This window comes from Conger conger, chromosome 1 (assembly GCF_963514075.1).
Source record: "Conger conger chromosome 1, fConCon1.1, whole genome shotgun sequence".
Taxonomy (NCBI): Eukaryota; Metazoa; Chordata; class Actinopteri; order Anguilliformes; family Congridae; genus Conger; species Conger conger.
Window position 1 is genome coordinate 40,848,986 of NC_083760.1, and position 142,967 is coordinate 40,991,952.

Below are 142,967 nucleotides of genomic sequence, written 5' to 3' on the forward strand. Positions count from 1 at the left end.
AACATGCATTAGTGGTCATGAAAATGTTTTAAGATTGATGATGCCTTCACCTCAGAAATCATGACATATTGCTCTCCCCTACATGAAAGTACATGAGCTGCTGTTAAAATAAAAAAGTATCGGTATCGATATCGGGATACTGGACCTAGTATTACTTGGTATCGGATCGAAACCAAATTTTGCAGTATCGCACAGCTCTAGTACGAATTTGCATTCCCTCAAAATTCGTAACATCACTACGAATCACAGACAAACATCACGTGACTTCACAAGACTCCATGTGTTAAAATAATATGAGAGGGCTGCCATTTTTCTATCACTCGTGAATCAGTACAGGTAAGCCAAGGTCGGTATTAAATTTCAAACATACATTTGTATATAAGCTTTCTCATTTTGGAATTACATTTTAATACAATACGATTAATCATTCTCTAGCTTTTTCACTGCATTTATTATGGCATATGTCCCAATTAGTTTGTATTAGTGTGGGTGAGGGTTAGTAGATGGGTTAGACTCTATGGATGGGTAGGACTGTATAGGGCTGTTCGTATTTTAACACCGCACACAATCTGGAGTGTCGGCCAGAACACTACTTCAAGGCCAGAATGTTCAGGGCAGGAGGGGCGCATGTGAGAGAGGACACAGAATGAGGAGACGGGATTGGATGCAATCACTTGTATTATCCACAAGATATCACAGTGCAACAAGGTGTGTGTATATTCCGGTGTGTGTGTGTTCCAGTTCTTTCTCTACATTGAGTAGATGGCTAGTGTGGTTCTGAAAATAAAGACAAAGAGAAATAATAATAAGTATAGGGCTACAACGTAGCACGCATGCATGTGTCATAGTTAACAAGCTAGTCAGCTTGCAGCATCACCGAGCAACAAGCAGGCAAATGACCAGCTAGATAATACCAGTAAACTATGTCCTTACACAGTACTAAGCAAACTAAGTATACAGATAAACCAAATAACACATTTGGCATATATGCGCCGGATAAAGGTCTGTGTGCTGGCACAATACGCGTAATTTAGCAGCTAATAATAACGTCAGCCAACACGGTAGTAAATGCTATAAGTGCGAACATTTTTCTCCCTCGCTTAAACTAGCAACAGGCAATTCACTTCTCCCAACACATTTCATAGCTTAACATACAGCCTTAACTTCATTTTAGAAAACTTACTTCGTTCATAGACGCACACTTTAAACTACCGGGTATACTTTTCTCAGACAACACGGAGAGCAATGAAGTTGCTACTTCAACAGCGCGCCAGCCTAAAAGTAAACGCGTCTTAACGTAGGTGCTGGGAATATCAAATTAAAAGTTCATAAGCATGAAAAGGAGAAATAAACAGAATAGAGGTCCTGAGCCTTTTGTACAATTAGATTAAACCAGCGGTTTAAAGCTAGCTATGAAGCTAGCTGGCTGGCCAGCTAGGTGCACTTAGATCCATCTCAGTGCACCTAGCTGGCCAGCCGGCTAGCTGCATGGTTATGCAGTATTCTGATTAATAATGCCTTAATCTTGTGTGCTAGCCATCAGCGCGTGTTGTTTTTGGTTCTTTTGAAAAGTATAACACGAGAAAACCGCGCTGATCTGTCTATTTTAAGGAGAAAAGCGGTGTCCGGACATCTTTAAGGGACTTCATTTCCCAGAATGCAGTGTCTGCAGTCTCTTTAGGGCCATAGATAGTAAACATGTTTATTTCATTGAACAACATCCATTACCTCCGCAAAGTGCAATGGTTACCAGATGTATTGCAGTTAAGTCGCTGGTGCCAAAAGCACAACATGAATACATTCATTCATCCATTCATTATCCTAACCCGGTTATCAGTGGAGGCTCCTCCATAGAGGTGGAGGAGGCCTGGCCTCCCCAATAATTTGAGAGAAGAGAGAGATTTAAAAAAAAAACAATAAATATATTTATTTTATTTATTTATTTTAACAAAAAACATTTTTTATTTTTTATATTCATATTATTTTAGTTTTGTTCATAAATCTAAATTTTCCCATGGCTAAAACCCAATATTGCAATTGTAAAGCAACAGGCCAGATTTCCCTATCAGTTTGTATTAAGGGAGGCCAGGCCTCCCCTAGGAAATGAGATTCTCATAGAAGTCAATGTAATGCATTTTTTTTCATGCCAATGTGATTGGCCAGATCACTGAAAATGGGTGGGCAACGGAGGCCTGGCCTCACCATGCATTGTGTCCAGGGCTGAAAGATTGACATTTTGTTTGTCCAATCACATGCTACTGGTTCATTTGGAATCAACTATCCTTTCCTTTCCTATTCAACACAGAAGCCATTTTGAGAATTCGCTAGTCACTTCAGTCAAACAAACACTCGCCATAGTGGCTACGAGTGTCCTATCAACTTGTGCTTTTCAGGAAATTTAGAGAACACCCCTGGCTATCATCCCTGGAGTTTATAGCTCATTTGGCCAAACACTTTTGCTTAAAACTACCTCGGATATCGGCGAGATTCTAGCGCAATTTGAGATCTTGGGCTGGAGATATGCAGATTCCAGATACTAGGGAGTGAGAATGACATTCAATAGGTCATGTTAGACACCATTTGGGATTTATTGAACAGTTTTATTTTTAATGTAGTCCATTTCGTTTTATTACAAGTCAATTTAATAATCTTCCATATCAAATTACCGAATTGTTGCTCTGTGAGGAAATTCACTCTAAATACGAATAGAGTGCTGCCCTCTAGTGGATAACGTTAACGTTAGATAAAGCCAACTGGAACCATATTTTTACATATTTTATATTAAATACATTGAATAAAACTACATATGATAAAGAAAGTGTTATCTTATCTTTTTTATATGCTAAACTTGATTAAATTGGTGATTACATGTTGAAGCTGTAGAAGAATGAAAAATGTAAGCTAAACAAAATTGTTTTTAACTACATAATTAAAATTCCTGCCTTTTACACATGTTCACTTGGCATTTATATTACATCCAAATGTCATTTCTCAGCTTAATTATCAGGCAGGCTCATAGACTTACAGCAATGTCATTTCTTCAGGAAGGCACAAGGCTAAGCTCTGCACAATGAATTTCATCAGCCAGAACTTTCTGACTGTAGCTTACACTCCAAATAGTATGCCTTTGGCCAGCACAAAGACAGATAAGAGACATTCCATCGCGAGTGAAGTGAGCAAGCGGAAAAAAATGGCCTCCTCAATTCTGGAAGTCACCAGCCTCCACTGCCGGTTATCCTGAACAGGGTCGCAGGGGACTGGAGCCTATCCCAGCATACATTGGGCGAAAGGCAGGAATACACCCTGGACAGGTCGCCAGTCCATCGCAGGGCACACACACCATTCACTCACACACTCATACCCATGGGCAATTTAGACTCTCCAATCGGCCTAACCTGCATGTCTTTGGACTGTGGGAGGTAACCGGAGTACCCGGAGGAAACCCACGCGAACACGGGGAGAACATGCAAACTCCACACAGAGAGGCCCCGGCCGACGGGGATTAAAACATGAATAGCACAAATTATTTTCATTCCAATTCATACCTTCAGGTTTATGTACTCAGTGTGCATGCTCTGATGCCAAAAAAGCCATATCGTCGAAAATGGAAGCCTCCATTGATGATGGACCCAATTGATGACACTCAACAGTTTCTACCCTCTACCCTGGAGAGGCTGCTATAGTGACTGCCATAAACCTCTGTGATGCACGACAGCAACCTGACAGCATTGGGTGAGTGAGTGCATAATTCTTTCTATTTCATATTGCATTTTAGGGGTATACAGTACTGTGCTAAAGTTTTAGGCAGGTGTGAAGAATGCTTTCAAAAATAGAAATGTTAATAGTTTATTTTTATTAATTAACAAACGCATGAACAGAAGTGAATGAACAAAAGAAAAATCTAAATCAAATCAATATTCGGTGTGACCACCCTTCGCCTTCAAAACAGCATCAATTCTTCTAGGTATGCTTGCACACAGTTCCAAACATCTTAGAGGACTAGCCACAGTTCTTCTGTGGATTTAGGCAGCCTCAAATGCTTCTGTCTCTTCATGTAATCCCAGACAGAATCAATGATGTTGAGATCAGTATCTGCCTGTACTTCTCAGCATTGAGGAGACCATTCATTCTGACCAAATCCCCAACTCCAAACTTGCAGGGAACCTCCACCATGCTTCACCAGCCCTTCAGTGAACAAACTGCCTTCTGCTACAGCCAAATATTTAAATTTTTGACTCATCAGTCCAGAGAACCTATTGCCATTTTTCTGCATCCCAGTTCCTGTGTTTTCGTGCATAGTTGAGTCGCTTGGCCTTGTTTCCACGTCGGAGGTATGGCTTTTTGGCCGCAATTCTTCCATGAAGACCAGACTTCTCTGCACAGTAGATGGGTATACCTGGGTCCCACTGATTTCTGCCAATTCTGAGCTGATGGCACTGCTGGATATCTTCCGATTGCGAAGGGAAGTAAGCATGATGTGTCTTTCCTAGGCCGACCACTGCGTCTACGGTCCTCAACGTTGCCCGTTTCTTTGTGCTTCTTCAACAGAGCTTGGACAGCACATCTGGAAACCCCTGTCTGCCTTGAAATTTCTGCCTGGGAGAAACCTTGCTGATGCAGCATAACTACCTTGTGTCTTGTTGCTGTGCTCAGTCCTGCCATAGTGTATGACTTCTGACATTAAACTGTTTTCACCACCTCACCTTGGAAGCAGAGCTTTGCTGTTCATCACCCAGTTTTAACCCTCCTACACAGCTGTTTCTGTTTCAGTTCATGATTGTTTCAACCTACATATTAAATTGATGATCATTAGCTCCTGTTTGGTATAATTGGTTAATCACACACCTGAATATATGCCTACAAAATCCCTGACTTTGTGCAAGTGTACCTAGAATTGATGCTGGTTTGAAGGCAAAGGATGGTCACACCAAATATTGATTTGATTTCTGTTCACTCATTTTGCATTTTGTTAATTGATGAAAATAAATTATTAACATTTCATTTTTGAAAGCATTCTTACTTTACAGCATTTTTTCACACCTGCCTAAACTGTACTGTATATTATACACTATAACAGTGACTTATACATTGAGACTAGCTATGTCACTAGAATTTTGGCTATTGTATTACTTACTGCTTTTTTCCAGTATACCATTGACTATATATTGGCACTTGATAAGTGGGTTCAGTTGTCTCACTCTCATAACTGCTTGGGGTTTCAATCACTGTCCTTGTTGCTATGCACCAAAGAGCTTAGTTGAGAGAAAGAGGGCAATGTTCCAGCAAAATTAATGGGAGGGGGTGTCCTCAATCGCACTGTGATGATGTCACTAAATGTCAGAGCTAAATGCAGCACTCAACTTCATTATTCAACCGTTTCACTGTTTAAGCTTCTTTTTGTAGCCTAACCCCGTGTTCACACAAGGAGCAATTAGGTTGATGGGTCACTCAAGGTTGAGGGAGGGGCAAAAGCTTCTCGCTTTTTCCTTGTTGTGATCTCGTGCAGCAACACATTTTCTGTTGAATGAAGAACGGCAATAGACAATATAACATTTAAGATATTTATTATTTATTATTAAGTTCCTGTGGTTGTGCAATGACACAGATGATTATTACTTGCTTTTGCGAGTATCTTTCTATACATATTCAATATATCTTTCTCGGTTGCTATCTTACCAGCTCCCGATCATCTTTAAATAAATAGATCACTAGCAATAGCCATCCAGTGCTATATAAAACTCAGTAGCCTATGAGTATTTTGGTCGATGCGACTGATTTTGGCAGTGCAAAATACATGTATTTGCTACATGCGACCCTTGTGTTATGATACTGATCAGTATTGAATGAAATTTGTAATTGAGCCGAAATGCGGATATACCACAAGAATCACAACAAAACATTTGTGCACATGACAGACGTGCAATTTAAAAATAAAATAACTTTAATCGTGATACTGAGTTTATAGCGATTGTTGCGAAACTGTTGTTGTGGCAACTGCAGTCAAAAACAAACCATTGTTTAGTGACCATCAAACCTCTCGTGCATTTGGCCATACACTCTCATCCACATTTTCATATATTTTTTCATAGATATTTTCATTTGCCAAACATCTGGGAAAAAGCCTTCTTGCATGGCGAATCCATGGTCTGCTGTTATGTCACTCTATGTATCATCCATGGCCTGGAGAAGAGTCGCACGTTCGTGAGGGCGACGATCATACACCTTCCACCTCCATGCTGAGAAGAATTCCTCAATTGAGGAAAGGAGAGTATGGGGTATAAACTGTGGATAAGCCTGAAACTATGTCTGCACCATTTCAGAATGGTGGAACCTAATATTGTCCCACACCTGTACAAAAGACATGAGCTTGGCAGACCTGCTGTAGCTCATAAAGGACATTTACAAGGAGAGCTGCATTATATGATCCAATAAGAGGTCTGTGTCCCACCACACCATTCTCTGATATTGCAGCACACATGCTGATGTTGGCCCCATGTTGTCCAGGTACCTGGATGGTTGTGAATTTCTGACCTCTGCGCTTTGTTTTGGTTAGGTTGAAGCCAGCCTCATCCACAAAGATACATTTCTGATGGTTATCTGCAGCATCCAGCTCCATCACCGTCTAAAAAGAAATGGAAAGAATTATCCTACAGAATAATATAGACCAAACATACATCTTGAAACTAAACATACCTGAACATACTCCATACTCAATCCGCAGTTGCTTTACCTTTATGCATTTCTTTCAAAAGGCACCAAGTATATGTTTTTTAGGGACACCTGGTGCCTTTTCAGAATGCGTGCAATAGTCGGCAGACTTATGGCCTCCAGAATGTTGAACACATCATCATCGTCAATGATGTACTGCTGAATTCTGATCAGGCATATCGAATTTCTGGCCCGAACCAAATTGACCACAGCCAGTTCTTGTCGGCAAGTCAAAATTCTGCCCCATGTCCCCCATTTGACTTAGTCTCAATTCTGCAGGGAAAACAAACACATTCAGTCATAACACCTACAGAGTTGTATGCAGTGCCATGCAAAAAAACAAAAAATTTCATAAATACATAATGCATGTTGAATTACCAATAATGTAATGGTTCAGAGAACAAAATATTTTTGGTTGAACTCAAGCATTTGTGAAATAAATAAATAAATTTACATAATAAGTGAAATATGTTTTTTCAATGTAACATGAACTACTGCGGGGATCCAGGAGTTGTGGCCATATGTTCATGTCCTCTTGGTCCTCAACACATCATTAACACTCTGAGTGCTGTGGTTAGAAAGCTATAACATTTTTATTTGACAACCATTTTTCAGACAATACCGCACTTTTCAGACGGTCCCTAAATATGAGCAGTCTAAGCCACAAAAAAAAAATTGTTGCGAACATATACATATTATTAGAAAGTAAATAATGGCCTTAATAGATTAATTACATGTTGTGCCTTGGTGTTGGAAGGTCCCACGTCATAACACACTTCTCATAGGATGTGTTATAATTGTACTTTCGAAGTTTTTGACGAAAATGTTTTGCAATATTAAAAGTGCGATCAAACAAAGCGTTGTGCCGCGTTCTCTGAGCTCCTCTGATTACGAAACAGCTATTTTGAGAAAGAGGTATTATAATTAAATATCTTCCCAAAGCTTCTGGACCAAAACAATATTAGTTTCCTAAACTATTCGACATAATGAAATGTATCGCTGAAAAAATGACCGATTAGATTTTCTTTGGTTGTTAGCTTGGGGTTTTATATTAAAATCAATGAGCAGAAAAGTACCACATTCCATTGGGTGCTTTCACTGCCTGGACCCTCCCACCGTCTCCAGTTTCTTTGTACGCTCGATGCTCAGTAGGTTTCACTGTGTCGCAGTGATGACCTCTGAACTGTGCGTTAGCACCAGTTGGGCCAATGGAATTGTCGTTTTCCAGTCAATCCGTAGTCGACCGCTTACGTAGAAACCGCGGGAAACGGAGTCAGTGGCCAACTGTAACAGTCACGTTAGCGGACAGTAATTGAAAGTATATACAATTTTTATAACACTAAAGTGTAAAAGAGGGGCAGATGACTACGTCGTCCATATCAAAGGTGATGTTCGCTTCTTAGTTTGCTAGCTAGATAGCTACAATCGGCTGTACTCAACCCAAAAACGCAAGCCACTTGACATCTGGTGGCTAATACGTTTTTGTGTGTTTACTTCCAATGTAGACTATGTAACAACCATGTAGGGAATTATACAATTAACGATACGCTTTTCTTTTTGCTGTTCAGTGATTTCAATATATTATTTACAGGGTTGCTTTGTGTTCAAACCAAGTGTTCCAACCAGAAAAAAGAAGAAGACTTTAGATGCAGGTGAGTTGGAGTTAACATCATGGCGTTTCAGCCCCATCTTTTGGTTCCGTTCAAAAGATTAGTTCGTTTGACTCGTAACTTTCTTCCGGAAAGTATACGTATAGTCTTATGTTCATCTGTTCATCATTCGTTCGCAGCATACTCTCCAAGTAAGGTGCCCACTCGTGGCTCCCACAGAATATCACCCAGTCCAGTTTTGCAATTGATTTATCGTTTTCAGCAACACTAAAACCGCAACCAAATGGGTTTAATAGGCTAAAGCTATAACCATAATCATCCTTCTGTCCTGTTGCGGTAAGGCTTTAGCTGTGTCTCAAACCGCGAACTTCCGTGCTCCCGAGTCCACACTCCAATCAGCGTTCGGGAGTTCGGAACGTTTTGTTCATTAGTGGGACGCACTTCGTGGCGACGTCTGACCCGTTACCTTCAACCTCTGACGTAACTCTAACAAATGCCGACGGCATTTAGGTTGCACTTAGTAAATAAACATCGGATGAATGTGCTGCAGAAGTAGATATACAACTGAAATAGTCAGCTATATGTACGCTCACAAATAAATGTACAGTGAAATGTGTCCGTTGAATTCATTTTGCTTTCAAGAAGCAGTGTTGAAGAAGCCAGGTCAGTGGAGAACCTCCGTGAAGTTGGCACCCCATGTGATCAGAACATTAATACAAATATTGTCATTCGTTTGTGCCGTAAAAATAATTATTTGTGCCGATATGGTTATTGATATATTTCACATTATATTTTATGAGCTGTGACGTCATTTCCCACCCCAAGTAACACCCCAACAAACTCGGTCGTTTGTTCGTTGAAAGAAACAAATGTTCTATTTTTATTCTTTATATATTAAACATATTTTTTACAAGTGACGTAATTTTCCACCCCATCATTGTCCAGTAGTCTGAGTCGTCTCGGTTAGTTTGTGCTGTATATAAGGGGTGTTTTTGTTATATTTATTGCTGCTACTTTGCTTATCCTTGCTTTTAAATTTTGACAGAAAAAATGGATATTGAAATCCACTGGAATCTTTTGTATCAGCAGGAAATTTCATTTGAACAAGTATCATCTTTATTGTCTTTAAAACAACCTCAAGCTAAATGTAAAAGCTGATGGCTAAATAAGTGCCATTGAGTCATTGTTCGGTTCGTAATCCGATTAGTCGATTAATCGTTTCAATAATCAATCGATTGTTCGACTATCAAAATAGTCTTTAGTTGCAGCCCTATTGGCTATGCCGTATAAGCCTGCCTGGTTTGTAGTCTCTCGTTAGCAACAGCTTACCTAACACACCATCATAGGGGAGCACCATTACCATGTCACTGTTTGCTGCAACGGATCACGTATGTGACTAGTACCAAGGTTTTATGAAAACGAGTTTACTTTACACACACACAAAAACCAAAGCTGATCTGGAAGTAATTTCTTATTTATTTGTCATGAAAGTTGCACTGTTTGAACATTGTGAGCTAATTAGTTGTTTTCTCTATAAGTATTGGTTCAATTCACATCAGTGTTTTAGTGTCTGGGATAGTCAATCAGCAACCATAATCATAAAACACAAGACCGTTTTCTATAACTCTGCATGCTCTTTTATGTACTTAGAAAACGGTAACCTGGCCATTCTGTTTTTGCAGCTAACTAGTGGCTGACATCTTGCAGTGTAGGCTCTGTAGAGGTCTTCCATCACTCGTTCCTTTGCAATTACTTCTTAATGTCCCAAACAGTTGATTACGTGACCATTTTGAAATCTGATAAAATCTAGGCAGCAAATAAAATAAACAAATGTCCATAATCATGGATTACGGTCTAATTTTCATAATGACCTACATTTTGTAAGATACGTTGTGTATATTTAGTAAAAAAAATAAACTAAAGAAACAACAAAAACAATATTTCACCTCAATATTTTGCTATTATTTGGCAATTAAAGAGGAACATTTTGGGCAGTTGAGGCGCTTGTTTACTCGGTCTTTGTGTCTTCAATGCTCTCCAAAATAGAATATAGATGACAAAATTTACTTTACTACCAGGCCCACAAAATACAAGCATGCACATAGTAAACAAATAGAGGCCACTAGGTGAGGAAATGAGCTCGTCTGATGTGAATCCAGTAGCTCCTTGCTGTACCAAATGGCAATTTAGTTTGGCATCAGCTCAGTGTCTGAACTTAGGGTAAGTGTCGTTTATTCGGACTAGCTTCGGACAGGCTGTGTGTTGGGGAGTGTGCTACGGTGTGCTTGTTTGAGCGGTGCTGTGCACTTTTCTTGCGTGTTTTGCATAGTTGGGCTGTGTGATGTGTGTAAAAAATTTTATCGAATTAGAAAGCCATCTCTAATGTTCTTTATAATAAATGAGCATACTGGTGGCAGAAATAAATGTGTAATGGGTACTTTTAAAATGAAGCCACATACATGGATTCATAGCCACGGTCATGATGACATCACCTAACAATACTCTGACCCCACTACTGCGAACTGAATTTCTGATTGTCCGATTGCCTGACAAAACATCTGGTTGCTTATGCTAGGTTCGCTGTAACTCACATTCAGTTTGATTATAGGTCAGATGGTCTCTGCATGTGTTATCATGGATAGTCAAGGGCGGTTCTAAAGGGGTGGCCAGTGCCACCCTTAAATTCTGATTGGTCACCCCAGTGCCACTCCGCACATAGTCTGCTTTTACCAAGATACCTTCTTTACCAAGAAACCGTTTTTCTGCCTTCCAAATGTGCATCAAAAGCGTACCTGTGCATCAAAAGCACCAATCTGATTTGCACGTTATTGGCTGTTTTGTCAGTTGGTCTGTTTTTACGAAGACACCATCTTTTCCACCTTTACGAAGACTGCCAAATGTGTGGAAAAGCAGCCAGAATCACCAGGTTACAGGACAGCTTGCAAGCTTGTATGGTGCAGTTTGTAAGCCTCTAAACTGCTCTTGTCAGTGTGACCGGTTGAAATATTGAATATGTTGAATGGTAACTTTTATGGTTGAACTATCTTTTAAATGTCATCATTAAATAACATCAAACTATTTAGCTAGCTCATGTTAGCTGACATTAGCGTTAGCACACTAAATTGACGACTAGTCAATTGACTAGCTAGCTAACAAACGTTAGTCTCAACAATAAATAAATTACTTCAATGCTGTGTTTCTTTAATATAACATGACCCCCTTGTGTACTACTAGTTAAATCAGCTAAATCTATATAGCTAAATCGCTAAATTATTAGTTGGTGAACGTAACGTGCATCAGAGCTGGTGAGAATGTGATTTTGGACAAAGCAACAATGTGTATTATCATTTTAATATGATTAAAATGATTAATTAAATTAAGTTAATTTCTTAGAGATCCATGACCACAAATTCTTGAACAGGCTTAGTTACAGGTCAGAGCATTATTGTAATAAATCTCAGGTACATCATGATGATAATACACATTCTTGCTTTGTCCAAAATCATATTCTCACCAGATCTGATGCATATGTTACTTATCCTGTCACTTCATGTTATTCCTCTTCTCAGATTGAAACAAACCTGTAAATATCGGTATTATGTTGGTGTACGATTGCAGGGATTGCTCTTTACCTTGTAGCTTCTTCTGCAGAACACAGTTCCTGACTTTAATGGCCTTGGTCAAAAATGTGTTTTCATTCTTGGTCCATATCTAATTGTCATATGATAACAACATATGATGTAATGTATGATATACTATGTAATTCAGATTTGGTGCAATTTTGAGGCTCTTCAGTGCGCTGTGTGCTAAAACAGGCAATATGGCTTTGAAAATGGAATGGAATGCTCTGAATCTACTGTATGTGTAGACTCAGAACATTCCATTATCCATATGCTTAGCCCTTATTCCATGCCATATTTTTGACCTACTGCCTGTTTTAGCACACAGTGCACTAAAGTAAGATTGTGCCCTTATTTTTAGCATAATGGCAATGTTTGCATGTTTCACTTCTCAGAGGACTATTTCGTTAATGGCAGCGATGATTGTAAGGACAGCAAATTACGTTTCCGGATCTGTCTGGATCTATGGGAAGACATGAAGTCAGAGACTGAGGTAAGCACTCGTGGAAGCACTTTAATCTGTTCCCACAGGCCCCCTCGTGGTGGAGAAGCAAACAATCAAATTGCAGTGTTTATAACACGAGAATAGCAATGGTATCATCAAAAACTGGCCTTTCATTTCCATTCCCATTGAGAAAAGGATGCCCTTTTATTTTTTTATTTTTTTACCGGCCTAACAGAATCTAAATAATACATGGACCATGGTGCCTAGACATGTAGCGATGAGGTTTAAGGACATTATTCTTCTCAGGGAAAATCATTCAATCAAGGGAAAAATTTAAACTGATGTGTTTTGGGGAAAATATCTTTTTTCACCCCTTTGTGCATATTCCCACGCTGGCAAACCAAGGCAATTTTTGCAGTTATACTGTGGCTTTATTCCTCAAGGGGTGAGCCTCACAGAGATTTGGGAAATGGCTTAAATACACTAGTACAATACTAACATACTTTAATTTAGTTATACATAATTTAACTAATTAATTCCTGTTCTTTAATTTGCAATGAAATACTGAGTCCCAAATGTAAAATGGGTAAACAATACATTTTCTGAATCATAAATGTGCAAAATCTGATGGTGATATATATAACTACTAGTGATCTATGGAGCCAAATGTAAGCAGTGTACCTAGCCTTGATACATATGCACAAAAATGCTGTAAAAACCAACAAAAAAAAAAGAATTGTTACACAATGCCGCCCGCCATTTAATATTTTGTGCAAACACTCCTGGCAGAGATGACAGCCAAGTTATAACAGACTTTTATTATAATTTTTAATGATTATTTATAGGTTTTTAGGTTTATATTTAGACTTGGTGGCCCCAAGACACAACCAATCTCTGCTATTCTTAAACTGTAAGCCTTGGGTTACTTACAGCCTCCCTCACCATCTTTCTTACTGTCCATAGGGTTAACCCTCTGGGGTTTGAGGACAAAATGAGGAAAACTGGTGGCTCTGCCATGCTCTGACATTTGAGTCATTTTAATCAACTCTGTGTACAGTGATTCCAAAGTGTTTCATATCTTTGTTTTCAGCACAAACTCAGCTACAATAATCTGGCAACAGTAAGTAGGTCAGAATTATATGTTGGTTGTGAATTGCTCTGGTATCACACAAATTGTGTGAAACGTGTTCAAAATAGTAGTTTTGTACAAGAATGCTGTAAAAACAAAAAAAATTATTTTGAAATGAACAAATTGAAATTTGTTCATCTAGGTCTTGGGTATCAAAAGATGACAAAATATTGTAGAAAATCCAATTAGAAATATAATGGGTGATCTCACAAAGTGAATCATCCAAATAGAAAGGAAAGTTGATCTGATCTTGCCGACCCCAGAGGGTTAATATGCTAACATACTGTTAGGCTTCAACTAGTGAATATTTATTCCTGCATAACTTATGGTTGCTCATGCAAAACACTGTTAAGGGCCTTGCTAAGTAGAATTTTTGTTTGTATGTTTGTTTGTTTGTTTAAAAAAAACAAAAAACTTCAAGTTAGCCCTGGTCCTTATCTTTGTTGTACTGGTAGCAGTTGAAATTGTACTTCCCTCTTGGGTCTTTCAGCGCACTTATCCCTGGTTATGGGTATGCACTTTGTTGTAAGTCGCTCTGGATAAGAGCATCTGCCAAATGCCATTAATGTAATGTAATGTAGAATATGCGGATCTGTAGGCTGGGCTGACCGATCCACTGAATTGCTCCCTGCCCGTATTGCGTTGGAAAGTATTAAAACACAAAAACTTAAATCTCAGTTTAAGTATTCAGTATTCAGACCCTTTGTTGTGGCACTCATGTTCATCCTAGTTGCTTGATTTATCCTGATGTGTATAGAACTTGATTGGAATCCACCTGTTGCAAATTCAATTGATAGTTTAAAAGGGGACACACCTGTAAGGTCCCACAATTCACACAAAAACTCATGAAGCCATGAACCAAAGGACTCTCTGTAGCGCTTCACAAAAAAATTGTGGCAAGGCATAGATCAGGACAACAATCTCAGCAGCACTCCATCAATCAGGCCTTTATGGTAGAGTGGCGAAACAGAAGCCACTCATAATAAAAAGGCATATGACGTCCCAAATGGCATTTAAAGGAGCATGAGGAAAAAGATTCTCTGGTCAGATGAGACAAAAATGTAACTCTTTGGGCAGAACTCCAAGCACTATGTCTGCCGAACACCAGGCACTGCTCATCACCTGGCTAATACCATCCCTATGGTGAAGCATAGTGGTGGCAGCATTATCCTATGGGGTGCTTCTCTGCGGCAGGGACAGGGAGAAAGATGAATGCAACCAAATACAGAGAGGTCCTTGAACACTACCTGCTCCAGAGTGCACGCAACCTCAGACTGGGCCAACGGTTCACCTTTCAGCACGATAGTGACCCAAAGCATACAGCCAAGACAACACCGGAGTGGCTTTGGGACAAGACTCTGAATGTCCTTGAGTGGCCCAGCCAAAGCCCAGACTTAAACCCCATTCTGTGGAGTGACCTGTAGATGGCAGTTCAGATGCTTCCCATCCAATCTGACAAAGCGGATCTGCTGGGAAGAATTGGATAAATTGCCAAATCCTGGTCTGCAAAGCTTGTAGAGACTCCGCAAAGAAGGCTCAAATTGGGGCTCTACAAAGTACTGAATTAAGGTTCTGAATAAGTATAGTGGTTTTGTGTTTCATTTGGAGCTTTTTACATTACATTACATTATTGGCATTTGGCAGACGCTCTTATCCAGAGCGACGTACAACAAAGTGCATACCCATAACCAGGGATAAGTTCGCTGAAAGACCCTAGAGGTAAGTACAATTTCAACTGCTACCTGTACAACAAAGGTAAGGACAAGGGCCATTTTTTTTTTTTTTTTTTTTTTTTTGAACAAACAAACAAACAAACAAACAGAGCAAAAGTCACCAAAGTTAACTATCCAAACACTGCTTACCTAGCCAACTAAAAATACCGATACACAAAGCAAGTCACAGAGACAACAATTAAGGTTCACAGGGAGGTAGGGAGGGATGGGGAGAGGTGCTGCTTGAAGAGGTGCGTCTTCAGCTTGCGCTTGAAGGTGGGGAGAGATTCTATAGTTCTGACCTCAACGGGGAGTTTGTTCCACCACCGTGGAGCCAGAACAGACAGTAGTCGTGAGCGTGAGGTGGAGGTTCTGAGAGGGGGAGGTGCCAAGCGGCCTGTGGAGGCTGAACGAAGAGGTCTGGCAGGGGTGTAGGGTCTGATGATTTTTTGCAGATAAGCTGGGGAAGACCCTTTAACTGCTTGGAAGGCTAGCACCAATGTTTTGAATTTGATGCGAGCCATGACAGGCAGCCAGTGGAGGGAAGTAAGCAGGGGGGTGACGTGTGAGTATTTTGCCTCTGGAGATCTGCCTCAGCACGGCAACTGTTTTTTTACATTACGTTACATTACATTACGTGGTATTTAGCAGACGCTCTTATCCAGAGCGACGTACAACAAAGTGCAAATCAATCACAAGAACAAGTGCAACAAGTTTTTTCCCCAGCAATTACTTGTTCTCCTCATAACCACCACCAGGTGGAATATTTAAGCACTCTAATCCACAGCCATCTGAAATGCATGCAGGTTCTGACAGTAGAGGGCAGGAGTGCCCTTTTTCATTATGATGAGCTCGCATTATCAGTTGGAACTGAAAAGTCAGTTTCCGGAAATAAACAGAGTACCGAAATACTCGCCAGGCGGAAACCAGACTTCATGAAGAATCATGGTTATGTATTTTTCCAATTCATACACAACTTGGATAAGGTATGTTGCTGGATGGGTGTACTACGAAGCTGAGTTACTTTAAATAGGGGTATATTGCTGGGGCAATCTATGCTACACTGCTTGGGGAAGCTCATGTTCAGGCCATAGAAAGAGATAGTTGCATCTATGGAGGGTCAAAAAACTTGGTGGTCACATGGTTCATGCAGGCTTCAAACAGTTCCAAATGATGCCTGGTGGGCCATTCCATGCATGCATTTCTATTTTCAACATAAAGACAATGGGGGGCGACATTTGCTAGGCGGTAAGACCAGTGGTCTGGCAGTCAGAGGGTTGCCGGGTCGATCCCGTCCCGGGTGTGTCAAAGTGTCCCTGAAGACGTCTAACTCCCAATTGCTCCTGACAAGCTGGTCAGTTCCTTGCATTGCAGCCAATCGCTTAGATGTGTGAGTGTGTGTATGAATTGGTGAATGAGAAGCATCAATTGTACAGCGTTTTGGAGGGCATAATTGTACAATATATGCATTGATTTGTTGTATATACATTGCACACCAACCTATATTGGATTTGTGTCCGTAGTTGCATGTTTCTTGTAAAAAAAAATATGTATATATATATATTGATGTAAACTACTAGCTCGCTGGCTTTTTGACACATTGGCTTGGCTAACCAGTATGTTGCGTGCTAACTGTATTGCATTGCTTTTTAGCCCATTAAGTATCGCCTGTTTTCTTGACCCAAACCCCAGGTTTCTTCTGAAAGGGAAACTTTTGGGGTTTGTTTTCCAGAATGACTCCAAATATTAATGAAGCAAAGTTGCACAAGTTCACAGTGAAAATACTCACTGATAATACTTTCTGTTTTTGACTGGATACAGATTATTGTAGCTGTGGCTTGTGCACTGAGAAATCCCCTTTCAATATTGCCAAAAATGAGCATTATCAATTCGGAGACTCCAAAATGGCACATGGAAACTAAATTATATGATGGGTGTTCGAAGGTGTAAAATTAATTTCACACCTCCTAAACAACACTTTTTATCCTGAAAAAAACTGTTTGCACTCCACACCCCAAGCTAAAACCAAAATGTAGTATGTTATTAATGTAATGTAATGATGTGTCAAATGGAGACAGGATACTCTGCTTTAGAACAAACAAAAAAGAAAACTAATTTATTTATTTTTTTAATTTATGTTTTTAAAAGGTGTCGGAACCCTGATTTCTGCTGGTCTACCTGTGCACACAGTGAATTAAAGTCAAATGCAATGCTTAATTTTGGTCAAATGTAATATTTTCAATGCTGGCTTTCCTTTTATGAATTGCAGTTTTTGCTTCAGGACCATAAGAACATTTATAAGTTGAATTATTTGCTGTATATTTTCCAAGGTATTGACATTTTTTCACCTGCAAAAAACATTTATTTAGATGTGAAGCGCCTCATTGGCCTGGCTTGTAACTTGCTCACTCATGTTTAGCAAGCTGAAGATTCTCTACAAGTGGGAACTAATAGCGGGAACTAAGAGTGGTGCTTTGCATCAATGACACTGTCCTTGTTTTCTCAACTAGGGAACAAGAATACCTGAGGCTGTATTAGATGTGCTCCTTTGGAATATACAATTGTTTTCTGAATGTATTATTTATGTATGTCCCAAACAGTCAGTGCAGGATGACCTGAATAAAAAGATCCTGGACAGCCTGCTTGAGTTTGCCAAGAAATCAGCCTCCAGCTTCATGTCCAGAGAGGAAGATTGGGCGTCTCGTATGCGAGCCAGTGAGATCCCTGTTGCTGCCTTGGTGCTGGGTGAGGCATTCCTGCTTTCTGTTGATGTGCTTTTTAAAAAAAAGCAGGCAGAGGAAAGGTTACCATGTAGGCTGAGTAGCTAACATGACTAACTAGCTAGCTATAGTTAACAAAAAAAATGTTTGCTTTTTACAGTGCCTCTAATTCTGTTTATACAGTAAAGGTGTAAGATTTTCATCGGCCGATTTTGACTGGTAATCTACACTCAGTGAGCACTTTATTAGGTATTTATTAGACTTCTACTGCTATAGCCTATCCACTTAGAATTATGATGTGTTGTGTGGTTATTTACGTTACTGTCACCTTCCTGTAAGCTTTGACCAGTCTGGCCATTCTCCTCTGACGTCTCATTAACAAGGTGTTCCTGTCTGCAGAACTGCTGCTCACTGGATTTTTTTTGTGTTTTTTGCACCATTGTTTGTAAACTCTAGAGACTAGAGAAATCCCTGGAGATCAGCAGTTCTTGAGATACTCAAACCACCCTGTCTGCCACCAACAATCATTCCGTGGTCAAAGTCACTTAGATCAATCCCCCCCCCCCATTCTGATGATTGACTCTTGGCTCTCTTAGCAGCTATAGTTTCACTTTTAAATCTATCAACATAAATGACCAGTTAGACCACGTTCCGCCCTGTCGATCGAGTCTCCCTTGCTGTTAATGGGTCAAGCCATTCTGCTGCAGTCCTTGTGCGTACTTGAGTAGTACTTTGTATTTTTACTATTCTACAATATCGGAATGCACTTTTTAACTCTCTATTGTGTAATATCATTTACAACAAATGTCAATCTGTTATATATATTGTATATGTTCGCGCACACACTCATTTCCCAGCAAATGTCTTCAGGCCCAGAGTCACCACTTTCTTCTGGTTCACTTCTGTTTTGGAATTACTTACTATCTTGAAACTTGTGCTAGCCCCGATCTGGTTGTGGATGAACTGTATACATTTGTCCCGAGTGGATTTAGATTTGGTGCAATAAATATTAGAACATGTTAAATGTATGATTTTTTTGTTTTTATGAAAGTTATGTGTGTACCATGCATGCTGTTTCTTAGGTTTTGATACTTTAGTCATGATGGTACATGTGTGCCCTTCAAATTCAGCCATCATCCATGTCTCTGCTAGGTGTTGCCACACAGTGAAACAGCTTTATTGACAGTATTGAAAACAGGCCTGGGGTAAAGGCAGACTTTTAGGGGACAAATGAACACAAACTGAAATAGTCATCACGTTCAATATTTTGTTGCACATCCTTTTTAATCAAATGACTACAACCCAATATCACGAGATGCTGGGTATCTTCCCTGGTGATGCTCTGCCAGCCCTGTACTGCAGCCCTCTTCAGCTCTGGCTTGTTTCGGTTGTGGTCTTCAGCAAGTGAAATGCCTGCTCAATTGGATTAAGATCAGGTGATAGACTCGACCAGCAAAGAACATTCCACTTTTTGGCCCAAAAAAACTCCTTGGTTGCTTTGGCTTTGTTTTGGATCAGTCCCGCTGCAATTTGTCCAAGCAGTTTTGATGCATTTATTTTGATCTGAGCGGATGAGATATTTCTGTATACTTTTACATCCATCCTGCTGCTGCTGTGTCATCATCAATTAACACGAGTGAGCCAGTTCACCACCTCCACCATGTTTGACGGATGAGATGTAAGCCTTGGATCATTAGCTGTTCCTTTTTTTCCCTCACACATTTCGTTTTTTAATGTATGTTTTTGCAAACTAACCAGGCCTGTCTATTCTTGAGGTTTGCCAGGGGTTGCATCTTGTGGGGAACCCTCTGGTTATGCTGACGTGGTATTCTCTTGATGGTCATCTTAAAAAATCACCAGGATGTAGATGTGTCAATGTTCTCTTGGAACAGATACAAAAGGATTTTCTTCACCATTCAAAGGATTCTTCTGTCATCCACTACCCTGGGGTTCCATGGTCTACCAGGTCATTTTACATTGCTGAGCTCACCAGTGTGTTCTTTCCTCTTAATTTACCAAATGTAATTTTGACATCATTTTTTTGGCTGTAATCTGATTGATTTGTCCCCATTAAAGACAACAACAGACTCCAACACAAAACTTACCACACCTGTCCAAGAAACATTTCAGCAGCCCATTGTCCTATTACCTTTGGAGGATGACAATGGTAAATGTTTTGGTGTTTTGGCTCTGTACTCCATCACATTGAAATATAAATAAAACTATAAATAATAATAATGTCAAAATAATGTCTCGTTCTTCAGTTCCAGTTCCACTTTTGCACTGATAAGCATGGGTCAACCCAGTTTCTGCCACAAATATTCCCCTGAGCTACATCAGGGTCCGGCTAAACCTGGCTTGCCTGGTTTTGTTTTCATTAAAATTCCTCAGTCAACTGTCTTTAAAAAAGTAAAATAAAATGTACTTAAACTCCACTGCTCTTAGATAGGAATCCATGTGACTGTCTGATGGTAACCTCCGTTTGTTTCTCTTTTTCAGGGGTGAACTTGACTGACCACAACATGACATTTCAAAGTCTGTCAGACAGGCTGCAGCACTCTGTGACTCCGTTTGTGGTCTCTGTTCAAGCCAAGGAGTGTGCAGGTGTGTTTAAAAACAGTGTCCAGAGTGTGTGTTTGTTGTTTTGTTGCATATACTTAATTCTTTATGATGAAACTGATGTACAGCAGCTAGGGGTTTTGCGGTAATTTCTCCTGCGTTGAGAGTGTGGTTCAACCTTGCGGTTTGCGGTATTACCGCGGGGGGGTGGTGGGGGGGCAGTAACATCCTCTCAAATTAAGAAACCCAATCTGTAGCCTCTCTGAAGGCTGCTGTATATGTGGCATTATCTGATAAGAGTTAAACAATAAGTCTCTTTGCCACTCCAAGTTAAGACCAATAGGGCATTCCTTATCGGTGTAATATTATGTGAGCAGATCACTTCTGAAAGATCATAGTCTATCTTTATTGGGTGAAACTCGCACACTCAAAAAATATTATGAAACCGGTCGGAAGAATATCATCATTATAATACCATCATTACAATCATAATGATTTGTAGATCGCAATGGTAAGGCTGAAAAGCGGAAGATACAAGGTAGCAAGCACATTTTATTTAATGTTGATTCTCGTGTCACTTGTCTCCAAAAGCCTGGTCACTGATGTTTTGTTTTGCCAAAATATGTTTAGTCTTTGGCCAAAATGGCAAAGCTGTCCTTAATGGCTGTCTGCTATATGGATTATGTGGGTTTTAGACAATGCACAAGTACTAATGTCTCATAGGGTATTGCCTCGAGGCTGATTAATTTTTAAATGATGAACAGTTTGTTTAATTCCATACATTTTCATTGAACTAAAGTGAAAGCAGATGTTATTCTTTTATACATTCATGCTATGACATCAATTCAGGGTTAGTGGATTTGTTAATTTCCCTTGAAGTTACATTTATATTCTTAATCAATTGACGACACGTCATAGAGAGATGGTGGCCAAATAAAACAAATCGAAATGGACTCAGGTCATCCTGTCCTTGTTTTGAGCAAGGAAAACAAAAAAAAAGGAGTAACAATGTTTCCAACTGTACAAAAGACTCTCTCAGACTGTGTACTCGTGGTACAAATACACAAGATTGTGAACTATATACCAGACAGTTTATTTTAATGTTGCCATTGCTTTGTCTTTCCATTAGAGGTTGGAGGTGAGTATTGGTGTGTGTCTCCATGTATGTGTGAGGATTGTGCCCCACCCACGTAAATGGCCACCAGCCACCACTGATATATAATATACATATATGATAAATAAATACAATATACCTGAACTAGAACGTGTAATTGCAGTCGTGCATAGAATAAAAATGGTGCGGGTTTAAATTGTTGGGATTCGACTTGATTTTACAAGTGTTGTCTGGTAAAACCGTGAAGTTGACTGGTGAATCTTTGGATGCACCAGCCACTGTGGCCATTGAACAAAATGTTTTCTGTCCTGCCTGCGTTCATATCGAAAGGAACTCCCAACAAAGTTAATTGAACAAGGCCCTCATTGAAAACCGGACAGACTTTTCACTTACAGGACAAAACCATCATCGACATTAGATTGGTCTCTTTGTGAACATTAGCTCACTTGCTAGCGAGGTCCTACACAAACACTTAACTTGTTTATATAGGCTACCTACTCTACGTTAGTGCTTAGACAAAACATGAAGAATGGCATCGAAAACAAACTATTTCAACTCGTATATTGTTTACCGGAAACGAGTAGAAATTCTGAGAAATGAATATACGGTATAATTGTGTGTGTTACTTTGAACAGCTTGTTGGCTCACCCAGCCAGCACCACATGAAATAAACCTCCAACCGTACTGGGTTGTGCAAAGAGCACTGGGTATTGATGCACAAAGGAAAATGTGTTCTTGCCATTATTAGACAGTTATAGGCCAGTAGCTTATCGGTTCTGTTAACTGATGTTAAATTTAGCAACTGTATATCTAGATGCATCAGCATGTTTTTAGTGGCTTAAAGTTTTTTATCATTGGCTTAAAGTTACAATTGGTAAGATTTTTGTGCTAAAACATTGTTACAAGACCATTGTAATCCCTTCCTATCATTGAAAAAGGCTCACTGACATATTGACTCACCCTCTGCCTGTGTTTATAGTCCTTAAATTTGGGTTTCAAAGTGTACATTTGTCGGGCCATCAAATGTATCAAAACATTGTACAGCTGTACAGCAATTAAGTGATTGCTTGTCTGGAGTGCAATTTGGGCAGCTACGCGTTCCTTTTGTCTCTACGTGTTCAATCATCCGTAAACCTGTAAGTTGCAGTTGCATCGTTTGTGGTAGACTATCATATCTTAGTTCTATAGCCAGCTAGTTATTCAGCCAAATAACTTGCTTGCTCACAATATAGTTAGTGTTGTGTAGCTCACGAAAGTCAAGATCTCAGTCACCTGTTCGGCGAACATTTTCTTACTAGAACACAACGAAAAGACGGCAGGTTCTGTTGCGTTTGTCACTGTCAGCTTTCCAAAACACTGCAGGAGAACACTGAACTGTATAATAACGATTTATATTCCACGTTATATTCATAGGCTGTGGGAAGCATAAACAGTGTTGTGATTTGAGGTTGTCTGTTGTTGCAATTCCTCTCTTGACCGCTAGGAGTCCGAAATTACCAATTTTACCTTTAATATGTTTTGAGATTAATATGTTTAAAAAAAGATTTTTTTATGAAGATTCTTGCTGCAAATCTTTTTCAGAGTCATCAAACTGTGTTGTCTGAATATTGCAACATGTGGATGAATACAAAATAAATGTTCATTTATGTGGTAATGTTGCCTGGGTGGACTGAAATTACAGCCAAAAAGTAGCTTTGCATTAATCAATCGAAAAGCTTCAGCCTCTCCAGTCTAGCTGGCACCGACCTGTGCTGTCTTCGAGGCCGCTCCATATGCAGCTGGAGGGGGCAGTAGAGCTTCAATAGCGGGGTAATCCTTCACTAGGTGGCTTCTAATTTTAGACCGCCGTTTGACTGGAACCTTTCTGGCACCTATTTTGTTGCATACAGCTTCATTTAGGTTCGCTGGTTCTTCCTTTTCATTTGGTGTGAAGCCAAAATATGCCCACACTGCAGATGAGGTATTGGCTTTCGCTGCCAAAGCTGCCATAGTGTATTTTAGCATAAGTTACAAGTCGGCTAGATGAAACTGAACAGAAAGTTGGCGGGAGAAAAAGAATAATCCAAACTATTGATTCATTATCATAAATGAATAATAACTAATTAACAGAGGCACGGTGGTAACCACACTTGCATACAAAACACGGAAATTCCCAGCCTCCTCGTTTCTCAGTTCTGGGACCAATGTACATGAAAAATCTTTTGGTAAGGTAAATGCGCTGTTCTAATTAATCCTGAAAATTTCATAAAAATCTGTTTGGTAGTTTTTAAAAAGATGAGTGAAAATATTATTATATAATATTCATATTATTCAGGTGCTACGGTTGTTATTAAAATTGATACACGACCCCATTGAAAATGAAGGCTGAGAAGTTAGCTTGTCTGTTAGCCAGTGACTCTATAATGTAAGACATGGTGCAACTGCACCATGCACAAGTACTAATAGTGCAACTGCAAGCCACGTGACTCGAAACATATGATTATACGTTGCCAGAGGCATATGGAGGCAAAATAGTAGTAGGTAGTGACGTCACTCCCGTAAAGAACTTAACTGCTCTGTTGCCTCCTGACGTCCAAGAATGTGAATGTTAATTAGGCTAATCAATTCAAGTACATATACGGCTAACAGAATACATTCAAATGATAAGACAAAGCAAATATAGAAACACAGATTCACAATATCAGTTATGATTAAACTAAACACTGGCTATGCCTGAATGTTTGTTGTCTTACTGAGTCCAAACGCATTGCTGGATCAAAAAGACGTGCTGTCCTTGTAGGAGCGGCGATGGTAATGTGAATGATGTCCTGGAGAGGCGCGCAAAGCTGGGGTGTTCCCGTTTCAGCCGCGCGTTGTCGTCTGGTCCGTTCGGTTGCTGAAAAGATGTTCGCTGGTCCTTTTTCCGGGTCGAAAAGTTTGTTGCTGTGCTTTGCAGGGGTAAACTGATGTAGCGTTCCGCGTACACCAGTTTCCACTCTCTATAGGTCACTAAGTTACCACGAGGTAACTAGGTGTGTCCGTTGGCCTGGTAGTGTGCTGTGTAGAATTCAGCCTCTGTCTGAGTATCGGAGCAGATGAGGTGAAGAAACGAGCATCGAAAAAGCAAGTGAATAGAGGGGGTTTTCCCGAGAGCTGCCATGCTTTTATACTGGGAAAGTTTATTGCTCCCGCCATTATGGGATTGGCTGAACCAAGCTAGACGTCATGCAGGGTGGATGGATGTCGAGGAATTGTCCTGTGGGATTGTGGGAAATGTGGCTCCTACACCACCATGTTGAATGCACTTTAAATAAATCATTTTAATGTTCATACACTGTTTTTTCATCCACCTGAGATTGTCAGTTGAATTCCTCTGAATAATTTAATTGTTCCTACATTTGAAGTCTAACTTAAAACACTATAATAAAAACATTTGAAACCATCAAATAGGCAAATGGGTAAGTATTTCAGAGTTTTTATGACAACAATAGGCATAGTTTTTCAAGAGACATGAGTGAGGAGCACATAAGACATACAGTCGAACCCCAGAGTTCCAGAAAGTCCGGTCAACCGAACTGGGTATGAAACCCGGAAGTACGTTAAATAAATGCAGAAAATTGTTACTAAATAACCATGAAACGCAAACAAGTGACATTAAGCGCTATTGCTAAGCATTATGCTACAATATTGGAAAGTTTATCGTTTTGACATAAAGCAGCCAGACAAAGTCAAGCTTGAGTGGGAGCACACGTGTAATGTTATCGTTTGTGAGCTCTGATGACTAGAATTCTGATAAGGCCATGCATTTGTGGTTCTCCCAGGAACGTGGGAAAGGTCTCTTGTTTGGATGTTATTCTACACTTTTTCAATCAACCGGAGAAACGTTTATGGATCCAAATTAATACAACAACCTCTAATTCATTATTATTGGAAAATGCGTAGGCTATAAAATGCACGGTTATACTAGGTTATCCTTGTTCCAACAGATTTAATTACTTATTACTGTTTGGGGAAATGCTATACAGTATTTTTATTGATTGAATATGTCTGGAAATTAAACAAATATTTAACTTTAGAAATTTGGTGCATTTGGTGCATCACTTTCAAAGTTAGGGACATTTCGGACATCCGAACGACCCTCATTCCCTACGTGTTCAGATCTCATATTTGGAACACAGAGTTAGTCTGCCTGACTGGAACTCGTCTACTATCCTTGGCAGCATGTGTGTGGAATAGAATGCCTTCAGTTTAGGGATAACATCAGCACAGAATTTCCCATCAAAAGGTACATCATTAAGAACCTGCTCAGATGGAGACATTACATTACATTACGTGGTATTTAGCAGACGCTCTTATCCAGAGCGACGTACAACAAAGTGCAAATAAATCACAAGAACAAGTGCAAAAGTAGACCTGAGACGACAGTACAGTTCCGAGTCCTAGTGTAAACATACAGAAATTTAGAACCCTTGAAGAGTACAATCAACATTCAAACTAGCATACCACTGTTGGCAGCTAGAATACAACAACAGCCAATAAAAACAACAATACCTATACAAGTAACAATATGTATACATAAGTGCCATTATGGTCTAAGGCTAATCACAATGATTGTGAGTTGGGGAGGGAAAGGTGTAGCCTGAAGAGATGGGTCTTCAGTCTGCGCTTGAACGAGGTCAGAGACTCTGCCGTTCTGACATTCACCGGGAGGTCATTCCACCACCGTGGGACCAGGACAGACAGCAGTCGTGAGCGTGAAGTGCAGGTGTGGTGAGGGGGAGGCGCCAGACGGCACGAAGTGGCAGAACGGAGGGGTCTTGTTGGTGTATAGGTCTTGATAAGGGATTGAATATACACAGGGTTGATCCTTTAACTGCCTGGTATGCGAGCACCAAAATTTTACAAATTTGATGCGAGCCATAACAGGCAGCCAGTGGAGGTTGCTGAGCAGGGGGGTGACATGTGAATGTCTGGGAACATTGAATACCAGACGGGCTGCAGCATTCTGGATGAGTTGTAGGGGTCTGATGGCAGATGCTGGAAGGCCAGCCAGCAGAGAATTGCAATAGTCCAGGCGGGACAGGACCATTGCTTGAACAAGGAGCTGAGTGGAGTAGGTGGTGAGAAAGGGTCGGATTCTCCGGATGTTGTACAGGAAGGACCTGCACGCCCGGGTCACCGTAGCGATGTTCTTGGAGAAGGATAGCCTGTTGTCCATCACCACTCCAAGGTTTATTGCACTAGGGCATGAGGTCACTGTGGTATCCCCTGGTGAGATGGAGAAATCAGAGAAGGGAGAGGTTAAAGCAGGGATGAAGATCACCACCTTATCTGGGTTGAGCTTTAGATGGTGGTTGCCCATCCAGCTCTGGATGTCTCTCAGGCAGGCGGAGATACGGGTAGAGACCTGTGTGTCTGATGGGGGGAAGGAGAGAAAGAGTTGGGTGTCATCGGCATAACAATGATAGGAGATGCCATGAGCAGAGATAACGGGGCCAAGGGATCTCGTGTAGATGGAGAAGAGGAGGGGTCCGAGGACTGAGCCCTGGGGGACTCCTGTAACAAGGGGGCGAGGGGTTGACACTCCTCCAGCCCAGGACACCTGGGAGGACCGGCCAGAGAGATAAGATTGGATCCACTCTAAGGCTGTGCCACAGATCCCTGTAGATGCCAGGGAGGCTAAGAGGATGGAGTGGTTGACCGTGTCGAACGCCGCAGAGAGGTCAAGAAGGATCAAGACAGAGGAGAGAGAGGTTGCTCGTGCAGCCTGAAGGGACTCGTTGACAGAGAGGAGTGCAGTCTCCGTCGAGTGGCCAGGTCTGAAGCCGGACTGGTGGGGGTCCAGCAGGTTATTCTGAGAGGAAGGAAGAGAGTTGGTTGGAAGCGGCTCGTTCAATGGATTTGGATAGAAAAGGAAGGAGAGATTCTGGACAGTAGTTTTGAATGCAGGGGGGGTCAAGAGTGGACCGGACAGGCAGTTAACGACTCTTGGGTCCTGTGCAGAACATTCCGATTTGCACCTGCATGTAGTACCCACAGGCTCCATTAGGTTGAAGCAGAGTAACCCCATCCACCAGCTTCACGTTTGTGAGTTTACCAGAGAACAGTTCAGTCAGAGACTCACTCTTCAGAATAGAACATTTGATTTCTAACAGTTCATGAGAGTTGACCAACACTCCATCTGGGCTTGCATGAAGTCATGGCTCCTTGGCACTCACTACTGTGCCTCTACTCTCCAGGCTAAACCCACAGCTCTCCATCCATTTGTAGGCCCCCTGCTTGTTCTTGCTGCCGTACTTGGTTGCTGAGTTGCCATGGAACCTGGGGAAGAGATGCTCCCGCACAAAGTTGTCAGGATTTGTTGAGGTTTGCAGTGATGCGAAGTTTACGTGCGTCATACCATGCATGTGAGGCACTCTGTGTTTAATGACCTTTTCCAAGCTGGCATATTTACACTTGTCTAGTTTAACATAAACATCATAAAATGACAAGCATTTCTGACACTGCATGTTGATGCTGTATTCACCATGAGGCTGCTGGAGCTGTGTGGCTGCTGCAAGAACTGGATTGGCAGGTTTGACGTTGACACATTGTGACACACTGGAACATTGGCCCCGTCCAAACTCTTCTTCTGCGCATCATGGGAGTAGTACACAGGGGTTGGTGATAGGGATGGAGAAGTGGCTCGGGTGCAGTTAGAGAACTCGTCACTTGGCTTGTGAACCCTGAAGCTGATCTCACTTAACCTTTTTGGGGCTAGATTTTGCTGCGTCCTTGAGTTCCACTGGCATTGCTCATCAGCACAGGACACCCCCATCAATCCTTGAGACACAGCACTCTTCACCTTCAACAAAAAGAAACTACAGTGAGAATAGTCAATGGAAATAAGTACAGGGTAACTCTTTATATTAAGGTACACATTCACCATTAACTAGTTGCTTATTGATAGTAAGGAAGTTGTTGTACATGAATTACGAACTCTACCTTTTAAGCAATGATTGATCTTAGTACAGTACTTACAGTACTTACCAACTAGGGGAGCCTATTATACGAGATATGACATTATACTTATCTGGACTGCAGGCCCATTTTCTGGACTGGAGGCACTTTCAGTTGAATCACAAATGTATGTTAGCCATTCACATTAACAGTATTTCACATTAAATGCTCTTAGCAAATGCATAACATCACACAATGAGCTTGCCTAGCTAACGTTGGCTATTTCAATGGCATGGCACCATGTAACGTTTTGGTTAGCTGTCAGTATCCAAAAACTGCAGCTAGATAATTTTTTCCTTGCTAGACATAGTTCATGTTAATTCGTTCCAGTGGTATGGTATCATCACAGCTAGCTGGGTAGCTAGTTTAGGGTGACTGACTATATTCTGGTTTTCCAAAACAAAGAGCCCGAAACGGGCAAGGTTATGATAAACAAGAAGGCATCTAGTTGGCTAGCTAGCTAATCACACCTAGTTGGCTGGTTAGCTACCTACCTTCTACTCCATGCCCCGGAAACCAAACTTTGTGGACTCCCTCCCTCCACTGTCCCCCATTTTTTCCATACCTACCATAGTATCGCAGCTGCATGACTGCATGACTTCCCCCACCCTGCAACACAGGTACACCCTGCAGTCTCCATAGTGCCAACAGATGACACCAGAACCCAGGCAGATAGGTGGTGTTTTTTACTCTGACTGGGCATGATCTGCTTTGAGGAAGTTGTCATCTTCAAGACAGTGAATCAGCACCTGCCGCTGTGGAAGTACTGGTATGCCTCTAGATTTGTACTTCCTAATTTCTGAGACATCCACACCGAGAGAAAAGACAATATAATTGACGATGTCTTAGTACAATTTTTCTGGCTATTTCGTCTTACCTCCCACTCATGAATGGGACAAATTTACCATCCGCGTTTGACAGATGATTGTCACTATGTTCCCCTGACATCTTGCACTAGCAACTAACGTTAGCTAGCAACAAGCTAGCGAACAGTAGATCGACCGGAAGTTCCCCACGAAAAATTTAAAGAGAGTGCATGTGAAAAGACCTCTGCTGAAGCATACATCGTTGTACACTACACTGGGGGAGTGGGGGAGGGCGGAGTTGTCGCCGTTTGTTCCTACACTTGAAAAATGGGACAGTGGAGGAGGGAGTCCGCAAAGATTGCTTTCCGGGGCATGGAGTGGAAGAGGGTGGTAGTGGAGTTAAAGAGTATGTACTTTCCGGCTAATGGGCCGCACCCGTTGTCATAACAGGCTATTTCCGACTGCTTTCAAGATGGCAGTTAGCTGAGCTATTGATAGCTAGCTAGCTTGTTAGTTACTAGAAGCTAGCGATACAACTTTTTTTAAATTGCTCATTTGAACAGCAAGGGTTAGGGCTTGAGCCAGGTTGTTTGTCTATTACCTGTTAATCACTTCTACTGGTTGCATACCTGTATAGTGATTGAACATTTGTCTTAAGTAACTTAAATAGCTGTGGAATTTATCAGTAGATTAGCTTTGATTTGGTATTGCTTGTGAGCAATTGTAGGCCATTTAAATAGGCGTGTCAGAGCGACGCTCCGTCCCCGTTTGTGATGTTATGTTTCTCCCCATCCCAGTCTGCTCTCTCCCTCGAAGACCCCCCCTGCGACGTGGGCCTCCACGGCGTCGGAACCCCTCAAACCTCAGCTATCCCCCGCTGACCCCCTGTGAGGACTTTGCTGTCACAGGGGGACTATGGAACTGCCAGTCTGCCACTCGGAAGGCTGACTTCATCCCTGCGTATGCCTCCCTCCAGTCCCTACAATTCCTTGCCCTAACTGAGACCTGGATCACACCTGACAACACCGCCACTCCCGCTGCCCTCTCATCCTCCTTCTCCTTCTCGCACACTCCCCGGCCTTCCGGCCGTGGCGGTGGTACTGGTCTTTTAATTTCCCCCTCGTGGAAATTTTCTGTTCTCCCCCTCTCTGACCTGTCCATATCCACTTTTGAATTCCATTCTGTTGCAGTATCCTACCCTACTAACCTTTTCATTGCAGTTATCTACCGTCCTCCAGGGCCCCTGGGAAACTTCCTTGATGAGCTAGACACCCTTCTCAGCTCCTTCCCAGAGGATGGCACCCCGCTGATTCTCCTTGGAGACTTCAACATCCACCTAGAAGCTTCCCAGTCTGCTGCCTTCCTACCGCTAATCCACTCCTTCGGCCTCCGCCTGCAACACTCTCCTCCAACCCACAAGGCGGGCAATGTCCTAGACCTTGTCTTTGTGAGGAACTGCTCATGCTCCGATTTCACGGTTACCCCTCTGCATACATCTGATCACCACTTCATCTCATTCTCCCTCCCTCTTCCTCCCCATCCTCCTCCCCCTCCTCCCACCCACACTTCCTCAGCCCGCCGTAACCTCCGCTCCCTCTCACCCTCTTCCTTTGCCAGCACTGTCACCGCCTCACTCCCCCCTCTCGAATCCTTCTCCAAACTCCCCGCTGACTCTGCATCTGCCACCCTCCTTTCATCTCTCTCCTCCGCCTTTGACTCTCTCTGTCCCCCTGTCTCAAAGCCACCTCGCACAGCCCCTCCCAGTCCTTGGATATCTGACACCCTCCGTACCTCCAGGGCCAGCCTCCGCGCAGCGGAGAGGAAGTGGGGGAAATCCAGAGACGCTTCCGACCTCATGACTTACCAGTCTCTCCTGGCGGCATTCTCTTCCGATGTCACTGCCGCCAAAGCAAAATACTATCAAACACAAATTCAGAACTCTGCTTCTAACCCCCGGAAACTTCTCCATTTTCTCCTCTCTCCTCAACGCACCGCCTCCTCCTCCTCAGTCCTCCTTCGCTGCTGATGACTGCTGATTTCTTCGATGAGAAGGTCACAGTCATCCGCAGATCCTTTACAACCACCGCCCCCCTCACTGTGCCCTTCCCCCCCTCTAGGCCCATCCCTTCCTTTTCCACTTTCTCCCCCCTTACGGACTCTGATGTTTCCCAACTCCTGCTCTGCCACCGCCCTACAACCTGTGCCCTTGACCCTATCCCCTCTTCTCTTCTCCAAACTATCACACCTGACATTCTCCCATTTGTCACCTCCCTTGTCAACTCATCCCTGTCTTCCGGCTGTTTTCCGGCATCCTCCAAGAGGGCCCACATCACTCCGCTGCTAAAAAAGCCTACCCTGGATCCCTCCATCATCCAGAACTACCGCCCGGTATCTCTTCTTCCTTTCCTTTCTAAAACTATAGAATGAGCCGCTTCTACTCAACTTTCTTCCTTCTTTTCTAACAACAACCTGCTAGACCCCCATCAGTCTGGCTTCAGATCGGGCCACTCGACAGAGACTGCGCTCCTCTCCGTCAGTGAGTCACTTCATGCCGCACGAGCAGCCTCCCTCTCCTCTGTCCTCATTCTTCTAGATCTCTCTGCTGCCTTCGACACTGTGGATCACTCCATCCTCCTGTCTGCCCTGTCAGCAACGGGCATCTGTGGCACAGCCCTGGACTGGATTGAGTCCTACCTCTCTGGTCGCTCCTTCCAGGTTGCCTGGGCTGGTTCGGTATCGACACCTCGGCCCCTCGCCACAGGGGTTCCCCAGGGCTCTGTCCTTGGCCCACTTCTTTTTTCTCTCTACACTCGCTCCCTTGGCCCTGTGATCACTGCACATGGGCTATCCTACCACTGCTATGCGGACGATACCCAACTCTTCGTCTCGTTCCCGCCGTCTGATACGCAGGTTTCAGCCCGTATCTCTGCTTGCCTGAGGGACATCCAGAGCTGGATGGACAACCACCATCTAAAGCTCAACCCAGGCAAGACTGAAATGATATTCATCCCTGCTAATACCTCTCCCCATCTGGATCTCTCCATTTCTCTCGGGGATACCACACTCACGCCGTCACCCAGTGCAAGGAACCTCGGCGTGGTGATGGACAGCAGACTGTCCCTTTCCGAGAACATTGCAGCGGTGACCCGGTCTTGCAGGTTCTTCCTATACAACATACGGAGAATCCGCCCCTTTCTCACCCCCTACTCGACCCAGCTCCTGGTCCAAGCGATGGTTCTGTCCCGCCTGGACTACTGCAATTCCCTCTTGGCTGGCCTCCCAGCGTCCGCCATCAGACCCCTCCAACTCATCCAGAATGCAGCAGCTCGTCTGGTCTTCAACCTTCCCAAATACTCACACGTCACCCCCCTGCTTACTTCCCTCCACTGGCTGCCTGTCATGGCTCGCATCAAATTCAAAACATTGGTGCTAGCCTTCCAAGCAGTTAAAGGGTCTTCCCCAGCTTATCTGCAAAAAATCATCAGACCCTACACCCCTGCCAGACCTCTTCGTTCAGCCTCCACAGGCCGCTTGGCACCTCCCCCTCTCAGAACCTCCACCTCACGCTCACGACTGCTGTCTGTTCTGGCTCCACGGTGGTGGAACGAACTCCCCGTTGAGGTCAGAACTATAGAATCTCTCCCCACCTTCAAGCGCAAGCTGAAGACGCACCTCTCCCCATCCCTCCCTACCTCCCTGTGAACCTTAATTGTTGTCTCTGTGACTTGCTTTGTGTATCGGTATTTTTAGTTGGCTAGGTAAGCAGTGTTTGGATAGTTAACTTTGGTGAATTTTGCTGTTTGTTTGTTTGTTTGTTAAAAAAAAAAAAAAAAAAAAAAAAAGGCCCTTGTCCTTTTCTTTGTTGTACAGGTAGCAGTTGAAATTGTACTTACCTCTAGGGTCTTTCAGCGAACTTATCCCTGGTTATGGGTATGCACTTTGTTGTACGTCGCTCTGGATAAGAGCGTCTGCCAAATGCCAATAATGTAATGTAATGTAAACAACTGTACAAAGCTATAATTAAGCTAGTCAACATATATATATATATGTGTGTGTGTGTGTGTGTGTGTGTGTTACCTCGACTAATTTGTTATTTTCCTAGCTATCTATACTTCAGGCTTAACATGTCTGACCCTGGATCAATGGGTAACATACTTTACACCACAAAAACAGCATCTCTGGCTAGTCTGTAGCTTTTCTAGCCATCAAATGTCTATTGGTGTATCTTGTTGGGATAGATAGCTAGCTCTATGCTTCTATGCGTAGTAAGCTAGTCTATATTGGCTTGGTAACGTTAACATTATGAACTAATTGCATTAGCTAGCTGTGTAACGTTAAATAGGACAATTTAGCTACGATGGCAACTTCTAGCTGGCTATGTTAAGTCCTCTGAAAGAGGTACATTAAACCAACAACAGCAGTAGACTAGTTGTCACTGCCAAGCTTACAAAACAACATTGTAACATGTAACGTTACATACAGATTTGCAGTTATCATGAAGAAATGCTTGTGTTTTCTTAATTATAACTCTGTTTGCTGCTGGCACTTCAAATTGCGTTCAGGAAAGAAAGAGTCGTTACTCGAAATTCGAGGGTGTTCAGCTCTTTATTTGTGGTTCCAGGTAATCTGTACATCCTCCTGAGCTTTCTCCAAACTAACACAATCCTTACTGGAATGACAGTTTTATGCAGAATCTGAACAAATGGAAACTAGCTGAAAGGAAGCACTTCATCCTCTGTGACAAAACACTCCTTTAGATATGATCATTTCTATTGACGGGTTTCCTATTTAGATTAAAGACAAATAGTTATCGGCACCAAGACCTCAAATCAAGGCATTTCAAATATAATTTAAATAGAGTGGGGAAACAGGGTAACTGTGGGGACATGCATTTGAAGGTGTCGGAATAGGGGCAGAACTTGCGTGTAAAACATTTTAAATCAGTTATATCTTGAAGCTTGATAAAACACCGAAATCTAACAAGCTAGTACAACCTGGCAAGAGGCATGACATCTTCTCTGTTCATTCTCTTTCACTGCCTGCCGCTACATTATTTACATGGATAGCTATCATAGCTAGCAAGATAGGCAGAGCTAGCTAGTAACTGGCTTTGATCATGCTGTAATGTTAGCTAGTTTGAACAGTAAAGTTAGCCAAACTTCGTCCCCTATGGTTGGTTGCTCACGTAGATAGGTAGTAAACATATTTAGCTAACCTGTTTAGTCAGCAGCTATTGAAATGATCTTGTGATGGAGCTCCCCAAATCCTATCCTTAATCTTTAGCTAGTAAATGCAAATAACAACAGACCCTCAAACACATTGAAAAGAAGCCTTTCTTGTTCTTAATGTGTTTTTACTTTCTGCTATGTTGCTACGGCGAGCTGGAAAGAAAAAAACGTAATATGCTCACGCAACCCTGCAGAAGTTTCACCACATACAGTGCCACGTAATTCCAATGGAGGGAAGAAACTGATGTAGGATTAGATGGATGCATTTTTAAATATGGCAGGTGGTCGACAAGTTTATACAGTTTAAAGCATTTTTAATCATGAAAGGTTTAAGCAGGTGTGTTTAATGTTGCGGCTGATTGGTGTATGTAGTACACTATATTTACTTTATATCACTGGTCACTTCATCTTGCATTCCAAACAAGCAGATATTTTGAGGATAACTTTGTTGTATTAAAAGGTGCTAATTTGAGAAACTACACCAACTGTGACTGACCCTGTGGAAATAATTGCTGCCACACACAGGCAAATAACTGAATGTGTTTCTAAGCCGATCAGCTTTCTGCATCTAGCATGTGTTGTAGTTAGTATCATATTTACATGGTCTTGGGTAGCAAGTTATAGAGAGTAAAGCGCATGCATCTCTTTGATCTCTTCTCTTTTTGCGCTTGCTTAGTGACCTTAGTGACCGAGTTAGTTTCAAACAAACGTTAAAAAAATCCACTTGCAATGGCACAAGCCAAACGGTAGCTGAGATTTTTGCAAAATCAGCCATCGCAATGCCTCCGGACAATTACCACAACTTCACCTAGGCTATTTCATTTTTGACTCGGTCTGCAAAGGCGGAAAATAATGTGGTTCAAGGGGTTCAAGGCTTGTTGGCTACTTCATTGAAGCTCTTGCTGCTGTGACGTTCACGTGTAAGGGCCATTATGTATTTGATAGATAACAGTCTTAAAAGTACATTAGGTAAGACTTTTGTGTTAAAAACCATTGTAGATCCCTTCCTATCATTGAAAAAGGCTCACTGACATGTTGACTCACCCTCTGCCTGTGTTTATAGTCCTTAAATTTGGGTTTCAAAATATACACTTGATGGCCAGAGACTACCAAGACATTGTCTAACTGTACAATAATAATAGTAATAATAATTCAAGGTCATTTGTTCAAAATTGGTTGTAATTGCCACAGCCAATGGCGTTTTAACATCAGCATGTTTACAGAGAAGGGGGAGGGATAAACAGTGTTGTGGTTTAAAGGTATTTGTTCCTGCTATTCCCCTCTTGACCAGTCCAAAATTACCTATTGTAATTTAAGAGCAAGCTGTTATAGTTGTCGAGTTATGAAGTTTTAACTGACATAGTTCACAAACTTTTGCACAGGGCCCTTTTCCTTAATTTTTTTTACAGTTAAAAAAAAAATTCAAAATAAGATTTGAAGAAATGCCATGTTTAACTTTGTACGATTTAGAGGTCAGTTTCTCTTTTGTTAACTTAGATATTAATTGGAAAAGGCTTTTTGAGGTTTGCCCAAATTCTGGTAAGAAACTTCTGGCAAGTATTTGGTCAGTGGTACAATTTCTGTTCTTCTGGCTCTGTACTCAGCACTTTGGATATGAAATTAAACAATGAATATGATGTTAGTGCCGACTGTCATCTTTAATTTGAATTCACATCCATATCAGGTGATTTGTATAGGAATTACAGCCCTTTTTGCACACTAATTTGACAGTTGACTGACTATTCAGTGGTTTCTGATTAGTCTGGTGTATTCGATCAATTTTATAGTGGAGCTAAAAGAAAGCTTTCGGTATCTTGATTCTACGGTACTGTTGTCATTTTTTTGTTATTTTGCCATGGTTAGAACCATGGGATGAACATTGAAAAAAAAATATATATATATAAACATAGGCATATATTTGTTGGGGCGGCACGGATGGTGCAGTGGGTAGCACTACTGCCTCACAGCAAGGAGGTCCTGGGTTCGGGGGGCCCCTCTGTGCGGAGTTTGCATGTTCTCCCCATGTCTGCGTGGGTTTCCTCCCACAGTCCAAAGACATGCATGTTAGGCTGATTGGAGAGTCTAAATTGCCCGTAGGTATGAGTGTGTGAGTGAATGGCGACCTGTCCAGGGTGTATTCCTGCCTTTCGCCCAATGCATGCTGGGATAGGCCAGTGACTTACTTTAAAAGGCTAACTTTTTAAGTAACCCGGAACAATGGTGCACTCCTTCTTGCAGCAGTCGCCAGCAGTGCGATGAAGATTGCAACATTAGGTGCCAACGTACATATCAAACCACAGCACTGGAAACTGTTTGTAGTTCTAAAACATGCACTCCGTTTTGATTTTCCCCTTCTCTGTCATTCAGTTTGCTTCTGAATAGCGGGCCAGACGCATTCCTACTTTGGCTATCAACACCTCTTGACTATTGTCCGGTGGTGAGGGTGTTAGAGTTGCTTTTCTCATCCTACGTAAACACTAGACTGGTTAATCAGCATTAATCAGCAAACGTTGTTGTTACAGTTGTAAAGTATGTGCAAGTCAAGTCATTTATTTATAAAGCACATTTTAATTGACTACCTTCAACCAAGGTGCTGAATTTTGTAATGACTTTATATGTAAAAATGTAAAACTGGGGAAAAAAATAGTACTGCCATAATACATAAAGATACAACACAAACAATAACAACATCATGTGGAATTAAAAACAAGGGAAAAGAAGTAAGATATGAGCTGGGATTAGGTGTAAATGGATGGTGCAGACCTTATAGAGAGAGACCGTTTGTTCTAGAGTCTTGGTGTGTTTGAACACATGCGGGACATTTGTAACAGAGTTTTGGTACAATTGTAACAACAAAAAATAAATGCATTTATTGTTGTTATCTGTATTATTTTCCAAGACAAAAAAACATTAGGTTCAAATGAGCATATTATGCATGGATGTTTAAATTGACAACCAATGAGGAATGCAGTTTATTATGAGATTAGATTAGAGTTATGGTTTCATATTTTTGTCTCTTGTTCTGAGAAAAAGAGACCCAAATTGCGCCCCTTAAAAATAAATCCGTATGAACATTTTTGTGTTGCGTATTAATAAGAACAAAACGTGATTCAAGTGTCTTTTTCCTTCTGGCAAGTAAACAGTTTATTTACTTTATTTACTTCCAGAAACAGACTTTTCAACAATGTAATGATTATGCAAGCTCCTCATAATGAAAAATGGCAGTGATGCCCCCCTCATGTTGGATCCAGCAAATATTTAAGACTGGATTACATGGAGTGCTCACATATGCCACCGGGAAACAAGAAATCACTTTGTTATAATAACAGAAACTGCAACTATCAATGGGCTATGTTTGATGCAACCACCCTATCGTTCTTACAAGTTTGTATCTACATGCAGTGGCCTACAGGCTAAGGAATACAAAAAAAGAGCTGCTTGGCCAACTATGCAATCTAGCCATATAAATACACACAGCAATTCATTTCAAAATAGGATTTAGAGGGGAGCAGTGTTAAAACACAGTGTCAAGTTTTGCACACAGTTGCATTTTATCAGGTTTTAAAATAAAATTGTTTGACCTGCTGATTAAGATGATTCCCCTCTTGGGTTTCTTGTCAGAAAAACATTGTAATAAAACGAAAAAATTCTCATGAGTTGTGAAAAATAAAAGTTTTGTATCGTATTGGCTACATGTAGCTACAACAACAAACATGCGCTATAAGCTAGCGATGAAGGCAGGGGCAATGTCCAGCCATTTCCAATGGCTAAACTAAATAAATACTTAAACGTGGAATAGAAATGACTTTTTTTTCTTCTAACATCTGTGAAGGAGATAAACCGCTCCAGGCTGCTGCTATCGTTAGAATCACACTCGAACACCCAGTGTAAACAAACGACTGGCAGTCTCCCCACCAGTGCACCCACCAGTGTCTGGCTGCAGCCAATCAGCGTGGACACAGAAAGTCACCCAAGAAAAAAAACACCCCTCCAATTGAACCCCCATGTGTGCGCATGTATTAGCCTAAAACATTTTCAGGGTGATTTGCATGGATTTGTTTAGTTTTATATTTGTTTCAGCTATTAATGTTGAGAACCTTGCTTCAGGATAAAATGGTTACCAACTTGAAAAGTGAACCTCCCAACATCCTGCATACATGCCATTCTTTCATCATTGCTCCACATTGCGACAGTCATCCTTTCCATCCCTTCTGCCCAGCTGTGAAGTACCTGCTGCAGAAAGTCCTGCAAAGGCTAACTGGAGTATCAATGGATAAGGATGAAGAGGAGACCAGTACTGACCTTCCCCAGAAGAGTGCACATTGCTTCCTGAGGTCACTCTGTGATTGGTACAAGACCGCCTGTAAGGTAGGATGCCCCCAAGCGGACATGTTTTTGTCAGTGAGAACTCATATCTTAGCTTTGAATTTTTCACTTTACTCTGGACCAAAAGGCAATTTTTCACTTGTATATTTTTAATATTTCAGTTCATTTCTGATGCAGACATAATCAATGGCTCCAACCTCAACTTCAGTCTTCTGGTTTAAACATAGACTGTAGCACAATGCAGTCCTGGTGAATGCCATTTGCCCTGCATGCCAAGCACAATTACTGTATGTCCTGCGTTTGGGCTCCAGACTTCTCCTTGCCTTCTTCAGATAGGCAGACACATGCTTACCTGAAACACCCTGAGTGTATCGCAAAGGATGTGCATTATTTTGACCTTGAATCTCTAGATAATAATATAAAAAAGCCTACAGCATCTTACATACTTTCCCAGGGTGAGAGAGGCTCAATCTTATTTGGAAGTTAATTTGAGCACAACCTCCTTCCACCTGTGACGTCTAAAGAAAATATTTATCTGGGTTTGTTGAGGCAACAGCCAAGATTCAAGCCATAGGTAGTCGCACCGAGAGCCCCGGGAATACTTAAGCTTTTGAAGCATATCATTCCAGGGTAGAAATGGACCAGGTTTTTGAGGAAGAAGCAGTAGAAGTATAATATAATTCCTAATCATTATCTTCTGGTCAATTGCTTGTATGAAAGTTGTTCCCAAAAGTGGGGGGGTGGTAAAAAAAAGTCAAAAGGAAAATCATTAGACCAGTCGACTGTCGTATTTGTAAAAAAAAAATTATATTTTCACCTTTTCCGTCGGATTTCCTGCTTAAAATAGACCAGATTTATTGTGTCACCATGACATGGTCTTATGTTACTGTATACCACACAAATACTGGACATTAAAGTGACCACGGAATTTTGAGTGCACAACTCTGTCTCAATTACCTCAAATTGGGCACATTTCATGCCACTCAAGTCTCTCAGGGAGTGATTACATTCGACTTGTACCTGCGCCACCATTACTCAATAGATGCTCCCGGGATTAGCATTACTGCTGAAATCTCAGTTCGGTGGAGAACTCAGAGGCTGCGGGTCCAGTCAACACAATACATGCAAACCTGCCATGATATTTGCGAGCCCAGGTCGGCGTAGCATTGTCTGGGCTCCTTAGAGCTAATTTGGCAGGAACCAACGCTATAACGCCCATGGGTTCCCTTCGCACCAGATTACAAGAGCCGTGTGTCGCCCGACCCTTTAAGGGACAGAAATTGCTGGCCTCACAACTTAGAACTATCACAGGTGTACCGCCCCGCCGATCGGTCGGTCTTTGGCCACCATTTCCCCCTGAGTATTTCAGTTGTAATTTAGGCTGAAAAGGTACAAGATGAATTAGAGTCATGGAGATCACGCAAGTTACAAGCAAAATAGTTTATTAGCAGACAGGTAGGTTATTAGCTTTAGAATATCACAATCAAGTATAAAATACACAAATTAAGAATAGAAATAGAGTAAATAATCATACCTAGCCTGCTTGGACTACACACAAACACAGAGTATAGAATATGCCGTATGGAAAGTCGAATACGATGTTCCTAATACTTACATACACGTACAATATGCTGTGTGGGAAGTCGAATACGATCTTCCACTGCTACACATACATACATACATACATACATACACAAGACATGTTGTGTGGGAAGTCGAATACGATCTTCCCAGATTGGTCTGTCTCCCTTGCTTTTATGCCAAATCATCCGTTTGGAACCAGGCGGCAGTGCCATAAATCAACCCGGAGGGGTGGTCAAATCTGGAATTTAGACCCCCACCGTTGGGGGGTTGTTGAGTAGGGAAAATGAGATGATTACCAAGAGAGGACGTGTAGGTTTTCCCTTGGGATACTGAAACTATAGTTTATTAAATTCCATTTGGTATGAAATGTATCTCATCCGATTCCTTGATTTTATCAGATCACATCCATACCAAACAGATTACCCTTATGTTTTATTATGTTGCAGTTATCATGAAACTTCCCTCCTGATTATCCATTTTACATGCAATTCCTGTTACCATTACATAAGACTTAATGCAATAATACAAGGATCACATGGGCAATGTTTTCAAGGTGTTACCGGGTCTATTTACTATCTTAATAGCAGTTTTGAATATTTAATCTAAGAGAGCAGTCACCGGTGTAATGACAGCAGTGCCCAAATGAGGGCAATGTGGCATTGTCCGGAGTCTTCCCCCTTGGAAGTGACCAGGTATGGGGTCACAGGGAGGTCACCAATGTTCGGGAGGATTCTTTTCCCATGACCCAACTGGCCTTGGACCACTCATACATCTTAACTCCCCAACAGGTAATCTAAACAACATTGAAACCCCAGCTCTCAGGCCCCTCACACATGGCAGCCCTTCCTGACCTTAACCACTAGGCTACAGGCCGCCCCATCCTATCTATCAATGCTGTAGTTGGGAGTCTTCATGATAACTGCATTATGCTGTAAATATGTCTTTGTGCCTCTCATGATAATATACCTTTTGGATAAACCTGATTTGGGTGAATGAAAGGAAAGGAGACATCCCAGACTGTTTGGTTTCTTCTCCTTATCTCCGAAATCCAGGCCTTAGTTCTTGACGCTAAAAGTGAGTCACCCATCTATGATTTACAGCCAGGCCCACCAGGCAGGGGGCTAAAACACATGGCTTCTACAGAGACAGCTTTTGCCCAGTTTCCCCTCGGCTCCTGAATGGTTATGATATCAATGGTAGACTGTTACAAAAACTAGACCATTACACCAGTCGCACTGAACCAATCAGAATAACACCAAACATCAACATATTCTGACCTGGGATTATCATGAAACATCTTTATACCATCTCCAGTACTCCTGTACTCAAATCCTGTAGGAATGTGAGAAAAGGGGGGCCTCCAGGGCCCAAGAAGAGCTCTAAGAATCCTTCTCTAGCTCTCCCCCACAGGCATGCGTGCCAACGGTGGGGGCTAACAATGTATACTCCAGGAGGGGGAAGTCAGCAAGCTGACCAGCGCATGAGACCAAATGTTACTTATGACTGGCTTACACCACAGTAATGTCAACTTGGCATGAAAAGAAAAAAATCATACTTTCACATTTTATATGGGTGTATATTTTGGAGTATCGAGTTAATTTGGCCATTGCAGTAATGAAACTGCATGTTATCATTACAGTGCAGGATGCTTTGTCACAAAGCGGGCCTTTTCAATCAACTTAATGGCTTTTTCGAAGAGCTCACTGAACTTGTTTTTTTCACTCATGTCTGCCCCTCTGTGTTTTTTTATATGAAATTGAGAGGTAAGTGAGGCTTCACAAGATTTGAGAATTATGAATTTAAAAAACTTAACCCTCTTAAATTTGATTAATTTAAGAGGGTTAAGTTTTTTAAATTCATAATTCTCAAATCTTGTGAAGTCAAGAGGCTTTCCCAAAAATTATGGAGCTCACTGCATATGTGAAACGTGCTGTCATTTCTCTAAGGTGAAACCAAAATGGTCAAATCCCTAAATGGTTTGCCCCATCCTCCTGTTTAAGTTGCTTAGTCATTATACGTTTTTCAGGTCTTACGTTGGAAGATAACATTTTTACGTTGGTACATAAAATAAAGGTTTTTGCCACATTTATGACATGACATTACATGTATAATAGAATCACATGACGTATACACAGGCAGACAAACATACAGGGCAAATCAACAAGTAGTGCATGGATATGTTGTAGCGATGGGGATACAGTCCAGTTGAGTTCTGTAGTGCAACTGTCTGTTGCACTGTACATGTATGTATAGTTCTGTGTTGAATTATGATGTATTAGAGTCCAGAGTTCAGGGTGAGTATGGCTTGGGGGAAGAAGCTGCAGTTTCATTCATTCCATAGTAATGTCAACATACAAAACTAAAGTTACTTATTTCTTAATTAAACTACATTAACACTTTATTTTGGTAAGCATATTGAGCTACCTTGTCCTCCACTGTCTGTCTCTCTCGCAAATTCTTCCTCTGTAAATTCCAGTTCAAAACTGTAAGGTTGTATTTCTTTGTCAAAACTAAATTAACCGGCTGCCGTTTCTTTTTTTACAACATCAACCTGGTTGCTATTCAAACAATGTCTTAAAAAGACAGGGTAGGGGAGACTTTATCATGGACCTGCCTTGTCAGTAGTGTGAAATTTGCATTACGTGTTCAGCCCTGCTTCATGCAAACCATGAAAGCTGTGTGTTTTCTGTGGAGAATAGAACAGTTTTAAAGTACACTCCAAATAGCAGAGTTTTGTATGATTTTTCTCAACGTGCCTATTAGGGCAGGGTATCGGCAAGGATCTCACGATACGATTCGATATCGATACAATGGGTCACGATACGATTCGATTCGATACCGATACGATTCGATACTTGTATGGGGCGATTCAATATCGATATATTGCTATATTATATGATGAAAATGTATACAAACAGTGTATCATCTGATTATTCTGATATGACAATGTGCATTACTGATGTACTTTAGGGTACAAATTGAGTAAAATAAAAATAAATACAGAATGCACTTTAATATTACAATTTCTCTTTATTAGAAATGAAATGAAATGTCAACTCTCATAAAAATGATAATAACAACATTAAGTAATGAATATAGAGAGCTACAACATACATTCAAAATGGCAACTTTGCTTAACAGAGCTCCTCCACGCTTACTTCTTCTGGATTTTTAGGTTTTTGTTTAAGAAGAGGAGCTGGTCAACATGCTCTGGTTTAAGAGCACTTCTCTGCGCAGTGACAATGTCACCGGCAGTTGAGAACTCTCTCAGCAGAAACACTTGTACCTGGGATACAGAGGTGTCGCTTTGCTTGGTATGACAAAAGAGGATATTCTCTCTCATCCTCCCTCCACCATTTCAGTGGGTTTGCCGAGAGGGGCACTGGTGCTTCCTCCTTGTACCTTGCCATCTCCTCTTCTGCCAAATCAAGTGCTGTTTTGGGTTCTGTTCCAGGTACTGGTGGGCCATATGCCCCTCCAAGGAGATCTGCCAGTGCACAGGAGTGCCTTGATCTTTTTGATGGGGAGGCAGGAATGTCGTCCTCAGCGCCACTGTCCTCCTGCTGCGCTTGTGCCACCACAACTGCCTCTTTGCCCATTTCTTTTTCGTCATTTCTGCTCTCTCTCTGTGCCTGCTAAAAAAAGACAATACATCACATATCATAATGCTAAATTCTTATCATTAATATCTTATCAATGTAAAAGTAATCTAATCAATGTTACACATAAAAGCAATCAGACTCAGAATAGGCTACATGAAATGATTAATTGCACAATGCACATTCATTCACACACCTTATTTATATTCTAATAATAACTTACATCAGATTCCCCCATTTGATCTTCATACAGCTTCGGGACCGCGATTTCGGTGATGTGTTTGCGGGTTGGGAGCTCGGCTCCAGTGTGTGGAGCATGTGCCTGAAACCATCGTTCTCCACAACACTGTAGGGGCATATGTCCTTACTGATGAAAACTGCCACAGACTCAGTAATTTTTTTTGAGTGCGCTGAGGAAGAAGGCAGCTTGCATACGAAGGCTGAATCCATTGTTAACTGGTTTGGCGCAAGATGTTTTTGTTTAACACTAACGTTAGCCTGTGGAATATCTGCGTGGTGTCTCGCGAGGTGACTGCGCAGATTTGTGGTGTTACTACTGTATTTCAATACCAAATGGCAAAGCTTGCAAACAACGTTGCTTTTATGAAGCTCTTCTTGCCCCTCTTTTTTTTTTAAACCAGAAATGAGCCCAAACATCGGCTTTGAGTGTTGAAGGCGCTGGACTGATAACAAACGCCATTCTGCTGCTTCCAGACAGCGTGTGCCTCAGAGGCAGTCACACAGCCACTGACACAGTCACAGAGGCTGCGTGACTGCCGCACGTCAGATGACTCTGGCGCCATCTAGAGGAGCGGAGTCCTAACTAATGTGCTATTTTTGGCTGCAAAATATGTCAAAACAAGGTATCGATATTAGGATTTGCCGAATCGATTCACTATCGGGAAAATTATAATCGCGATGTTTCGGTGTATCGATTTTTTTGCCCAGCCCTAGTGCCTATATTATACCTCAATTAATTCACCATTAGCAGAAATTGGTTCAGAGTAAATTTGTTGAAGCAAAGTAAAACTTGCCTATATTGTCCTGAAAAACATAGATCATTTGCTATAGTATTCATCCGTGTGGTGCGCTCAATTACGTTGGCTTTTAAGTTTACTTTTAATAGGCAATGTCTTCAGTGTTATGTGTTTCTGGGGGCGTTATGGGAGTTTCTTGTGGTATTGTTCACATTTGTTCCATACCGAGTTGATGAGTGGTGAGGTGCTACTATGAACACTGTGAATCAGTAACATCTCAAGAATAAACTGTGCCTTGCATCCTATTTGTATCATTAAACTGGTGCACCGCTAGAAAACAATCCTAGGGGAAATATTGTATTCAGGGGTCTCCTTTATTAATTTATGAGAAAATATTTCTGCCGCACATGCTTTCATAATATATATTATAGGTTGCTAAGGGTACAGACTCAGTCCTCTGCATCGCAGTGGCTAGTGGGCCAGTTCTTGCTCCTAGGTCACTTCTAGGTGAGAATCTGTGACAAAACTATGAAGATGAATTTCTGAAAACCACTTCTGTCAGACTCACATAGTTTAACAAGACATATCTCTAAAACTGATTGGTCAGTCCCAGCAAGTGATACCTCTTTTTGTAGCTCCGATCTTGTAGTTTCACATAAAAAAGAATGAATGACAATTATCAGGGTAAAATATGTCTGAAGATCAGTACTTAATTATTTTGAGTGCTGTGAATATAAATTGTAAAAATATTGTCAGAAGTGTATCTCCCACCCGTCTGTTCCCAATAGAATTCCTCTGGGATCTCTCCAGGGAAAAAGCGCAGCTTTTCTCAGATGGACTTCTCTGCAAATCCACCCATCATTGTTATCCTCAAAGACCTTGAGGCCTTCAGCGCCCATGTTCTGCATGCCTTCATTCTCATCTGCAGGTAATTGCTGGGAAATTATTCTTCACAATTATTTTATTTACAGTGCATCCGGAAAGTATTCACAGCGCTTCACTTTTCACACATTTTGTTATGTTACAGCCTTATTCCAAAATGGAATAAATTCATTTTTTCCTCCAAATTCTACACACAACAACCCATGATGACAACATGAGAGAAGTTTTTTTTGAAATTTTTGCTAATTTATTAAAAATAAAAAACTAAGAAATCACATGTACATAAGTATTCACAGCCTTTGCTCAATACAACGGCTTTGCACCTTTGGCAGCAATTACAGCCTCAAGTCTTTTTGAATATGATGCCACAAGCTTGGCACACCTATCTTTGGGCAGTTTCGCCCATTGCTCTTTGCAGCACCTCTCAAGCTCCATCAGGTTGGATGGGGAGCGTCGGTGCACAGCCATTCTCAGATCTCTCCAGAGATGTTCAATCGGATTCAAGTCTGGGCTCTGGCTGGGCCACTCAAGGACATTCACAGAGTTCTCCTGAAGCCACTCCTTTAATATCTTGGCTGTGTGCTTAGGGTCGTTGTCCTGCTAAAAGTCTGTCCAGTCTGAGGTCAAGAGCTCTCTGGAGCAGGTTTTCATCGAGGATGTCTCTGTACATTGCTGCATTCATCTTTCCCTCAATCCTGACTAGTCCCCCAGTTCCTGCCGCTGAAAAACATCCCCACAGCATGATGCTGCCACCACCATGCTTCACTGTAGGGATGGTATTGGCCAGGTGATGAGCGGTGCCTGGTTTCCTCCAAACACGATGCCTGGCATTCACGCCAAAGAGTTCAATCTTTGTCTCATCAGACCAGAGAATTTTGTTTCTCATGGTCTGAGAGTCCTTCAGGTGCCTTTTGGCAAACTCCAGGTGGGCTGCCATGTGCCTTTTACTAAGGAGTGGCTTCCGTCTGGCCACTCTACCATACAGGCTTGATTGGTGGATTGCTGCAGAGATGGTTGTCCTTTTGGAAGGTTCTCCTCTCTCCACTGGAGCTCTGACAGAGTGACCATCGGGTTCTTGGTCACCTCCCTGACTAAGGCCCTTCTCCCCCGATTGCTCAGTTTAGACGGGCGGCCAGCCAGCTCTAGGAAGAGTCCTGGTGGTTCCGAACTTCTTCCATTTACGGATGATGGAGGCCACTGTGCTCATTTTTCTGTACCCTTCCCCAGATTTGTGCCTTGAGACAATCCTGTCTCGGCGGTCTACAGACAATTCCTTTGACTTCATGCTTGGTTTGTGCTCCGACATGCACTGTCAACTGTGGGACCTTATATAGACAGGTGTGTGCCTTTCCAAATCATGTCCAGTCAACTGAATTTACCACAGGTGGAGTCCAATTAAGCTGTAGAAACATCTCAAGGTTGATCAGTGGAAACAGGATGCACCTGAGCTCAATTTTGAGCTTCATGGAAAAGGCTGTGAATAGTTTTTTTTATTTTCAATAAATTTGCAAAAAATTTCAAAAACACTTCTTTCATGTTGTCATTATGGGGTGTTGTGTGTAGAACTTTGAGGAAAAAAATGCATTTATTCCATTTGGGAATAAGGCTGTAACATAACAAAATGTGGAAAAAATGAAGCGCTGTGAATACTTTCCGGATGCACTATATATAGAGCTGTTCATGGAACATAAAGTGCTTTACAGTGAATGGTGGGTTACCTCTAGCACTTGTGATATCCACCTAGGTTGTTGACATTGGTTGAAGGAAAATTGCATTTTGGATTAAATGTACATGAGGGTGCGCACTCACACATGCGCACACAGGCATACATTCATGCAGACTTTTATTAATGGTGTTTTTTATTGTTTACCCTGGCAAAACAGCCAGTACACTCAGCAGCTTCCCCTGCTGTTCATATTTGGCATCGCCACATCCCTCAGCACAGTTCAGCGCATGCTGCCCCATTCTGTGACATCCATGCTGTCCATCAAGCTCTTCCAAGCCTCCTCCTGTACCAAGCACCTGGCCACTGTCATCGACAAGGTAGCTGTCTTGGAGCACATGCATAGCTATGCAAGAGGCTTCATTAACCCTGAAACTTGTATCTTGTACTCTTATGAACCAATTCCTATGAACTGATGAGCTGGATTCAAAATGTAAAATTGTTGATATAATGGCCCCCGTGCATGCTTACATTTTCGGCTCGACAACCATAGTTATTATTTCCCAGTTGTAATCTCGATTACTACTGATGAGTGGTTTGCATGTTGCAGTATAGCCTCTATATTGGTGCTTTCTAAGTCGTCTTCGAATGGTTGATTGAGATGCCTTCACCCCTTTTTGATGTCACTGACTGATGCTTTGAGGTTCTCACAAATTTCATCAACTGTATTCCTTGGTCAACCTGTTTGATGTCTGTTGCTCAGTATGCCAGCGGCTTCTTTCTTTTTCAGGACATTCCAAGTTGTTGTACAAGCCATCCCCAATGCTTGGACAATGGCTCTGAATTCCCCTCTTTTGTACGCTTCAAAATGGCTTGCTGTTCTCCCAAAGACAGCTCTCTGGTCTTAATATTGATTTATCTTTTCCAACACAACTGCAGTCTTCACAGGGAAAACCCAAGGCTGAGACCAAGAGTAGACATTCAAGACTATTTAATGTTTAACCAATCAAACAGGACACATTTGGGCAACAAGAAACCCCTGTCACAGACTTTTGCTCACCTAAAAATTGGGTGGTCTGATACAAAAGGTTATATATTCTAAGTTGTTTAACAAATATCAATAAAAATTCCAGGGAATAAAAGCTTAAATTCGGATCTGTCATCTCATGTACATCTTTTGACTTCAAACTCCATTGTCTTCAATGTATTGGAAAAACAAAGGAATTGATCTTGCTGTTCCAATATTTTTGGAGGGGACTGTATGGGTGCGGAAAACCAGCCAGTAACGTTACCATTTTCAAACTCCATAAATGTGAACAGTGGAATGTTCAGTGAAATCTGTCTGTTTTTCAGTGTCGCCGGGGTCTTGCAGTTATCATTCATGGAATGCTAAGTAAAATGTGTCTTTAAAAGCCACAAAACAGTACTTTTATAATGTTAAAATTCTACATAAGGACACTTATTGTCCACAACATGTTCATTTAAGGTTAACCTGATATTAATGTTGATTTCCCGAAAAAAAAAAAAAAAAGTGGTTGCCCTCCCCAGAATTACATCTCTTTTTATACATATTCCCTACATTTCAGGGTAAGTCAGGTGTGTTCAATCGCTTCCATAGTGCAGGTCTAAGAAAGCTTTCAGTATCTAGTTTTGATTCAAGGCTTTTAATTTCTCTTGGAGTCTGCTATTGGCGTTTCTCAATATGAGGACCAGAGTTGTGCCAGTGACAGTCAAGGAAGCAATTATGAGACTGAGAAATAAGAAAAAACCGTCAAACAATATGCTTACCAAAATAAACTGTTTGGAACATAATTTATCCCATCACTCCCAATCTGGCAACCCAACCCATTTTTGCAGTGTTCTTCTTTGAGGCTTTGAAACTCCAGAGGTGAGCAGCACAGATTTGGAAAATGGCTTAAATGAAGCACGACACAATTACTATTTACTATTCTAACGTAATTTAATTTTGTAAATCGCATTGAAAATGATAAATATAATTTGAAATAATAAATAACAGAAATGACAGACATCTGTACACAATAACATACATCATTTTCTATACTAAGTATGTCAACTTTTTCTGCAAGGGGATTTCATTGTGACTGCCATGAATTCAAAGCAGAATGCCACAATAAACTGGGACAATAAGCTGAGTTCCCTAGCTGATCTGGTACTGTGCTCCTCATATATTGGCTACTAAGATATAACCCAATACAACCTAGAATTATTAAGGCTAATAGCTAACTGTTGTTTTTTTACAGCCAATACAAATAAAACAACATCGAGAATATGACACAATGTAAATACTGCATGTAGAGGGTTTCACGTGCTCTGTATGAAACCCTCTACATGCAGTACACTGCTGGGTTTTTTCCTGAATGCCTTTCACCGACTTTTTATTGGGGAAATGTTCATTGGGAAAAACAAGTTACAACATTTTAGCTAGGTTACTGACATAGCATTAAGTGCCTGAGTAACATTCTAACTGGGACATAAAAGATTGGAACCGGTGAGCTATAATAACCTGCACTTTAACCTCACAATTTATCCACAGTAAATTGTGAGTGAAGTTAATCTCTTTCGATCGTGGTTGAACAAATCCTTTCGGGGTGGTGCCAAGAAGGGTGGTGCACCGCCACTGCTAAATTCTTTTGGGAGAACCTTGGTGTAATATTGTATGGACCATGAACAAGTTTGCTCAATATATTTATTTATTTTTCTCTCTAAGTTCGTATTGTAAACGCTAGATATCTCTGTTGGTTATGATCTTGAGGCAGACTTTTGCATTTCCCCTGTCACTGGATACTGAGGTGAGCTGTGCTTCCTGGCTGGTCATTTGGGATACTAAAGTGAGCTATGTTTCCCACAGCTGGTTCTGACGCCCAAGTTCCCCTTTAAGCCCAGCGGTAAGGTGCTGCAGGTGCTAGTGGGTCTCTTCCTCTACCATGACTTCTCCGTGCACAATTTCATCAAAGGCCTGCAGGTGGTATTGCGCGCATACATGTATGTTTTTGTACTGTGTTTGCATTGGCATTGCATGTATGTGCATGTGTATTTTTCTTCATATTGCATAGTGCTGTGGAAATGTATTTGCCCCCTTCTTGATTTCCTGTATTACTTCATATTTACCACACTGAAGGGTTTCATGTTTTCAGATCTTTCGACAGAATGTGATATGATACAAAAAGAACCTGAATAAACAAAAACACCCATATCACCTCTGTGAAAAAGTAATTTCCCACTTAACACAAGATAGGCCGGAGCTGACACCATCAGGCGTTGGGACATTAAAATTAAAATCACTCCAACACTGGAAATGCAGTATGCACTTCCTTCCGTGACTTATTTAATGTTTGGACTAAATCAAATTTCACACATTTAAGAAATTGCATTCATTGCAATTGTGCAATAAATTTAAAGATGAATAACTGAATGTTGTTAGCAATAACTGCAACAAAATGCTTCCAATAATTGTATATCAGTCTTTCACATTGCTGTGGAGGAATTTTATCCCACTTTGCAGAACGGCTTTAATTTGGATAAATTGGTAGGTTTTTGAGTCTAAACTTGTTGTTTCAAGTTCTGCCACAGCGTCTTTTTAGTGGGTTCAAGTCAGGACTTGGACTTTGCCACTCCCCCTCACCTCACTGATTTATACATACTTTTGACATACAGTACTGTGCAAAAGTCTTAAGCAAAATAATTCTGTAAAGCAAAGATGCTTTCAACAATAATGAAATCAACTGTTTTAAATATCAATACATTTCATCAGTATAAACGTACTATAAAGAGCAGCAGTGAACAGTCAAAAACTAAATCAAATCAGTCATTGTTGCGACCACCTGTGGCCTTTAACTGCACCAGTTAGGTACACTGTCCTGCTGTTTTATCGGAAAATCAGCTGGTAGGTTGTACCAAACTTATTTAATAATTTGCCACAGATAATGTCTCCAGGTAATCCTAGACAGCCTCGATTTGCACCTTTGCACAGTACTGTACATTAAACATCAGAAAGGAAAATCTGTTTCATACATGCAATTTGAACAAAAGTGAACAGAAAATGACAAAAATAATAATAGCAAAATAACAATGATATCATTAACAATAATAGTTTTATGATATTCCAACAATATTTACAGTTTTAATGCAATGCAGTTGATACCATGAAATGGTCCCCAAATTTAAAAAAGTAAAAAATTTACTGCAGTATATGGTATTACCAGTTCATTTTAAAATAATGCTGTTGGTGGTGTTGGATGATGCAACCATTTTGTAATGCTGAATTTGTCTAGGGGTAGGAATCGCAGAGTAACTCCCAATACTTTGTCCACGATACGGGTGATCCTGCGATATGCCATATATTGCAAGAAAATAATTTGCGATACATCACGATATCTGTGTTACTGAAGAAGTCAAAAAGCAGGAATCAACTATATACTGCATTTTAAACGGTGTCAATTTCATGTAATTTTAGACAACTGAGATGAAATGATGTAAAACAAATTGCATAGAGGAGAAGGACTGGGGGACTGAGACATGTTTATAAAATAAAACATTTACAGACAAACACAGGTCAGTGTTAAGGCTGTTACTATATCAAATATCACATTTTGGTCAGGAAGCTGACCCAACTTTCTGTGTTCTCCTGCACAGTTCTGCCTGTTGGAGCACTTCCACAGCCAGCCTCTGAGTGTTCTCTGCTGTAAGAAGCAGGAAGCTGTGGTCAGAACTCAGCAGCTAAGCCACCAGGAGATGGAGAAGATCCGCCAGCTTCCCTCCTTCATGAGGTGTGCTCAGCCTTCTGCCCACTGCTGATTGTTCTACCTCCTGCTCACTAAGGAATGCTTGGCCTCCTGATCACTGCTAAAACCATGTCAGCCTTTATTACTGCACACTTATGTAACTGCCTCCATGCTTCAGATATCATCATTAGACTTTTTCAGTTTTTCATCTCATCATGTTAAAGTACAGAATGAGTGCTACAAAATGAGATATCACTTGGTGAGAAATATTTAATATATATGACTATGACTAATAGGACCGTTTCAATGTGTTCAAAGTTTAGATAAGTGCTTTTAAAGATCTTTCTTTCATCATAAAACACATACTCCAACCAGGAATTATTATATGAAATGTTTATGTTTGTGTAGTCCCTAACCCAGTGCTTGCTATGAATTTTAATAAGTTTGATTAGTTTGATAGTGTTTTAAACCATAATGTCACAAAAATATGCAAGAATACACATCTCAGGTTTGACCACCTCGGTCACACTTTGTGGTTTCATGAAGCATAAACTCACTTTAAATACTATCACCTACTCTTGGCTCACAAGATGACATGGACCTTCAGCCAGTCTTGGTCTTGGACTTGTGTTGAGGTGATATTTCTGGCTCAAAATTTTCTTGTTTAATCTTTTGTCTTTCCACCCAATGTCAACTAATGTTGAACTTCCCTTAAAAAAACATGCAGAAGCAAACTATGCACTGTTTGCCCTTGGTCAACCAACATTGACGTTGACATTTTTCAATAATTTAAAATTATTAGTTTCAACAAATTAAATGCACACTTGACTCATCGTCATGTTTTCCGTTCTGTATATTTAAATTGCGGATATTCGTTATTTCTAAAGCTCTTCGCTTGAGTGATGGACTTTTTTTTTTTCTTAAGCACTCTGTTATTTAATATTAATCTGACCAAACTGAAGTTAACAGGTTAATAGGTTTTTTTTGTGGGGTTGTCTGCCCTCTTGGAGGCAAATCATAACTGCAGTATATCGGATTCCTCCTGTGTTAAGTGTTAATGTTAATTGTAGTGATGTTAAACTGTTGTCGCATTCTTATCAGATTCCAGATAGATTTTACTTGTATTTTGTACTGGCTAGCTACTTGGCTAGCTACCCAGCACTGTAACTTTATCATGATTTAAGAGATCGTGAGAGAAATAAGCGTGGGATTCTGCAGGTACCGCACATTTATGTGGGTAAATCGCTGTCATTGTAAAAAAAATAATACTAATAAAAATCCAGCAATGACCTGCAATGGTTGACAAGAACAACAGGAGGCGCAAGGAGGCGCAGGTGTCCATGTCATCCATTTTGAAATTATGGAAGCTCTTCAAAATTAAAATGCAAATGATTCATTTCAATTAGTTTTCATTCGATGCGTGTTAAATATCATGTCATAATTAAAATTAGCATTTTATTTTTCTTTCGCATTTTCAAGTTAATGTACGCACTTTGGGACAATATTAAAATGTAAATGCAAAGTAATTTCATATTCAGTTATTATCGTCATCTACGACAAAACCCTGTCATAATTTAAGTGAAAATAAGTCTAATTGTAACAAAAATGTAATTATTATTCAGCTGGCCCTTTATCATTTCATTTTCATGTATTTGTGGCACAAGTGTGACAAATCAAATTAAATGGCATCATTTTTAAAAATCGAATTGATAATGCAAATCCTTTGCATTTTAATTTTCAAAGGCAAGAGACCTGTCAATCAAACTGTAGCTGGGAGCTGGAAGAAACGGGTGTTACTTTCACCTCTTCCTCTCTGGTGTTACTTAGCTAGCTAACATAGCTACATTCCAGTCCAGTTTAATGGCTGGCTCTGTAAATACCGACCAGTGCCGAAATGAGAAATTAGGTTAAATTGGATTACTTTGTTAACGAGTTATATATTTAGTGGGCGTTAGTATTTATTATCCACTGTGATTTTGGTGACGTGCAAGTTACAATGCAAGTTAGCTATTGTAGCTAAAGCCTGTTGATCGTACCCTTGTCAGTGGTCGCTCGATGTCTAAAAAAATAAATAAACCAGGCAGTCATACTTTTGAAAATGGTATTTGACTAGGCCTAACCTTAACCAATTGTAAGTTAAAATTGACACGCTCTGTTTGGACATCAAAATGAAGCTGTGTCAGCTAGCTAGCTACATATATTACGTTCCCATTGACCCCCGTTAGACAGTTTTGTTAGCTGTGTTGAGTGGATCTGGATCAATCAAGATTAAAACAAACTGACATTGTTAATATGAAATTATGTTTTAATTCTATGTCATATTAAAAAAGATATATATTAGGCTAAGCTCTAGGTCCCATGACAGTCCCAAACACTCTCAATCTGCTTCCACATCATCAGCGACAAAACGTTTGGCATAGTGTCAAGCGATTAAATTCATATGGTGTCAGAATTGAAGCCCAACTTGACAGCAACACGAAGCCTGGTGTAGCACACAGCTGAAAATAAAGTCAAGTTGAGCTCCATCGCAGTTCAAATTTTTTAAACTTTGACTTTATTTGAAGCTTTGTATGAAGCAGGCATACACTACCTAGCAACACAGACAGAGCCGTTTCAGGGAGGTTACATGGCTAACTGGGTTAGCCCAGTTAGTTTCTTGATGTTTTGGGATTAACTCAAAATTACTCTTTTCACAAAGCAAGTGCACAATTTAGCCTTTTATAACTGCAGACAACCGACTACTATGAAATATTGGCTTGTTACAGTTTAACAAACTAACAGCTTCCGATGGATGATGACAAGTTTCAACAACTGGCATCACTCAATTGTGTAGTCAGTCACTCAATTTTAAACCAGTGGCAACTATTTTTGACTGGTTGACTGGTTAATGACAGCTGGGAAACACAGGCTGCTGATTCATGACATCACTGGACATGTTTGCCCTGATAAGTTTTGCTCCATATTTAGGAAACGGCTGCACTGACAGTGATTTTAAAAATGTTTACACACATCATTTTGCCACGTTGATGACACATACGTTTCAATTGACCATTATAATACAGTACAACTACCCTAATATATAGTAATATACTGTATTCATTATTCAATAATCCAAAACCCTGTTTGCCTAGTAAGTGGCACGGTTTGATAGCTAGCTAAAATGCTATAATGTCTTGTAGTTGGCAATAACATTATGTGTAACGAACAAGTAGGCTACGTCCAGTTTATCGACTAAAAGCGCCAACAGCATTATTCTAAACCTGTTTTGTTCAATTTTTCGATATAAATGTATAGGGGGGTTGTATTGTAGATGTTTACTCAGTGAAAATGTGTTCATTTACATATAAAATAAGCCAAGGACATATAGTTTTAAAATATATAATTTTTCCTAAAAATAAAAATGTTAATTCAAAATTGAACGCCACAGGGTTAGGTGAGCTGCATCGTGACTGGGATTTGCAAGAGAAAAAATTGGTTTTAGGACACAAAGGATACTAACTGTTCGACATCGTTCCAGAATGTTCCACTGTATCATTCTGTAAAGCATCATTTGGAAGACGGAGAGCAACAATTTTATCTCGTACTATAGTACTCCCTATAAAACAAACAAAAGGCACAGTCGCATGTTAGCCCTTCATGTGTGGTGATTTTATAATCACCATCAGCCTTGTTGAACGAGGCAGTTTACAAACTCATTCAAACTCTATGAATGAGATGCATACTGTCGTTGATTTATGTTGGCTATGCAGGTTGGTGGGATGATATGGAATTAAATTGTCATGCTGTCTAAAGATACTTTATCAGTCTCACTATGGAAGCTATCCAAATATCCAAGTATTGCTTTGCTAGCATTTTTGCTGCATTTGTCCTAATTGTTACTGTTTTAGAATTAATGTTAGCTTGAGACCAATTTGTTGGCTATATCATTGTTATCATACTAGAAATCGACTACAAGAAAAGTGTCTTCTTGCCTCTATCGCCAGACTCTGGCGGACTAATTACTTAAATATTTAACAGAATTTCACATTTATGGAATGATTTGAATTTAGAAATTTAGGTGAATCCTATTTCTGATCTTCAGGACTGCGATTCTGGTATTGACTCATTTTTGACCGGAAAGTGACTTTGTAAAGTTTTTCGCCTCTGTGAAATTGCTGAGTATAAGACCTGTATCTGAAGCTCATGCTTGGTCACATGGTTTACCCTGTGAGCTTCTGACTCCCCTGGCGTGTGCTCCAATTACAGGTTTGTTGAAGAGCAGGAGCCCCAGGAGCAAGTGGAGCTGCTGACCAGTGATGAGCATCTGAAGGTAACCTCACAACTGAAAGTGACATACTGTAAAATCGTGTTTTATTTGACGGTTTACATCTGTGGCAAGAATGCAGTTGGCCGGGAAATACTTGTGAGATTCTTGTGAGATTCTCACAGTAGGGGGCTGGAACAGTGATTTGTAGCAAGATTACCCATCATCCATAGTGGTTTTTGCAGAACCAGCATCAGGTGGCAAATGTGAGCACTCTACTCCACAGCTGCATAAAAATAATTTTGTTGTGCTGTATGTATGTGTAGATTTACAAAAATAAATGTCAAGCATTCCAAGTGCATAACACAAATAGCAATCAATGTGGCAAGTGTAGCTAAAACCATTTGAACTGTCTGCCTGCTGCTCTGACTCAACCACAGAAATAGACCAGTAACATTACTTGTCATACCCGATGGTGGTCCCCTAATAGCTTCCCACTCCCTGTGAGTCATGACATAATGCCTTATTTGAAAATATCAAAACAGGTATTTTGAAGGCAACCCAAAACGCTGCTGTAGATCTCCTTTCATTAATTGATTAATGGTAACCAGGCCTGAGTTCGTCCACCTTTTAAACCCACCATCACATGAAGGATGAAAATCTGTATTACCCGCTATTGCCCTTGATATTGACCTTGGCCCTCCCCCCTTTTTCCTTACGGCTTCCCACACATTCAGTGTATTCTTTTATCCAGTTATTTTGAATTTTCATTTTATTCCAGTGCGTTTCACCCCAAAATATTATTGATCCAAGATGAGATTTTGGAATTGAATTTTGTTCAATCTGTACTCAGTATCCAAGTCATTTTTGATCCAATGCACCAATGTCTTTAGTTGAGCCGCCCAGTAGTAGTTTTTAAGGTTTGGAGGCCGAGACCACCTTTCTGTTTTGGTAAAAGGAGTGTTTTTATCTGAAAGTTTTTACCTGACGGCTTCTAACTGAAAGTTAAATCTTTCAGTCTGGGGTGATGGAAACACCATGCATCTATAAGTCAAAGTTCTTTTATCAATGCAAATCAGTGATCTAGATTTTTTTAGAGATGGGACCACTATCTGCAGGGAGTTTGTCTTATTTTGAGTTTATTACACAGTTAAAAGCTCCTGCCATAATAATAATTCCTTTTGCATTACCAGCCACCAGTGAAGCTATGTGTTTAAAGAAATTAGGGCAGTCCTTATTTGGTGCATATATATTTAGAAAAGTTAAGGTTTTTTTCTCTTAATTGGATTGTTTAGACCATTTATATTGTAACTTATACAGTTTAAACTTGTCATATTGTCCATTTTGGTAAATTATTCCTACTTTGTAAAGTTTATATCCAACATAGATCTATCTTCAGTGATATACGAGCTTGGGACACTTGTCAAGCAATATAAAATATATAACAAAACAAACAAAACATTTCCCCTTTCATTTGCATAGAACTTCCAACACTCCAGCAGGCTGTATAACATTTGCAACCTGCTCCCATTGTTCTATAGGCTGAGAGGTGTAGCTGTCACTCTCAGGGAGAATTGCACTAAGTGCAAGTAAAGCTAACCATAAAAGTATTATCACCTTTAGGGGAAGCCTTTTGCCTTAAAACACAGGCTGTGTGTGATCTGTTTATGGCCCAATCTCTGACCGCAAAACCCCCTGCATGTAAAATACAAATAACTCAAAGTATTTACCTTTACCAACAACTCAATGTAGGCCTACGTTATTCAAAATAAAGTATATGCAGCAGCGTAACAATTAATCATGTTCAACAATCAACATGCTGTAAACATTAAATGTGTCAGTAGTCCTACTGTATTTAAACGATTTACTCATCTCGGTCAGTCATGACTCATGAGTGATCTTCGATCCGCGCTGGATAATGACATCTTGGCTTTCTTGCTGATCACGCCTGTTTCCTTGTACTCGCCAACTATCCCTAGTTAGCTCTCTTTGCAGTCTCTCTCTCTCTCTCGTCTTGGACATTAATTTCCAGCTCTTTCAAAGTGGGAATTGCATCTGCCAGTGTTTCAAACATCTTGTCTCCTGAATCCGTGGTGATCTTGAGCCGTGCTGGGTAGGGGCACTTGGCCTGAATCCCCTTTCCCTTCAGCTGTTTAATTACCTGGTGCACCTGTCCCCTCTTCTTTTGCAGTTCTGGGGAATAGTTATCGTTTCCCCTGAAACTTGGACTTGTTGTCCCCAAGCAAGCTGCAACACCTGCTCCTTGACACTGTAATCCAGAAAGAGCACAATAATTGAGCCCGCCAGAGATCTGTGTGCTTTTTAATATCTAATTCAGGTGATAATTTCAGACGTTTCACCAAAAGCTCCTTCACAAAATCTTTAGTACCCTTAGACTCACTGCCTTCAGGCACTTGGTAAATTTGTATATTATTGCGCCTGAGTCTGCGTCTGTTTTGCATGTCCTCACATTTTGCTGTCATCTCTGCAGCAAAATGCGATGTACAAAAGGTTCTATAAAATAAAATTATGTTTTTATATATGCACCAAATGAGGATAACAATTTTATGCGTTAACTCGGGACAGGCACCACAAATCCAGCCCAGTTGCCAAGATTTGGATGGGGTTCTCCATTGGAACCATTGAACTGTCATATCACTGGAAAGAAAACGGCCACAGAAAAATGGCACTTTTGCCATGGCCCACAGTTTTTTCCTCTGATTGGCCAACCTGACATCACATGGGGGCGGCCTATAGCCACCATAAGATCTGCACAGCTGTTGGGCACTTGAGCACGGCCCTTAACCCTGCATTGCTCCAGGGGAGGATTGTCTCCTGCTTAGTCTAATCAACTGTACATCACTCTGGATAAGAGCGTCTGCCAAATGCCAATAATGTAATGAAGAAGGTCATTCTGTTCCTTTTGCGGATTGTAATTGCTGCCTTTGTACATTGCATTAGCAGCCCGGCATGGTACATAAAGCCGCTACCATAAAGCGTTAGCAATACAACGTCTTTTTGAAGTTAAGGTAGATATGCTAATGTTGCTAACTGCCAGTTTTATTATCAATGTAGAATGCAGTAGCATTCTATTAGCTCTAGCAAGCCATTGAATTTGGGTAGCATAGAAAATAACGTAGACTCACAGTGTTCTGACCGAACCAGATGATCTGTTTTTTTTTTTATGTGTGTAAAGTGCAATTAGTCAAATTCCCTTTCCATAAACTTATGAGACCCCGATCATCTGTCTCAGCATGCTGTGACGTGCTAAATGCTTTTTATTCAGCATGCAAGAGAAGGTGAAAGAGAAGATGTGCATGAAGATGGGGGTAAGAATTTTGCTGGAGCTACCTGCTGCCGAATGGCACAAGTGGGCTAGTTCAGTCATCGTTAGGCTATCATAGGCTTAGGCCTATATAATGTTGCACTGTAGGCTATTCTCGTAGTATTTGGCAAGTAATCTCAGTGTAACCTCTAACTCAGTGTAGGGCTGTATTGCCATGGCCTAGTCTACTGCATCAGCAGTTTTATCAGCCTGTTTGGCTGCGTGTCCGCAGGACTGGCAGCAGTTTGCATGATTGACTGCATGCGCAATGCAGACAGCCTTAGGATTTCATGGTATTTTTACATGCCTGTCATTTTGTTCTTAATGCTACTGAAGATCAAAGGTAAGTTTGCAGTAGTTTGTAAGGGATCAGTTCTGACAAGGCACACCAGATATCAAACCTGAACCTCAAGCCATACCAACTTAAAGTCATAGTAATCTATTATGAGTAATGTCACACATTATGATTGTTATTCAATAGATTTGCCCTATATTGAACATAGGTTACACCAGGCTGATTATCGAGCCGATATAGGCTCATTTTTAATTAGACAGGCAATCATCATCATTTCTGCAAATTGAAATGGATTGGAGGCCGCAATAATGTTACTCCATTAATAGCACAATAAAACAACGGTATTTTCACAGGGAACAGGTTGACATGCACACACACGCACACCAGTGGTGTGTATTTCAAAATTTGTATTTTATACCAATTAACTTGCGTTCTGATAAAAATAGGCTTAACATTTGTGCTATAGTAAGCCCAAGATAATATAATGCCCTGGCACAAGAAGAAAATAATCAGTGATACAGCTTTAAACTTTAAAAAGCCAACTAGGACAAACATCAATAACCCGTTATCTTACAAGATGGCACCTGATCACATTATGATGACAGCACCATTGCCGCAGCGGGCATGAAAAATGTGGCTTTTGAATTCTAGCTTAACCTACCATTGACAGCTTTTTTTTTTTCTTTTTTTTTGATGTTCCAGAGTTTTAATTGCCTAAATACAAAGACACGCACATAAAACAATTCAAATGCATTATTTTAAAAAAGCTACAGAGTGTGAGACAGTTTTTGACTTCATTCATACATTTTAAGCTTTCTTTCTTTCAATCTCAAAATGATGTCCACTGAGTGAATATTATGATCTGTAAATAATACAAATGTTGGCTCGAAGAAACAGGCGTAATTTTTTTGTCTTTCATTTCTGGGCCATATCCGTAATCTTCAAAAAAAAACAAAAAAAAACCTTGGAATAGCATTTATAGAATACAGTATATTATTTTCCTGCTTTTTATCTCTCTCCTTGCATGAAAGACGCAGAATTCTGCATTAGCACGACTGTTGCACACACAACCTTACCCCTTAAGTCTCACCGGCCCAGGGCTCAACCGGTGAGGGTTTTTTTTTTTTTTTTGTATTCATTCCTTTTTTCAGGCCGCAATTTTCAATCATTATGGTAACAGAATATACCATTTGAAAGAGTTAAAACTAACGGTTCATCTGTATGACCTATTTTATGATGCCATTGCTTTAGCGACAACAGTTCCTTATTTTGTAATGTGGGTGGTAAAACAAGTGAAGGGGGACCTTCTCTGAATTTCGGAAATCCACACACTAGGCCTACAAGAAATACGATAATGTCAGTGTCCTTTTCACAACAAGTGTCCAGTGGACCAAATGCATAATAGCTTCTCATTCTAAAAATATATCAACTCAGAGAAACATTGATAGAATGTAAATTGTTACTTATAATTTCTCTGGAGGAATTATCATTGTTGTCTGTTTCACCATTGTATACTTCTACAAAAGTACTATTGCTATTATCTACTTTTTGTATAGGCTCTCTCAAACATGATGAGCCCAAGTACAACAGTCTCTGTCCAGTATGTGTAACATAGTTGCAGAGAGAATGCATTGACTTTGCTTACCATCAGTTTGTTTATTAATTTGCCTTTCCCGTTAAACATTCTGCCCAATTTCCTCTGTCCCCTTCATGGGTCATCGTTTTGTTCATTAGTTTTTAAATCTTGCTGTGAAATCACAGATTCACATTACTTTTCTGTGTCAGCAACTGTACTTTGACACAAAGTAACTCACGTGGACACCTGACAGCTGATTTAAGTCTGTTGTTACCATGGCAATGCATTTCTCCGGCTTTGTTTCAGACAGAAGGTATACCTCGTCAGACCAAGCTTTTTTTCCTATGTCGTGAGGTGGCTCAGAGCCAGTTTGCTTTAAGTTGCCTGTTTTCTGGCTTGACTTCTTTACACAGGCCTCAATGCTGGGTCAGCTCCATCAATTAGGCTTCCTGGTATTTCTGTTCTGTAAAGATGGATTCTAAAAAGTAGCTATAAATCATATAGTTTATTTTGATAGCCATTTGGTATGTCTAGCTTAAACTATCGAGGGAAGTAAATTCGGAAGATTCCTGTTTTTATTTCCTTTATCCTTTTTGTGAACCACAGAAGCTTTTTTATGATTTATTTGTTTGGCAATATCCATTGGATGATTTATTTAATTTTTATTTTTTTTCTGCTGCAGAAAAATTTATATTTAATAATAATACATTTATTTGTATAGCACTTTAGTTACAGTGCTTTACAAATACCACAAAAATAGACCCAATGCCACAAAAGATAACACGATACTAAAGATCAAATAAAAGTATAAAATGCACAGAACACCTTGTGCAAAGAACACCTGTAAGGCATTTAGCAGACGCTGTTATCCAGAGCGACGTACAACAAAGTGCAGTTCAAACAGGAACAAGTGTGAAGAGGACGGACCCTAGAGGACGGTACGGTTCTGTGTGTGACCATACAGATACAGTTGGAACTACCACGTGTGTCATAGGGAAGTATAAGCACTGCCAGTTCTGTTCGAAAATGTATATTCTTTCCTCCAGATAATAAAAAAGAATCAAATCTGTATGGAATGTGTATGGGAAATGTTTGAGATATGTCCAGTTTAATTAGCAGTAAATTAGACTGTATTTCAGTAATAAACTTGATTCTTTTTGGTTACTTTTTGTAACAGATCAAACATGCAACTCATAATGATAATTAACATTGTAATAGTCAAGGGTCTTTGAAATTTTTTTAAACATTTTTTTAACTCCTTCAGGAACTGTGTCAGAAACTGCTGAAAGGTCTCCATCGATACCACAAGAACTTCTTTCCCATTCTCAGATGTCTTCATGTGCTCACATCCACTCTACCAAAGTATCCCCTGGGAAAGCAGGTGAGTGCCAGGGAACAATAGGGTTTTGTTTTTTTTTTAACTGAAAAACCTAAATGTCAACTTGCATTCTGCATCCGCCCTAGAATAATACAATTTTATTTTGTTTCATGTAAGGCTCCAGTCACCAGGCGGCAGTGGGTAGGCGATAGAGATCCTGTGTTCCTTGTTTATAAATCCAATTGTATCATTTGGTTTGATCAATTATAATGTTATTTTGCTCTGGCGGCGCACGGGAGCTTCACAAAGCTTAAATGATACTGGTTACTGAACAATGTTACGAAACTAAAGATTTGAGTTTCTTTGAAGGTGAATGAGACTGAAAGGGTAAGGAGCACATAATGACTCGCCCCACAGATATGAAAACAATTATTGTCATTACGGAGGTTTGTGATGAAATGAAAAAGCAAAAAATTTGACACAATTATCGGTGCCGATGGAAATGCCCAAAGTCACTCTGGTGCGTGACGTCACAGTGGGAACACTGAAGCTCGGTTGTATAGCCTCAGGTTGAAAATATGACATAAATTTACAGCATTTCAATCTTTTTTTCTGAAACTAATGAAATTTAATAACTCCGTTATTGGTACCATTCTGGTTTGAGACAGAGGTGTAGCGTTACATGGTTCGGAATCATGATTCCCACGTCCGAAGTCCGTATCAGCAATACAGACTGGTCAACATTTTCATGAATATCATTTGTTTGTGTTGCCACACTGTCTATTTTTGGTATTCAATATAAAACTATAACTAGTCTTTTTCGTACTGGAACAATTCTATGATGACATTGGCAACAGGACACATCAATTGTAGGACAAGCTAATTTTAGGCTACTAATCATAGCCATCAATTGATTAGTCAACTATTCTGGGTTTCAAGCAAGTTTTATAAGTTTCTTGCATAACTTTTACCCCACAACTCCAATGCTTGCATTTAACATTACATTCAGAAATATCACCCCACACATACGCTAATAAGCTACATGTTGACTCCGTGCAGTTGGGCTTTATACTGCATTGCACTCTATTGAATGAAGACTCTTTCGCTATGATTTATAGGTAAGGCTCATCATTTTCATCATTTTTATTTTAAAAACTGGGTGAAAATTGGATGAAGAATGTGACATAAAAAAAGGGAAGTCAGGTGACAATAATGCACATTGTAATTTTAAACTTTAAATTTTAATTGAATCCTGTCTTTTAACCATAGGCTTTGTGAATGGAACAGTGATTGGATACATTGTGCCTGCTATTTCTACTGCATTTATTGATGATCACACAGTGACAAGAAACAAGAAATAGGCCTAACATTGCTGTAATACTGACAAAGTCATTCTTATACAAAATACTAAGGAATCCTGTTTAATTAATCCCCTTGAACCATACGGCCTGAGTGTGTTTATTTCCATTACATTCTTTTTAACAGTGTAATAAAGCTCACGGTTCTATTAGTGTAAATTATTTTACAATATCACTGCTTTCGCTATAACGGTTCCTTATTTTATGTGTGGTGACTGCAAGCATGGGGGGACCTTAACCTCTATGCCTTTTAGAACTTGACAGATGACATGAATCAGGCTAAAAATTGTATTCTTTTCATGATGTTACTCTTTCCTGCTTCTGTCTCCAACCGTAGTTGGGAAACACGGGATTCCAGGGACAGCAGCTGCTAGTTAACTATGGCTGCACCGTTTGCTCGTCAGCAACCTCAAAGTAACACCCAACTTAACGACTTAGCAAAAACGAGGAGTGCTCAGGCAACTTTATTGCGCCTAAGAAAATGACATTAACTCTCTTGTACTTCCGTATTTTCTCCGAGACCATGCTCTCTTTCAGAACACACAACTGGCGCAAAACTCCACTCGCTCAAATTTAACATTTAAAATGCTTTATTGGCATGACACATTTTCCAATACATAGTTATAAGCAAACATAACATTAGCAAAAACAGTTAACGTATTGACAATACAAAGAAACATGATATAATTATAATGCTATATTCATAATGCAGTTGAAAATGTACTTCCGTCTAGGGTCTTTCAGCGCACTTATCCCTGGTTATGGGTTTGCACTTTGTTGTACGTCGCTCTGAATAAGAGCGTCTGCCAAATGCCATTAATGTATTGTAATGTAATAATGACAAATATACGTATATACAAATTACATGATATAATTAAAAACGGATTGGTGGGGGTTAGGGGGTTACTGCTGTCCCTAAAGCTGTAGCAGGTGGCTACATATTGTACTGCCAGATGTGCACAGCTCCTTTCCTCTCCAAGGGGGATTTGTAATAATTGTGTCTCGGTTTGGCTGTGAAGTTTGGGTTTATATATTTGGGAAAGAGAAGTTCTCAAATTTCTATGCATTTGTCACAATTTGCAGCTCTGTCTCTTCTCTGGGCAGCCAGGTCTGCCAGTGGCGCCCAGTCTCTATTGCCAGGCTGTGCTCTCTGAGTCTGTACTTTGTCAATGTTTATAAATCTTCACTGTGGTCCTATAATCTGACACAGTATATTGCCTTTTTAGGACCAGATGGCATTCTAATATGTTTTGATTTTGTGTTCCTTTGTTTTTGCTATACACTGAAGACAATTGAGTTTGAAGTCAAAAGATGTACATGAGATGACAGATCCAAATTTCTTCTTTTATTTCCTGGAATTTTTATCTAGATTTGTTGAACAACTTGTGAGGAGAGAACCTAAAACATCGGTCAGTGACATCACAATCAATCTCCACAGGGCAGGGGGTGAATGTATCCTAATCAACCATTCGAAGAAGAGAGCAGCAATACAGGGGATATACCCCAAGACGCAAACCACTCCTCAGTAGTAAGAAATGGAAGGCAAGATTACAATTTGCATTTACAATTTCTGTAAAAAAGTACAGAGATGAGCTACAGAAGTCCTGGAACAAAGTTTATGAGACCAAAATTAACCTCTACCAAAGTGATGGAAAGGCCAAAGTGTGGAGAAAGGAGGGATCTACTCATGATCCAAAACATGCAAGCTCATCTGTGAAGCACAGTGGAGGAAGTGTAGTGGTTAAGGTAAATGACTGGGACACGCAAGGTCGGTGGTTCTAATCCCAGTGTAGCCACAATAAGATCCACACAGCCGTTGGGCCCTTGAGCAAGGCCTTTAACCCTGCATTGCTCCAGGGGAGGATTGTCTCCTGCTTAGTCTAATCAACTGTACGTCGCTCTGGATAAGAGCGTCTGCCAAATGCCAATAATGTAATGTAATGTAAAAGTGTCATGGCTTGGGCTTGCATGGTTGCTTCATATCTACAAAAACCAACTGCCAACTTACTGAGAAATGTGTCCAAAGTAATTGGGAGGAACTTAATTTTACAGCAAGACACCAAACACTGCCAACACGACACGGACTTCATTAGGGAGAGGTTTTCGACAGGTTTTCGACTGGCCAGGTCAATCACCAGACCTTAAGCCAATGGAGCATGCATTTCACCTGAAGAGGAGGTTGAAGGGAAAAACCCACCGAAACAAAGAGCAACTGAAAGAGACTGCAGAGAAAGCCTGGAAAAGCATCACAAAAGAAAAATGCAACTTTGGCGATGTCAATGAGTCATATCCCTTGCTTGCAATAATGGCAAGCAAGGGATATGCTACCAAATATTAAATGTTATTTACTTCACGGTCTGTTAGATAATGTCCAAACCTCACTTGCATGCAAAACAAGAAAATCGCCAGCCTCGTCATTTCGCTGTTCTGGGACCAATATACAAGAAAAATCTTTGGGTAGGGCAGAAGCACTATTCCAATGAATCCAGAAAATCGGTATGTTTTTTTTTGCGCTCTTCTACAAACTTTTTAAAGCATTTTACAGTTGCTCACCCAATTGGAACACGTCGTACTTTTAAACAGACTAGTGCCTTTTCCTAAAATCAGGTTTTCATGTGCTACAGTTGTTATTGAAATTGGTATTTTGAGAAGGAGGCCCTGTTGAAAATGAATGGTGAAAAGTTAGCTTGTCAGTTAGGAAGTGACTCTATAATTAAGGCATTGCGCAACTGTGAGCCTCGCGCCTCACGGAATATACAGATTATACAAAAGTGTGAATAGCAGGCAATGTTTTTCGTGTCATTTAGCTTGTGTGTACTTCAAAGGCATACTTTGCAATCTCGACAGGCTACAACCAAATGAGACCTGGCCCGTATCATTGCTTCCTCGTTGCTTGTACGACGTTACATCCCTGCCCATCTTCGTAAGCCAATATCAACCCCTGCTGAAAAAGACACCTTGAGCTAGGTTTTGAAACAGCTGGTTGACCAGTTTGACCAGCTCCATAGGCTAATCCCAGAATCCCAATGTGTCCAATCTCAACACCGTGTACTGTTACAGTTTTGTGTTCTTCACTATTGTCAGTCGGCTATCTCACATACGCTAATTCAGAAACATTTCTGTACATTAGTGAAACGTAGCCTATGCCATATGCCGCTTCATATATCAGTTATAAGGGAAAAATTTGACCGATTACTGAGATTACTGATCATTAATGCTGTATATATATATGCATATATGCTATAGATTTCCGGAGCACAGAGTGGAGGAGTGTTGTAGTGGAGTTAAGGAGTATGCACTTTCCAGCTAATGGGACACACTCCTTGTCATGACAGGTGTAACGCCCGCCTCCTGGCCTTTTGCGGTTGTCTAGTCTGCCCCTTGTTTCTTGTTTCCCTTTGTGTGGCCAGCAGGGGGAGCAGTGGAGATGACTAGGTGGCAGATTGGACATCCAATTGAACACACCTGTGTCTTGATAAAAAAGGTCGACTGAGGCTGTGTGGGGGTGAAGCCCCTACTTCCAGACGACCACTTGGAGGAGGGCCGAGGCGTTTGTGCTCAATTTGTTTCTATTTTTGTTCCCTTTAAGATATAAAATACTTTTGCACCGATTTTTGGGGTTGGTCTCCACTTTTGTTTGGGCTAGCCGACCAGGGTCGTAACACAGGCTATTTCTGACCACTTTTAAGATGGCAGTTAGCGCAGCTAACATTAGCTATTGATAGCTAACTATCTTGTTAGTTACTAGTAGCTAGTGATACAACTATACAAAGCTATAATTAAGCTAGTCAACTTAAATAAAAAAATGTTTTTGCACCAACTAATGTGGTACTTACCTAGCTATCTATTTATCTATACTTCAGGCTTTTGTTGCCCTGCTTTCGGATCTGATGTCGCATAATATCTAACGACCATTATGTCTGACCCTGGATAAATGGGTAACATACTTTACACCACAAAAAATGGAATAGCTGGCTAGCTCTATGCTTTTATGCTTAGCTAGCTAGTCTATATTGGCTTGGTGGTAAAGTAACGTTAACATTACTAGCTAATTGCATTAGCTAGCTACCTGTGTAACATTAAATAGGACAATTTAGCTATGATGGCAACTTCTAGCTAGCTAGCTGAGTGTTGAGTCCTGTAAAGCATATACATTAAACCAACAACAGTAGACTAGTTGTCACCGCCAAGCTTACAAAATGACATTGCCTTAATGTAACGTTATCTATAAGCAGAGCTAGCTAGTAACTATCTTCGATCATGCTGTAACGTTTGCTAGTTTGAACAGTTGAGTTAGCGTATGGTTGGTTGGTCACATGCATTTTTAAATATGGCGGGTGGTCTTTTTTTAAAAAGATTCTACATGTCCTGGAGCACCTGTTAAGACGTGATCATGAACACCACTACGTACCAACATATTTAAATAAAACAATGCACGGCCCAATGAGATTACAAAATTTCCATTTTTATCTAAAAATTTAACTTTTGAATGCAATTCACTTATGATTATCTGCTTTTATAAGTACACATATATCATTAAATATTGACTGGTTATCAACGAGTTTATACAGTTTAAAGTATTTTTAATCATGAAAAAACTGGTTTAAGCAGGTGGGTTTAATGTTGCGGCTGAATGATGTATGTAGCACACTATATTTACTTTATATCAGTGGTCACTTTATCTTGCCTTCCAAACAAGCAGATATTTTGAGGATAACTTTGTTGTATTCAAAGGTGCTAATTTGAGAAACTACAGCAACTGCGACTGACCCTGTGGAAATAATTGCTGCCACACACATACATACACATAGACTGACCTTGTGGAAATATCTGAATGTGTTTCTAAGCTGATCAGCTTTCGGCATCTAGCTTGTCTTGGGTAGCAAGTTATAGAAAGTAACTGTTCTCTTCATCTGTTCTCTTTTTGTGCTTGCTTTGTGACCTAGCTAACTAGTTAGTTTAAAACAAACTTCCGCTTGCAATGGCACAAGCCAAATGGTAGCTGAAAGTTTTGCTAAATCAGCCACCGCAATGCTTCCGGACAATTACTGTTACTTCCACTATTTCATTTTTGACTCTGTCCGGAAAGGGCAGAAAAGAATGTGGTTCAAGGGGTTAAAGGCTTGTTGGCTACTGGAACTAAATGTTGATTAATCTCAACAACTAACTTGGGTAATGCTCAGGTAAAACCCCATGCGCATCTTGCACCCGGTTGGCTCTTTAGATTTTTTATCAATGAGGATAAAAGTTCCATCCACATTGCAAAAAGTGTCCCACATTCTTGGATACTGGAATTCCTTTAGTGTTAATGTCCTGGATAGTTTTGTTCTGTACTTTGATATCTCATATTCAGGATACACTGAACGAGACAAATTGCACAGTAGAGTTATGTAAAATCTGTCATCACCCATGGTGTTGTTCACCACCAAATGAAACTCAGTGTGCAAAACACAGATTAAAAAAGGGGTCTAAATGTTAGCCACTTCTTCTTTGCAAACCCAGCTGTTGAATTTTGATGGCCAGCCAAGCCATTTAATAGTTCAAGTTATTATGACAAAATTTGCCATATTCAGTTTATTCAGAACGCAAGTGGAATATTGTAAAATGCAGATTTTGAGATAACACAAGATATCATCGGTCAGGGAAACCACTGTTTATATAGATATGATTACATTACCTTCCGGTGAAAAAAAGTCAAAAACTATGTTTTAAAGAAGAGATAATGATTGGCAAAAGCCGAAAAAAGTCAGGAAATTCACAGACCGGAATCACCGAGAACATTATCTTGACCTATGCACTGACATGGCTTCCAAAGCACAATGCAATAATATCTGCTATGGGTACTGTAGCTATGATGGTCTACTTCAAACAACATGTACCACTGGGCAGGCTGCTGAGGGTTCAATCAAATATTCTCTTTGAATCAACAACCAAATCGATTATTTTCAGAGGAACGCAGGAATTAATGAATGGTCTGTAAAAGAAATTAAGAGGTAATCTGCCAAATTATATAAGTACGATGTTCAGACAACTGTACAATAAGAGAACATCACAGCAGGGAAGATTTGTACATGTTTTTGCAGAATTTGTGATTTGATTGATTTCACTTTTAAATTGTATTAGTTTCTATTGAAAAATGTATAGTTTTATTTTAAATGCATTTCCTGTCATATTGTACAGCTTCTACTGGTTTTTTTGTTTACAGCAAACTCTTGAAAATCCCTGTGTAAATTCAGAATAAATAGAAATAATCAGAATTGTGTTGTTAGTCACCATAGTAAAGTAAAGTATTTGTTTCTTTTCTATATACAATTGCTATATACAATTGTAAATGCAATTTTCTATTGATTTTTATTATTATTATTATGTCTATCATCATTATAACATTATTATATGAGGATGATATGATTTAGCAGTGCAACCCACATTAATACATTTTGTGTGGGCTCACATAGGCATTACACATGTACTCTAAATCATTTATTAAATAAATGTACCCAGAACTGCACTAGCACTTATATTTTGAAGATGGAGCCTGAAAGCAATAGTTCACCAAACAATTATCAGCTGATTTCTCATGTCAAAAATAGTCTAATGGCAAAATGAATTCACATTCAATTCATTTTCCATACATACATGACCTTGCTCAATCACAAATTAATGGTAAAATGGTAAAGATAGGAAAGCCTTTGGGCTGAAATTAGCTGGTTCATATTTTTCCATTGGTTTTATTGATATTAAGACCTATTTAACGGTTTAACATTTAGAAATACATGTGTATATTAAGATATGGAGATATATACTGACTGAAACAAATGGATTTTGATATTCCTCTATGACTATTATTTTCATTGTCATGCCTTGAGTGTGTAGAACATCCTAGAGGGCAGTGTGTAGAACATCCTTGGTGCCCTTGTAATGCATGTGTGTTCCCCAGTACAACTCCCTAATATCATATCTGTTCATGTCAGATAAGAGAGCTGCACGTGACCTGTCTGGAGAGGAATGTGTGGGAGACTGAGGAGTATGAATCTGCCGTGCAGCTCCTCAGGTAAGTAGGTTCAAATCAATATGATTTCACATTGTATCAAATTCCGAAATATTCTTCTTTATTTCTTTTTATCTTGTTATGCATATTTATTCTGTCGCAGCTATGTTTTTTAGATGGCAATACGCTCATGCAATCCATTTATTTCCCTGCTGAATAAGTGTTGCACACAGATGATGCTGATAGATGGCCCTCTCTACTCAAAACTGAAGTGAATGTTATGATGGTGACTCCAGCATACTCCAGAGTTAATACAACCAGAGTTAATACAACCTATGTAGCAGAAAGCATCATTATTTTTGTCATAATAGTGGCTTTGAAGTGACTTAAAATGAATTTTGTTGTGGTGGACCATGCTGTAGATTTAACATATTTTGGTGACTGGGTTATGTCATGGGTAGGGCCAAAGTTTGTCTCCATCATCTGACCTGCAGGGATTTAAACTTCAATGGACATCCTCAAGGGGTCCTCGTAGGCACTCAACAGCAGAGTAAAGTGACTCTTCATACAATTGAGTTTCTGATTGAGACATATATAAACAAATAGTTGACCTCATATGGGGAGAGTCAGGTAGGAAAGTGAACATGGATGGAAGTTTAAATGCTATGTAAAGCATTTATGAAAAGTCTTTGAGCCAGTGGCCCTCAACCCTAAAATGGTGAATGTCTGCATTTATTTACCGCCTTTATCAACAACTGAATGTGGCTGCAAAAGAAGAATCTGCCCTCTAAAGCCTCTCCCCATCTTGGGTAATCTTTTGACTTTTTCCACAAAATAAATTCATGCCCCCAAGACCAACATCAGGTGTCAAACAGTTGAATTGGCACAACATGTTTACTATTTTCTTGTTTTTCATTGTTCTATTATATAGTGTATTAAGCCACCAAGGTTAAGATTGTTAAAAAAGACATCTATTTTAAAATTGACATTGCTTTGTCTTTTCTATGTAATGATAGAGGTTGGAAGTGAGTACGTGGGCTTTGTCGACGAAGCTCTCGACCCCAGAGGGTTAAAGCAGTTAATTACACAGTTATCTCTGGTCACCTGGTTTCTTGAGTCTTGAATTGGTCGCTGCTTTTAAGGAAAAAACTAAAAACAGCAGACTCTGTGGCTCTCCAAGGCCAGGATTGAGTATCAGTGCCATAAAAAGAAAAATAAATCCATAAAAAGCAGGGGTGTCCAATCTAATCCAAAAAGGGCGGGTGCCGTAAGTAGACACCCGATTGGCACAGTGTGTAGCACCGTTGATTCTCAGCAAGAAGGTCTCTCAGCTGGGCCTTTCTGTGTGGAGCTTCCATGTTCTCCCTGTTTCAGCGTGGGTTTCCCTCTGGGTACTCCATATTTTCTCTCACAGTCCAAAGTCATTAGGTACGGTTAATTTGTCTAAATTGCTGTTGCCATTCATCAAGGTACTGGCCTCAGAACTGGAGTTAGTCTCCAGGCACTGCGCTGTGGCTGCCCACTGCTCCAATGTAACGAGGATGGGTCAAATTTCATTGTTTTAGAAGGCAATTACAAGATAATTGAATTGTGATTGAAGGCAACAATTCCTTCTTGAATCATTCATTTATATTCTTTTTCCTTTTTGATGCAAGTTAAATGTCATTTAATTGCTCTCATTTGTAATGTGTCTTTAAACTTAGGTTTCAGATGTTGCTCAGTATTTCCATGTCCATGCTGCATCTCCGTTTTTTAAATTGAATTCTGGGATTTGGAGGATGTTTTGGCCATTTCAGCACAGATGCCAAAACTTAGAGATTGACACTTCGTATTTTTAATGTTTTTATTTGTAAAAATGTATCCAAAGCGCTGTACAATTGATGCTTCTTATTCACCCATTCATACACACACTCAAACTCATACACTGACGGCGATTGGATGGTATGCAAGACACCAACCAGCTTGTCTGGAGCATTTGGAGGGGGTTAGGTGTCTTGCACAGGGATACTTCGATACACCCAGGGCGGGATTGAACCGGTAACCCTCCAACTGCCAGACAACTTTTACTGAGCCAATGTCGCCCCAATTTCGTATTAATTTCCAGCAGGACATTCCTTGATCTCGTAATCAAATTTGTATGGCCTAACTTCTGTGTGAGCACCACAGTTTTTAGAGTATCAAACTGCATCTCTAAAAACTGTTGTGGTTGAATAATATTGTTATTTAACCAAATGAAGGGAAGTGTGAACACATATATCTAAGGTTGCAAACATTTGTTCTAAAATGCAACACAATACTCACTCCTAGGATACTGGCAAGGGATGAGCTACTCACAGCTTTACAAAAATGTGTTGAAATCCTGTTACCCGGAAAGACCAAGGAACTAAGGGATGCCCTGAAACAACTGCAGGATCTCAAAGACAGACTTGAACAACTTGATGGTGAGCTAAAAAATATATATATTGGCCTGCACTGCTTGTCAACATCTGTAACATACCTCTGGCCTTTAAACCCAGGAAGCCAGACTGCAGTGTTCTTTCTGCTTTCGGAGACCAATAAAAGAAAGTGTAAATGAAATGGGACATAACTGCCATAAATTGTAGTAGTGATTACATGTACTCACATGCCAGTTAATTAGGCATACTGAGGCCACACACTGCATGTACATGGAATGTGTGACTACATACAACCAAGGCTTTTGTTTCCACTATTCATTTTGTTTAAATCGTTGGGATTTTCGAAATATCTACCCCTTTTGGAGTAATGACGTTTCTCTTCCATAATTTTAGCATATGCACATCCTCTCGCTCTGGATAGGCATGTTGAGGGCAGGGCAGATGACTGCTTTTCTGAAAATGGCTTGCAGAAGAAGACTGACTTGTTCCAGCTTCAGAAGGTAGATTTATCCTACATTATTATTGACCACAGTGTAGTTGGTCTTGATTCAGTGGAGATTATGTTAGTATGTTACCTTTGATTGTGAAATAAACACTTGTTCTTTCCCAAAGACAAGAAGAAACTGTATTGTCCACCTCACTGAAGTTCCTTCTCCTTCCAGACTTTGCTGCAGATGAAGGACTCTCGTAGGACCAAGGAAAGAAGCCCATTTGAGCTGCTTAGAAATGAAACCATAGAATATATTCACAGCCTTGTCAAGTAGGTGAAATGCAACCATGCTTCCCCTTCAACATGTCAATGTAAAATACTGCTGTTTTTTAACATGAGGGAAAAAAGACTGAATTAGCTTAATTTACCTTGAGTATAATGTCAGTGCCTGTACATACGAAGTTTTTTTTTATATATATCTTGGCTCTACTGCATTTCTGCCTTTTATTAAAATGCACTTAATGTGTCACTAAAGTGGTACCAAAAAGGAAAAAAACGAACTTTTGGTGTTGGAACCCAAATTTTTTTTAAATTAATCTGCCCACTCTGTGACAATCGCCATGTCCACCCAGCCTAACAGCAAAGCTAGTGTAGGGGATTCTACGATTATCAGATCAGTCCCATTAATATCAGTCTTATTAATGATCAATTATATATTTTGATATTTCAATTTATAATTATAATTGGGGAAAAAATGTATCAGATAATTCACAATACTAAGACTACAGCTATACTTTATTACAACGGCGCATAGCGTAGTGGTTAAGGTACATGACTGGGACACGAAAGGTTGGTGGTTTGATCCTTGGTGTAGCCACAATAAGATCCGCACAGCCGTTGGGCCCTTGAGCAAGGCCTTTAACCCTGCATTGCTCCAGGGGAGGATTGTCTCCTGCTTAGTCTAATCAACTGTACGTCGCTCTGGATAAGAGCGTCTGCCAAATGCCATTAATGTAATGTAATGTAATGGGAGAGGTTGATTTCAATCAATATTCAGGCAATAACAAGAGGAACCCCCTTTTAATCCAAAAAATTATTTATTATACAATCGAGCATAACCCATTATGTCAACAATATTCATGTACAATACATAAGGCATAGTATAACAGTATTGTGCTACACAACTATGCTACTGACAATGCAATGTTTAGGTAGAGGGGGAGAGTGAAGGTGAAAGAGCTATGTGCGGAGTGCATATGCGCAACGCATGTACGATTTCAAGAGGGAATGCGTGTGAAACTTCTGAGTGAAATATGAATTTCCCAGCGTGGCCTCGTACTCAGAAAACTACACAGATTCGTGGCTAATGCTGTGATCGTAATGATGAATTGTGTGTGGCGAGTTGGTAAAAAGGAGAGAGTGGCAGCCTGCTCAATCTTGACTGTCCGACTATGTGATTGGAAAATGTGGTTATGTGTCCAGCCTGTTCTTGGCTGAACTGCACACTTCAGGTCCCTTCAGCCAGAAGTTGAAAGGTATCATCAATGCTGAGATCTCTGGCCTCTGAAAGCATCAATCATCTCATTTTCAGCATGGTATCTATCAGTCTACCTTTCTCTTCCTCCGTTCTTCTTTTGACCTTACCCTCACACTTTCCCCTCCCACCCACAAAGCAGGCAACCTTCTTTACCTGGTCTTCACAAGGAGCTGCACAACAACCAACCTCTCTAATACCACTCCCTATATCTGACCACTCCTTCATCTCTTTTTCTCTTCCACTCTCCTCTAACACCCATCCATCTCTCCCACCATCCATTGTCACCTGTCGGCGAAACCTATACCACCTGTCTACCTCCACCCTCTCGTCTGCAATCCTCTCCTCCATACCATCTATCTGCGGAGTCTTTCTCTCGACGATGCTGCTACAACCCTCATGTCCTCCCTCTCATCTTCCTTTGACTCTCTGTGTCCCCTCACCACCAAATTAGCCCGGGCCTCCCCCCCCCAGTCCTTGGCTTTCTGATGCTCTACGAGCTGTCCGAACCAAACTGTGCAGCGGAGAGAAAATGGAAAAGGTCCTGTCTCCCCAGTGATATGGCTTCGTTCCATGCCCTCCTATCATCTTTCTTTTCCTCTGTCTCTCTGGCTAAATCTTCCTTCTTTCACTCTAAAATTAACGTGGCCGCGTCTAATCCCCGCGAACTGTTTTCAACCTTCTCCTCTCTTCTGCCCTGCTTGCGGTCACTGAGGCACTCCACTGTGCTAAAGCCAAATCCCTCTCGTCTTCCTCGACCTGTCGGCCGCCTTCGATACAGTCAACCATGAGATTCTGCTCTCAACGCTGACTGGGATGGGTGTCACAGGATCTGCACTGGCATGGTTTTCCTCCTACCTCTCTGGTTGTTCCTACCAGGTCACTTGGAGGGGCTCAGTCTCTGACCCCCACCCCCTACAAACGGGAGTCCCGCAGGGCTCAGTTCTTGGTCCTCTCCTCTTCTCTCTATACACCATTCTCTTGGTTCTCTTATCTCTTCCCATGGCTTTTCTTACCATTCTTACGCTTATGACACCCAATTCTTTATTTCCTTCCCCCCCAATTCCCAGGTCACCACACAGATCTCTGCCTGCTTGGCTGATATCTCTGCGTGGATGACTTCTCACCACCTGAAGCTTAACCTTGCCTAGACTGAGCTTCTCTACTTCCCTGCAAAGTCCTCTCCAACAATCGATCTCTCACTGTGTTGAGGACTTTGTAGTAACCTCTTCCCATATGGCCAAGAATCTTGGGGTGACAGATGCAAACTTTGTGATAAAGTTAAATGAAAAGGAATAATGTTGTGTGTGCTGCGTGCTAGTTTGCTATGTTTTATTAGTGTCGCCTCATGCTTAAGAGTGCAGTGTAAACTAGCACAATGCAAGATCAAGTCGACTGCACTAATGTTACAATTCTATAAATGGCCAGTGGTTGAAGGAATCAACATGACCCTCCCTTTGTATCCTTTTTTTCTGTACACATAACATAGCTTCTATGCTAGCTTATCAGTGGCAAACAGGTTTTTATAAAAAATGAAATAAAATAAAAAATAAAAACTGATTGTCAATTTTACCCAAATGGGAAAATGGCTGAGCAGTTCTTCTTGTTCAACACCTGGTTCACTTGCCGCTCACAAGCTGGTAAACATTATTGTTGAACCTTGTGTTTACCACCAATGTTAGATTGTGTCTAAAAACTGCTGCCATTTGATGCATCCTGCTTTCCTCAGGATGCATCTGACCAGACCTGAATCCCAGCCCCTGTATGAGGTTTGTTACTGTACCTCCTCCGGAACCCTGCGGCACCACCTCAACGCCACACCACGAACCTCCCTCCAGATGGCCCTCACTCACCCTTACTGCTACCTTCAGGTACTGTGGTATGCAAATGTTTAAAATGGTCAAATTGCTGATTTTAGTGTAATGAAGTTGGCTGTATTTGTGAGCAGATTTTTCAGGAAGTAAACCAAACCTTTTAGGTTCCACTGCTTTGGGTCCAGTCACAATCCAATAGCTCAGGGAGGAAGTGGCGGGGGCTATTTATTACAAGGGCGGACGTCACTCCCGCCGCACTGTTGGAAAATGGCATGGAGGATATGTCAGATAGTCTGCAGTATGTTTAGTAGAAGGTACATATTTTGAGGACTCAACAGTTTTGAGCACCCTCAGCAAAACCATCGAGTATGTAATCAGCACTACATTTAGAGAAACTTCAGCTACTTAATGAATGTACTCTATAAGTACAGGTAAACCTCGATTTACAAACTTTCTACTTACAAATTTTAGGGACATTTTTCTGTCTAACGAATGTTCACTATAACGCAATTTTACATGGAGAAAAAAGTTTTTGCTAGGAAAAGTCAGCAGACATTGCTACTGACCCAACTCAGTGCTGCCCTCTAGTGCTTGAAATGTTTTTACTGGAATTAAACGTTTTCACTTTACCATCTACAGTAGCCTAATTTGCATTAGCACATTCAGTTTAAACTGAAATGGAGAGCGAAGCTCCAGGATTTACTCAATTTAACAGTTACTCCAGCCAAAAAGCGAAAGTCACCTCAATATGAAAATGGAGATTGCATTTAAGCATGGAAGAGAGGTAGACTTCATTTATAAACCGAACATTAAATCTGTTATAATTTTTTTCTTGATTGTTATCAACTGGAACATATCTCTATTAAATCAATGATAAATGCTGTTCAGTTTACGAAATTTTGGTTTATGTACAGTTTCTCAGAAACATAACCCCTTCGTAAATCGAGGTATGCCTGTATTTGGACTGGTACAATTTCTGTTCTTTTGGCTCTGTACTCCAGCGCATTGGATTTGAAATGAAATGGTTTCATCCCTGGTTATTTTGGAATATTTGGCTGTTCCGGAGGGTTTTTGAGCATTGACTTTGGCATCCCTGGGACTAATTTTACGAGGAAACAAGCTGTGGTTTGGCATTTTCTTTCATTTATTTATTTTGTGGCTATTACTTGTTTATGTCTGTAAGCTAATGTTAGCTGTGTCCCCATGGAATTACTTCCAAAACACATCACCAAGAAAGAATAAATTGTCTTATGAATAGCCGTATGACAGGTTATCACTTAATAATGCAGATTTTTTTCTCTTAACAAATCTGCAAGTAATCATCATATTTTTCCAAAGTAACCGTATTCTGATTACTGCTGTTTTGTTTAACTGCAACAGATTACGGTTACATGTTTTTGTGTATTAAACATGTAACATTAAATCAGTTTTTTTTTTCTTTATTGTTATCAACTGCCTGGGACATATCTCTATTAAATCAATGATAAATGCTGTTAGGTATGTATTCCGTTCCTCCCCAACTCTGCATGTTATTAGGTACACCTTTCTAGTCCTGGGTAGGACCTCTCTTTGCCCCTGGATTCTTTGTGGCATGGATTCGACAAGGTGCTGGAAACATTCCTTCTGGTCCATGTTGTGACATGATTGCTTCACGCAGTTGCTGCAGATTTGTCAGTGAAACTTTCATACTGCGAATCTCCCATTTCAACACATCCCAAAGATGCTGTATTGGATTGAGATCTGGTGACTGTGGAGGTCATTGGAGTACACTCCAAAGCACATGCAAAGCACAAAGCACATGCCATCTCAAGCTGGTTCCACCAACATTACGTGGAACCAGCTTGAGATGGCGTGTGCTTTGTGACGCGGCACATTATCCTGCTGGAAATATCTATCTGAAGACAGTGGAAGATGGTAGACAGTCAGTGGCCATAAATGGATGCAGATGGTCAGCAATAATAGTCAGGGAAGCTGTGGAATTGTCAGGGAACTACAAATTCCTCATTAATCATTTGGCGGCCACTTGAAAGGGCCGCCTCACAGTGGTCGGCAGATAAGAAAAAGAATAAAAAGGGGGTCAGTCAATCGGGGTCTTTGAGTGTGTGTGCACGCACAAGATGGTCTACTAGTCCGAAAGTAGTCCTTGATATTCAATATAAATGGTAAATGGCAGGCATTTATATAGCGCCTTTATCCAAAGCGCTGTACAAGTGATGCTTCTCCATTCACCCATTCATACACACACTCACACACCGACGGCAATTGGCTGCCAAGCAAGGCCCCGACCAGCTCGTCAGGAGCATTTGGGGGGGGGTCTTGCTCAGGGACACTTCGACACTGCCCAGGCGGGGGATCGAACCGGCAACCCTCTGACTGCCAGACGACTGCTCTCGACTACCTGAGCCATGTTGCCCCAATATCGCCATAATGCTCACTAGGAAAGGGTTAATTTCCATAAAACCTTAAAAAGGGATGTGTTGTAAGCAATATATAAATAAAGATACTTCTCGGATCATTAATCAATATGCATGGGCCTGGGGATGTCCCGCCCCTGCTTCACCTAGATAAAATTGGGTCTTTCTTTAGTTTTTGGAAGTTGGAAAGTCTGGCATTCAACATTTCATCTCTGGTCATTTTGGAATATTTGGCAGTTTTTTGGGGTTTTTGAGCATTGACTTTGGCATCCTTGGGACTAATTTTGGGAGGAAACAAGCTGTGGTTCTAATTTACTTTCATTTATTTATTTTGTGTCTTACTGGTCTATGTCACGTCATAGTTTATGGTAGCTTTACATTATTAAATTATTGCCATTTGGCAGACGCTCTTATCCAGAGCGAGTTGATTAGACTAAGCAAGAGACAATCCTTCCCTGGAGAAATGCAGGGTTAAGGGCCTTGCCCAACAGCAGTGCGGATCTTATTGTGGCTATACCGGGATTAGAACCACCGACCTTGCATGTCCCAGTCATTTACCTTAACCTCTATGCTACAGGCCGCCCCTAGTTTAGTGCATTTCTTAATCTTAATCAGCTTGTTACGAGTACCTCTTGATCCAACAGGCTGCTCTGCCTATCAAAGAATTTGGTCATTTAACTTATGGCACATGTAAATGGTAAATGGCAGGCATTTATATACCGCCTTTATCCAAAGCGCTGTACAAGTGATGCTTCTCCATTCACCCATTCATACACACACTCACACACCGATGGCTATTGGCTGCCATGCAAGGCCCCGACCAGCTCGTCAGGAGCATTTGGAGGTTAGGTGTCTTGCTCAGGGATACTTCGACACAGCCCGGGCGGGGGATCGAACCGGCAACCCTCCGACTGCCAGACGACTGCTCTTACTGCCTGAGCCATGTCGCCCCAATTTATATATTTGATAATCAAAAAATACTTGATAAAATCAAATACTTTTATTTTACATGTTGGATAAGTGAAGGGCTTTAACAGCTGACGTGCTTGTGTTTGGTATTCAGAGTGCCAAACATTTACACAAGGGTGTTAAAATAACTGGATTTGGAAATTGACCATATTTCACCTTAAACTTCACTTCCCCAACAGTATCTAAACAGTGCTGAATTTGTATTAAGGGACCTAATGTGTGCCAAGAACACATTCTCCACATTACATCATCACCGTCAGCCTGAACCATTGACACATGGGAGGATGATTCTTGTTTGCATCAAATTCTGACCAAACCATCTGCACGACACTGCAGAAATTGAATATAGTTTCTCCAATGTTCAACAGTCCAGTTTTGGTGAACCTGTGCCCACTGTAGCCTCACTTTGCTGTTTTTGCCTGTTTTGTGTTCAGATACACTCTTCTGCATGCCACTGTTGTAACGTTGGTTATTTGTGTTTCTGTTGCCTTATTGTCAACTTGAGGCAGTCTGGCCATTCTTCTCTTACCTCTCTCATTAACGATCCAATTTAGCAATTTTTCTCACTAATAAGAACTACTGCTCACTGGATGTTTTTTGTCTTCACACCATTCTTTGTGGGTTTTTAAATCAACTCTGAAAATCTGCTCTGACTTCAGAGCGTTCTGGTTTCAACGTCATGGAGTGCTCTGAAATCAGTTAATTTTCAAATGGTCAGTTAATTGTGTTAAAATTAATGTTGACGTTCGCTAATGTTAGCTAGCATTCTGTTGCTAATGTTAGTGATGTTGACAGTAGATACTGTTTAACTTACGTTGCCATTTTCATCTTTTAAAATTAGTTCAAATGAACGTTACTTAATCCATGTATAAACTAAATTAAATTTTAATATGGGTGAAAATGCTTACCACTAACTGTCCTCTACCTCCTGTGAACGCGTAGCACTAATTGGTTGTATTGGTTTTTATGCACAGAATGAGGCCCTCAGGAACGAGACCGGTGCCATCTCCAGTGCTGCCCCAGATATCTGCATTGTATACAAGCTGCACCTGGAGTGCGGTCGGCTCATCAACCTCTACGACTGGCTGGAGGTAGGGGGTTCACCACCGTATCTAACAAATTTGGGCTGTGTCAAATTGCATACTTGTGTTCTTATAAGCTTAACTTACAAGTGCACATATAAGTCAACGACTTAAAACATGTTAAAAAAACAGAATCACGGACGGAATCACAGAATTGAGAATTTTAAAAACACAGATTCCATAGGGCCCTACATTAAGTCAGTGCTAAAAGCTGACTGGAGATTTGAAAATATGCCCCTTTGGTACGTTTCAACAACAAAATTAAAAAATTAAAAATAATCCGTTTTTGCACATTCAAGTCAGGATTGGCTATGGGGCTAGGTCAACCAAGACATCCAAACTGATCACTTTAAGGGAAACATCGGCGTTCCATTTGCTGATAATTGTGTCATCTCTTCATGAGTACTGGAGTCAAAAAAAGACTGGGTAGTTGAAAGCAAGTAGTATTGCTACCATATCTCCTGTTATACTGTAACATTAATCGCCTCTTTTTAGATCTGTGCTCATGAAGGAAAGGACATTCTCTTCCTCATCGCAATCACCTCCAGTAAAAACTGTCTAAGATTTTTTGGTTTTTGTCTACCTTCTCTCCTTGATATTATCCCTAAATGTCACAAAGGAAGTATCTGTGTTTACTGACTGTTTTGCAAGCTAGTGAAGTTAGCTAAATTACCATGTTGTCATGCACATCAATGTCATCAATCTAACGTTATTAATAAACAAGTGAAGTCATTATTTTTCAATGGTGACTAATAAGTCATGTAACGTTACAATGTTACGTTCATATGCTACGTTTAAACTTACCTACTCACTGCTTAAAGGTACAATAGATAATGTTGGACTCCTAACGGTCAAGAGAGGAATTTCAGCAACAAACACCCTCAAACCACAACATGCACTGTTTTGGAAAGTTGACCAACTCAACCTAGCCTGTAGTGTTCTAGTAAGAAAATGTTTGCCGAACAGGTAACTTTATGAAATGTTGACTTTAGTGTGCTGCACAACACAAAACGATACCTGTTCATAATCGGTAGCAACAAGCAAATTAGCTATTAGTAAGCTTGCCGAATTTACAAATATCCACCTGAGACACAACGCGTGTAACGCTCGCTCCTATGTTCGTACTATGGCTAATTTGCTTATTGCTACCGATAGGGAACTGGTATTGTTTTAGAACTAGATATGTAGTCTTCGCTTGGAAATAAAGCAATAGTATCCAGAATTTTAGTGAAAGCTTGTCTGGGGTGTAATTTGGGCAGCTACACACAATCCAAATTAGCCCCCACGCCCTTGGCTGTGGCAATTAGAACCATTTTTCAACCAATGAGCTTGAATTATTGTATCGCTGTGCAATGTTTTGGCACAGAGTGACGGCCCGTCAACTGTATATTTTGAAAGCGTAATTTAAGGACTATAAAGACAGGCAGAGGGTGAGTCAGTGAGCCTTTTTCAACGATAGGAAGGGATTTACAATGGTCTTGTAACAATGTTTTAACACAAAAATCTTACCTATTGTCCCTTTAAGTTAATATAAAAATAAATGTACTTACTGACAAGATGAGGTGATAACGCAGTTTGTAACAAGGTTAGTTAGCTTACTAAATAAGAAATGGTGTCCAGCTAGATAACATTAGCTTGTGATAGCGTAAACTCAGTCTTCTGAACACCAAGCTGGCTCACCATGCACCATACACCAGCATACACCAACATGCACCATGTACAAGTCACATACATGATCCATTTCAACATTCAGTGGCATGGTAATAGTGCTCCACTGTGATATTGTGGTTGGGAAGCTGTTGCTAATGAGAGACTATGAACCAGGCAGGCTTGTACTGCAGTGTTCGGACCATGGTGAGCGAACAAGGTCTTCCTAACACAGGGATGTTGTGCAATTATTTATTGTTTTCTCTATAATTATTGGTCCACTTCACATCAATCAAAGTGTTTTAGTGTCTAAGATTAACATCTGGTGGAAGCGACCGCTTCCCTGTGTTCTGTTCGGAACACAGTGAGTTTCCATTAGTTGGAAGAGTCTTGTGTTGAACGTCACTCCACTCATACTGATCTCAGACCTGCTGTTTTTCTATAGTGCGTTCACGTTTTAACCAACAGATATTGCTGGTGAGCTTTCCACCCAAGCTGTTTTTCCCAGTGTTTTTCCAACTGAGCAGTTTTTTTATTTTCTTTTTTTAATTAAGTTATTTTTTCCAATTTTTCCCTTTCTCTCCCAATTTGGTAGCCAATTAAGCCCGATGCACTTGTAAGTCGCTTTGGATTAAAAGCGTCTGCCAAATGACTAAAATGTAAATGTAAATATCAAATCCAATTAGTGCCAGCTAGGGATACACCACCGCCTTATGGCCCCGTCCCTCGCCGGTCAGTAGGATCTTGCAACCCTGAGAGCGACACGCCTTCTCCAAGCAGTCTCGTCTCAATTAGACCGTTACTCCAAGGCGCTCCGGGGCCCTGTATGCGGCGATCCCTACTAACCCTGCCAAGTCCCTCCCCTGGGGCAGCGAGCCAATTATGACATTCCATGAGAGCCGGCCAAACTTGGCTTTCGGCAGGACCAGGTATCGAACCCCGGTCCTCGTGTGCAACTGCAACGAAGTGCAACCGCAAGTCTGCTCCATCTTAGCCTGTTGCGCCACTGGTGCTGATCTCTATGTGGCTGGTGGCCTCTGGAACTGCCAGTCGGCTATCCAGAAAGAAGACTTAATATCTGCCTATGCCTCTCATCTCAACCTCGACTTCCTTGCTCTGACAGAAACGTGGTTCTCACCAGAGAACACAGACACCCTAGCTGCTCTTTCCTCTGCCTTTTTCCGACACACCCTTACTCACTGGCAGAGGAGGTGGCACATGTCTCCTAATCTCATCCTCATGGAGAGGAGTATTGTTGTCTATAGCACTCCAGGTCCTCTGGGGAGCTTCTTGGATGAGATGGACATCCTGCTTAGCTCCTGACCAGACGATGGCACTCCCCTGACCCTCCTGGGTGACTTCACCCTGAACTCGGGAGTCCATTCAGTCCACCTTCCTCTCCCTCGTGTCCTCCTTTGACCTCACCCTCACACATTCTCATCCCTCCGACAAGGCAGGCAACCTTCTTGACCTGGTTTTCACAAGGTGCTGCATGACAACCAACCTCCATATATCTGACCATTCCTCCTTCTCTTTTTCTCTCCCACTCTCCTCGAACACTCATCTATCCCACCCACTGTCACCTGTCAGGCACAACCTACACTACCTGTCTACCTCCACCCTCTCCTCTGTAATCCTCTCTTCCCTACCATCTGTGGAGTGTTTCTCGCAGCTGTCTCCAGATGATGCTGTTAGTACCTTCTTGTATCTTTCTTCTTCCTTTGACTCTCTGTGTCCCCTCGCTACCAAACCTGCTCTTGATCTCCCTTCTTCCTTCCCTATCTAAAACTCTGTTGTTTTCTGTTCTCAACTGTCAGCTTATATGCTCCAGAACAATCTTCAGGATCCCAACCAGTCTGGCTTCAAGAGAGGCGACTCCGCTGAGACCTCCCTACCCCTGGTCACTTGACGCACTCCACTCTTCCTCAACATGTTGGCTGCCTTTGATACGGTCAACCATTAGATTCTCCTCTCATCGATGATAGGGAATGGGTGTCACAAGATCCAGAGACCTCTCTGGTTGTTCCTACCAGGTGACTTGGAGGGGCTCAGTCTGACCCATGAACTGGAGTTCTTGGTCCTCTCCTCTTCTCTATACACCATAGCTCTTGGTTCTGTTTTCTCTTCCCATGGCTTTTCTTACCAATCGTATGCTGATGACACTCAACTCTTTTCTTTCCTTATCTCCCAACACCCAGGTCACCACACAGATCTCTGCCTGCTTGGCTGATATCTCTGCGTGGATGACCTCCCACCACCTGTAGCTTAACCTTGGCAAGACTGAGTTTTTCTATGTCCCTGCTATGTCCTCTCTGACATCAATGGTCTGATTTTCATTTAAGTTACAATAATGAACAAACACAATCTGTTTTAACTATTAACTCAGATATTATTGTATTGTTCTTTTCCATATTCAATACATCAATCAAACATTCACAGTATAGGTTGGAAAAGGTTTGTGAACCCCTAGGATAATGGCCTAATGAGATATGAACCATGCTCAGATCTCAGAAGACCTACGAGCAATAATTGTTGATTTGCATAAAGCTGAAAAGGGTTACAAAGTAATCTCAAAGAATTTTGATATTTATCAGTCCACAGTTAGACAAATTGTCCATAAATGGTGACAATTTAGTATTCTGGCTACTCTCCCTAGAAGTGGGCACCCAGCCAAGCTGACTCAATGCAGAAGGCACAATGAGGTAAAAAGAACCCTAGAGTAACTGCTAAAGGCTTGAAGGAATCATTGGATCTAGTTAACATCTCTGTTCATGAGCCTACCATACACTAAATATTGAATATAGAGTGAATTGTTTAGAAGAACATGCAGCACTATATATGGCATATTAAGGGCACCACATACCAACATGAAATCATCATCCCAACGGTGAAGTATGGTGGAGGGAGCATCATGCTTTGTGGCTGCTTTGCTGCCTGTACAGTTTGCCATTATCAAGGGGAAAATGAATAACCAAGTTTATTATTATAATATTAATAATTATAATAGCTTTATTTGTATAGCATCTTTCATGCAGACTGCAGCTCAAAGTGCTTAACAGGAAAAATACAAACATCAAGGCAAAAACAGAGGAAAAACACAGCAATCATAATCAGTTATAAAGGTTTAAAACAGAAACAAGGATAATAAAAATAGAAAGAATTTAAATTAAAACATAAAAACAGGGAGCATAAAATAGAAAAAGAACAATGTGTATTGAAATGAAAACCCAAATAAAATACTATAAAAGAGTCAATAAGTAATAAGTAAAATAAGTAAAACAAATAAAAGAGTATAGTAAAAAAAAATTGTATGAAAGAGTCAATAAGTAGTAGGTAAAAATAAAAATGTATTAAAAGCCAAATTAAAAAGGAAAGTTTTGAGCTGCTTTTTAAAAATTGTCTGCTATACTAATGTTTTATGGGAGAGTGTTCCGGAGTTTTGGTGCATAATAGCAGAAAGCACTCTCACCACTTTTTTTTTATGTTTAACCACAGGTACATTAAGTAAGTCCGCTGTGGATGATCTAAGTGCTCGAGTTGGTACATAAGGTGATAGGTGATCTTTAATATAAAAAGGTGCTAGGCCATTTAAAGCTTTATATAGAAGTAATAAGACTTTAAAATCAACTCTAAAAGAAACTGGAAGTCAGTGCAGAGCTGCAAGCATGGGTGTAATTTGTTCCCTTTTTTGTTGACCAGGCAGTCCTGGTCAACTTGTCTATGTGGGATTTTAAATTGTCTGTTTAGCCAGGCTTCCAATCTTTGCTTGCAGCTTGTCTCTTTTTGACTTGGGGCCCACGAGGAGTACCTCTGTCTTTTCTTCATTTAATTTCAAGAAGTTTTTTTCTATCGATTTATTTATGTCGGCTACAAGAACGCTCATGGCATTTCGGTCATCTGGCTCAATGGAGACATACAGCTATGTATCATCAGCATAACAATGGAATTTCACATTGTGATGCTGGATAATCTTGCCTAAAGGAAGCATGTACAAGGAGAATAAAAGTGGTCCTAGAATGCTCCCCTGTGCTGTGCCACAGTTTGCGTCTATTGGCTCAGAGACATTGTCACCACGTTGCATGAAAAAACTTTCTTTCCGTTACATAGGTATGGAACCATTTTAGCACGCTACCAGACCCACTTCTCGAGGCGGTGAATTCAAATGTTGTCGTCTATATCGAAAGCAGCACTCAATTCGAGCAGGACAAGAACAGAAACATTATTATCAACATTTTGTATTCTACTGGATAATGTGAGGATAATGTGAGGATGGCTGTCCTCCAGCTTAAACTCAGTACAAGCTGGGTGATGCAGCAGGACAATGACCCTAAACATCTAAGTAAATATACTTCAGAATGGGTTGGTTCAAAAAAAGAAAACACAGCTTTTGGAATGGCCCAGTCAGAGCCCAGACCTTAACCCAATAGAGATGCTGTTTACACCAGACATCCTCAGAATATAGCTGAGATTATGTGGTTCTGTAAGGTTGAATGGTTCAAAATTCCTCCTGAACATTATGCAGGTCTGATCCACAGCTACTCTTAAGCACTTGCTTGAGGTTATTGCTGCCAAAGGAGGTTCAGCCAGTTAAATCCAAGGGTTTAACGCCACATAGGGATTGAAAATCCAAGGGTTTAACACACTAGTAAATCACACTAGGCCTCGGAACCTTACTGTCCTCTCAGGTCCTCTTCAAACCTGTACTTGTATTTGATCAGCACTTCGTTGTACATCGCTCTGGATAAGAGCGTCTGCTAAATGCCTTGTAATGTAATGGAATGGTTTGCTTACTTTTTCCACCCGCACTGTGAATGTTTAATGGGTATGTTCAATAAAGACATGACAGATTATAATTGTGTGTTATTAGCTTCAGTACATTGTGTTTGTCTATACTTGTGACTTGAATGAAGATCAGGTCACATTTTATGACCAATTAATGCAGAAAACCAGGAAATTCTAAAGGGTTCACATACTTGCCACTACACACTTGCCGACCACTTTATTAGGAACATTTTTGCTTTATTACACCTACTTATTCATTCAATTATCTAATCAGCCAATTGTGTGCCAGCAGTGCAATGCATACAATCATGTAGATATGGGTCAGGAGCTTCAGTGAATGTTCACATCAACCATCAGAATGGGGTGAAAATGTGATCGAAGTGACTTTGACAGTGGCATGATTGTTGGTGGCAGACAGGGTGGTTTGAGTATCTCAGAAACTCAAAGCTGAGAGGAGAATAGCATCTCTGACCACACAACGCATCATAACTCTAAAGTGGATAGCTACAGCAGTAGTCTCAAAAAAAGTCTCAAAAATAAGTAATACATAAGTGCTCAGTTAGTGTGTATATAGCAGGGATCATCAAATTGTGGTCCTTGAGTGCTGAGAACTGCTGATTTTACATCAACCCTTTACTTGAGAGTCAAATGTACAATTTGGCCAATCAATAGCACTAATTGTTCAGTTAATTAACTGGGGAAAAAAGAAAAGTGGTCCAAGATTTGATCCGTGCTGTAACGTGACATATCATGTGTAAATTTGGAATCTCCTTCTGAAACCTGATGAAATTATTTACTAAATTTACCTGATGTGTTTGGGTCGAAAATCCCAATTTTTTATTGTTGCTTAGCTTTTCCTTGGGAAGCTTTAATTCCTTTGGATATTGAAGCCATTTTTATCATCCTTTATTGATATATTCAAAAATACTACTTTCATGGGTCCTTGAATTTGAGAGAGTTTGACCTCAAAAAACTTAATAAATGAATACAAATTAATAAATAGGTGGCATGGGCAAGTTGTGTAGGAACCTTGTAGGGAAGAACAATATGGGGGATAAAGCTGGAAAGAAAGGACTCCTTCACCTGCCTTCAGAATCCAGAAACTGATTTGGAATGTGACTGTATCTTATGCATTCTGTATCTGTCTTTCAAGGCTTACTCCACTGTGGTCATAGCTGCGGAGGGAGAGGACCCTGACCCCAGTGAAAAGGAAAACGTTGATGAAATTAGACAGTATCCTTTTTCTTGCAGCCCAACTGCACGCAGGCTAAAAGTTGGCTAGAGTTCAGAGTAAAGATGCATCTGCAAGTGAAAATGCACATAATACCAGCTGCTACACCTTAACCTACTTTTCAGTGCTTGTTTTATTCGTGCTGTATCTGAGCTGGAATTCCTGGGGTTCGTCAAATCCACCAAGCAGAAAACCGACCATGTGGCTCGACTGACCTGGGGAGGCTGCTGATACACCCTTCTTTGCATTGGGTTTTTGGGACAGAGCTCTATGCATAATCTATACAATTTCTAATAGAAATGTCCATGTGCAAGTATCTTGTGAAATTGAGGACTTTATGCAAAAATTAGTAGAAGTATCCAAATATTGCACTTTTCTTTTTGGCGTTTCACATAGTTTGATCTATAAATTCCTTTATAGATTTCTACCCTTGTGTACAGTCGGAAGGAGCATGATGGAGCATGTTGGAGCACGTCAGTTGAAAGCTGAGTTAAAAACTGAGGAGGCAGAAAACATCTGATTAGACTGATTAATGGTCTCAACTTGGTTAAGTAAATTTAATTGATTAATAATCGGATCTTGAAGCTCAGGTTAGACTGAACTTCTTAATGGAAAATACAAGCAATTGGATGGACTATGTTACCCTTTACCATACTTTTCACACATTCAGTCATTACACTACTGACAATATTGACTTTCACCCCCCACATTTGTCTTGTCTTTTTGTTCATTTTGCTTAATTAAATAAATCTCTTTTTAATCTAATTTCCCTGTGTGGTCTCCCTCCTTTTGTCATGGCCTTACCAGTCGAGTCTGTTATGTATTGGGATATTGGTGGTGGGCCCTATAGGGGATATGCCCCTACGCAGTATGTGTAGAGTTGTGAGGATTGATAATTAAGATGTTTCCATCTTAATAATCCTCATGTATGGCTCCAATTAACTCTAAACAGGAATAAGTTTTTTATGACTTTTATATGTTTTTTCCTTGAATTGTAATTATTTTCCGAGTTATGTCTCTTTAAAAAACTGAAATAATAGCAAAAAATGCACTCGCGCATTTTAGAGCATTTCCAGTAGCCTGTGAATCCTGGGAATCATCTAATCATTTAATTGGTGAGGGTGTACATCTGCACCCCCAGATTCAGGAAATGTGTTGATCCCTGTTGGCTCTAAGCCTGAAAAAATTAATGTATAGATGAAGAAATTCTTGTTTCTTCTTCTTAATTATAACTATGTTCACTGCTGGTACGCATTCAGGAAAGAAAGAGTTACTGAAAATTTGAGGGTGCAAGACAAGTTCAGCTTACATGCTTACATTATGAGTCACATGACTCACATACGGTTCTTAAAAAATAGAATGGTTATTTATTTTATTTTATTTCTTGATATATCAATTACCTACCACACCAGACCTGAGGTTTTGGCAAGCCTTTTTCTCCAGCCGTCTTGAGAATACCACATTGCCCCAGGCGTGGTAGGTCATTGATATATGAATAAAGAAATGAAATAGCCACTATGTTTTTATGTGCCCGTTTTTATGCTTCTTCAGTTGTCACACACTTGATTTCATAATCAAAATATGTCTTCTACACTTCTGGTTTCTATAGCTTCAATTAGCATAGGAATCATGATGAATTTCTATAGCCATACTGTTGTTTAGGCAGCACCATTCTGAGACTTGACTCAGACTCGAGCTCAGAGACTTGAGTCTTGACTTGGACTTGCATTTGATGACTTGTGAACATCTCTTCCTTATATCCCTGTCCAGCTTCGCAAACAAATATCAAGACCCTGCAAAAAAAAAAAAAAACACCTTGAGCTAGGTTTTGAAACAGCTGGTTAGAGCAGTTAGACCAGCTCCATAGGCTAATCCCAGAATCCCAATGTGTCCGATCTGAACACCGTGTTCTGTAACAGTTTTATGTTCTTGGCTACTGTCAGTTGCATCCCGCATACAGTTGTGTTCAAGAAAATAGCAGTACAACATCAGTAATCTGATGAACCACTGTTATTAGTAGGAGTGATATGCATGGCAAATACTTTACTTGTAGATGTAGTAGTGTAATAGAAAAATAACAGACCCAACTGTCATGACATGCACGCTGCTTGTTCTGAGTAATTGACTCATTCATTGAAAGGGGTATGTTCAAAATAATAGCAGTGTGGAGTTTAATTAGAGAATTCATTCATTCTGTGAAAAAACTGGTGTCACTAATAATATCAGCAAGAAGCCCCCATAAAGCACCATTGTTGAAAAAACGGCATGTGCAGAATCGTTTAAAATTTCCCAAGGAACACATTGATTGGCCCAAAGAGAAATGGCGTAACATTCTGTGGACTGATGAGAGTAAAAAAATTTTTTTCGGGTCTAGTGGTCGTTGACTGTATGTCAGACGGCCCCGGGTACTAAATTCAAGCCACAGTACACTGTGAAGACAGTAAAGCATGGTGGCGCAAAAATCATGGTATGGTATACGAACCCAGTGTTGGGTTCGTATACCAGGGATCATGTATCAGTTTGAATACATCAAAATACTTGAAGAGATTATGTTGCCGTATGCCGAAGAGGAAATGCCCCTGAAATGGGTGTTTCAACAAGACATCTTGGTAAGCAAGCAACATCTTGGTTCCAGACAAAAAGGATTGAGATAATGGAGTGGCCAGCTCAATCAGTTATCAATAACTGAATATTAGTTCAGTAATTTAAAGTGAAGTTAAATCTTGAAAACTGTCTTCAGTTTATACAGTTTGAAGAGAGTTTGAAGAGAAAAATGTTGACACTGCCATTTTTTTAATAGAATAATATTCTTTTTCTTCGCTTCCTATAAAATAATAATGCAGACTTGATCAAATTTGCTAATGCTTTGATTTGGAATTGAATGTGTAATGTCTCCACTACATTTGCAATATTGAACTATATTGAACATAGAAGTGCATTTTTTCCACTAGGCGCATGTAGTTGTTGAAGACCGTCCAGAGAGCTTAAGTATTGTATCTGTTTTTTGCGTGTGAGCATTAGGTATTAAGGAAACCTTGTGAGTTTATCAGCTGTGGTAGATTTGTTAGTCAGATTGCCGTGTTAGTTAGACCAGGAGTGTTGCATTTTGTTATTAGTTAGCAAATCTAGTGCGTTTTCCACCAGCCGCTGGCAGTTTCGCTCGCTACTGTTATTCTGATTAGGTGATCAGAATCAGTTAGATACTTTGGACACTGCAATTGTTAGGGAAATTATTAGATCGCTAGATTGCATTGGTAATTAGCAGTTTATATAGGTGTGCTCAGAGCAATGCTAGCGTGGCATGGTATGGTGTGTCAGTACCCCATTACAGTCTCTCTCCCCTACAAAATGCGCTTCCAGCGACGTGGCCCTCCACGGCAACGGAACCCCATCAACCTCTGCTACCCCTCACTGACCCCCTGTGACAACTTCACAGTTGCAGGGGGGCTATGGAACTGCCAATCTGCCACACGGAAGGCTGACTTCATTACTGGTTATGCCTCCCTCCTGTCCCTACAGTTCCTTGCCTTCACTGAGACCTGGATTACACCAGAGAACACCGCCACCCCCGCTGCCCTCTCATCCTCCTCCTTCTCACACACCCCCCAGCCATCTGGCCATGGAGGTGGCACTGGCTTGCTGATCTCCCCCTCCTGGAAATTCTCTGCGTTTTCCCTCACTGACCTACCCCTATCCACCTTTGAATGCCACACTGTCTCAATTTCTCACCCCGTTAGACTTTATATTGTCGTTGTTTATCGTCCTCCAGGTCCCCTGGGAAGTTTCCTTGATGAGCTTGACACTCTACTCAGATCGTTCCCTGAGGATGGCACCCCACTTATCCTCCTGGGAGATTTCAACATCCACCTGGAAGCCTCCCAGTCTGCTGCCTTCTTACCACTACTTCACTCCTTTGACCTCTCCCTGCAACACTCTCCCCCAACTCAGAAGGCTGGAAACCTTCTAGACCTGATCTTGAACTGCTCCTAATTCTAACCCCACTGTTACCCTTTAACACATGTCTGATCACCACTTCATTTCCTTCTCCATCCCCCGAGCTCCCCTGCCTCCATCCCCTTCTCTCACCCCCACTGTTTCTGTCCGCTGTAACATCCGCTCTCTATCACCCTCCTCACTTGCCCCCAGAATCACCGCTTCTCTCCCTCCTCTGGAATCCTTCTCCAAACTACCCACCAATTCCGCATCTTCCGCCCTGCTTTCCTCTCTCTCCTCAGCCCTTGACTCTCTCTGCCCTCTTGTCTCCAGGCCTGCTCGATCCTCCCCTCCCAGTCCATGGGTTTCCGACCTTCTACGTTCCTCCAGGCCCAGCCTACGTGCAGCTGAGAGGAAGTGGAGGAAATCGAAAGACCCATCAGACCTGTCTTCCTACCAGTCTCTCCTGGCGGCATTCTCCTCCGCTATCACCACTGCCAAAATAAATAACTACCTAACAAAAATCCAGAATTCCATCTCTAACCCTCGTCAACTGTTCTCGATTTTCTCCTCTCTCCTCAGCACACCTCCCCCACCATCTCAGTGCTCCCTCACTGCTGATGACTTCGCAGTATTTTTTGAGGAGAAGGTTGCAGATATCCGCAGCACCTTCACGACCACCACCACTTCTGTGCCTGCCTCCCTTTCTGTGCCTGCCCCCTGTTTCTCCTCTTTCTGTCCCCTTACAGATTACATTGCATTACATTACATTACAAAGCATTTAGCAGATGCTCTTATCCAGAGCGACGTACAACGAAGTGCAGATCAAACACAAGTACAAGTGCGAAGAGGACCTGAGAGGACAGTACAGTTCCGAGTCCTAGTGTAACCATACAGATACAATCGGAACCCTTGAAGAATACATCAACTTCCAAACTAGCATACCACAGTTGACAGCTAGAATACCCCGAGTACAACAATACAATAGCTAATACAAAAAAACAATATCTATACAACTATATAAGTGCCATTACAGCCTATGGCATATATAAGGCTAATCATGGTGGTGAGTTAGGGAGGGAAAGGTGTTGCCTAAAGAGATGAGTCTTCAGTCTGCGCTTGAAAGAGGTCAGAGAAAGCCATTCTGACATCCACCGGGAGGTCATTCCACCACCATAGGGCCAGGACAGACGGCAGTCGTGAGCGAGAAGTGCAGGTGTAGCGAGGGGGAGGCGCCAGACGGCACGAAGTGGCAGAACGGTGGGGTCTTGCTGGTGTATAGCTCTTGATAAGTGATTGAATATATACAGGGGCTGTACAGTGCTTCCGGAAAGTATTCACAGCGCTTCACTTTTCCCACAATTTGTTATGTTACAGCCTTATTCCAAAATGGAATAAATTCTTTTTTTTCTCTAAATTCTACACGCAACACCCCACAATGACAACATGAAAGAAGTTTTTTTTTTTTTTGCTAATGTATTAAAAATAAAAAACTAAGAATTCACAGCAATTACAGCCTCAAGTCTTTTTGAATATGATGCCACAAGCTTGGCACACCTATCTTTGGGCAGTTTCGCCCATTGCTCTTTGCAGCACCTCTCAAGCTCCATCAGGTTGGATGGGGAGCGTTGGTGCACAGCCATTTTCAGGTCTCTCCAGAGATGTTCAATCGGATTCAAGTCTGGGCTCTGGCTGGGCCACTCAAGGACATGCACAGAGTTGTCCTGAAGCCACTCCTTTGATATCTTGCCTGTGTGCGTAGGGCCTTGCCCTGCTCCCCCCTGGAGCCCAGTGGAAAATCCCCAGAGGGGGAACCTTGAAACTGATAGCGGTCATTATCATATGTGAAGTGGTCCAATACACAAATTTGTCTGTCTCCCAACAATACGGTGTTAGATTCTAGCAATAGCAATTTAGGCATTAGGTACACTTAGGGGTAGAAAAAGGTGAGCATTACTGAACTGAATGGCCTGTTCTCACCATTACCTTATGTTAAGCTAGTCTGTATTGGCTTGGTGGTAAAGTAACGTTAACATTACTAGCTAATTGCATTAGCAAGCTAGCTATGTAATGATAAATACAGTTATTTATAAATGATAGCTACAATGGCAACTTCTAGCTCACTAGCTAAGTCCTACAAAGCATATACATTAAACCAACAACAGCAGTGGACTAGTTGTCACCGCCGAGCTTACAAAACAACACTGCTTTATTGTAACGTTACATACAGATTTGCTGGTATAGACAGCACATCCTGACATCTTCTCTGTTCATTCTCTTTCACTGCCCACCACTACATTAATTACATGGATAGCTATCATAGCTAGCAAGATAGGCAGAGCTAGCTAGTAACTGGCTTTGATCATGCTGTAAGGCTTTGATCATGCTGTAACGTTAGCTAGTTTGAATAGTAAAGTTAGACAAACTTTGTTACCTCGGGTTGGTTGGTCATGTAGCTAGCTAGCAAACATATATTTAGCCAACCTGTCTTGTCAACAGCTAGAGCTCACCAAATCCAACAAAAAACAACAGACCCTCGTTCCCAAAAAGAAATCTGACTTTCTTGTTTTTCTCGTTGTTTTTTTAACTCCGGGCAATGTTGCAATGGTAAGCTGGAAAGAAAAAACTTAATCTGCTCACGCAACCCTGCAGAAGTTTCACCACATGCAGTGCCATGTAATTCCAATGGAGGGAAGAAGGGTGAAACTGATGTAGGATTAGATGGATGCTTTTTTAAATATGGCAGGTGGTCTTTATTTATTTTTTTATTCTACATGTCCTGGAGCACCTGTTAAGACGTGATCATGAACACCAGTACGTACCAAGATATTCAAATAACAAAACATGAATTGAATGCAATTCACTTATGATTATCTGCTTATATAATACACATATCCTATAATTAAATATTAAGTGTTTATACACAAGTTTAAACAGTTTGAAGCATTTTTAATCATGAAAAAACTGGTTTAACCTTTTTGCATCAGACGCCCCCTAGCGGGATTACATACAATGTATATTTTATTGATTGAGTAAAATATAATGAACTGATCATGTCAGAATTGGTAAGATTGTGTGGTAGCGATAGCTTGTTTAGTAACTTATGCCAATGAGTGATCAAGCAAAGTTCTGCTGTTTAGCACTGGTATCGTCCGCCATTTTTGTTTAGCCTTTAACCCTTTAAATTCAGCCCTTTAAATTCAATGTTTAGCCCTTTAAATTCAATGCACAGCAAAAGTATTCATTGCGACTGCATAACTAACTATAGCTTCGTAAACAGAAGGTGAATTGTTTGTTTCGTATTTTTAATAAAAAACCATGTCATGAAGTTGCAAACCGTGTTCGCTAATGTTACACCCTCAGAAGGTTCTGGAAACAAGTAGGCTAGCTAGCTAAAGTTAACTAATGTTACTTGTTGAAACTGTTGTACAAGAAAGCAACAATTTTACATTCACCTAACTAGCTAATGTTATATTTAGCACCCATTTGTAAATGCGTTTTTGAAATAGCAAACTATGTCACTCCAACTATAGCTCTTTGTAAAACCATCTCCCTTTTACAGTGACAAGTTATGCAAGCCCAAGTACCCTTGCTCATCTGACAGTGTTTCATGGAAATGTATGATACTTTTATTGTGATATAGCTAGCATGTGCTCAACATATTTTTTACAATGTATGGAATGGTTTGTGAAAGTGTTTAGTTTGTTCAGAAGCATTGTCCCATTGTTCCACCCGAGTAATTTGTGTATGCTGTAAATTGTGCTGATAAACACATGTAATTTATGCATAACATAAGGAGAGATTGTTTATAATTGTTAAGTGGGAGGAATGTTTCAGAGGTAAAGTTATATCAACATGGTGTGAGTAGTTTGTTGGCATTCATGGTCAGGGTTGGTGTAGTGTGTAAATAATTTGTGAATAATTAGTATTTTCTTTCCACAGCAATTCTATGCTTGTAGGCTCGCCTTTGTGCTCACAGTCACCCTCTCCTCTTCTGTCTGTGAGTGAGAGAATTCCTCTTTGCCAGCCCAGTTCTGCTGGCCCTTCTCTAAATAGGCCACGCAGACTGGGTGCAAGTAAGAGGTCTCTCCCACAGTGCTGTGGTGCTCGGGGGGCAGCACGGCGAGAAACAGGGTGTACCAGGGTGCAGAGACCAGGAGATCGGTGCCCTTCCAGCTCATCATCCAGTTCACCCTCCCCCTCCACTCAGAGGTGACACAAGCCCACCTGTGCAAGGGAGGAGGTGGATGGATGGCAGGGAGCAGGATCAGCAGCCATTAGTCCACCCATTCTCTCCGGCCAGGATACCTGGGGCTTTACAAAGGAGTGCTCACCCTTGGAGCTATTCCAGTTGACCTTCTCACTGCACATACTTTGCAGTAACACCAATAAGAATAGACCAGGGAATTAAAACTCCTTGGATCCCTCTGGAACCAGTTGAGCTGTACTGCTACTTTAGGGTGCTGATTAGCATGGGCCTTGTGATGTGCCCTGAGACTCGGGACTATTGGAGCCATGTGAAGTGTTACAGCTTGCCTTTCCCTCACACAGTCTGCTGTAGAACCAGGTCTGAGGCAATTTCCTGCTGCACATTAGTGCCCCTAATACAGATGGGCAAAATGATGCCCAGATGGGTATGACTGCCTTTTCTGGTTGTAATGTGTTTTTGTTGGTTTCCATCTCTAAAAATGCACTTTTATTGTCAAAATATCTTATTGTATTGTAAAGACTTTCAAAATAAATCATATTGACACTTTTTTGGCACAATTTGGCAAAATTCGGCACAATTTGGCAATCAAATGGGCTTGCCTGAAGAAAACCACTCTAGAACTTGAACGGCTTGAGAAATTGCTACTAAAATTTTACCAGAGGTAGCATATTCAGGAATAGAATAAATGTAAAAAATCCACCATAGCTTTTGTAGCTAATCAGGGAAAAATTATTGAATTTTGTTGGGAATATTCTCCCGTGGTGGAATTCTAATTGGAACTGGTAAAGTAACACTCTGATGACCACTTGTCAGTTGAAAAGCTTTATTAACAGTGCGCAAAGGGAGATTCACAAGGGCTGCTCCGACAAGTCTTCCATCTGAATCTCGACGTGTTAACCTAAAGTGAGGGTTTAAGTAGCCCAGTTAGAGGGGGGGTGACACATGAATAAACATTCCCATGAAGGAATCGAAGTGCCCCCAGACGTCCCGGGGATACCCACTTCAAATGTGAACCCCTTTGATCTGTGGTTCCTGTAATATCCTACTCAAGCATCAATATTAACACCACTTGAACCTTTTTGTGTGACCAACTGTCCCTACCGGGGAGGGCTATTGCAGAATGTGTGTATCTCTGTGTGCCTGCATATCTGTGTGAGGTGTGGGTGTGTGTCTGTGTGGGTGTGTGTGCGTGCGTGTGTGTGTGGAAGTGTATACAAAAAGAAGGTAAACCAAGAACCACTTAGAGTGAAACAGTTAATGTGATATGATAAATCTAACTAAAAGGCTCAAACCCAACAACTTGAATGAAGGTATTCGTTGATTTCCTGTATATAAGCAGGACATTGATTTATGTGAATTCTGACCATTTTGTCAGAAGGGTGCAGGTCTTAGCTTTAATAAAAGTCCTGAACCATATTTGTAGCCTGTGTAGTTTTTGAGATCCATTCATCCATCCATTATCTTAACCCACTTATCCTGCACAGGGTTGCAGGGGGGCTGGAGCCTATCCCAGCATACATTGGGTGAAAGGTAGGAATACACCCTGGACAGGTCGCCAGTCCATCGCAGGCCACTCACACCATTCACTCACACCTACGGGCAATTTAGACTCTCCAATCAGCCTAACATGCATGTCTTTGGACTGTGGGAGGAAACCGGAGTACCCAGAGGAAACCCACGCGAACACAGGGAGAACATGTGAACTCCACACAGAGAGGCCCCGGCCAACGGGGATTCGAACCCAGGACCTTCTTGCTGTGAGGCGGCAGTGCTACCCACTGCACCATCCATGCCGCCTGGAAAAAATATGAACCCGCTAATTTCAGCCCAAACGCTTTCTTATCTTTACCATTCATTTTGTGATTGAGCAAGGTAATGTATGTTTGGAAAAGATAATTTTGAATGTGAATTCATTTTGCCATTAGATTATTTTTGAGATAAGAAATCAGCTGATAATTGTTTGGTGAACTATTGCTTTAAGGCTCCATCTTCAAAATATAAATGCTAGTGCAGTTCTGGGTGCATCTATTTCATAACTGATTTCTGGGGGGAAAAGGACAAATACTATGGTGACTAACAATACAATTCTGATTATTTTTTTATGTATTCTTTATTTACACAGGGAGGACTCATTGAGACGCGTTTCATTTTCCCTGTTAACACAAATCATTAGACGCAGTACAATGCGACAGGAAATCCATTTAAAATATGACTATATTTTAAAATAGAAACTAATACGGTGTCTCGGTGGCACAGCCTGTAGAGCACTGACCACATGCTCATTGCGAGCCACGACATCGGCGGTTCGAATCCGACCGTCTGACTTCACATGTCTTCCCCTCTCTCTTGCTCCCATTCTTCCTGCCTCGCTATACTATATACTGTCCAATAAAGCTGAAAAAGACCTAAAAAATATATATATTTTATATATTTAAAAAAAAAAGAAACTAATACAATTTAAAAGTAAAATCAATCAAATCACAAATTCTATAGAACATGTACAAATGTTCTCTGCTGTGTTCTGATTGTACAGTTGTCTGACCATCAATTTTCCTGGCTGCTACCATTAGTTCAGATTTACACTATGTACTTATGTAATTTGCCAGTGATTACCTCTTTTAATTTCTTTTACAGAGCATTAATTACTAGGAAGTAACAAGACACATGGGACATTTTAAGTTCATATAGCAACAAAATACCTAATTGATTACCTAATTGATTTCTAGAAATGAATCAACTCCTCCGTCCCCTGAAAATAATCTATTTGGTTGTTGATTCAAAGAGAATATTTGATTAAATCCTCAGCAGCCTGCCCAGTGCTACATGTTTGAATAGACCACCATAGTTACAGTACCCATCGCAGGTGTTATTGCATTGTGTGTTGGAAGCCTTGTCAGTTCAGAGGTCAAGATAATGTTCTTGGTGCTTCTGTGAATTTCCTGTCTTTTTTCAGCTTTTGCCAATCATTATCTTTTCTTTAAAACATAGTTTTTGGGTTGAATTTCCTATCTTTTTCAGCTTTTGCCAACCATTATGACATTATCTTTCACTTTAAACTTAATTTTCTGGTTGAACATATTTTATATGCTCATATGAATAAGTTGCTAAATTTGAATCCACTTAAAAGAGCTAGTGACATAGTGGCACTGGGCAAGCTTTATGATGACTGTGAGATAAAGGTACGATCTAGTCTCTCCCCCCTTTCCGCCACTCTCCCCCCTCTCAAATCCTTCTCCAAACTCCCCACTGACTCTGTATCTGCCACCCTCCTTTCATCTCTCTCTGTCCCCTTGTCTAAAAGCCACCTCGTATATCCCCTCCCAGTCCTTGGATATCCGACACCCTATATACCTCCAGGGCCAGCCTCCGCGCAGCGGAGAGGAAGTGGGGAAAATCCAGAGACCCATCAGACCTCACAACCTACCAGTCTCTCCTGGCATTATAAACTTCAAGAGTACCCTCTTAAGTTACTAATTCAGCTTTTAGCTTTATTTGGCTTGAGATATGGAACCTATATCTATTGATGAGTACCTTTCCTTTTTAGCCCATGGTTTAGCACCTGGCTACATAGCTTTCCTCAATCAGATGAACCTCACTGATTGTAGGAAAGAAATGTTCTCATTAATCAACGAGAAAGGCCACTCCCCCAACCATTCAAAAGATCCAATTCTCAGTTGTCTGGTCTTGAACTTTGCCAGACAGGTTCGTCTTGCTCTACAGAGCAACAAAACCCTGGAATCAGAGATGGCATACCTCAAAGGACAACACACTAGTGTTTTACTTGAGCTTCAAAGTGTTGGCAAGAAAGCAGTTCAATACATGCGTGATCTGCATTCAGCCGAATCAGATCTTAATTCCTACAGAGAGGAATTATTTCAGTTGAAGAGTGGATGCCACAAGCTACCACATCCACTCTCCTCTGTAAACCTGCTTTCTCAGGCTTGCCTAACTCCAGCTTCTCCTGCTTCCTCCTTACACCACAAGGCGGGGGAAGGGGGGTCACAAATTGATTCGGGTTTGTCAGATCCCGGTTCCACAGCTTGCTCTGATGGAGACTCGTCAGTCTCCTCAGATTGCAGTGCTGTTGACCACCCATGCAATGGTTTGCCCACCTCTTCCCTGGAGAGGGAAAGGGGGGACTCCATCCCAACGGTGGTCCATCTCCGCAAGGGAGAAACAGTCAGGCAAGTACAGGACTGCACCTTCCATGCTTACCCCTCTAGTGAGGAGGTCAGGGAACCCTCCCGTGGACACGGTAGAGGTGATTCTGCATTATTAATTGGGCACACAAAAAGCAATGCTAATGCTGATAGCTTTCCCTTTACGACCGTGAGGATAGGTGACAGCTCTGTACAGTACATTGACAGCGACACTTCATCTTCTGCCAACCATTGCGAGAATAATGACTGTTTTGTAGCTCCGCCCCCTAAACCAAACCGAGGACGTCGAGCTCCGCATGAAACGCATTCACATTCAAATGTGATTTCAGTCTCTCCTTCTCCAAACAGGCAGACTAGTGCAACTTCACATGGTCTTCGCTTTGAGGAGCTAGAGGCCATGGCGAAGTATGTCCACACATTTGACCCCAAGGACTCCAAATTTAACATTCAGAGTTACTTGAGAGAAGTTGACTACTGTCTCCCGGATCTGCCCAGGGCAACCGATCGAGAAAAGGTACGACTTGTATGGAAAACCTCTACCAGAGAGATCCATACATTTATGGAACAACTTCCACCACAGGTTCGTTCCAGCTATCCCAAGGTTTGTGAAGCGTTGGTAGCTGAGTACCTGCCACGGTTTGATCAGGCCACAGCCATGATCAAATCTGTGGAGGTTAAACATAGCCGTACAGAACGACCAAAATACTTTTACCAACGACTTAAACATGCATTTTTCCAGGGCAGAAACGGACCAGGCTTAGATGAAGATCAAGCCTTCAAATCCCTTTTTGTGCACAACCTGCACCCCTGCGTCTGAACTCATGTTTCACTGTTTTCAAGGGGCCAACCCTTGAATTGAGAAATGAAGCCCAAATGGTCTGGGACACTTTAAGGATTGTGCCCAGGAACGAGGTATTGGAAACAGCTCAGCACGTTGTTCCAACCAAGCCCGCCGGCACTTCCCAAGTTGCCCCATTAAAGTCTAATGGCTCAAAACAACGGCATGTGAGTAAGTTCCCAGTTAAGAGCCACCGTGGTCGCTTCTCACACCAGCCGGAATTGGAGAGAAGACCGACCCGGTAGGCCGAAGCCTCAGAGTCACCAGCATGACTCTGATAGGGAAGATACCTTGTCTGAAGAGAGCTTCTTCAGTTCCTCTGAGGACAACTAAAGCCTCTAACCTTTGTTCAGTAGTGTGTATGCCTTGAGTAACCACTCCAAAGAGCTATCTGGTCTTGTTCAACCTCCATCAAAAGACTGAATAAGACTGATCTATAGCCGTGGTCTCCTCACAGGCAGACTCCCAGCTGAAGCTTTGACCACTTTCTTTTGCACACCTTTCCTACCAAAGGGGGGTGGCAAAAAAAACTGGTAGTTTATAGCAGCCACTTAGATATATAACTCGTAAACGTTCATTGCTTCTTTCTACACCTACTGAACCATCGTAAAGTATTGCATGTAGAAACTACAGTGTAATCTTTACAAGTATACTGCCACACCCCAGTGTGCCTTACTCCACCTCTTCCCCAAGCAAGACAAGACCACTTGTGAGCTTACCACAACATTTAGAAATTAGACCACCTCTCCATTTCCTTCCTGATGACACAGCCATAAGGTTAAGCTTGGATACAGAAAGCTGCCCTAATTTGAAAATATTTACCATCCTACCATTGTAATGTGTTTGGTTAGCTACATATATATGTACGTGAATTGATTTGCCGTCTTTTGCGCATATATAGAGTAAAACTACGCAAGTAGTCCCTTCTCACAGCTAACTCTAACTCATTACCACACCCAGAACTCTAGCTTACTCAAGCTAGCTACTCCCACCTTTCCTTTGTTCAAGCGACACGCGCGCTCGCGCGCGCCCACACACACACATACACGCCCTTACTTAACCTACTAACTTCCCCTACTGATTCCCGTTAGTTTATCTGTTATGTGTTTGTATGTTTGTTTAATCAATATATTTTATTAAACCCCGGTGTCCGTTTTGGAATCGCATAGACAGGAGAGCGGAGTTAAAGCAGTCTTTTGAAGAACTTCCAACCTTCAGGTTATCGGTATGTTTAATCATTAATATTGGTTATTTTAATTATTAATTAAAATACTAAATTTGTGGTTAGATATTTCTGATAACAGTAATTTTATGAGACTGATTACTTTTTGCAGTTATACTGCTACATAACATGAACTGGCGCCCTGGTTTCGTAGAGAGTAAAATCCCTAGGTTATTTGGCGGCCCGTGCGAGGACCCCACATAATTTGGAGCCCCGTGCGAGGACCCTACAAAATATTTTGGAGCCCGTGCGAGGACCCCTACAATTGAAAGGATGTACAGCTATTGAAAGCATGTTTGGATTCAGAATGTGACATTAACAATGCATGTTGGCAAAGGAGAACAAAAAATGCTCTCAAATCAATTGCGCCAGTTTTGAGACATTCAGTCCCTGGGACTGATGGAAATAAATGGGAATTCACATGCAGATGGAAAAGAAGTTGAACATTGAGATGAACGTGCTTTGCAGTTCTTTAATGAAAATGTAAAGGAGATTGCAGGGAGATATTAAGTTTGCTTACGCTGGCACACTGAAGAAATAGTTTAATTACAAGACAGCAGAGCACAGGTTGTCACCTTATAAAGTAAATGTTCCATTATATGCCAGGTGAAATGAGGTAATAGAAGACGTTTGTAATCAAAACATAGTTGAACCATGTTACTAGTCAACATTCATCATGTTTAGTACTTACCCCATGAATGCTGTCACTAAAGAAGAAAGGTCCACTACAAAGGTGAGAAAAGTATTTGATACATCTTCTCAAGAGAAAGGAAAAAACTCACTTAATGAATGTTTACTGACAGGGCCCAATTTAAATATAGTCTTTTGTATTTTGATCAAGTTCAGACAGCATGAGGTGGCTTTTATGTCAGATATAACAAAGGCCTTTTTACAAATTTCTATGTGATTAGGTTCCTTTGGCTAAATGATATGCCCAGGAGAGGTGAAGATGTTTAACTTTGTGACATGGGTTCCATTCGGAGCATCTGCAAGTCCATTTCTGTTGGCAGCAACTATTCGCCATCACCTGAAGAAATATGAAGACTGTTTATCTCTGCAGTCGCCACATTGAGGGAATGTCTTGGATGATCTGATCAGTGGAATAGACAGTGTGGAGCTGCACATGTTCCATGCACATCAGCTCCAGAAATCTTGAGGTCTGCAATGCATGTCATAATGCAAATGGGAAACAAATTCAGTTGAACTTCAGGAAAAATTTAAGAAAGAGGGAATGAGGGACCAAAAGGTCAAGGTACTCTTCAGAAAGTTCTAGGATTGATCAGTCAAACAGTCTTTTTTAACACTAGGAATCTAGTGGAAATCCTAAAAAACAGAAAGAACACCAAACAAGTGTACTTCAGTCGGTTGTGAGAATTTGTTGTTCCATATTCAGTGTTCATATAAAACATATTTTTCAAGAGACTTGGGAACAAGGGCTGGAGTGGGATGACAAACTGTCAGATGATCTGTTAAGTGGTACCAGTGGTGTAAGGAACTTCCAGATCTGGAATCAGTAGCCATACCATGACTTTATGATAATGGTTCAGAAATGGAAGTTCATGTGTTTTGTGATGCCAGTTAGACTGCATACTGTGCCATAGCCTACATGTACACAATCAAGTCCAATGGTGAGTGCAGTTCAAATTTCATTTCAGTTCCCCCTGTTACAGCCAAAATAAATGATACCCGTATTATAATAACCAGGGATAACTCCGGCCAATAAGACAGCAATCAATCAATCAGATTTATACAAATCAGAGTAGGCAGTAAAATCAAAGTTAAAAATCACAGTAAAAAGACAAAAAGCAAAAACACCTACATAAGCATCAATACACACAGCACACAGGCACAAAATGACAAAACATGGACATAGGCACATATAAAACCATGTGAGGGTTCAAATGCTAAAGAATAAAAGTATGTTTTAAGCCTGGACTTGAAGGAATCAATGGAGGAGGCAGATCTGATAGAGAGGGGGATGCTATTCCACAGTCTAGGGGCTGCAACAGCGAAGGCACAGTCACCCCTGAGCTTGAGTTTAGATCTTGGGACAACCAGGAGCAGCAAGTTTGACGATCTGAGGGACCTGGAGGTGGAATAAGGGGTTAAGAGGTCTGAGATATAGGAGGGGGCCTGCCCATACTGGGCTTTAAAAACAAACCTTAAAATCAATTAAAATCAATCAGAATAGAGCTAATATAGTCTCTCTTCAGGTTACCCGTCAGGAGCCTGGCAGTGGCGTTCTGGACCAGTTGCAGACGGGACAGGGATGACTGACTAATCCCAGTATACAGGATGATAAGAAGGCATGGATGACACTCTCAAGATCTTTGAAAGAGAGAAAAAGACTATTTTGCAATAGTACGAAGCTGGCAAAAACTGTCTTTTACTACTGCATTTGCCTGCTTATCAAACTTGAAGGCAGAGTCGAATATCACACCAAGGTTTCTAACATAGGGTTTGGCCAGAGTGGACTGTAGGCTGTTGGAGATCAATTTGATGGAGTCAGGGGGACCAAATAGGACTTTCATTCAGCTACTTGATTTCATCAAGGACTGTTTTGATTGCACTGGTTGTTTGGTTTCAGGGGGAGATAAAGCTGTGTGTCATCTGCATTGCAATAGAAGGAAATGTTGTACTTTTTAATAATTTTACGAAGGGGAAGCATGTAAATAGAGAACAGAATGGGACCGAGGATAGAACCCTGTGGGACCCCGCAGGAGAGACTAGCTGGGGGAGAAACTGCCAAAAGAGAAACTTCTGTTGCTAAAGTAGGATGTGAACCAGGTCAAGGCAGTGCCACCGACAACAACCCCGTACTAGAGATGGTCCATTAAAATGTCATGATCCACTGTGGTGTGGTGTCGTCTGTGTCTTGTCTGGGGTGGTGTGGTGTGGTGTCTTCTGTCTTGATTGGTGTGGTGTCTTGTGTCTTGTCTGGTGTGGTGTGGTGTCTTGTGTCTTGTCTGGTGTGGTGTCATGTGTCTTGTCTGGTGCGGTGTGGTGTCTTGTGTCTTGTCTGGTGTGGTGTGGTGTCTTGTGTCTCGTCTGGTGTGGTGTGGTGTGGTGTCTTGTGTCTTCTGTGGTGTGGTGTGGTGCCTTGTGTCTTGTCTGGTGTGGTGTCTTGTGTCATGTCTGGTGTGGTGAGGTGTCTTGTGTCTTCTCTGGTATGGTGTCTTGTGTCTTGTCTGGTATAGTGTCTTGTGTCTTGTCTGGTGTGGTGTCTTGTGTCTTGTCTGGTGTGGTGTGGTGTCTTGTGTCTTGTCTGGTGTGACGTGGTGTGGTGTCTTGTGTCTTGTCTGGTGTGCTGTGGTGTGGAGTCTTGTGTCTTGTCTGGTGTGGTGTGGTGTCTTGTGTCTTGTCTGGTGTGGTGTGGTGTTTTGTGTCTTGTCTAGTGTGGTGTCTTGTGTCTTGTCTGGTGTGGTGTCTTGTGTCTTGTCTGGTGTGGTGTGGTGGATTGTGTCTTGTCTGGTGTGGTGTCTTGTGTCTTGTCTGGTATGGTGTCTTGTGTCTTGTCTGGTATGGTGTCTTGTGTCTTGTCTGGTGTGGTGTGGTGTCTTGTGTCTTGTCTGGGGTGGTGTGGTGTGGTGTCTACTGTCTTGTCTGGTGTGGGGTCTTGTGTCTTGTCTGGTGTGGTGTCTTGTGTCTTGTCTGGTGTGGTGTGGTGTGGGGTCTTGTGTCTTGTCTGGTGTGGTGTGGTGTCTTGTGTCTTGTCTGGTGTGGTGTGGTGAGGTGTCTTGTGTCTTGATGGTGTGGTGTGGTGTGTTGTCTTGTGTCTTCTCTGGTGTGGTGTGATGTCTTGTGTCTTCTCTGGTGTGGTCTGGTGTGGTGTCTTGTGTCTTGTCTGGTGTGGTGTCTTGTGTCATGTCAGGTGTGGTGTGGTGTGGTGTCTTGTGTCTTGTCTGGTATGGTGTCTTGTGTCATGTCTGGTGTGGTGTTGTGTCTTGTGTCTTGTCTGGTATGGTGTCTTGTGTCTTGTCTAGTATGGTGTCTTGTGTCTTGTCTGGTGTGGTGTCTTGTGTCTTGTCTGGTGTGGTGTGGTGTGGTGGCTTGTGTCTTGTCTGGTGTGGTGTGGTGTCTTGTGTCTTGTCTGGTGTGATGTGGTGTGGTGTCTTGTGTCTTGTCTGGTGTGGTGTGGTGTGGAGTCTTGTGTCTTGTCTGGTGTGGTGTGGTGTCTTGTGTCTTGTCTGGTGTGGTGTGGTGTTTTGTGTCTTGTCTAGTGTGGTGTCTTGTGTCTTGTCTGGTGTGGTGTCTTGTGTCTTGTCTGGTGTGGTGTGGTGGATTGTGTCTTGTCTGGTGTGGTGTCTTGTGTCTTGTCTGGTATGGTGTCTTGTGTCTTGTCTGGTATGGTGTCTTGTGTCTTGTGTCTTGTCTGGTGTGGTGTGGTGTCTTGTGTCTTGTCTGGGGTGGTGTGGTGTGGTGTCTACTGTCTTGTCTGGTGTGGGGTCTTGTGTCTTGTCTGGTGTGGTGTCTTGTGTCTTGTCTGGTGTGGTGTGGTGTGGGGTCTTGTGTCTTGTCTGGTGTGGTGTGGTGTCTTGTGTCTTGTCTGGTGTGGTGTGGTGAGGTGTCTTGTGTCTTGATGGTGTGGTGTGGTGTGTTGTCTTGTGTCTTCTCTGGTGTGGTGTGATGTCTTGTGTCTTCTCTGGTGTGGTCTGGTGTGGTGTCTTGTGTCTTGTCTGGTGTGGTGTCTTGTGTCATGTCAGGTGTGGTGTGGTGTGGTGTCTTGTGTCTTGTCTGGTATGGTGTCTTGTGTCATGTCTGGTGTGGTGTTGTGTCTTGTGTCTTGTCTGGTATGGTGTCTTGTGTCTTGTCTAGTATGGTGTCTTGTGTCTTGTCTGGTGTGGTGTCTTGTGTCTTGTCTGGTGTGGTGTGGTGTCTTGTGTCTTGTCTGGTGTGGTGTGGTGTGGTGTCATGTGTCTTGTCTGGTGTGGTGTGGTGTCTTGTGTTTTGTCTGGTGTGGTGTGGTGTCTTGTGTCTTCTCTGGTGTGGTGTCTTGTGTCTTGTCTGGTGTGGTGTGGTGTCTTGTGTCTTGTCTGGTGTGGTGTCTTGTGTCTTGTCTGATGTGGTGTCTTGTGTCATGTCTGGTGTGGTGTGGTGTCTTGTGTCTTGCCTGGTGTGGTGTGGTGTGGTGTCTTGTGTCTTGTCTGGTGTGGTGTGGTGGGGTATCTTGTGTCTTGTCTGGTGTGGTGTGGTGTATTGTGTCTTGTCTGGTGTGGTGTCTTGTGTCTTGTCTGGTATGGTGTCTTGTGTCTTGTCTGGTATGGTGTCTTGTGTCTTGTCTGGTGTGGTGTGGTGTCTTGTGTCTTGTCTGGGGTGGTGTGGTGTGGTGTCTACTGTCTTGTCTGGTGTGGGGTCTTGTGTCTTGTCTGGTGTGGTGTCTTGTGTCTTTTCTGGTGTGGTGTGGTGTCTTGTGTCTTGTCTGGTGTGGTGTGGTGTCATGTGTCTTGTCTGGTGTGGTGTGGTGTGGTGTCTTGTGTCTTGTCTGGTGTGGTGTGGTGTGTTGTCTTGTGTCTTCTCTGGTGTGGTGTGGTGTGGTGTCTTGTGTCTTCTCTGGTGTGGTCTGGTGTGGTGTCTTGTGTCTTGTCTGGTGTGGTGTCTTGTGTCATGTCAGGTGTGGTGTGGTGTGGTGTCTTGTGTCTTGTCTGGTATGGTGTCTTGTGTCATGTCTGGTGTGGTGTTGTGTCTTGTGTCTTGTCTGGTATGGTGTCTTGTGTCTTGTCTAGTATGGTGTCTTGTGTCTTGTCTGGTGTGGTGTCTTGTGTCTTGTCTGGTGTGGTGTGGTGTGGTGGCTTGTGTCTTGTCTGGTGTGGTGTCTTGTGTCTTGTCTGGTGAGGTGTGGTGTCTTGTGTCTTGTCTGGTGTGGTGTGGTGGGGTGTCATGTGTCTTGTCTGGTGTGGTGTGGTGTGGTGTCTTGTGTTTTGTCTGGTGTGGTGTAGTGTCTTGTGTCTTCTCTGGTGTGGTGTCTTCTGTCTTGTCTGGTGTGGTGTGGTGTCTTGTGTCTTGTCTGGTGTGGTGTCTTGTGTCATGTCTGGTGTGGTGTCTTGTGTCTTGTCTGGTTGGTGTGGTGTGGTGTCTTGTGTCTTATCTGGTGTGGTGTGGTGTCTTGTGTCTTGTCTGGTATGGTGTCATGTGTCTTGTCTGGTGTGGTGTCTTGTGTCTTGTCTGGTGTGGTGTTTTGTGTCTTGTCTGGGGTGGTGTGGTGTGGTGTCTTCTGTCTTGTCTGGTGTGGTGTCTTGTGTCTTGTCTGGTGTGGTGTGGTGTCTTGTGTCTTGTCTAGTGTAGTGTGGTGTGGTGTATTGTGTCTTCTCTGGTGTGGTGTGGTGTCTTGTGTCTTGTCTGGTGTGGTGTCTTGTGTCTTGTCTGGTGTGGTGTCTTGTGTCATGTCTGGTGTGGTGTGGTGTCTTGTGTCTTGTTTGGTATGGTGTCATGTGTCTGGTGTGGTGTTGTGTCTTGTGTCTTGTCTGGTGTGGTGTCTTGTGTCTTGTCTGGTGTGGTGTGGTGTCTTGTGTCTTGTCTGGTGTGGTGTCTTGTGTCTTGTCTGCTGTGGTGTGGTGTGGTGTCTTGTGTCTTGTCTGGTGTGGTGTGGTGTCTTGTGTCTTCTCTGGTGTGGTGTGGTGTGGTGTCTTGTGTCTTGTCTGGTGTGGTGTGGTGTGGTGTGGTGTCTTGTGTCTTGTCTGGTGTGGTGTCTTGTGTCATGTCTGGTGTGGTGTGGTGTCTTGTGTCTTGCTTGGTATGGTGTCAAGTGTCTTGTCTGGTGTGGTGTGGTGTCTTGTGTCTTGTCTGGTGTGGTGTGGTGTCTTGTGTTTTGTCTGGTGTGGTGTGGTGTCTTGTGTCATGTCTGGTGTGGTGTGGTCTCTTGTGTCTTGTCTGCTTGGTGTGGTGTGGTGTCTTGTGTCTTATCTGGTGTGGTGTGGTGTGGTGTCTTGTGTCTTGTCTGGTATGGTGTCATGTGTCTTGTCTGGTATGGTGTCTTGTGTCTTGTCTGGTGTGGTGTGGTGTCTTGTGTCTTGTCTGGGGTGGTGTGGTGTGGTGTCTACTGTCTTGTCTGGTGTGGGGTCTTGTGTCTTGTCTGGTGTGGTGTCTTGTGTCTTTTCTGGTGTGGTGTGGTGTCTTGTGTCTTGTCTGGTGTGGTGTGGTGTCATGTGTCATGTCTGGTGTGGTGTGGTGTCTTGTGTCTTGTTTGGTATGGTGTCATGTGTCTGGTGTGGTGTTGTGTCTTGTGTCTTGTCTGGTGTGGTGTGGTGTCTTGTGTCTTGTCTGGTGTGGTGTGGTGTCTTGTGTCTTGTCTGGTGTGGTGTCTTGTGTCTTGTCTGCTGTGGTGTGGTGTGGTGTCTTGTGTCTTGTCTGGTGTGGTGTGGTGTCTTGTGTCTTCTCTGGTGTGGTGTGGTGTGGTGTCTTGTGTCTTGTCTGGTGTGGTGTGGTGTGGTGTGGTGTCTTGTGTCTTGTCTGGTGTGGTGTCTTGTGTCATGTCTGGTGTGGTGTGGTGTCTTGTGTCTTGCTTGGTATGGTGTCAAGTGTCTTGTCTGGTGTGGTGTGGTGTCTTGTGTCTTGTCTGGTGTGGTGTGGTGTCTTGTGTTTTGTCTGGTGTGGTGTGGTGTCTTGTGTCATGTCTGGTGTGGTGTGGTCTCTTGTGTCTTGTCTGCTTGGTGTGGTGTGGTGTCTTGTGTCTTATCTGGTGTGGTGTGGTGTGGTGTCTTGTGTCTTGTCTGGTATGGTGTCATGTGTCTTGTCTGGTATGGTGTCTTGTGTCTTGTCTGGTGTGGTGTGGTGTCTTGTGTCTTGTCTGGGGTGGTGTGGTGTGGTGTCTTGTGTCTTGTCTGGTGTGGTGTGGTGTCTTGTGTCTTGTCTGCTGTGGTGTGGTGTGGTGTCTTGTGTCTTGTCTGGTGTGGTGTGGTGTATTGTGTCTTCTCTGGTGTGGTGTGGTGTGGTGTCTTGTGTCTTGTCTGGTGTGGTGTGGTGTGGTGTCTTGTGTCTTGTCTGGTGTGGTGTCTTGTGTCATGTCTGGTGTGGTGTGGTGTCTTGTGTCTTGTTTGGTATGGTGTCATGTCTGGTGTGGTGTCTTGTGTCTTGTCTGGTTGGTGTGGTGTGGTGTCTTGTGTCTTATCTGGTGTGGTGTGGTGTCTTATGTCTTGTCTGGTATGGTGTCATGTGTCTTGTCTGGTTTGGTGTCTTGTGTCTTGTCTGGTGTGGTGTGGTGTCTTGTGTCTTGTCTGGGGTGGTGTGGTGTGGTGTCTTCTGTCTTGTCTGGTGTGGTGTCTTGTGTCTTGTCTGGTGTGGTGTGGTGTCTTGTGTCTTGTCTAGTGTGGTGTGGTGTGGTGTCTTGTGTCTTCTCTGGTGTGGTGTGGTGTCTTGTGTCTTGTCTGGTGTGGTGTGGTGTGGTGTCTTGTGTCTTGTCTGGTGTGGTGTCTTGTGTCATGTCTGGTGTGGTGTGGTGTCTTGTGTCTTGTTTGGTATGGTGTCATGTGTCTGGTGTGGTGTGGTGTGGTGTCTTGTGTCTTGTCTGGTGTGGTGTGGTGTCTTGTGTCTTGTCTGCTGTGGTGTGGTGTGGTGTCTTGTGTCTTTTCTGGTGTGGTGTCTTGTGTCTTGTCTAGTGTGGTGTCTTGTGTCATGTCTGGTGTGGTGTGGTCTCTTGTGTCTTGTCTGGTTGGTGTGGTGTGGTGTCTTGTGTCTTATCTGGTGTGGTGTGGTGTGGTGTCTTGTGTCTTGTCTGGTATGGTGTCATGTGTCTTGTGTGGTATGGTGTCTTGTGTCTTGTCTGGTGTGGTGTGGTGTCTTGTGTCTTGTCTGGGGTGGTGTGGTGTGGTGTCTTGTGTCTTGTCTGGTGTGGTGTCTTGTGTCTTGTCTGGTGTGGTGTGGTGTCTTGTGTCTTGTCTGGTGTGGTGTGGTGTCTTGTGTCTTCTCTGGTGTCGTGTGGTGTGGTGTCTTTTGTCTTGTCTGGTGTCGTGTGGTGTGGTGTCTTGTGTCTTGTCTGGTGTGGTGTCTTGTGTCTTGTCTGGTGTGGTGTGGTGTCTTGTGTCTTGTTTGGTTTGGTGTCAAGTGTCTTGTCTGGTGTGGTGTGGTGTCTTGTGTCTTTTCTGGTGTGGTGTGGTGTCTTGTGTTTTGTCTGGTGTGGTGTGGTGTCTTGTGTCTTGTCTGGTGTGGTGTCTTGTGTCAGGTCTGGTGTGGTGTGGTGTCTTGTGTCTTGTCTGGTGTGGTGTCTTGTGTCTTGTGTCTTGTCTGGTGTGGTGTGGTGTGGTGTCTTGTGTCTTGTCTGCTATGGTGTCTTGTGTCTTGTCTGGTGTGGTGTCTTGTGTCTTGTCTGGTGTGGTGTGGTGTCTTGTGTCTTCTCTGGTGTGGTGTCTTGTGTCTTGTCTGATGTGGTGTGGTGTGTTGTCTTGTGTCTTGTCTGGTGTGGTGTCTTGTGTCTTGTCTGATGTGGTGTCTTGTTTCATGTCTGGTGTGGTGTGGTGTCTTGTGTCTTGCCTGGTGTGGTGTGGTGTGGTGTCTTGTGTCTTGTCTGGTGTGGTGTGGTGGGGTATCTTGTGTCTTGTCTGGTGTGGTGTGGTGTCTTGTGTCTTGTCTGGTGTGGTGTGGGGTGGTGTCTTGTGTCTTATCTGGTGTGGTGTCTTGTGTCTTGTCTGGTGTGGTGTGGTGTCTTGTGTCTTGTCTGGTGTGGTGTGGTGTGGTGTCTTGTGTCTTGTCTGGTGTGGTGTGGTGTCTTGCGTCTTGTCTGGTATGGTGTGGTGTGGTGTCTTGTGTCTTGTGTGGTGTGGTGTGGTGTCTTGTGTCTTGTGTGGTGTGGTGTGGTGTCTTGTGTCTTGTGTCTTGTCTGGTGTGGTGTCTTGTGTCTTGTCTGGTGTGATGTGGTGTCTTGTGTCTTGTCTGGTGTGGTGTGGGGTCTTCTGTCTTGTGTCTTGTCTGGTGCGGTGTGGTGTGGTGTCTTGTGTCTTGTCTGGTGTGGTGTGGTGTGTTGTCTTCTGTCTTCTCTGGTGTGGTGTGGTGTGGAGTCTTGTGTCTTGTCTGGTGTGGTGTGGTGTCTTGTGTCTTGTCTGGTGTGGTGTGGTGTCTTGTGTCTTGTCTGGTGTGGTGTGGTGTCTTGTGTCTTGTCTGGTGTGGTGTGGTGTGGTGTCTTGTGTCTTGTCTGGTGTGGTGTCTTGTGTCTTGTCTAGTGTGGTGTCTTGTGTCATGTCTGGTTTGGTGTGGTCTCTTGTGTCTTGTCTGGTTGGTGTGGTGTCGTGTCTTGTGTCTTATCTGGTGTGGTGTGGTGTGGTGTCTTGTGTCTTGTCTGGTGTGGTGTGGTGTGGTGTGGTGTCTTGTGTCTTGTCTGGTGTGGTGTCTTGTGTCATGTCTGGTGTGGTGTGGTGTCTTGTGTCTTGCTTGGTATGGTGTCAAGTGTCTTGTCTGGTGTGGTGTGGTGTCTTGTGTCTTGTCTGGTGTGGTGTGGTGTCTTGTGTTTTGTCTGGTGTGGTGTGGTGTCTTGTGTCATGTCTGGTGTGGTGTGGTCTCTTGTGTCTTGTCTGCTTGGTGTGGTGTGGTGTCTTGTGTCTTATCTGGTGTGGTGTGGTGTGGTGTCTTGTGTCTTGTCTGGTATGGTGTCATGTGTCTTGTCTGGTATGGTGTCTTGTGTCTTGTCTGGTGTGGTGTGGTGTCTTGTGTCTTGTCTGGGGTGGTGTGGTGTGGTGTCTTGTGTCTTGTCTGGTGTGGTGTGGTGTCTTGTGTCTTGTCTGCTGTGGTGTGGTGTGGTGTCTTGTGTCTTGTCTGGTGTGGTGTGGTGTCTTGTGTCTTCTCTGGTGTGGTGTGGTGTGGTGTCTTGTGTCTTGTCTGGTGTGGTGTGGTGTGGTGTCTTGTGTCTTGTCTGGTGTGGTGTCTTGTGTCATGTCTGGTGTGGTGTGGTGTCTTGTGTCTTGTTTGGTATGGTGTCAAGTGTCTTGTCTGGTGTGGTGTGGTGTCTTTTGAATTGTCTGGTGTGGTGTGGTGTCTTGTGTTTTGTCTGGTGTGGTGTGGTGTCTTGTGTCTTGTCTGGTGTGGTGTCTTGTGTCTTGTCTGGTGTGATGTGGTGTCTTCTGTCCTGTCTGGTGTGGTGTCTTGTGTCATGTCTGGTGTGGTGTGGTGTCTTGTGTCTTGTGTGGTGTGGTGTGGTGTCTTGTGTATTGTGTCTTGTCTGGTGTGGTGTCTTGTGTCTTGTCTGGTGTGATGTGGTGTCTTGTGTCTTGTCTGGTGTGGTGTGGGGTCTTCTGTCTTGTTTCTTGTCTGGTGCGGTGTGGTGTGGTGTCTTGTGTCTTGTCTGGTGTGGTGTGGTGTGTTGTCTTGTGTCTTCTCTGGTGTGGTGTGGTGTGGAGTCTTGTGTCTTGTCTGGTGTGGTGTGGTGTGGTGTCTTGTGTCTTGTCTGGTGTGGTGTGGTGTGGTGTCTTGTGTCTTGTCTGGTGTGGTGTCTTGTGTCATGTCTGGTGTGGTGTGGTGTCTTGTGTCTTGTTTGGTATGGTGTCATGTGTCTGGTGTGGTGTGGTGTGGTGTCTTGTGTCTTGTCTGGTGTGGTGTGGTGTGGTGTCTTGTGTCTTGTCTGGTGTGGTGTCTTGTGTCTTGTCTAGTGTGGTGTCTTGTGTCATGTCTGGTTTGGTGTGGTCTCTTGTGTCTTGTCTGGTTGGTGTGGTGTGGTGTCTTGTGTCTTATCTGGTGTGGTGTGGTGTGGTGTCTTGTGTCTTGTCTGGTGTGGTGTGGTGTCTTGTGTCTTGTCTGGGCTGGTGTGGTGTGGTGTCTTGTGTCTTGTCTGGTGTGGTGTGTCTTGTGTCTTGTCTGGTGTGGTGTGGTGTGGTGTCTTGTGTCTTGTCTGGTGTGGTGAGGTGTCTTGTGTCTTCTCTGGTGTGGTGTGGTGTGGTGTCTTGTGTCTTGTCTGGTGTGGTGTGGTGTGGTGTCTTGTGTCTTGTCTGGTGTGGTGTCTTGTGTCATGTCTGGTGTGGTGTGGTGTCTTGTGTCTGGTTTGGTATGGTGTCATGTGTCTTGTCTGGTGTGGTGTTGTGTCTTGTGTCTTGTCTGGTGTGGTGTGGTGTCTTGTGTCTTGTCTGGTGTGATGTGGTGTCTTGTGTCTTGTCTGGTGTGGTGTCTTGTGTCATGTCTGGTGTGGTGTGGTGTCTTGTGTCTTGTCTGGTGTGGTGTGGTGTCTTGTGTCTTGTCTGGTGTGGTGTGGTGTGGTGTCTTGTGTCTTGTCTGGTATGGTGTCTTGTGTCTTGTCTGGTGTGGTGTGGTGTCTTGTGTCTTGTGTCTTGTCTGGTGTGGTGTGGTGTCTTGTGTCTTGTCTGGTGTGATGTGGTGTCTTGTGTCTTGTCTGGTGTGGTGTGGGGTCTTCTGTCTTGTGTCTTGTCTGGTGCGGTGTGGTGTGGTGTCTTGTGTCTTGTCTGGTGTGGTGTGGTGTGTTGTCTTGTGTCTTCTCTGGTGTGGTGTGGTGTGGTGTCTTGTGTCTTTTCTGGTGTGGTGTGGTGTGGTGTCTTGTGTCTTGTCTGGTGTGGTGTGGTGTGGTGTCTTGTGTCTTGTCTGGTGTGGTGTGGTGTCTTGTGTCTTGTCTGGTGTGGTGTGGTGTGGTGTCTTGTGTCTTGTCTGGTGAGGTGTCTTGTGTCTTGTCTGGTGTGGTGTCTTGTGTCATGTCTGGTATGGTGTCTTGTGTCTTGTCTGGTTGGTGTGGTGTGGTGTCTTGTGTCTTATCTGGTGTGGTGTGGTGTCTTATGTCTTGTCTGGTATGGTGTCATGTGTCTTGTCTGGTTTGGTGTCTTGTGTCTTGTCTGGTGTGGTGTGGTGTCTTGTGTCTTGTCTGGGGTGGTGTGGTGTGGTGTCTTCAGTCTTGTCTGGTGTGGTGTCTTGTGTCTTGTCTGGTGTGGTGTGGTGTCTTGTGTCTTGTCTAGTGTGGTGTGGTGTGGTGTCTTGTGTCTTCTCTGGTGTGGTGTGGTGTCTTGTGTCTTGTCTGGTGTGGTGTGGTGTGGTGTCTTGTGTCTTGTCTGGTGTGGTGTCTTGTGTCATGTCTGGTGTGGTGTGGTGTCTTGTGTCTTGTTTGGTATGGTGTCATGTGTCTGGTGTGGTGTGGTGTGGTGTCTTGTGTCTTGTCTGGTGTGGTGTGGTGTCTTGTGTCTTGTCTGCTGTGGTGTGGTGTGGTGTCTTGTGTCTTTTCTGGTGTGGTGTCTTGTGTCTTGTCTAGTGTGGTGTCTTGTGTCATGTCTGGTGTGGTGTGGTCTCTTGTGTCTTGTCTGGTTGGTGTGGTGTGGTGTCTTGTGTCTTATCTGGTGTGGTGTGGTGTGGTGTCTTGTGTCTTGTCTTGTGTGGTGTCATGTGTCTTGTGTGGTATGGTGTCTTGTGTCTTGTCTGGTGTGGTGTGGTGTCTTGTGTCTTGTCTGGGGTGGTGTGGTGTGGTGTCTTGTGTCTTGTCTGGTGTGGTGTCTTGTGTCTTGTCTGGTGTGGTGTGGTGTCTTGTGTCTTGTCTGGTGTGGTGTGGTGTCTTGTGTCTTCTCTGGTGTCGTGTGGTGTGGTGTCTTTTGTCTTGTCTGGTGTCGTGTGGTGTGGTGTCTTGTGTCTTGTCTGGTGTGGTGTCTTGTGTCTTGTCTGGTGTGGTGTGGTGTCTTGTGTCTTGTTTGGTTTGGTGTCAAGTGTCTTGTCTGGTGTGGTGTGGTGTCTTGTGTCTTTTCTGGTGTGGTGTGGTGTCTTGTGTTTTGTCTGGTGTGGTGTGGTGTCTTGTGTCTTGTCTGGTGTGGTGTCTTGTGTCAGGTCTGGTGTGGTGTGGTGTCTTGTGTCTTGTCTGGTGTGGTGTCTTGTGTCTTGTGTCTTGTCTGGTGTGGTGTGGTGTGGTGTCTTGTGTCTTGTCTGCTATGGTGTCTTGTGTCTTGTCTGGTGTGGTGTCTTGTGTCTTGTCTGGTGTGGTGTGGTGTCTTGTGTCTTGTCTGGTGTGGTGTGGTGTGGTGTCTTGTGTCTTGTCTGGTGAGGTGTCTTGTGTCTTGTCTGGTGTGGTGTCTTGTGTCATGTCTGGTATGGTGTCTTGTGTCTTGTGTCTTGTCTAGTGTGGTGTCTTGTGTCATGTCTGGTTTGGTGTGGTCTCTTGTGTCTTGTCTGGTTGGTGTGGTGTCGTGTCTTGTGTCTTATCTGGTGTGGTGTGGTGTGGTGTCTTGTGTCTTGTCTGGTGTGGTGTGGTGTGGTGTGGTGTCTTGTGTCTTGTCTGGTGTGGTGTCTTGTGTCATGTCTGGTGTGGTGTGGTGTCTTGTGTCTTGCTTGGTATGGTGTCAAGTGTCTTGTCTGGTGTGGTGTGGTGTCTTGTGTCTTGTCTGGTGTGGTGTGGTGTCTTGTGTTTTGTCTGGTGTGGTGTGGTGTCTTGTGTCATGTCTGGTGTGGTGTGGTCTCTTGTGTCTTGTCTGCTTGGTGTGGTGTGGTGTCTTGTGTCTTATCTGGTGTGGTGTGGTGTGGTGTCTTGTGTCTTGTCTGGTATGGTGTCATGTGTCTTGTCTGGTATGGTGTCTTGTGTCTTGTCTGGTGTGGTGTGGTGTCTTGTGTCTTGTCTGGGGTGGTGTGGTGTGGTGTCTTGTGTCTTGTCTGGTGTGGTGTGGTGTCTTGTGTCTTGTCTGCTGTGGTGTGGTGTGGTGTCTTGTGTCTTGTCTGGTGTGGTGTGGTGTCTTGTGTCTTCTCTGGTGTGGTGTGGTGTGGTGTCTTGTGTCTTGTCTGGTGTGGTGTGGTGTGGTGTCTTGTGTCTTGTCTGGTGTGGTGTCTTGTGTCATGTCTGGTGTGGTGTGGTGTCTTGTGTCTTGTTTGGTATGGTGTCAAGTGTCTTGTCTGGTGTGGTGTGGTGTGGTGTCTTGTGTCTTGTCTGGTGAGGTGTCTTGTGTCTTGTCTGGTGTGGTGTCTTGTGTCATGTCTGGTATGGTGTCTTGTGTCTTGTGTCTTGTCTAGTGTGGTGTCTTGTGTCATGTCTGGTTTGGTGTGGTCTCTTGTGTCTTGTCTGGTTGGTGTGGTGTCGTGTCTTGTGTCTTATCTGGTGTGGTGTGGTGTGGTGTCTTGTGTCTTGTCTGGTGTGGTGTGGTGTGGTGTGGTGTCTTGTGTCTTGTCTGGTGTGGTGTCTTGTGTCATGTCTGGTGTGGTGTGGTGTCTTGTGTCTTGCTTGGTATGGTGTCAAGTGTCTTGTCTGGTGTGGTGTGGTGTCTTGTGTCTTGTCTGGTGTGGTGTGGTGTCTTGTGTTTTGTCTGGTGTGGTGTGGTGTCTTGTGTCATGTCTGGTGTGGTGTGGTCTCTTGTGTCTTGTCTGCTTGGTGTGGTGTGGTGTCTTGTGTCTTATCTGGTGTGGTGTGGTGTGGTGTCTTGTGTCTTGTCTGGTATGGTGTCATGTGTCTTGTCTGGTATGGTGTCTTGTGTCTTGTCTGGTGTGGTGTGGTGTCTTGTGTCTTGTCTGGGGTGGTGTGGTGTGGTGTCTTGTGTCTTGTCTGGTGTGGTGTGGTGTCTTGTGTCTTGTCTGCTGTGGTGTGGTGTGGTGTCTTGTGTCTTGTCTGGTGTGGTGTGGTGTCTTGTGTCTTCTCTGGTGTGGTGTGGTGTGGTGTCTTGTGTCTTGTCTGGTGTGGTGTGGTGTGGTGTCTTGTGTCTTGTCTGGTGTGGTGTCTTGTGTCATGTCTGGTGTGGTGTGGTGTCTTGTGTCTTGTTTGGTATGGTGTCAAGTGTCTTGTCTGGTGTGGTGTGGTGTCTTGTGAATTGTCTGGTGTGGTGTGGTGTCTTGTGTTTTGTCTGGTGTGGTGTGGTGTCTTGTGTCTTGTCTGGTGTGGTGTCTTGTGTCTTGTCTGGTGTGATGTGGTGTCTTCTGTCCTGTCTGGTGTGGTGTCTTGTGTCATGTCTGGTGTGGTGTGGTGTCTTGTGTCTTGTGTGGTGTGGTGTGGTGTCTTGTGTATTGTGTCTTGTCTGGTGTGGTGTCTTGTGTCTTGTCTGGTGTGATGTGGTGTCTTGTGTCTTGTCTGGTGTGGTGTGGGGTCTTCTGTCTTGTTTCTTGTCTGGTGCGGTGTGGTGTGGTGTCTTGTGTCTTGTCTGGTGTGGTGTGGTGTGTTGTCTTGTGTCTTCTCTGGTGTGGTGTGGTGTGGAGTCTTGTGTCTTGTCTGGTGTGGTGTGGTGTGGTGTCTTGTGTCTTGTCTGGTGTGGTGTGGTGTGGTGTCTTGTGTCTTGTCTGGTGTGGTGTCTTGTGTCATGTCTGGTGTGGTGTGGTGTCTTGTGTCTTGTTTGGTATGGTGTCATGTGTCTGGTGTGGTGTGGTGTGGTGTCTTGTGTCTTGTCTGGTGTGGTGTGGTGTGGTGTCTTGTGTCTTGTCTGGTGTGGTGTCTTGTGTCTTGTCTAGTGTGGTGTCTTGTGTCATGTCTGGTTTGGTGTGGTCTCTTGTGTCTTGTCTGGTTGGTGTGGTGTGGTGTCTTGTGTCTTATCTGGTGTGGTGTGGTGTGGTGTCTTGTGTCTTGTCTGGTGTGGTGTGGTGTCTTGTGTCTTGTCTGGGCTGGTGTGGTGTGGTGTCTTGTGTCTTGTCTGGTGTGGTGTGTCTTGTGTCTTGTCTGGTGTGGTGTGGTGTGGTGTCTTGTGTCTTGTCTGGTGTGGTGAGGTGTCTTGTGTCTTCTCTGGTGTGGTGTGGTGTGGTGTCTTGTGTCTTGTCTGGTGTGGTGTGGTGTGGTGTCTTGTGTCTTGTCTGGTGTGGTGTCTTGTGTCATGTCTGGTGTGGTGTGGTGTCTTGTGTCTGGTTTGGTATGGTGTCATGTGTCTTGTCTGGTGTGGTGTTGTGTCTTGTGTCTTGTCTGGTGTGGTGTGGTGTCTTGTGTCTTGTCTGGTGTGATGTGGTGTCTTGTGTCTTGTCTGGTGTGGTGTCTTGTGTCATGTCTGGTGTGGTGTGGTGTCTTGTGTCTTGTCTGGTGTGGTGTGGTGTCTTGTGTCTTGTCTGGTGTGGTGTGGTGTGGTGTCTTGTGTCTTGTCTGGTATGGTGTCTTGTGTCTTGTCTGGTGTGGTGTGGTGTCTTGTGTCTTGTGTCTTGTCTGGTGTGGTGTGGTGTCTTGTGTCTTGTCTGGTGTGATGTGGTGTCTTGTGTCTTGTCTGGTGTGGTGTGGGGTCTTCTGTCTTGTGTCTTGTCTGGTGCGGTGTGGTGTGGTGTCTTGTGTCTTGTCTGGTGTGGTGTGGTGTGTTGTCTTGTGTCTTCTCTGGTGTGGTGTGGTGTGGTGTCTTGTGTCTTTTCTGGTGTGGTGTGGTGTGGTGTCTTGTGTCTTGTCTGGTGTGGTGTGGTGTGGTGTCTTGTGTCTTGTCTGGTGTGGTGTGGTGTCTTGTGTCTTGTCTGGTGTGGTGTGGTGTGGTGTCTTGTGTCTTGTCTGGTGAGGTGTCTTGTGTCTTGTCTGGTGTGGTGTCTTGTGTCATGTCTGGTATGGTGTCTTGTGTCTTGTCTGGTTGGTGTGGTGTGGTGTCTTGTGTCTTATCTGGTGTGGTGTGGTGTCTTATGTCTTGTCTGGTATGGTGTCATGTGTCTTGTCTGGTTTGGTGTCTTGTGTCTTGTCTGGTGTGGTGTGGTGTCTTGTGTCTTGTCTGGGGTGGTGTGGTGTGGTGTCTTCAGTCTTGTCTGGTGTGGTGTCTTGTGTCTTGTCTGGTGTGGTGTGGTGTCTTGTGTCTTGTCTAGTGTGGTGTGGTGTGGTGTCTTGTGTCTTCTCTGGTGTGGTGTGGTGTCTTGTGTCTTGTCTGGTGTGGTGTGGTGTGGTGTCTTGTGTCTTGTCTGGTGTGGTGTCTTGTGTCATGTCTGGTGTGGTGTGGTGTCTTGTGTCTTGTTTGGTATGGTGTCATGTGTCTGGTGTGGTGTGGTGTGGTGTCTTGTGTCTTGTCTGGTGTGGTGTGGTGTCTTGTGTCTTGTCTGCTGTGGTGTGGTGTGGTGTCTTGTGTCTTTTCTGGTGTGGTGTCTTGTGTCTTGTCTAGTGTGGTGTCTTGTGTCATGTCTGGTGTGGTGTGGTCTCTTGTGTCTTGTCTGGTAGGTGTGGTGTGGTGTCTTGTGTCTTATCTGGTGTGGTGTGGTGTGGTGTCTTGTGTCTTGTCTGGTGTGGTGTCATGTGTCTTGTGTGGTATGGTGTCTTGTGTCTTGTCTGGTGTGGTGTGGTGTCTTGTGTCTTGTCTGGGGTGGTGTGGTGTGGTGTCTTGTGTCTTGTCTGGTGTGGTGTCTTGTGTCTTGTCTGGTGTGGTGTGGTGTCTTGTGTCTTGTCTGGTGTGGTGTGGTGTCTTGTGTCTTCTCTGGTGTCGTGTGGTGTGGTGTCTTTTGTCTTGTCTGGTGTCGTGTGGTGTGGTGTCTTGTGTCTTGTCTGGTGTGGTGTCTTGTGTCTTGTCTGGTGTGGTGTGGTGTCTTGTGTCTTGTTTGGTTTAGTGTCAAGTGTCTTGTCTGGTGTGGTGTGGTGTCTTGTGTCTTTTCTGGTGTGGTGTGGTGTCTTGTGTTTTGTCTGGTGTGGTGTGGTGTCTTGTGTCTTGTCTGGTGTGGTGTCTTGTGTCAGGTCTGGTGTGGTGTGGTGTCTTGTGTCTTGTCTGGTGTGGTGTCTTGTGTCTTGTGTCTTGTCTGGTGTGGTGTGGTGTGGTGTCTTGTGTCTTGTCTGCTATGGTGTCTTGTGTCTTGTCTGGTGTGGTGTCTTGTGTCTTGTCTGGTGTGGTGTGGTGTCTTGTGTCTTCTCTGGTGTGGTGTCTTGTGTCTTGTCTGATGTGGTGTGGCGTGTTGTCTTGTGTCTTGTCTGGTGTGGTGTCTTGTGTCTTGTCTGATGTGGTGTCTTGTTTGATGTCTGGTGTGGTGTGGTGTCTTGTGTCTTGCCTGGTGTGGTGTGGTGTGGTGTCTTGTGTCTTGTCTGGTGTGGTGTCGTGGGGTATCTTGTGTCTTGTCTGGTGTGGTGTGGTGTCTTGTGTCTTGTCTGGTGTGGTGTGGGGTGGTGTCTTGTGTCTTATCTGGTGTGGTGTCTTGTGTCTTGTCTGGTGTGGTGTGGTGTCTTGTGTCTTGTCTGGTGTGGTGTGGTGTGGTGTCTTGTGTCTTGTCTGGTGTGGTGTGGTGTCTTGCGTCTTGTCTGGTATGGTGTGGTGTGGTGTCTTGTGTCTTGTGTGGTGTGGTGTGGTGTCTTGTGTCTTGTGTGGTGTGGTGTGGTGTCTTGTGTCTTGTGTCTTGTCTGGTGTGGTGTCTTGTGTCTTGTCTGGTGTGATGTGGCGTCTTGTGTCTTGTCTGGTGTGGTGTGGGGTCTTCTGTCTTGTGTCTTGTCTGGTGCGGTGTGGTGTGGTGTCTTGTGTCTTGTCTGGTGTGGTGTGGTGTGTTGTCTTGTGTCTTCTCTGGTGTGGTGTGGTGTGGAGTCTTATGTCTTGTCTGGTGTGGTGTGGTGTGGTGTCTTGTGTCTTGTCTGGTGTGGTGTGGTGTGGTGTCTTGTGTCTTGTCTGGTGTGGTGTGGTGTCTTGTGTCTTGTCTGGTGTGGTGTGGTGTGGTGTCTTGTGTCTTGTCTGGTGAGGTGTCTTGTGTCTTGTCTGGTGTGGTGTCTTGTGTCATGTCTGGTGTGGTGTCTTGTGTCTTGTCTGGTTGGTGTGGTGTGGTGTCTTGTGTCTTATCTGGTGTGGTGTGGTGTCTTGTGTCTTGTCTGGTGTGGTGTGGTGTGATGTCTTGTGTTTTGTGTGGTGTGGTGTCTCGTGTCTTGTCTGGTGTGGTGTGGTGTGTTGTGTCTTGTCTGGTCTGGTGTGGTGTGGTGGCTTTTGTCTTGTCTGGTGTGGTGTGGTGTGGTGTGGTGTGTTGTGTCTTGTCTGGTGTGATGTGGTGTCTTGTGTCTTGTCTGGTGTGGTGTGTTGTCTTGTGTCTTGTCTTTTGTGGTGTCTTGTTTCTTGTCTGGTGTGGTGTGGTGTCTTGTGTCTTGTCTTGTGTGGTGTGGTGTCTTCTGTCTTGTCTGGTGTGGTGTGGTGCAGTGTCTCTTGTCTTTTCTGGTGTGGTGTGGTGTCTTGTGTCTTGTCTGGTGTGGTTTGGTGTCTTGTATCTTCTCTGGTGTGGTGTGGTGTCTTGTGTCTTGTGTGGTGTGGTGTGGTGTCTTGGGTCTTGTGTCTTGTCTGGTGTGGTGTGGTGTCTTGTGTCTTGTCTGGTGCGGTGTGGTGTATTGTGTCTTGTCTGGTGTGGTGTCTTGTGTCTTGTCTGGTGCGGTGTGGTGTGGTGTCTTGTGTCTTGCTTGGAGTGGTGTGGTGTGATGTCTTGTTTCTTGTCTGGTGTGGTGTCTTGGTCTTGTCTGGTGTGGTGTGGTGTCTTGTGTCTTGTCTGGTGTGGTGTGGTTTCTTGTGTCTTGTCTGGTGTGGTGTCTTTTGTCTTGTTTGGTGTGGTGTGGTGTGGTGTTTTGTGTCTTGTCTGGTGTGGTCTCTTGTGTCTTGTCTGGTGTGGTGTCTTGTTTCTTGTCTGGTGTGGTGTGGTGTCTTGTGTCTTGTCTTGTGTGGTGTGGTGTCTTGTGTCTTGTCTGGTGTGGTGTGGTCCAGTGTCTTGTGTCTTTTCTGGTGTGGTGTGGTGTCTTTTGTCTTGTCTGGTGTGGTGTGGTGTCTTGTATCTTCTCTGGTGTGGTGTGGTGTCTTGTGTCTTGTGTGGTGTGGTGTGGTGTGGTGTCTTGTGTCTTGTGTCTTGTCTGGTGTGGTGTGGTGTCTTGTGTCTTGTCTGGTGCGGTGTGGTGTCTTGTGTCTTGTCTGGTGTGGTGTTTTGTGTCATGTCTGGTGTGGTCTCTTGTGTCTTGTCTGGTGCGGTGTGGTGTGGTGTCTTGTGTCTTGTTTGGAGTGGTGTGGTGTGATGTCTTGTTTCTTGTCTGGTGTAGTGTGGTGTCTTGGTCTTGTCTGGTGTGGTGTGGTGTCTTGTGTCTTGTCTGGTGTGGTGTGGTTTCTTGTGTCTTGTCTGGTGTGGTGTCTTGTGTCTTGTTTGGTGTGGTGTGGTGTGGTGTTCTGTGTCTTGTCTGGTGTGGTCTCTTGTGTCTTGTCTGGTGTGGTGTCTTGTGTCTTGTGTCTTGTCTGGTGTGGTGTGGTGTGGTGTAGTGTCTTGTGTCTACTCTGGTGTGGTGTCTCGTGTCTTGTCTCGTGTGGTGTGGTGTCTTGTGTCTTGTCTGGTGTGGTGTGGTGTGGTGTCTTGTGTCATGTCTGGCATGGTGTCATGTGTCTTGTCTGGTATGGTGTGTTGTGTCTTGTCTGGAGTGGTGTGGTGTCTTGTTTCTTGTCTGGGGTGGTTTGGTGTGGTGTCTTCTATCTTGTCTGGTGTGGTATCTTGTGTCTTGTCTGGTGTGGTGTGGTGTCTTGTGTCTTGTCTGGTGTGGTGTGGTGTAGTGTCTTGTGTCTTGTCTGGTGTGGTGTGGTGTCTTGTGTCTTTTCTGGTGTGGTGTGGTGTGGTGTCTTGTGTCTTGTCTGGTGTGGTGTCTTGTGTCTTGTCTAGTGTGGTGTTTTGTGTCATGTCTGGTGTGGTCTCTTGTGTCTTTTCTGGTTGGTGTGGTGTGGTGTCTTGTGTCTTATCTGGTGTGGTGTGGTGTGGTGTCTTGTGTCTTGTCTGGTGTGGTGTCGTGTCTTCTGTCTTGTCTGGGCTGGTGTGGTGTGGTGTCTTGTCTGGTGTGGTGTGGTGTCTTGTGTCTTGTCTGGTGTGGTGTGGTGTTTTGTGTCTTGTCTGGTGTGGTGAGGTGTGGTGTGGTGTCTTGTGTCTTGTCTGGTGTGGTGTGGTGTCTTTTGTCTTGTTTGGTATGGTGTCATGTGTCTTGTCTTGTGTGGTGTGGTGTCTTGTGTCTTGTCTGGTGTGGTGTGGTGTCTTGTGTTTTGTCTGGTGTGGTGTGGTGTCTTGTGTCTTGTGTGGTGTCTTGTGTCTTGTCTGGTGTGATGTGGTGTCTTGTGTCTTGTCTGGTGTGGTGTCTTGTTTCTTGTCTGGGGTGGTTTGGTGTGGTGTCTTGTGTCTTGCCTGGTGTGGTGAGGTGTGGTGTCTTGTGTCTTGTCTGGTGTGGTGTGGTGTCTTGTGTCTTGTTTGGTATGGTGTCATGTGTCTTGTCTTGTGTGGTGTGGTGTCTTGTGTCTTGTCTGGTGTGGTGTGGTGTCTTGTGTGGTGTCTTGTGTCTTGTGTGGTGTCTTGTGTCTTGTCTGGTGTGATGTGGTGTCTTGTGTCTTGTCTGGTGTGGTGTGGTGTCTTGTGTCATGTCTGGGCTGGTGTGGTGTGGTGTCTTGTGTCTTGTCTGGTGTGGTGTGGTGTCTTGTGTCTTGTCTGGTGTGGTGTGGTGTGGTGTCTTGTGTCTTGTCTGGTGTGGTGAGGTGTCTTGTGTCTTCTCTGGTGTGGTGTGGTGTGTTGTCTTGTGTCTTGTCTGGTGTGGTGTGGTGTGGTGTCTTGAGTCTTGTCTGGGGTGGTGTCTTGTGTCATGTCTGGTGTGGTGTGGTGTCTTGTGTCTTGTTTGGTGTGGTGTGATGTCTTGTTTCTTGTCTGGTGTAGTGTGGTGTCTTGGTCTTGTCTGGTGTGGTGTGGTGTCTTGTGTCTTGTCTGGTGTGGTGTGGTTTCTTGTGTCTTGTCTGGTGTGGTGTCTTGTGTCTTGTTTGGTGTGGTGTGGTGTGGTGTTCTGTGTCTTGTCTGGTGTGGTCTCTTGTGTCTTGTCTGGTGTGGTGTCTTGTGTCTTGTGTCTTGTCTGGTGTGGTGTGGTGTGGTGTGGTGTCTTGTGTCTTGTCTGGTGTGGTGTCTCGTGTCTTGTCTCGTGTGGTGTGGTGTCTTGTGTCTTGTCTGGTGTGGTGTGGTGTGGTGTCTTGTGTCATGTCTGGCATGGTGTCATGTGTCTTGTCTGGTATGGTGTGTTGTGTCTTGTCTGGAGTGGTGTTGTGTCTTGTTTCTTGTCTGGGGTGGTTTGGTGTGGTGTCTTCTATCTTGTCTGGTGTGGTATCTTGTGTCTTGTCTGGTGTGGTGTGGTGTCTTGTGTCTTGTCTGGTGTGGTGTGGTGTAGTGTCTTGTGTCTTGTCTGGTGTGGTGTGGTGTCTTGTGTCTTTTCTGGTGTGGTGTGGTGTGGTGTCTTGTGTCTTGTCTGGTGTGGTGTCTTGTGTCTTGTCTAGTGTGGTGTTTTGTGTCATGTCTGGTGTGGTCTCTTGTGTCTTTTCTGGTTGGTGTGGTGTGGTGTCTTGTGTCTTATCTGGTGTGGTGTGGTGTGGTGTGGTGTCTTGTGTCTTGTCTGGTGTGGTGTCGTGTCTTCTGTCTTGTCTGGGCTGGTGTGGTGTGGTGTCTTGTCTGGTGTGGTGTGGTGTCTTGTGTCTTGTCTGGTGTGGTGTGGTGTTTTGTGTCTTGTCTGGTGTGGTGAGGTGTGGTGTGGTGTCTTGTGTCTTGTCTGGTGTGGTGTGGTGTCTTTTGTCTTGTTTGGTATGGTGTCATGTGTCTTGTCTTGTGTGGTGTGGTGTCTTGTGTCTTGTCTGGTGTGGTGTGGTGTCTTGTGTTTTGTCTGGTGTGGTGTGGTGTCTTGTGTCTTGTGTGGTGTCTTGTGTCTTGTCTGGTGTGATGTGGTGTCTTGTGTCTTGTCTGGTGTGGTGTCTTGTTTCTTGTCTGGGGTGGTTTGGTGTGGTGTCTTGTGTCTTGTCTGGTGTGGTGAGGTGTGGTGTCTTGTGTCTTGTCTGGTGTGGTGTGGTGTCTTGTGTCTTGTTTGGTATGGTGTCATGTGTCTTGTCTTGTGTGGTGTGGTGTCTTGTGTCTTTTCTGGTGTGGTGTGGTGTCTTGTGTGGTGTCTTGTGTCTTGTGTGGTGTCTTGTGTCTTGTCTGGTGTGATGTGGTGTCTTGTGTCTTGTCTGGTGTGGTGTGGTGTCTTGTGTCATGTCTGGGCTGGTGTGGTGTGGTGTCTTGTGTCTTGTCTGGTGTGGTGTGGTGTGGTGTCTTGTGTCTTGTCTGGTGTGGTGAGGTGTCTTGTGTCTTCTCTGGTGTGGTGTGGTGTGTTGTCTTGTGTCTTGTCTGGTGTGGTGTGGTGTGGTGTCTTGTGTCTTGTCTGGTGTGGTGTCTTGTGTCATGTCTGGTGTGGTGTGGTGTCTTGTGTCTTGTTTGGTATGGTGTCATGTGTCTTGTCTGGTGTGGTGTGGTGTCTTGTGTCTTGTCTGGTGTGGTGTCTTGTGTTTTGTCTGGTGTGGTGTGGTGTCTTGTGTCTTGTGTGGTGTCTTGTGTCTTGTCTGGTGTGATGTGTTGTCTTGTGTCTTGTCTGGTGTGGTGTCTTGTGTCATGTCTGGTGTGGTGTGGTGTCTTGTGTCTTGTCTGGTGTGGTGTCTTGTGTCTTGTGTGGTGTCTTGTGTCTCTTCTGGTGTGATGTGGTGTCTTGTGTCTTGTCTGGTGTGGTGTCTTGTGTCTTGTCTGGTGTGGTGTGGTGTCTTGTGTCTTGTCTGGTGTGGTGTCTTGTGTCTTGTCTGGTGTGGTGTGGTGTGGTGTCTTGTGTCTTGTCTGGTGTGGTGTCTTGTGTCTTGTGTCTTGTCTGGTGTGGTGTGGTGTGGTGTCTTGTGTCTTGTCTGGTTTGGTGTGGTGTGGTGTCTTGTGTCTTGTCTGGTGTGGTGTGGTGTCTTGTGTCTTCTCTGGTGTGGTGTGGTGTGGTGTTGTGTCTTGTCTGGTGTGGTGTCTTGTGTCTTGTCTGGTGTGGTGTCTTGTGTCTTGTCTGGTGTGGTGTCTTGTGTCATGTCTGGTGTGGTGTGGTGTCTTGTGTCTTGCCTGGTGTGGTGTGGTGTCTTGTGTCTTGTATGGTGTGGTGTGGTGGGGTATCTTGTGTCTTGGCTGGTGTGGTGTGGTGTCTTGTGTCTTGTCTGGTGTGGTGTGGTCTGGTATCTTGTGTCTTATCTGGTGTGGTGTCTTGTGTCTTGTCTGGTGTGGTGTCTTGTGTCTTGTCTGGTGTGGTGTGGTGTGGTTTCTTGTGTCTTGTCTGGTGTGGTGTGGTGTCTTGCGTCTTGTCTGGTATGGTGTGGTGTGGTGTCTTGTGTCTTGTCTGGTGTGGTGTGGTTTCTTGATTCTTGTCTGGTGTGGTGTGGTGTCTTGTGTCTTGTGTCTTGTCTGGTGTGGTGTGGTGTCTTGTGTCTTGTCTGGTGTGATGTGGTGTCTTGTGTCTTGTCTGGTGTGGTGTGGTGTGGTGTCTTGTGTCTTGTCTGGTGTGGTGTGGTGTGTTGTCTTGTGTCTTCTCTGGTGTGGTGTGGTGTGGTGTCTTTTGTCTTGTCTCGTGTGGTGTGGTGTGGTGTCTTGTGTCTTCTCTGGTGTGGTGTGGTGTGGTGTCTTGTGTCTTGTCTGGTGTGGTGTGGTGTCTTCTGTCTTGTCTGGGCTGGTGTGGTGTGGTGTCTTGTCTGGTGTGGTGTGGTATCTTGTGTCTCTTCTGGTGTGGTGTGGTGTGGTGTCTTGTGTCTTGTCTGGTGTGGTGAGGTGTGGTGTCTTGTGTCTTGTCTGGTGTGGTGTGGTGTCTTGTGTCTTGTTTGGTGTGGTGCCATGTGTCTTGTCTTGTGTGGTGTGGTGTCTTGTGTCTTGTCTGGTGTGGTGTGCTGTCTTGTGTTTTGTCTGGTGTGGTGTGGTGTCTTGTGTCTTGTGTGGTGTCTTGTGTCTTGTCTGGTGTGATGTGGTGTCTTGTGTCTTGTCTGGTGTGGTGTCTTGTGTCTTGTCTGGTGTGGTGTCTTGTATCTTGTCTGGTGTGGTATCTTGTGTCTTGTCTGGTGTGGTGTGGTGTCTTGTGTCTTGTCTGGTGTGGTGTGGTGTGGTGTCTTGTGTCTTGTCTGGTGTGGTGTGGTGTCTTGTGTCTTCTCTGGTGTGGTGTGGTGTGGTGTCTTGTGTCTTGTTTGGTATGGTGTGGTGTCGTGTGTCTTGTCTGGTGTGGTGTGGTGTGGTGTCTTGTGTCTTGTCTGGTGTGGTGTCTTGTGTCTTGTCTAGTGTGGTGTTTTGTGTCATGTCTGGTGTGGTGTGGTCTCTTGTGTCTTGTCTGGTTGGTGTGGTGTGGTGTCTTGTGTCTTATCTGGTGTGGTGTGGTGTGGTGTCTTGTGTCTTGTCTGGTGTGGTGTGGTGTCTTGTGTCTTGTCTGGGCTGGTGTGGTGTGGTGTCTTGTGTCTTGTCTGGTGTGGTGTGGTGTGGTGTCTTGTGTCTTGTCTGGTGTGGTGAGTTGTCTTGTGTCTTGTCTGGTGTGGTGTCTTGTGTCATGTCTGGTGTGGTGTAGTGTCTTGTGTCTTGTTTGGTATGGTGTCATGTGTCTTGTCTGGTGTGGTGTGGTGTCTTGTGTCTTGTCTGGTGTGGTGTGGTGTCTTGTGTTTTGTCTGGTGTGGTGTGGTGTCTTCTGTTTTGTCTGGTGTGGTGTGGTGTCCTATGTCTTGTGTGGTGTCTTGTGTCTTGTGTCTTGTCTGGTGTGATGTGGTGTCTTGTGTCTTGTCTGGTGTGATGTCTTGTTTCTTGTCTGGGGTGGTTTGGTGTGGTGTCTTGTATCTTGTCTGGTGTGGTATCTTGTGTCTTGTCTGGTGTGGTGTGGTGTCTTGTGTCTTGTCTGGTGTGGTGTGGTGTGGTGTCTTGTGTCTTGTCTGGTGTGGTGTGGTGTCTTGTGTCTTCTCTGGTGTGGTGTGGTGTGGTGTCTTGTGTCTTGTTTGGTATGGTGTGGTGTCTTGTGTCTTGTCTGGTGTGGTGTGGTGTCGTGTGTCTTGTCTGGTGTGGTGTCTTTTTTCTTTTCTAGTGTGGTGTTTTGTGTCATGTCTGGTGTGGTGTGGTCTCTTGTGTCTTGTCTGGTTGGTGTGGTGTGGTGTCTTGTGTCTTATCTGGTGTGGTGTGGTGTGGTGTCTTGTGTCTTGTCTGGTGTGGTGTGGTGTCTTGTGTCATGTCTGGGCTGGTGTGGTGTGGTGTCTTGTGTCTTGTCTGGTGTGGTGTGGTGTCTTGTGTCTTGTCTGGTGTGGTGTGGTGTCTTGTGTCTTGTCTGGTGTGGTGAGGTGTGGTGTCTTGTGTCTTATCTGGTGTGGTGTGGTGTCTTGTGTCTTGTCTGGTATGGTGTCATGTGTCTTGTCTGGTTTGGTGTCTTGTGTCTTGTCTGGTGTGGTGTGGTGTCTTGTGTATTGTCTGGGGTGGTGTGGTGTGGTGTCTTCTGTCTTGTCTGGTGTTGTGTCTTGTGTCTTGTCTGGTGTGGTGTGGTGTCTTGTGTCTTGTCTAGTGTGGTGTGGTGTGGTGTCATGTGTCTTGTCTTGTGTGGTGTGGTGTCTTGTGTCTTGTCTGGTGTGGTGTGCTGTCTTGTGTTTTGTCTGGTGTGGTGTGGTGTCTTGTGTTTTGTGTGGTGTCTTGTCTGGTGTGATGTGGTGTCTTGTGTCTTGTCTGGTGTGGTGTCTTGTGTCTTGTCTGGTGTGGTGTCTTGTATCTTGTCTGGTGTGGTATCTTGTGTCTTGTCTGGTTCTGGTGTGGTGTCTTGTGTCTTGTCTGGTGTGCTGTGGTGTGGTGTCTTGTGTCTTGTCTGGTGTGGTGTGGTGTCTTGTGTCTTCTCTGGTGTGGTGTGGTGTGGTGTCTTGTGTCTTGTCTAGTGTGGTGTGGTGTGGTGTCTTGTGTCTTCTCTGGTGTGGTGTGGTGTCCTGTGTCTTGTCTGGTGTGGTGTGGTGTGGTGTCTTGTGTCTTGTCTGGTGTGGTGTCTTGTGTCATGTCTGGTGTGGTGTGGTGTCTTGTGTCTTGTTTGGTATGGTGTCATGTGTCTGGTGTGGTGTGGTGTGGTGTCTTGTGTCTTGTCTGGTGTGGTGTGGTGTCTTGTGTCTCTTCTGGTGTGGTGTGTTGTGGTGTCTTGTGTCTTGTCTGGTGTGGTGTCTTGTGTCTTGTCTAGTGTGGTGTCTTGTGTCATGTCTGGTGTGGTGTGGTCTCTTGTGTCTTGTCTGGTTGGTGTGGTGTGGTTTCTTGTGTCTTATCTGGTGTGGTGTGGTGTGGTGTCTTGTGTCTTGTCTGGTATGGTGTCATGTGTCTTGTGTGGTATGGTGTCTTGTGTCTTGTCTGGGGTGGTGTGGTGTGGTGTCTTGTGTCTTGTCTGGTGTGGTGTGGTGTCTTGTGTCTTGTCTGGTGTGGTGTGGTGTCTTGTGTCTTGTCTGGTGTGGTGTGGTGTCTTGTGTCTTCTCTGGTGTGGTGTGGTGTGGTGTCTTTTGTCTTGTCTGGTGTCGTGTGGTGTGGTGTCTTGTGTCTTGTCTGGTGTGGTGTCTTGTGTCTTGTCTGGTGTGGTGTGGTGTCTTGTGTCTTGTTTGGTTTGGTGTCAAGTGTCTTGTCTGGTGTGGTGTGGTGTCTTGTGTCTTTTCTGGGGTGGTGTGGTGTCTTGTGTTTTGTCTGGTGTGGTGTGGTGTCTTGTGTCTTTTCTGGGGTGGTGTGGTGTCTTGTGTTTTGTCTGGTGTGGTGTGGTGTCTTGTGTCTTGTCTGGTGTGGTGTCTTGTGTCAGGTCTGGTGTGGTGTGGTGTCTTGTGTCTTGTCTGGTGTGGTGTCTTGTGTCTTGTGTCTTGTCTGGTGTGGTGTGGTGTCTTGTGTCTTGTCTGGTATGGTGTCTTGTGTCTTGTCTGGTGTGGTGTCTTGTGTCTTGTCTGGGGTGGTGTGGTGTGGTGTGGTGTCTTGTGTCTTGTCTGGTGTGGTGTGGTGTGATGTCTTGTGTTTTGTCTGGTGTGGTGTGGTGTCTCGTGTCTTGTCTGGTGTGGTGTGGTGTGTTGTGTCTTGTCTGGTCTAGTGTGGTGTGGTGGCTTTTGTCTTGTCTGGTGTGGTGTGGTGTGGTGTGTTGTGTCTTGTCTGGTGTGATGTGGTGTCTTGTGTCTTTTCTGGTGTGGTGTGTTGTCTTGTGTCTTGTCTTTTGTGGTGTCTTGTTTCTTGTCTGGTGTGGTGTGGTGTCTTGTGTCTTGTCTTGTGTGGTGTGGTGTCTTGTGTCTTGTCTGGTGTGGTGTGGTGCAGTGTCTTGTGTCTTTTCTGGTGTGGTGTGGTGTCTTGTGTCTTGTCTGGTGTGGTGTGGTGTCTTGTATCTTCTCTGGTGTGGTGTGGTGTCTTGTGTCTTGTGTGGTGTGGTGTGGTGTCTTGGGTCTTGTGTCTTGTCTGGTGTGGTGTGGTGTCTTGTGTCTTGTCTGGTGCGGTGTGGTGTATTGTGTCTTGTCTGGTGTGGTGTCTTGTGTCTTGTCTGGTGCGGTGTGGTGTGGTGTCTTGTGTCTTGTTTGGAGTGGTGTGGTGTGATGTCTTGTTTCTTGTCTGGTGTGGTGTGGTGTCTTGTGTCTTGTCTGGTGTGGTGTGGTTTCTTGTGTCTTGTCTGGTGTGGTGTCTTGTGTCTTGTTTGGTGTGGTGTGGTGTTTTGTGTCTTGTCTGGTGTGGTCTCTTGTGTCTTGTCTGGTGTGGTGTCTTGTTTCTTGTCTGGTGTGGTGTGGTGTCTTGTGTCTTGTCTTGTGTGGTGTGGTGTCTTGTGTCTTGTCTGGTGTGGTGTGGTGCAGTGTCTTGTGTCTTTTCTGGTGTGGTGTGGTGTCTTGTGTCTTGTCTGGTGTGGTGTGGTGTCTTGTATCTTCTCTGGTGTGGTGTGGTGTCTTGTGTCTTGTGTGGTGTGGTGTGGTGTCTTGTGTCTTGTGTCTATTCTGGTGTGATGTGGTGTCTTGTGTCTTGTCTGGTGCGGTGTGGTGTCTTGTGTCTTGTCTGGTGTGGTGTGGTGTCTTGTGTCTTGTCTGGTGCGGTGTGGTGTGGTGTCTTGTGTCTTGTTTGGAGTGGTGTGGTGTGATGTCTTGTTTCTTGTCTGGTGTGGTGTGGTGTCTTGGTCTTGTCTGGTGTGGTGTGGTGTCCTGTGTCTTGTCTGGTGTGGTGTGGTTTCTTGTGTCTTGTCTGGTGTGGTGTCTTGTGTCTTGTTTGGTGTGGTGTGGTGTGGTGTTTTGTGTCTTGTCTGGTGTGGTCTCTTGTGTCTTGTCTGGTGTGGTGTCTTGTGTCTTGTGTCTTGTCTGGTGTGGTGTGGTGTGGTGTGGTGTCTTGTGTCTTGTCTGGTGTGGTGTGGTGTCTTCTGTCTTGTCTGGGCTGGTGTGGTGTGGTGTCTTGTCTGGTGTGGTGTGGTGTCTTGTGTCTTGTCTGGTGTGGTGTGGTGTGGTGTCTTGTGTCTTGTCTGGTGTGGTGAGGTGTGGTGTCTTGTGTCTTGTCTGGTGTGGTGTGGTGTCTTGTGTCTTGTTTGGTATGGTGTCATGAGTCTTGTCTTGTGTGGTGTGGTGTCTTGTGTCTTGTCTGGTGTGGTGTGGTGTCTTGTGTTTTGTCTGGTGTGGTGTGGTGTCTTGTGTCTTGTGTGGTGTCTTGTGTCTTGTCTGGTGTGATGTGGTGTCTTGTGTCTTGTCTGGTGTGGTGTCTTGTTTCTTGTCTGGGGTGGTTTGGTGTGGTGTCTTGTATCTTGTCTGGTGTGGTATCTTGTGTCTTGTCTGGTGTGGTGTGGTGTCTTGTGTCTTGTCTGGTGTGGTGTGGTGTGGTGTCTTGTGTCTTGTCTGGTGTGGTGTGGTGTCTTGTGTCTTCTCTGGTGTGGTGTGGTGTGGTGTCTTGTGTCTTGTTTGGTATGGTGTGGTGTCGTGTGTCTTGTCTGGTGTGGTGTGGTGTGTCATGTCTGGTGTGGTGTGGTCTCTTGTGTCTTGTCTGGTTGGTGTGGTGTGGTGTCTTGTGTCTTATCTGGTGTGGTGTGGTGTCTTGTGTCTTGTCTGGTGTGGTGTGGTGTCTTGTGTCTTGTCTGGGCTGGTGTGGTGTGGTGTCTTGTGTCTTGTCTGGTGTGGTGTGGTGTGGTGTCTTGTGTCTTGTCTGGTGTGGTGAGTTGTCTTGTGTCTTGTCTGGTGTGGTGTCTTGTGTCATGTCTGGTGTGGTGTGGTGTCTTGTGTCTTGTTTGGTATGGTGTCATGTGTCTTGTCTGGTGTGGTGTGGTGTCTTGTGTCTTGTCTGGTGTGGTGTGGTGTCTTGTGTTTTGTCTGGTGTGGTGTGGTGTCTTGTGTTTTGTCTGGTGTGGTGTGGTGTCCTATGTCTTGTGTGGTGTCTTGTTTCTTGTGTCTTGTCTGGTGTGATGTGGTGTCTTGTGTCTTGTCTGGTGTGATGTCTTGTTTCTTGTCTGGGGTGGTTTGGTGTGGTGTCTTGTATCTTGTCTGGTGTGGTATCTTGTGTCTTGTCTGGTGTGGTGTGGTGGCTTGTGTCTTGTCTGGTGTGGTGTGGTGTCTTGTGTCTTGTCTGGTGTGGTGTGGTGTCTTGTGTTTTGTCTGGTGTGGTGTGGTGTCTTGTGTCTTGTGTGGTGTCTTGTGTCTTGTCTGGTGTGATGTGGTGTCTTGTGTCTTGTCTGGTGTGGTGTGGTGTCTTGTGTCTTGTCTGGTGTGGTGTGGTGTCTTGTGTCTTGTCTGGTGTGGTGTGGTGTCTTGTGTTTTGTCTGGTGTGGTGTGGTGTCTTGTGTCTTGTGTGGTGTCTTGTGTCTTGTCTGGTGTGATGTGTTGTCTTGTGTCTTGTCTGGTGTGGTGTCTTGTTTCTTGTCTGGGGTGGTTTTGTGTGGTGTCTTGTATCTTGTCTGGTGTGGTATCTTGTGTCTTGTCTGGTGTGGTGTGGTGTCTTGTGTCTTGTCTGGTGTGGTGTGGTGTCTTGTGTCTTGTCTGGTGTGGTGTGGTGTCTTGTGTCTTCTCTGGTGTGGTGTGGTGTGGTGTCTTGTGTCTTGTTTGGTATGGTGTGGTGTCGTGTCTCTTGTCTGGTGTGGTGTGGTGTGGTGTCTTGTGTCTTGTCTGGTGTGGTGTCTTGTGTCTTGTCTAGTGTGGTGTTTTGTGTCATGTCTGGTGTGGTGTGGTCTCTTGTGTCTTGTCTGGTTGGTGTGGTGTGGTGTCTTGTGTCTTATCTGGTGTGGTGTGGTGTGGTGTCTTGTGTCTTGTGTCTTGTCTGGTGTGGTGTGGTGTCTTGTGTCTTGTCTTGGCTGGTGTGGTGTGGTGTCTTGTGTCTTGTCTGGTGTGGTGTGGTGTGGTGTCTTGTGTCTTGTCTGGTGTGGTGAGTTGTCTTGTGTCTTGTCTGGTGTGGTGTCTTGTGTCATGTCTGGTGTGGTGTGGTGTCTTGTGTCTTTTTTGGTATGGTGTCATGTCTCTTGTCTGGTGTGGTGTGGTGTCTTGTGTCTTGTCTGGTGTGGTGTGGTGTCTTGTGTTTTGTCTGGTGTGGTGTGGTGTCTTGTGTTTTGTCTGGTGTGGTGTGGTGTCCTATGTCTTGTGTGGTGTCTTGTGTCTTGTGTCTTGTCTGGTGTGATGTGGTGTCTTGTGTCTTGTCTGGTGTGATGTCTTGTTTCTTGTCTGGGGTGGTTTGGTGGGGTGTCTTGTATCTTGTCTGGTGTGGTATCTTGTGTCTTGTCTGGTGTGGTGTGGTGTCTTGTGTCTTGTCTGGTGTGGTGTGGTGTCTTGTGTCTTGTCTGGTGTGGTGTGGTGTCTTGTGTCTTCTCTGGTGTGGTGTGGTGTCTTGTGTCTTGTTTGGTATGGTGTGGTGTCTTGTGTCTTGTCTGGTGTGGTGTGGTGTTGTGTGTCTTGTCTGGTGTGGTGTCTTGTGTCTTGTCTAGTGTGGTGTTTTGTGTCATGTCTGGTGTGGTGTGGTCTCTTGTGTCTTGTCTGGTTGGTGTGGTGTGGTGTCTTGTGTCTTATCTGGTGTGGTGTGGTGTGGTGTCTTGTGTCTTGTCTGGTGTGGTGTGGTGTCTTCTGTCATGTCTGGGCTGGTGTGGTGTGGTGTCTTGTGTCTTGTCTGGTGTGGTGTGGTGTCTTGTGTCTTGTCTGGTGTGGTGTGGTGTGGTGTCTTGTGTCTTGTCTGGTGTGGTGAGGTGTCTTGTGTCTTCTCTGGTGTGGTGTGGTGTGTTGTCTTGTGTCTTGTCTGGTGTGGTGTGGTGTGGTGTCTTGTGTCTTGTCTGGTGTGGTGTCTTGTGTCATGTCTGGTGTGGTGTGGTGTCTTGTGTCTTGTTTGGTATGGTGTCATGTGTCTTGTCTGGTGTGGTGTGGTGTCTTGTGTCTTGTCTGGTGTGGTGTCTTGTGTTTTTTCTGGTGTGGTGTGGTGTCTTGTGTCTTGTGTGGTGTCTTGTGTCTTGTCTGGTGTGATGTGGTGTCTTGTGTCTTGTCTGGTGTGGTGTCTTGTGTCATGTCTGGTGTGGTGTGGTGTCTTGTGTCTTGTCTGGTGTGGTGTGGTGTCTTGTGTCTTGTCTGGTGTGGTGTCTTGTGTCTTGTCTGGTGTGGTGTGGTGTGGTGTCTTGTGTCTTGTCTGGTGTGGTGTCTTGTGTCTTGTGTCTTGTCTGGTGTGGTGTGGTGTGGTGTGGTGTGGTGTCTTGTGTCTTGTCTGGTGTGGTGTGGTGTGGTGTCTTGTGTCTTGTCTGGTGTGGTGTGGAGTCTTGTGTCTTCTCTGGTGTGGTGTGGTGTGGTGTTGTGTCTTGTCTGGTGTGGTGTCTTGTGTCTTGTCTGGTGTGGTGTCTTGTGTCTTGTCTTATGTGGTGTCTTGTGTCATGTCTGGTGTGGTGTGGTGTCTTGTGTCTTGCCTGGTGTGGTGTGGTGTCTTGTGTCTTGTATGGTGTGGTGTGGTGGGGTATCTTGTGTCTTGGCTGGTGTGGTGTGGTGTCTTGTGTCTTGTCTGGTGTGGTGTGGTCTGGTGTCTTGTGTCTTATCTGGTGTGGTGTCTTGTGTCTTGTCTGGTGTGGTGTGGTGTCTTGTGTCTTGTCTGGTGTGGTGTGGTGTGGTGTCTTGTGTCTTGTCTGGTGTGGTGTCTTGCGTCTTGTCTGGTATGGTGTGGTGTGGTGTCTTGTGTCTTGTCTGGTGTGGTGTGGTGTCTTGTGTCTTGTCTGGTGTGGTGTGGTGTCTTGTGTCTTGTGTCTTGTCTGGTGTGGTGTGGTGTCTTGTTTCTTGTCTGGGGTGGTTTGGTGTGGTGTCTTGTATCTTGTCTGGTGTGGTATCTTGTGTCTTGTCTGGTGTGGTGTGGTGTCTTGTGTCTTGTCTGGTGTGGTGTGGTGTCTTGTGTCTTGTCTGGTGTGGTGTGGTGTCTTGTGTCTTCTCTGGTGTGGTGTGGTGTGGTGTCTTGTGTCTTGTTTGGTATGGTGTGGTGTCTTGTGTCTTGTCTGGTGTGGTGTGGTGTCGTGTGTCTTGTCTGGTGTGGTGTCTTGTGTCTTGTCTAGTGTGGTGTTTTGTGTCATGTCTGGTGTGGTGTGGTCTCTTGTGTCTTGTCTGGTTGGTGTGGTGTGGTGTCTTGTGTCTTATCTGGTGTGGTGTGGTGTGGTGTCTTGTGTCTTGTCTGGTGTGGTGTGGTGTCTTGTGTCATGTCTGGGCTGGTGTGGTGTGGTGTCTTGTCTCTTGTCTGGTGTGGTGTGGTGTCTTGTGTCTTGTCTGGTGTGGTGTGGTGTGGTGTCTTGTGTCTTGTCTGGTGTGGTGAGGTGTCTTGTGTCTTCTCTGGTGTGGTGTGGTGTGTTGTCTTGTGTCTTGTCTGGTGTGGTGTGGTGTGGTGTCTTGTGTCTTGTCTGGTGTGGTGTCTTGTGTCATGTATGGTGTGGTGTGGTGTCTTGTGTCTTGTTTGGTATGGTGTCATGTGTCTTGTCTGGTGTGGTGTGGTGTCTTGTGTCTTGTCTGGTGTGGTGTCTTGTGTTTTGTCTGGTGTGGTGTGGTGTCTTGTGTCTTGTGTGGTGTCTTGTGTCTTGTCTGGTGTGATGTGGTGTCTTGTGTCTTGTCTGGTGTGGTGTCTTGTGTCATGTCTGGTGTGGTGTGGTGTCTTGTGTCTTGTCTGGTGTGGTGTGGTGTCTTGTGTCTTGTCTGGTGTGGTGTCTTGTGTCTTGTCTGGTGTGGTGTGGTGTGGTGTGGTGTCTTGTGTCTTGTCTGGTGTGGTGTCTTGTGTCTTGTGTCTTGTCTGGTGTGGTGTGGTGTGGTGTGGTGTGGTGTCTCGTGTCTTGTCTGGTGTGGTGTGGTGTGGTGTCTTGTGTCTTGTCTGGTGTGGTGTGGAGTCTTGTGTCTTCTCTGGTGTGGTGTGGTGTGGTGTTGTGTCTTGTCTGGTGTGGTGTCTTGTGTCTTGTCTGGTGTGGTGTCTTGTGTCTTGTCTTATGTGGTGTCTTGTGTCATGTCTGGTTTGGTGTGGTGTCTTGTGTCTTGCCTGGTGTGGTGTGGTGTCTTGTGTCTTGTATGGTGTGGTGTGGTGGGGTATCTTGTGTCTTGGCTGGTGTGGTGTGGTGTCTTGTGTCTTGTCTGGTGTGGTGTGGTCTGGTGTCTTGTGTCTTATCTGGTGTGGTGTCTTGTGTCTTGTCTGGTGTGGTGTGGTGTCTTGTGTCTTGTCTGGTGTGGTGTGGTGTGGTGTCTTGTGTCTTGTCTGGTGTGGTGTGGTGTCTTGCGTCTTGTCTGGTATGGTGTGGTGTGGTGTCTTGTGTCTTGTCTGGTGTGGTGTGGTGTCTTGTGTCTTGTCTGGTGTGGTGTGGTGTCTTGTGTCTTGTGTCTTGTGTCTTGTCTGGTGTGGTGTGGTGTCTTGTGTCTTGTCTGGTGTGATGTGGTGTCTTGTGTCTTGTCTGGTGTGGTGTGGTGTGGTGTCTTGTGTCTTGTCTGGTGTGGTGTGGTGTGTTGTCTTGTGTCTTCTCTGGTGTGGTGTGGTGTGGTGTCTTTTGTCTTGTCTCGTGTGGTGTGGTGTGGTGTCTTGTGTCTTCTCTGGTGTGGTGTGGTGTGGTGTCTTGTGTCTTGTCTGGTGTGGTGTGGTGTCTTCTGTCTTGTCTGGGCTGGTGTGGTGTGGTGTCTTGTCTGGTGTGGTGTGGTGTCTTGTGTCTTGTCTGGTGTGGTGTGGTATGGTGTCTTGTGTCTTGTCTGGTGTGGTGAGGTGTGGTGTCTTGTGTCTTGTCTGGTGTGGTGTGGTGTCTTTTGTCTTGTTTGGTGTGGTGTCATGTGTCTTGTCTTGTGTGGTGTGGTGTCTTGTGTCTTGTCTGGTGTGGTGTGGTGTCTTGTGTTTTGTCTGGTGTGGTGTGGTGTCTTGTGTCTTGTCTGGTGTCTTGTGTCTTGTCTGGTGTGATGTGGTGTCTTGTGTCTTGTCTGGTGTGGTGTCTTGTTTCTTGTCTGGGGTGGTTTGGTGTGGTGTCTTGTATCTTGTCTGGTGTGGTATCTTGTGTCTTGTCTGGTGTGGTGTGGTGTCTTGTGTCTTGCCTGGTGTGGTGTGGTGTCTTGTGTCTTGTATGGTGTGGTGTGGTGGGGTATCTTGTGTCTTGGCTGGTGTGGTGTGGTGTCTTGTGTCTTGTCTGGTGTGGTGTGGTCTGGTGTCTTGTGTCTTATCTGGTGTGGTGTCTTGTGTCTTGTCTGGTGTGGTGTGGTGTCTTGTGTCTTGTCTGGTGTGGTGTGGTGTGGTGTCTTGTGTCTTGTCTGGTGTGGTGTGGTGTCTTGCGTCTTGTCTGGTATGGTGTGGTGTGGTGTCTTGTGTCTTGTCTGGTGTGGTGTGGTGTCTTGTGTCTTGTCTGGTGTGGTGTGGTGTCTTGTGTCTTGTGTCTTGTGTCTTGTCTGGTGTGGTGTGGTGTCTTGTGTCTTGTCTGGTGTGATGTGGTGTCTTGTGTCTTGTCTGGTGTGGTGTGGTGTGGTGTCTTGTGTCTTGTCTGGTGTGGTGTGGTGTGTTGTCTTGTGTCTTCTCTGGTGTGGTGTGGTGTGGTGTCTTTTGTCTTGTCTCGTGTGGTGTGGTGTGGTGTCTTGTGTCTTCTCTGCTGTGGTGTGGTGTGGTGTCTTGTGTCTTGTCTGGTGTGGTGTGGTGTCTTCTGTCTTGTCTGGGCTGGTGTGGTGTGGTGTCTTGTCTGGTGTGGTGTGGTGTCTTGTGTCTTGTCTGGTGTGGTGTGGTATGGTGTCTTGTGTCTTGTCTGGTGTGGTGAGGTGTGGTGTCTTGTGTCTTGTCTGGTGTGGTGTGGTGTCTTTTGTCTTGTTTGGTGTGGTGTCATGTGTCTTGTCTTGTGTGGTGTGGTGTCTTGTGTCTTGTCTGGTGTGGTGTGGTGTCTTGTGTTTTGTCTGGTGTGGTGTGGTGTCTTGTGTCTTGTCTGGTGTCTTGTGTCTTGTCTGGTGTGATGTGGTGTCTTGTGTCTTGTCTGGTGTGGTGTCTTGTTTCTTGTCTGGGGTGGTTTGGTGTGGTGTCTTGTATCTTGTCTGGTGTGGTATCTTGTGTCTTGTCTGGTGTGGTGTGGTGTCTTGTGTCTTGTCTGGTGTGGTGTGGTGTGGTGTCTTGTGTCTTGTCTGGTGTGGTGTGGTGTCTTGTGTCTTCTCTGGTGTGGTGTGGTGTGGTGTCTTGTGTCTTGTTTGGTATGGTGTGGTGTCGTGTGTCTTGTCTGGTGTGGTGTGGTGTGGTGTCTTGTGTCTTGTCTGGTGTGGTGTCTGGTGTCTTGTCTAGTGTGGTGTTTTGTGTCATGTCTGGTGTGGTGTGGTCTCTTGTGTCTTGTCTGGTTGGTGTGGTGTGGTGTCTTGTGTCTTATCTGGTGTGGTGTGGTGTGGTGTCTTGTGTCTTGTCTGGTGTGGTGTGGTGTCTTGTGTCTTGTCTGGGCTGGTGTGGTGTGGTGTCTTGTGTCTTGTCTGGTGTGGTGTGGTGTCTTGTGTCTTGTCTGGTGTGGTGAGTTGTCTTGTGTCTTGTCTGGTGTGGTGTCTTGTGTCATGTCTGATGTGGTGTGGTGTCTTGTGTCTTGTTTGGTATGGTGTCATGTGTCTTGTCTGGTGTGGTGTGGTGTCTTGTGTCTTGTCTGGTGTGGTGTGGTGTCTTGTGTTTTGTCTGGTGTGGTGTGGTGTCTTGTGTTTTGTCTGGTGTGGTGTGGTGTCCTATGTCTTGTGTGGTGTCTTGTGTCTTGTGTCTTGTCTGGTGTGATGTGGTGTCTTGTGTCTTGTCTGGTGTGATGTCTTGTTTCTTGTCTGGGGTGGTTTGGTGTGGTGTCTTGTATCTTGTCTGGTGTGGTATCTTGTGTCTTGTCTGGTGTGGTGTGGTGTCTTGTGTCTTGTCTGGTGTGGTGTGGTGTGGTGTCTTGTGTCTTGTCTGGTGTGGTGTGGTGTCTTGTGTCTTCTCTGGTGTGGTGTGGTGTCTTGTGTCTTGTTTGGTATGGTGTGGTGTCTTGTGTCTTGTCTGGTGTGGTGTGGTGTCGTGTGTCTTGTCTGGTGTGGTGTCTTGTGTCTTGTCTAGTGTGGTGTTTTGTGTCATGTCTGGTGTGGTGTGGTCTCTTGTGTCTTGTCTGGTTGGTGTGGTGTGGTGTCTTGTGTCTTATCTGGTGTGGTGTGGTGTGGTGTCTTGTGTCTTGTCTGGTGTGGTGTGGTGTCTTGTGTCATGTCTGGGCTGGTGTGGTGTGGTGTCTTGTGTCTTGTCTGGTGTGGTGTGGTGTCTTGTGTCTTGTCTGGTGTGGTGTGGTGTGGTGTCTTGTGTCTTGTCTGGTGTGGTGAGGTGTCTTGTGTCTTCTCTGGTGTGGTGTGATGTGTTGTCTTGTGTCTTGTCTGGTGTGGTGTGGTGTGGTGTCTTGTGTCTTGTCTGGTGTGGTGTCTTGTGTCATGTCTGGTGTGGTGTGGTGTCTTGTGTCTTGTTTGGGATGGTGTCATGTGTCTTGTCTGGTGTGGTGTGGTGTCTTTTGTCTTGTCTGGTGTGGTGTCTTGTGTTTTGTCTGGTGTGGTGTGGTGTCTTGTGACTTGTGTTGTGTCTTGTGTCTTGTCTGGTGTGATGTGGTGTCTTGTGTCTTGTCTGGTGTGGTGTCTTGTGTCTTGTGTCTTGTCTGGTGTGGTGTGGTGTGGTGTCTTGTGTCTTGTCTGGTGTGGTGTGGTGTGGTGTCTTGTGTCTTGTGTGGTGTGGTGTGGTGTCTTGTGTCTTCTCTGGTGTGGTGTGGTGTGGTGTTGTGTCTTGTCTGGTGTGGTGTCTTGTGTCTTGTCTGGTGTGGTGTCTTGTGTCTTGTCTTATGTGGTGTCTTGTGTCATGTCTGGTGTGGTGTGGTGTCTTG

General features: G+C 43.3%; 1 protein-coding gene and 1 long non-coding RNA gene across 10 annotated transcripts; one reads left to right on the plus strand and one right to left on the minus strand.

The window, feature by feature from the left end:
• The first annotated feature begins 458 nt into the window (after positions 1–458).
• Positions 459–90,569, plus strand: orc3 (origin recognition complex, subunit 3). Of its 9 annotated transcripts, XM_061235297.1 has the most exons (23): positions 461–708; positions 3,552–3,732; positions 8,300–8,360; positions 12,334–12,431; positions 17,825–17,969; positions 19,837–19,910; positions 20,021–20,111; positions 20,444–20,548; positions 38,849–38,997; positions 45,904–46,043; positions 47,881–48,040; positions 50,530–50,643; positions 52,314–52,447; positions 56,648–56,711; positions 63,106–63,222; positions 71,489–71,568; positions 73,813–73,946; positions 74,295–74,401; positions 74,564–74,661; positions 77,595–77,736; positions 82,037–82,153; positions 89,727–89,806; positions 89,930–90,569. In XM_061235297.1, the coding sequence occupies exons 4-23, from the start codon at positions 12,414–12,416 to the stop codon at positions 90,033–90,035; spliced, it is 2,175 nt and encodes a 724-aa protein (XP_061091281.1). In that variant the 5' UTR covers positions 461–708; positions 3,552–3,732; positions 8,300–8,360; positions 12,334–12,413; the 3' UTR covers positions 90,036–90,569. The 9 variants fall into 9 exon arrangements, with proteins under 9 accessions (XP_061091265.1, XP_061091281.1, XP_061091290.1 ...); XM_061235281.1 differs by lacking the exon at positions 8,300–8,360 and having other exon boundaries at positions 459–708; XM_061235266.1 differs by lacking the exons at positions 461–708; positions 3,552–3,732 and adding an exon at positions 7,702–8,093.
• Positions 5,548–8,712, minus strand: LOC133124284 (uncharacterized). The gene is made up of 2 exons (XR_009708301.1): positions 6,731–8,712; positions 5,548–6,622 (listed from the first exon to the last, which is right to left on the minus strand). It is a non-coding gene; the product is annotated as an uncharacterized LOC133124284 (long non-coding RNA).
• Positions 90,570–142,967: the final 52,398 nt, after the last annotated feature.

Excerpts from the sequence above, each read along its gene's own strand:
- orc3 (XM_061235266.1), top strand. The coding sequence starts at position 8,070 with ATGACTACGTCGTCCATATCAAAG. Across the intron at positions 17,970-19,836 it reads TGTTGCTGCCTTGGTGCTGG|ATACAAAAGGATTTTCTTCA; the intron begins GTGAGGCATTCC and ends CTCTTGGAACAG. Across the intron at positions 52,448-56,647 it reads CAGCTTCCCTCCTTCATGAG|GTTTGTTGAAGAGCAGGAGC; the intron begins GTGTGCTCAGCC and ends CTCCAATTACAG.